The sequence below is a fragment of the Phyllostomus discolor genome, chromosome 14 (genome assembly GCF_004126475.2).
Source record: "Phyllostomus discolor isolate MPI-MPIP mPhyDis1 chromosome 14, mPhyDis1.pri.v3, whole genome shotgun sequence".
NCBI lineage: Eukaryota > Metazoa > Chordata > Mammalia > Chiroptera > Phyllostomidae > Phyllostomus > Phyllostomus discolor.
Window position 1 is genome coordinate 31,257,095 of NC_040916.2, and position 141,624 is coordinate 31,398,718.

At 52.5% G+C, this 141,624-nt stretch overlaps 3 protein-coding genes across 6 annotated transcripts in view; 2 read left to right on the top strand and 1 right to left on the bottom strand.

Annotated features, from left to right (window-relative positions):
- Positions 1-21,306: 21,306 nt before the first annotated feature.
- Positions 21,307-67,250, top strand: PALMD (palmdelphin). Its single transcript, XM_028502985.2, has 8 exons — positions 21,307-21,715; positions 42,162-42,242; positions 45,268-45,392; positions 60,284-60,398; positions 60,537-60,570; positions 60,693-60,806; positions 61,676-62,785; positions 66,854-67,250. Exons 1-8 carry the CDS (start codon positions 21,671-21,673, stop codon positions 66,895-66,897), a joined length of 1,668 nt encoding a protein of 555 aa, XP_028358786.1. The 5' UTR covers positions 21,307-21,670; the 3' UTR covers positions 66,898-67,250.
- A 4,347-nt stretch (positions 67,251-71,597) lies between these two features.
- FRRS1 (ferric chelate reductase 1) lies at positions 71,598-97,299 on the bottom strand. 2 transcript variants are annotated; one of them, XM_036015093.1, is made up of 16 exons: positions 97,120-97,299; positions 95,544-95,739; positions 94,520-94,656; positions 93,350-93,444; positions 92,224-92,371; positions 88,765-88,947; positions 84,318-84,416; positions 82,652-82,799; positions 79,294-79,407; positions 77,850-77,962; positions 76,798-76,884; positions 74,418-74,515; positions 73,878-73,936; positions 72,938-73,081; positions 71,890-71,951; positions 71,714-71,806 (listed from the first exon to the last, which is right to left on the bottom strand). In XM_036015093.1, the coding sequence occupies exons 2-16, from the start codon at positions 95,737-95,739 to the stop codon at positions 71,714-71,716; spliced, it is 1,776 nt and encodes a 591-aa protein (XP_035870986.1). In that variant the 5' UTR covers positions 97,120-97,299. The 2 variants fall into 2 exon arrangements, with proteins under 2 accessions (XP_028358992.1, XP_035870986.1); XM_028503191.2 differs by lacking the exon at positions 97,120-97,299 and having other exon boundaries at positions 71,598-71,806.
- Positions 97,300-119,760: 22,461 nt separating this feature from the next.
- Positions 119,761-141,624, top strand: part of AGL (amylo-alpha-1, 6-glucosidase, 4-alpha-glucanotransferase) — a 43,378-nt gene continuing 21,514 nt past the window's right edge. Inside the window, exons 1-16 of one of the 3 annotated variants that reach the window (XM_028502635.2) lie at positions 119,761-120,099; positions 120,668-120,817; positions 128,575-128,785; positions 129,314-129,480; positions 132,389-132,592; positions 133,745-133,926; positions 134,116-134,227; positions 134,549-134,675; positions 135,320-135,422; positions 135,515-135,612; positions 136,461-136,600; positions 137,841-138,028; positions 139,776-139,899; positions 140,492-140,655; positions 141,283-141,384; positions 141,502-141,624. The exon at positions 141,502-141,624 is cut by the window's right edge and continues 33 nt beyond it. In XM_028502635.2, coding sequence (XP_028358436.1) covers positions 120,736-120,817; positions 128,575-128,785; positions 129,314-129,480; positions 132,389-132,592; positions 133,745-133,926; positions 134,116-134,227; positions 134,549-134,675; positions 135,320-135,422; positions 135,515-135,612; positions 136,461-136,600; positions 137,841-138,028; positions 139,776-139,899; positions 140,492-140,655; positions 141,283-141,384; positions 141,502-141,624 — 2,127 coding nt within the window. In that variant the 5' untranslated portion in view covers positions 119,761-120,099; positions 120,668-120,735. Of the gene's footprint in view, positions 120,100-120,321; positions 120,582-120,667; positions 120,818-128,574; positions 128,786-129,313; positions 129,481-132,388; positions 132,593-133,744; positions 133,927-134,115; positions 134,228-134,548; positions 134,676-135,319; positions 135,423-135,514; positions 135,613-136,460; positions 136,601-137,840; positions 138,029-139,775; positions 139,900-140,491; positions 140,656-141,282; positions 141,385-141,501 lie in introns of those variants that run through there. The other 2 variants (XM_036015799.1, XM_036015798.1) reach the window with 2 other exon arrangements.

Consider the following 141,624-nt stretch of genomic DNA (forward strand, 5'->3'; position numbering starts at 1 on the left):
TGCTTAGAAGCCGGTCGTTCTAACAGAGAAGTTCACAACGAAGTCTGTGGATTCCGGGACGTTCTGCCGTCCCCAATAAAGGTACGGAAATGGCAGGAAAGTCTGACCGTGCTAACAAACAGTTGTTCATTTGGGAAAGACGCGATGAGCAAATATTCTGACTAATTCACAAGTGTCTGGGGCTCCCACGCTCCCTTTCACACACCTCCCCGTGCTGACGTCCAGAGCAGCCCTGTGACACAGCTCTCATCAACCCATTTCACGGATGAAGAGAGGGAGGCTCGAGCCGTCGTCGCCGAAGGTCCCGGCTGGAAAACATCAGAGCCGGGATCCCAGGTGGGTTTCGGGGTCAATGCACGGCTCTCCCCCTTTCGATCCATGGTGCCCGGAGGAGGCCGCACGAGGGAATGTGTCCCATGGTTCTACCCTCTCCGAGCGGAAAGCTCTGTTAGGAGAAAAGCTATGAATACGCAGCACAGGCGATTAGTGATACCAGCGCTTCATCCTCATGGAAACAAAGGAGCAGTGTCGGGAGCCAGGCAGCGGGGACGGAGGACAGATGTGTTTGTGCGGAAGAGCAGCTCCAGGAAAGGTGTGGGGGGGCACCAGTGGGGGGGACACGATTTGCACAGCGGGAGGGAGGCCTCGCTCCTCTCAGAGGCTGCAAGCTCCAGGCCAGGAAGCTCAGGCTGTTTCAGAAACAGAAATGAGGCTGCTTGGGTCCAACAGGACGCCCGGGCGGGGCCCCAGAAGAACAACTACAGGTGAGGTGCCCGGGGGGCCAGTGAGGGGAATTTGAGTGTGATACCTGGTCTACTGCTAAGGTGCCCCCCCTCCCCATACGGGCCAGGCCACGGTCATAGCCACATTGGCATGTCAGGCTTGCCTCTCACATACCTAGCCGTCGTCCCCAGAACACAGCCGCGGGCCAGGGCAGCTGGACCCGACCTCCCTCCTCTCACTCCGGGCATGAGCCCCGAACCCAGACCCCCCCCCCCAGCCCTCAGCCCACCCCTGCGCCAGTGCTCACAGGACCTCCCCCAGCGGGCTGTTCCGAAAATCGAGTGGGTAAAGAACTCCCCCGACCTGGCGCCTAGCAAGTGCTCACTATAAATTATTGTCACTGCTATTTGACATTCATGAATGCAAACCAAGGGTGGAAAACGTCTTAGCCATGGAGCCTCAGCATGTTATCATTTTCAGAACGACTTCTAAGCTCTTAGAAGCGAAACTTGGTCGCTGCCGCTCTCCGTAGCCAGCCGAGCCCTGCCGAGAGGCGAACGCTCGGGCGAGGTGGTGATTAAAAGTGAGAGCGGATGAGTCAGGCTTTCCAGTCCACACTAAGCCGTGCGCGTGTTATAAATAGGCCTTTAGCATGAAGCGAGCAAGTCAGGGCACGGCAAGTTTCGTGGAGGAGAAGAGACAGATAAATGGTTGTAAAAAAAACTCTGGTGCCCGAGAAGGAGGGTGCGTGTGGTTGCTGAAGGAGAAAGGACCATGGAAACGGCGGCTGTGCCTCCTGCGCTGACTTGGCCATAGAACTGCCTTCTCCCAACCCACCTCCCAAACATCACTCAGGCTCTGCACGCTCATGCACACCGATGACACTCCCAGAGTGTTGCCATGGGCCAGGTCCCCGGGACGCTGAGAGCCAGGAGAGGGCAGTCCCCCCCCCCACCAACCCCCGCAGGTCCACCAGCGCTGTGACACTTCACCGCCTGCTGGCAGTGGCACTCCCGGCCCACCCCAGCTGCTTCCTCCCTGCCCGGGGCCACAGCTCCCGCCTGCACCCTGTAGGGCCCATGGCCACCCCACCTGGACAAGGTGTGCGGATGGGGCAGCAAAGAGGCAGGGTGGGGCCCCGACGCTGGTGTTGGGGAGAATTGGCCGGGCACCGGAAGGCAAAGATGGAGTTACAGCCAGCCCTGCGGACGCGGACCTCACACCTAAGTCAGCTACGATGAGGTCCATGGACATCCTACTTGTTACTAGCTTTAGAGGACTGCTCATACAATCTTCGTGGGATTTGAATCTAATGTCCAGAAAAATCAACCGTATATAGAAATAACTACGAAGAAGGATCACTGAATGTATATTATTCTACATCATGTGTTCTCCGTTGATCATAGAGCGGGCACAGCTTTGCGTACGTAAATCCATCCCACGAGAAGGTCCCGACACAGAGCTCCTCTTAGCAGCTGCGTAACACCCCGAGGACCGGCCGCTCAGCCGTGCAGCTCACCAGCGCTCCGCCGGAGGACACTCAGGACGTTTCCAGAACTTTCCTAATGCACCAGCGTTGCAGTCTAACCCGCGTGTCTTGTCTTTGTGAGGGTGTGTGTCCGAGAGCATGTGGACTTACAAGTTCAAGTGCTGCCCGCCCTGGAAATGTCGATAGAAGATGCCAGGAGGCCCTTTAACAGAATGGTACCATTTAATTAAAAAGTTTAAAAAAGAAGGAAGGAGCTGGGTTAGGGTGAGTTTCCCCAAGGAATCCTGATGGGGGCGTGCACACACACACACTCACACACACACACACACACGCAGCACTGCCGTGCGGAGCTGCACACTCCGCCTTTGAAACCAGCTCTCTTTTTAGAAACTTTCCATCTCTTAGCACCAGCCGTGATCTCAGCAGGGCGCCTCCTGAGGCTTTACCGCGTGAAGGTGGGGAGGATTTTAGAGCCTTTCATCCCCTCCCCTTCCTCCTCCTTGGGAAATGCCAGACCCTTGGACAGCGATTCCTTAAGTGGGTGCCGCCAACGTCGCTTCTTTTCCGACCACCCTCAACTCCGCCCTTTACCCACCTGCAGAAAATGCAGGTGAACCAAAAGGTAGATTCCAGAATCTCCCCCGACCCTCAGAATGTGTTTTGCGTAACAAAAAGAGCAGCATTTAGTGTTGGGAAACCTTGATCTAAATCATTGCTTCCCTTTCCTTTAGAATTTATTTTCCTTCTTGGAGGTTCTTTAGCGACACGTCATGACTGTTTGCTTGATAATATCTCCCCGAGTTTCCATAATAAAGTCGCCTGGGTAACGAAGAAAGCAATATTGTCATCAGTTCTGACTGTGGGTGTCTGCCCGTCACGCAGAAACCGAGAGGAAAGCTCTGGAAACACCCCGAACCTCACGGAGTCTCCCCTGCAGGTCGCCGGCCTGTGTTCCCTGAGAGACCATGGCCCCACCTGTGTTCTGGGTGGCCGCGCCTGTCCCCCGCTCCGCCCGGCGGCCCCTCCGGGCTCACTGCGGATTCACGTGTCTGACATTTTCTGTGCTCCCACGTTCTGGCTGCGGCAGCCGACCAGCGGCCAAGCGGGGCTGGCGGGCAGGGCATGGAAGGCCCATGTTCCAGAAGGCGTTGGAAACGCCAGGGAAAGATCTGGGCGCTGGAAAGGAAATCCTGGGGGGCAGGTGGGGGTCAGCACCTGAGGAGCAGCTGGACACACTCTGGGTGTCATCACCATGGTGTGTCCTCCCAGCGACGGGGCAGGAATGGCGAGACTCCCTGGAACCACGGGGTCGGATCCGGGCAACATGAGCCCGGCTTGTCATCGGGGCAATGGCTGTGATCTCCTGCATTCCCCAGAGCGCTTCACGGTCCAGGGTCTCAGGGGGAGTTTGCCAACAGTTCGTCTCGGCAGGGGCGTGTGCAATGCGGGACGGACGGGAACATCCATTCACTTTTCTCGAACCCGCAGCACACTGTCTCGGAGAGCTCCCCGCGAGGACTGAGTCCATCAGACCGTGCGCAGCGGCACTGCCCTCCTTAACGAATGGCCCCGCCGAGGACTCCAGGCGGGGCTCCAGGGGGGCTCCAGGCGGAGCCCAGAGCGGGAAGCACGCGGCCGCACGCCGGATGCGGGAGCCCTCACCAAGGGGGGGGGCGGGGACGCCGGGTGGGGCACACGCTGGCCAGTGGTCCCAGCTGGGGACTTGAAACCCGAACACCCAGAAACTGGGCTGCAGTCAGACCCGTCCCCCAGGAAAGGGGCTGTAAGCAGAACACTATTTTAGGTCCGTATTATATTTCTGTGAATGCCACGGAGGAAGGGGGAGGGGGCGGGGAGCCCGGCAGAACAAGAAGGACACGCCCACAAGCAGCGTGAAGACCGCATCCTTGCTCTTAGGGAAGTTTATAATCAGCGGTTTTCGCTTCTGCCCAGAAAAGAGACAGAATCCCAAGATTTTAGAGCAGGAAGGGATCTGAGATAATTTCCTCATTTTACAAGAAAAAAAAAAACATGTTGGCAAGCCTCTCCCCCCAGCAGTCAGCCAGCTGCAGACAGGTTTCCACGGAAGGGGGAGACGCCGGGTGGGGCGAGGGCAGGGGGCCCTTCCTGGGGAGCACGGAGCTCCTGTCGTCCTGGACCCGGACACTGGAGGGGGAAATGGGGACGCTGGGGGGGCCCCGAGCAGGAGCCCAGGCCACTGCCTGTCCCAGAGAACACCAGGCTGAACTTGAACCTACCCTGAAGCCTGCAGACAAAAACAAAAACAAAAACAAAAAAAAAAAGGAGGATCCCGGGTCTAAAACAAATTCGAAAAGTATAATCTGATGCCAAACAAAATTGCCACGTGTCTTTCTGGGGAGCCTCAAAATGACTCCCATAAAGTGTGGCAGTTGGCTCTGGCTAGCGTAGTTCAGTGGATTGAGTACGGGCTGTGCACCAAAGCATCGCAGGTTCGATTCCCAGTCAGGGCACATGTATGGGTTGCAGGCCATGACCCCCAGCAACTGCACATTGATGTTTCTCTCTCTCTCTCTTTCTCCCTCCCTTCCCTCTCTAAAAATAAATTTTAAAAATCTTTTTAAAAATGTGGCAGTAAGCACAGCTTCTGCCGAACCTTTGCCCTGTGTTCTCTCACATTAACGTTAGATAAGACGTGAACAGAAAGGACGAAACCAACAGTTAGGGCCCCACGAGCCTTTCCACTTGAATCTAGAGCACTGAAATGCACCATTGAAAAGACGTGCTATTCGACGGTGACAGAACACCTCCTCCCGAGCTCTCTGGTGCGGCCACAGCCTCACATGCCTTCCAAAAATTCCCGTCACAGTTGCCTCCCTTGAAGTTCAAGGTCTGTGCTATTCTTAGCTCTCAGCGAGGGCTCCAGCAGTCGGAGAATTCCAGGGAGTCCTCAACGCCAAATTCCAGGACGCGAGGCCAATAACGCTGCTTCGAACGTCTCTTTTTAAAATAAATGCAGGATTTTAGGTTGTAGTTGTTGAAAGAATGCGGCTTTTAAATAGAATGTAGGCTAAAACAAAGATTTTTCTATAGCAAACCCTTAACATAACCATTTCAATGGAAGTTTATAATAAGGGTGGAAATGGGGGTGATAAATATAAATATATATACTTATATGTCTTTTTTAAACATGCATCAGATTGAATAGATGATTCCAGTAACAAATTTTCAAAAACCTTGATATTTCACATAGTAAAGCAGTTCAATCAATAAATGTAATAGGCACTACCGAATGCATCTTTCAATTTCAGATTAATGGATGGCTCAAATAGTTATTCAGCTCCCTCTCTGGGCCAGCACCAAGCGCTTGTGAACAAAACGGACAAAAACCCCAGACTTCACGGAGCTTACACCCTAGTTGGGGGGGAGACAGGGAACAAAAAGTAAGGAGCAGACATGAAAGAAATAGAGACCCCCATCGTGTGTTGGCAGGTGGGAAGCACCACGCAGAACCAGACCAGGGTGGGGACAAAGGGCAGGGAGGAGACACTGGACAGTTTTAAGCAGGGTACAGGCCTGAGTGTACCTGTTGGAGAAGAGGATGCTCGAGAAATCTTTCAGCAAGCGAAGGGGCTGGTCACGTGGGGAGCTAAGGGCCGGGACTTGGAGCAGAGGCCGGTGCCAGGCCCTGGGAGTGCGGCGGGGGATGGACGGGGGAGGGCACTGGCTCACCCATCAGGAAGGAGGCAGTCAGAGAAGGTGGGTGGGGTCGGTCTATGCAGGGTGTTGTGGCCATGGTTACCATTTCTGCTTCCACAGCAAGGGTTTCGAGCAGAGAGGCAGTGGGATCTGCCTTGGACTGCAGCACAGCCCACTCTTGCTGAAGCAAATGGTCAGGAGCAGAGAGGGGAGCAGGGAGACCGGCGAGGGGGTGGAGACGATAAACAGTGGGCGGGCAGGAGGGTGCTGAGAGCGGACAGGATGCCCACTGGTCAGACCACGTGCACCGGTTACAGGTCGGACAGGTGAGGTTTTCTGACTGCCTGGGTGTGGAGAGGGAGGGAGGGGGGGCGGGCACCTCTAGGAATTTCGCTCGGAGGAATGAAAAGAGCAGGTGGCCTTCGGCTCTGCGGGAGACAAATGGAGAGGGAGCGCTGGCAGGGGCGAAGGTCAGACGTCCCATTTGGGATCCGGTACATTTGAGCCGTGGATTAGCTCTTCTGGTGGGGGCCGCAAGAAGGCCTTAGAACCTGCAGAATTCTCCTTCGGGTGTGACGGAGGAGACCGGAGAAGGCATCTGGGGTCTCAGCAGAGACGTGAAAGAAACTAACCAGAAAGGGGGGGAGTCAATAAAAAAGGGACACAATTTCCAGGCAGCATCAAGGATGAAGCAAAAAGCCCGGGAGGCCCACTGGGGAAGTGGGTGGTCCTTCCTTCACAATGGGGCAAAGCCACACAAATTATCCAGGGAGCAAAGGCTCTTGTTTTTCTCCACTCCTGTTCTGACTCTCGCGGGAAGCCGTGCCGTAAACACAGAGACAGACATGGTGGCTCCGTCGGGGACAAACGCTGAAGCCACAGCGGAAAGGGGACTGAGAGTATATGCAAGTGCGTGGCCCTGCCGACTGCACGTGGAATGTCAGCTGGGTCAGGAGGGAAGGGGGGACGGCAAGCGGGTGACACACAGTGGGGAGGCGGGAGGGTCCGCGGGTTGGAGAGCAGGTGGGATTGAACCGTTGGCGACACGGTTCTGGAAGGAGTGATGGATCTCGGGTGGGGGGGGGATCACAGGGTGTTACCACGGTGACTGCACTCGGGATAGTAACTCTCTTCGTTCACCCCAGGGCAATGACTACAGAGAAGAACCCAAGAACCCAGGATGAAACCCAGAACTGTCCAGGGGACCGGCACCTTTTCGGAAGCAGCTGCTAAACTGCTCCTTTGGGAACTTTGCGGCCGTGGGGAAAACGGTGCTGGGCGGCCACCAAGGTGAGAAAAGAGCATTGGGAACACCTCTTCATCTCTCAAACAGTACTGTCCACACCTGCCCAACCAGGGCCAAGCTGAGTTCTCACATTCCTTTAAAACGCACTTAGTGACCGGTCATCCGCACCTCCGTATGAACTGGACCATTGGACTCTCCCAGTCCTCTCCTATCTCTGAACTTGAACTCGGATCTGTGCAGTGAGGGAGTGGACGCTCTGAGTAGGAGAATGAAGAGATGGAATAAGAAACTGAGTGATGTTCAAAAAAGCCGAAGCGCGGACACAGCCCAAATGTCCACCAGCTGACGACTAGGTAAACGAAATGCGGTCTCTCCATACCATGGAACATTATCAGGCAACGAAAATAGATGACGTAGCCCTGGCTGGCATAGCTCAGTGGATTGAGCACAGGCTGGGAACCAAAGTGTCCCAGGTTCGATTCCCAGTCAGGGCACATGCCTGGGTTGCAGGCCATAACCCCCAGCAACCGCACATTGATGTTTCTCTCTCTCTCTCTATCTCCCTCCCTTCCCTCTCTAAAAATAAATAAATAAAATCTTTAAAAAAAAATAGATGACGTTACAATATGTGCGGCAACGTGGCTGAACTTCGAAAACATGATGTCGGGTAAAAGGACTCGAAACCAAGGCCACATGTTATATGTATCCTGCCCTCTGCAAAGCCCAGAACTGGCAAATCCACGAGAACAGGAAGCGGACCCATGCTGGCCTGGGGCTGGGGCCGCAGGGGGTGGGAGTGAGGGCTAAGGGGGTGGGTTTCCTTCTGGAGTAAGAAAAGTGTTCCACAATGGAGGGTGACGAGAGATGCCCAGCTCTACAAAGACTAAAAAGTCACTGTAATGGGTGAATTGCGTGGTATGCAAATTGCATCTCAATAAAGCTGCTTTTAAAGACAGAGGCTTTGAGTGAGTCTGGGTGGGCTGTGGACACCGGACGGACCTGGACGGAACAGGGTGTCTGCCGAGGCCTGCAGCCCTCCCACAGCTGGGGGGTTACCAGAATGATGCCTCTTTCCACACCGCTCAATTCCCAAAAGACCGGGACAACTTCTGGGGTCAGCCATCAAAGAGACATACCTCCCAGGCCACCAATGTCACCGCAGGATTACACATATAGAATTACTAAAAGCAGAGTCACATTCCATTAGGGGGAGAAAAAAAAACCCTATCCTCTCTCAAATAACCACGCTCATAGCTCAAGCCTGGCTGTTGAAGTCCGAGGCTATTTTATGTGTAACAGTCTCCCCCATGACCTGGGGCAGTTTCCCCAGTTGCGAAATATTCGTTGTGACTCTTAAAAGGCAGCAAGCAAACTCACTTGCGCTCAACGTGGCCGCTTGGTAAATACTTCTGTGGCAGCGGCGAAAAGGTTTGGCACATTCGGAAAAAGCAAATAAAAACCAGCACAGTGGTATTGGGCAAATCTCATAGGCCCGGAAGTAGGGAAGGAGAACTTCAGTTCAGAAAGATCCCTGCGTTCTCGGCTTGGAACAATTCAAACACTATCTGTCTCCTGCGAGAGGCCTTCCTTGACGGCTCCTGTCCCTTAGCTGGCACCGCTGCCCGAGCCCACCCTCGCACCAGCACCAGCACCTCCGCTGAAAGCCCCGCTTTGTTCCTCTGCAGCCCTTACCACCACCGCCAGCTGGGCTCACGTGTTTGCTTTTCCTGTGTTTGGTTTTCACCACTGACATCTAAGGCCCGACGGAGCCGGCAGAGGGTTTGGCCGCTCAGAACCCCATCGCCAACTGTGGGTACGGAGGGGCCGGTGCGTGGTCCATATGCAACAAACACCGCCCGGACACAGAACCTCTCGGGGCACGACCACCGTTTCTTCACGGCGCACGGCGCAGAACAGGCACGGCATGGCGCGTGGGAACAGAGGTGCCGGTCTCCAGAAACTCTTGGTTATCACGGGATTCCCAGCGACACGTTGGAAACCAGGACTTTATCACTCAAGCGAGTCACCCTCTCCAACCAACCACACGGCACGCACGCCGTACCAGCCGTCGTGCCGGCAAACCGTTCAGTGTCGTTCCCATGGCGGGCCCACTGGTTCCAAGCTGGTGCCTTAGAGAAACGGGCCCTTCTTTTCTTGCAGGACTCGGCCTCTCGGCAAAGCGTGAATGCTGAAGTAAGCAAGCTCACCTTCCACTCGGACGTGGGGGGTGGTCTTGCCACGAAACAGACCGTGCAGACTGACCCATACACACTTGGGGGAGGGGGGCAGTAGATTACCTAGACTCATGTAGGTAGGTCGGTTCTACCTGAGAATGACAACTCTGTGGTTACAGGGAGGGAGGGAAGAGGGGGAGGGACAAGGTGGGCTTCCTTTAGGTAGTAGTGAGGGGGCCGGTGACATCCAAGAGCTGTGTGCACGCTCGGGTCTGAGAGGGCGGAAATGAGCGCGGCCAATGTGTGGGGTCAATGATGCACGCTGCGTGCGTGGGAGCGTCGGCGGCAGGCTCCAGACCTATTAGCGCTGCTCGGTTTGGCGGAAAGAACCGAGAGCTACCAACAGAGACTGGAGCGAGAGCTGCAATGATGTTGCTGTTCGCAACGAGGCTTCTCAACTCTTTTTTTTTAAGATTTTATTTATTTACTTTTTAGAGAGGGAAGGGAGGGAGAGAGATGAACATCAATGTGTGGTTGCTGGGGGTCATGGCCTGCAACCCAGGAATGTACCCTGACTGGGAATCGAACCTGCGACACTTTGGTTCACAGCCCATGCTCAATCCACTGAGCTACTCTGGATTCTCACCTCTTATTCCAATACTTTATCAAAGTGACTTTGGAAAATTCTTTTTTTCTGTCGTGTTGAATTGACGCTCTGACACTGGAATAGCCATTGTGCATCGAAAGACCTTTCTCCAGGGCCACCCCAGGCCTGGAGATCCAGGGACACCATCAAGGAGACGGCAGCCATTGCAGTTAGCTCTGACCCTTGAACCCCCAGGCCCAAGGGCCGTCCACTCCTCAGAGTCAAGTCCGTCCCCACTCCCGCTGATCCGAGGGGCCCCCGCCTATTCCTGCATTGGAATTCCTGGCTCTTCCTCTGGGGAGCTCAGCTGCAGCAGCTGCCGATTCAGGAGTCCCCTGCCCCCCCCCCCCCCCCCCCCCGCTGCGGGACTCCTCTCTTCTGGGCGCCTATTTCTGCTCACGGGGCTGGGTCCGAGCCTCCCCAGCCTCCAGAGTCTCTCACCAGGCCCGAGGGCAGGGCCTTCTGTTGGTGTGAACAGCTCTCACTCGGGATCTGAGGCCAGGCTTCTGCGGGTTGGAGCCAGAGGCTCGGGCCACGCACACCGGAGCACCCCTCCCCAATAATAGTTCATCGGTCTCCTAAGCTGAGCTGCGTGGCTTGTCAACAGTCTCCTGTATCCAGATGAGTTTCTTGCCTTCTCGAGGTGTTTCTAGCAGTCTCTGAGCCGCGGCTGTCTGCCCGCAGGCACACGCCCTGACCTCGCAGCATTCCCAAAGGTGCACAGAGCAGGATCCCTGCGCCCGCCCCCACCACCCTGCTCCTGTAAGGCGAAACCCGAATGTTGTGTGAACTCGGCACCTTTGGAACAAATGGATTGAGAAATTTAAAAGCTCAGCTTAGCAGCTAAAAGCTCTTCTTTGTTTATTCAGGAATCTTAGTCAAAGTAGAGAAATACCATATTGGAAAGATAGAAGGGAGGGAGGGAAGGAGAGAGGGAGGGGGGGAGGGAGGCAGGGGCTAAAGCCAGTGGCTGGGCTACAGCAAATACTGAAAAACAAACAAAAACTGACCGTGATTCAGCTAACATTTAGGACTTCTCTGTAGGAGTCGAATGTTTCTCCCAAGCGGAGGGGGCCAGCGGGCTGCCAGGTACTATCCATTCAATCGGCCAGAACGTTTTGCTCCGCAGCATAATGAAGCTTGCACACGGAGCGCCCTCCGCGTCGGTTCCCGAGGGGAGGGGGGGCCGCGCAGCTTTGCTTCGGTGGAATGCCAGGACGTCAGGGGAAAAAACGGTCATCGGTGAACACATGCACAGAACTGAATCATTACATTCTTACCAGTGGACAAGCCCTTCTTTATCTGGAGCCCTAGCTTAGGGAGTCGCTGCTTCTCCTCTTTGTCCACAACGTGGCGTTTGGGGGCCACCCCCGTATCTATCGGCCTGCAAGGCCCTCTCCATGTCACCCTCAGTGAGATGTGCACCCTGAGCATGGGCCTTTGCACGGGGTAGACGTGTGGGAAAGGGGAGAAGGGTCCCCACCGCACAGAGCCCCAGGCAGACTCTAAGTGCCTCCGCGGCTCTGCTGGCACTGAGCGGACCCCCTCTGCTCCTCCGGGAGCTACAACACCGAGGCCCCTCGGCCATTCTGAAACGCCTTCTCCTGCTTTCTTACGAGCGCACACACACACCTTTGGTAAATTCAAAGAAAGGAAAATGGATCCGCCCCACCCCCGAAAAGGATCTCTGAGTTTTATTCCATTCCCTGAGTCCTATCCCTTTCCCAAAGAAGCGAGTAAATAAAGGAGGGAATAAGAATATAGCCTGATAAAAATCTAATGTCAAGTGGGCTAACCTTGGTCAGTTAATCAAGCCCGGGGCAGGATTAGCCAGAGATGGGCATCTGGCCCGGCCTTCCTTTCCCAGCCCGATCACCATTGTTCCCCCGTTTGGGGGCGGCCTCCACGGGCCGGCTGCTATTGTGGGGCCCTGACGGCGTACGGTTTCACCTCCGAGAGCCCCAAGGTCCGTGAGCGGCAGAGTGCCGCAGACTGCTCCGTGGCATTTCCCTTGGGGAGAAACTTCCATTGAAATTGTTTTTTTTTATTTCCCTCCTGAACATTTTCAAGTTACAAGATTAAAACTGGATCTGTACAAAAGGAATAGTTCGTCATGGAGATTTGGGGAAAAAAAAAATGAGTGACGGACGACGGGCGTGGGTCTGAAGTGGCAGCTGTCTCCGTCTGTCCCCATGTGTCCTAGAATCCGGACCTTCCCCTCTCACGGGAAATGAGGGCTCTCATTAGCCTCCAGCGCGCGGGGAGCTCCCACAGGTCTGTTTGTGGCCACTGTGTTTCTTGGAACTTGCTGTTCCCTTAAATCCTCACCCCGCCCACGCCATTGCCTGGCTGCGGAATGCGACTCATTCGGTCTTTGCCCTGGGCACACGTTAAGCAATCCAACCCAACAGCGAGGATCTCACTGAAGAAGAGGAAGAGAGGCGAGAGGGGAGAAGGGAGAGGGAAGGAAAGGAGCGAATGATGAAATAACAAAGGTGTTTCATACTGTGCTAAAATAAAGCAAGACTTCCAAATAAAATGTTTGGGGTTTTTTTTTTGTCTTCTTTTCCACTTTTTTTTTTAGGTTCCTTTATAAAGCCCCCTGTGAGGCAAGTGGTCATCGCTGCCCTCGCTCACCCAGCAAACGTCTCCCCAAAGAGAGACCTGTTAAATATTTTAGGAGAAAACGTTCAGCGGGCATCCTCCAAAACACACACTTCCAGAAGTCTCCGGGCTAGAATTACAACGGCCTGAAATCCAACCTGTCAGGAAGCAGAGCTTCATGGCCTTCGCGCTTCTCGGAGGAACGGACTGAAGGGCAGACACGCTGACGGGTGGCCCGTTCCTGGCTGCGCCACATAAAGCCACGGAAAGGTGACTGGCTCGCACCCTTCGCTCGCAGGGCGATGGCTGGCCAGAAGCCAGGCTGCTTGATAAGCTGATGGTATAGTTCCATCGTGACGGGGGCGGACCAAGCCTCCCAAGGTCTCCATGGTCAGCCTCTTGGGAGGACTGCTGGACAGAGAACGTTCCCATTGAAGGAGATGGCTCTCTCGGTCCACGTCTGTCCGCCCATGCCTCAGTTTCCCCATGCTGGAAATGGACACGTGTGACAGCTTCTTGGTCCACAGAGAAGGACGAGACGCTGAACAAGTCAACTTCAGTGCTGGGTTACACATTCAGCAAATGTGGAAGTCCAATCCCTGGCTGGCATAGCTCAGTGGATTGAGCTCGGGCCTTGAACCAAAGTGTCGCAGGTTCAATTCCCAGTCAGGGTACATGCCTGGGTTGCAGGTCACAGCTCCTAGCAACTGCACATTGATGTTTCTCTCTCTCTCTCTCTTTCTCCCTCCCTCCCTCTCTAAAAATAAATAAATAAAACCTTAAAAAACAAACATGGAAGTCCTGAGAGAACCAGCAGTGTGCCTGCGAGGTTTCACAGCCTTTCTGAGAACTGGACTTCTATAATAAGATAGTCAATGGTAATACTAGGGGCCACGTGTTAAGGACCTATTACACTCCATGACCGCCTTTGCCTAAATAGTCACTTAACCTTGATCAACACACTTTGTGGCAACTGTTGTTACACTAAGTTTCTCTGAGCTACTAAGTGATTTTTCAAAGCTTATCCATCCACTACGTGGGAATGTTGGAATAGAAGCCCAGGTGTCTCTGAATCTATAACCACCTGTACTTATCAGCTTTGTAACAGTGGACAGTTAAGATTTCAATGGATGTGAATTGGATGTCAATTGGGTATTAACTGGTCATTCATAAATGTATATAGACAATTACATTTATAAAACATGTGTAGATATGTATGCATATGTGTCATGTCTGAATACCACACATCTTACACAGAACATGCTGGGGATTTATGCACCTGCACGTGGGCAATTTGGTGAGGGTATCGTCCCATCACCTGCTAAGCAATCTGTACCTGGGGAGATTGGCCAGTTTATCTACAATGATTTAGAACACCAGAAGCTATGACTGTACAATTTGTCTTTGCTTTCCTACCTCCCACCGTGATCCATCCTCCTGGTGAATGAACCCTAGTCGCCCAGATCAACAACACGCAGATGCCCAGCTCCGGGCAGCTGTCCCGTCTGCCAGGATGACTCAGGGGGACAGAGGCCCCCCCCACCCCGAGCCTGGCTTTGGTGACTTGGCAACTGTCACACAGTGTTTACTTGTCTCCTGTCCACTGACAACAGTTCATTGTCTTGCTCACCTCCGTCGTCAGCCCAGGGCACGTTGCTGGTGACACAGGAGATGTTTACACAACGTGTGACATAGGGACAGACGTAGGCACGTGAGTCGGACTGCCGTTCAGTGGTGACGCCCTTTCACAATTCAAGTCCAGTCCCCAAACTGTGTTCCTGCCGTGGCCAAACTGTTCCTGGAGCCTTTTCAGGGAATACAGGTCTTTGAGATCTAAACATCAGAAATAGGGATCCCCACGTTGAAATCCGGGCATCTGGGAGGACATGGAAGCACCCCTTCTTTACAGGGAGCACAGCTCCTCCGTGACCAGTGTCCACTTCCCCACTTGCACTGGCGCTCCCAGCCCTGATGGAAGGAAGGCCACGGCGTTTGCTAGGCCGATAGAAAGCGAGGCTCACACTGAAGCAAGAAGCCAAAGGGAATGCAAACACTTCAGCAACACAAAGGGGCCCGGTCAGCGTTGCTTCCTGCAGACCTAGGGCTAAAACTTCCAGCCCCTCAAACGTTAAGACTCGCAATCAGTTACTCTTTCAGCTAAAATCACTGACTTGGGGAGGAAAAGAAGAAATAATCTTTCAAACCACAAAGCAAAGCAAGCTCCACGTTTTCAAGTTCAAAAAGCAGCTGAGCACACGCAGAAGCGAGCGGCACAGCTCAAACGCCCAGCTTGCACGGGCGGCCACGGGCCGTGCGGACACCCTTCAAGAGACTTTCGAGTTCAGGCACACTCTTTGGCCCGAATCGTTTAAATATCCCTTTGAATCAGCTGGCTGAAAATGAAAGCGCCCGGGGAAGGCATCGCAGCGGAACAGTGTTTCTGGAAACACCCCGCACCGAACACAATGCAGGGAAGCGTCCTTCCACCGCGAACAAAGGAAAGGAAGTGAGTAAGGCGCCGGCCCTCGCCGTCGCTCTCAAAACATGTCCCTGTAACGTGCCACCTACACGGCGCTCTCGGGCCCCTCCGCAGCGCGCGCCGGGCTGGGGTACGAGCGCCACAGGGTTTACTCGTGTGAGTCACAAGTTGGGGAAGGAGAGTTCATTGTGCCGAGGCACCTGTTGTCCTTGATCTTGACGGAATGATAAATATAGCCTCTTACTTTCCCCTGGCTGACAGCCATGCTCACACTTTTTATAATGCTGGTTCTTTTCCCATCCATTTGTCCACGGAGGTGGAGGAAGTTCCAGTATAAGATCCCAAATATGGTCGACATTCATTTCTTGCTGTGTGCCCCTGAGAAGAGAGGTAAATTACAGAACACGTGCATTTTGTGGGGCGTGTTTGACTATGTATGTTTGGTTTGTTCGTAGATGATTTTTTTTTTATCTGTGGCTATTTCTATAGGCTGTTGGATAACGGAGGCCGTGTTCGGAAAACAGCTGTCCCCTTTATCTCTGAAAGGTCCTGCTGGTTTAACTAAATGCTCTTTTGCACTAAATGCAGCAGTTGGTGGAATTCTAAGAAACTCGGCCTGAAAACACTCTGTGGCGTTCAAAGGGAAGGCAGCATGACTAGCCACACGCATGCTTCTGGCTGCTGGAAGGATTCTTTCCCCCGGGCGTGGGGGTGGAGGCTAACGGTGTACCTCTGGGGTGCATCATTTACAGAAAAGTTACAGCCTCATCTTCAAACAAACTCCTAAGGGGAAATATGGCTACAGGCTCTGTCCCGTCCTTAAAAATCTGTGCCACAAATCGTCAAAACGATCAGATTTGTTTGCTGCACATAAGGCATTGTGCTAGGCATGTAACAATACATGTAGTTAAACCCCGTGCTACGGTGTCTCGTTCCAAGTAGGAAAAATAGAGGTCGGATGACACAGCAGACTGAGATGGAGGCTTAGGGACCCAAAAGTCCTATGTTTAAGTTCCGGCCGATCTCACAGCTTCCTGGGTATGAAGCTGCTTGATAAATTATTTAATCTTTTTGAGCGTTGATTTCCAGACCCATGAAGTAGGTCTACAAAGCACCTGATGCATACTGGCAGAGCCCACAGAAGGGGATCATGACCATCATTTGACACATATACTGAGTGCCCACTAGGTACCCACGCTGTCCCAAGCACTGAGAGTGTTCGCAAAACCTCCCGCTACATGGGCGCGCACTCCAGGGAAAGAAGGACAAAAAGGGGGAGCAAGAGAAGAAGAAGAGTCAGAAAGGGAGTTAGCACTCACATTTTTTTTAAACAGGGTCTGCTTCCAAAAAGACCCTAGGAAAGTCTTTTCACGTACACATCCTAGAACTATTCACTCCCTGCATTTGCTTTCCTTCTGTTGTTCTGCCACTGTTTTATTTGGCTTTTGTTTCTCTGTGGTTTTCAGTCCCAGATCTCTAATCTAAGCTTCTGTTTTGTACTTAATTTGGCGCGTATCACATTCTCATCCTTCTCTCTGTTAGAACTTCTGGCTCAATGTTTTTTTGGACTCCTCCCTTATCAATCATTCCCATTGCCATTTCCCTTGTGTTCTGAAATATTTATAATAGCACCTTCTGTACACCTCCAATCACTTGTTCTACTTCTTTGTTGACTCTGGACCTCAGGGTCCAGCCCTCGTAGAGGTTAGGAAGAGGCCTGGGGGCCTCTCCTTTCACAGAACGTTGCCAATTTTTTAGACTCTTTCCGAGGGCACTCCCATTCCGTGCTCCCTACCTTCCCACGAGACCACCCTGCCCCACCCTTCCTGTTCAGGAGGAGCCGACAGTTTCATGCTCCTGAACTATGAAATATGAACTATGAACTATGAATCTTTCATCTCCCACTGCCCTGGTCCGCTTCCCCGAACATCAAATTCTGTGTGTGGATGGAATCCTCCCTCAGTCTTTCTATGTAATGTCCCCTCCCTGCCCCAAGCCGGACACTCCCCTTTCTGGTCCTCTGACCCCATTTGCCCTGAAGAATGACTTTTCCGCTGTTCAAGTTCTGCCTTCTCGCCCTGGCCTCTCTGTCCTTCCGCTCACATTGCCCTTGCTGCCTGTGCCCCAGGTCACTGTGACTCACACGCCCCACTCCCCTGGTTCCAAACACAGCAGAAGTTAGCACTTTGTTTTATCAGCTCCCGTGACAGTCGGTTCACTGTTCTTGTGTCCCCTGATGGTTGCGAGCATGTGTCTCACCTCTGCAACCAGATAGCACGCGCATTCTAAGAAAAGGCGCCGTCTCAGAAGCTCAGACATCTCTCAACTCCTAATAGAAGCTCAGAGCATTGAGTGTAACCTTTAACTCTGGCCACGCTCACTTACATTGGCTGGAAAACAGCAACACATTTCATGAACTTGGTTTGACCAGATCCTTGAGAGTAGACAGAGCTCTGCCGCATACCTACTTCACTGAGTTTGCTCATGAGGATTTCATGGGCACCTGTTCACTTGATTAACCTGCTCCGTGGGTGACAACACTCTCCGTTTTGTCATCCTGCTTCCCACCGGAGAGGCAATAAATTTTACAGATCCCGATAAGACTTCTTTCCTCAACCCCAAACTCACACACCCAATCGTCCGCTCCACATCTCCAGGTGATAGCTGATTGGCTGGCCCGAAACTGAGTTCTGGGTATGGAACCTCACCCTCAAAAGGAAAAAAAAAACAAAACCTATTTCCCCTGTTTCCCTGTCACAATTGGGGGCAACTTCCCTTGGCTCGTCCAAGAGTCTCGGGGTTACCCTGAACCCTCTTTCTCTCAACCCCCACGTCCAATCTCAGGAAATCCTGTTGATTCTACTTTAACATGTATCCACGGTTCGACCGATCCCCACCGCCCTCCTTGTTTCCACCTTGGCTCACGCTGCCATTGTTTCTCACCTGGGTCACCGCGGCAGCATCCCAACCGGTCGCCCAGCCACCATCCTTGCAGAACACACCAGGTCACGTCACGCGTCCACTCAAAAGGACTTGAGGGCCTGCCACCTCCCACAGAGCGAAAGCCGAAGTCCTCCTGGTGGCCTCCAAGGCCCGCATGAACTGAGACCTGGTACCTTTCCAACCCCATCACCCGTTACCATTCCCTTCACTCCTCCCTGTCCTCGTCCCTAAAATGTGCCAGACAGAGTCCCCCTCTGGGCTTGTGCACAAGCTCTTCCCGGTGCGCTCGTGCGATGCTCACGGCCAGCTCCCGCCCCCTCGGGGCCTCGTTCCCCTGCTCCCTTCCCATGGAGGCTGCCCGATGGCCCAACTCTAGGTTGCACCTTGCCCCCATCTTTATTCCCCTCCCTCGCTCTATTTTCTTTCCTGAGCAGTCATCACTACGGCAGGCAGTCGTGAGGATGTGTCTCTCTGGCATCCAACCACCGGAGCGCAACTGGCCACCTGTCCCGGCTGTTGACTGAAATTCACCCCTGGACTTGTGGCAAGAGCCAGCCCTCCCCCCGGGTTTGCTCCCGCCCGACGGCCGGCACGCTAAGGCAGGCTCCTTCCTGGGAGACCCGGGCCCTGCTGGTGGCTGACTAGGACGCTAAGGCTCCCTAGAAGGCTGGCAGTCTTCCTCAGGCAGCGCTGCTGATGACGCTCTTCTCACCCAGCGGTGCCTCCCTGGTGCCTTCGCTCGGGTCAGGCCGGCACGAGGGTCCGATCGCTCTCCCACACTCCCCAGCTGCAGCCTTTCCTCCTGCTGCCCACTGTCTCTCATGGGGCCGTTCTGCTAATAAAACCCAACCCCGCTAACCCACCTGGGCACTTGTTTCTCAGAGGACTCAGACTATCACCATCCTCTCGCTTCCTGTATTTTGCTTGCTTGCGCTGTGCATCGTTCCTCATCTGCAAAAATAGAAGTTCCGGGGGGCAGCAATGTTATTTGTCCCTGAACCCCAACCACCTAGCGCGGTGCCTGACACATCACATGTGCCCATTAAATATATGCAGAACATGGCCCTGGCTGGCGTAGCTCAGTGGATTGAGTGCGCGCTGCTAACCAAAGTGTCGCAGGTTCGATTCCCAGTCAGGGGCACATGCCTAGGTTGCAGGCCACGGTCCCCAGCAACCGCATATTAATGTTTCTCTCTCTCTCTTTCTCCCTCCCTTCCCTCTCTGAAAATAAATAAATAAAATCTTTTTTAAAACACCAAATATATATACATATATATATATATGCAGAACACATGAATAACAAATGCCTTAACATAATAGCAATTATTAATAAATCAATAAATAAACACATGATGATGCCAATCAGTTGTCCCAGCCCCGCTCCCTCTGAAATTCCCTGATACTCTTCTGTGGTTTAATCCCCCCCTTCCCCACTAGAGAACCCTTGGGTTTCCCCAGAGCAGGAGCGAGATTGGAGAGGTACATTGTATTTAGGAAAGGGTCCAGACGAACGCCTGGATGAAGGCCCAACTGTTCTGGGCAGCGACTGTGTGATTCCGACGGAGCTATTTATCATTGCTGCTCTCCTGGCTCAGCTGCAGCCGGCATCGGCAGATAAACAAAATCAAAAAGTTTTGAGGGTTTGATTTATTTTAAGCTGAACTATCCATGCCGTGGTGATCACACTTGCGCCACACCAAACCGATCCTCCCATTCTCTGGGCCCCCTGACTTCTCCCGAGGGTGCTGGAGCCAACTGCTCTCAGGTGCGATATCAGACTTGAAACCGGTGGGTTCCCCCCAGGCGCTATGCTGGCGGACTCCGAATGGCAACATGCAGAAATCTTTTCTCACGGGAGCCATTGAGTGTATGTGTCCAGAGGAGACTCCCACAGGGCTCTGCCTGAGGGTTTGAAACCCGGCTATCAGTGCTCTGGGAACTACACGGAGGAGGCGGCCAGGGCCCGGGGGTGGGGGGGGTCCCCCGTCTCTCACAAACTCCATTGTAACCCTTCAGCCTGTTCTCCTTGCCCTGTTTCCTCCGGCCGGCCTGCGGAACGGCTATTGTAACATCAGACAGTCCCGTCCCAGCCCTGGCCTTGCTACTAATTGGTCTGTGAAATTACCTCTCTGAGCCTCAGTTTCCTCGTTTTCGAAGTAGGGCCCGTGGCATCGGTCTCCCAGCACCATGTACGACAGACGGGATGGGAAGCCTTCGCCTACACAGAGGGTCAGCAAACAGCAGCTGTCTGTGTTACTGGCGTCAGCAGTGCGAGGAAGTTAAACTGCGTGTCCAGCGGTCAGTTTGTCCCTTCAGCCCCTCCAGCTGACAGTTGGTACGAAGGCACCCAAGCACCTGACAACGAGGTGGATGGGGATGAGGATGCACTGCTTCCAAACGAATCAGAGACATGTAGGGAGGAGAAATCAGACAGAGTCCGTTGTAAAGCTTCCCGGCCTCTGCTTTGCTCTAAGAGTTTCGCTCGCCTTGACTTTTTTTTTTAAGATTTTATTCATTTTTAGAGAGAGGGGAAAGGAAGGAGAGAAACATCAACATGTAGTTGCCTCTCGCACGCCCCTAACCAGGGATGGGCGCAACCCAGGCACGTGCCCTGACCCGGAACTGATTAGGCGACCCTTTGGTTCGCAGGCCCACACTCAATCCACTGAGCCACACCAGCCAGGGCGACTTCTTTTTTCTCAAGGGCAGAGGAGTAGCCACAGTGTCAGGCTGCCTGAGCTACAGAATATCTCCACACAGGGTCAAAGGCTCACCCTTTCCCTCCAGTAACCTGTGAGGTCAAAATGGGCACCTGAAAGCCAAGTGTCATTTCTGAACACGGTCCAAGAAAGCACTGCATTCCACAGAGACCCAAGAACTCACCGAGGGTGGTTCTTGACGTTGGTGCCCCACGGGACACCACGGAGGGGGGGTGGGGCAAGACCCTGGCGGAGCCACCTTTGTGCCTTTGGACTCTCCAGGACTCAGATACCCAAGTCTGAGACAAGCTCCTGCAGCCGGAGGCTGGGGGGTGGGAGGGAGGCAGCTTGTGGGCACTGCCCACTGCGGTAAGTTCTAAGGAAACTCTGGGGTGTGCTACTATTAACGGCTGCCCATCAGAGGGAGGGGGACAAGCAAGGGCCTTGGCCGAGGCCCCGTGAGGCTGAGTCCCTGCAGAGCCTGGAGGAGGAGAGGCCAGTGAAGTGTGCGCGCACACACACACAGACCCCACGACTGGGGCTGCGGAAACCCCCGGCGCTGGGCTCCCTGGGCCCCCCCTCCCCACCCCGCCGCACCCCGCCCCGGAAAACAATGACCTGGGCAAGGAACAGTTAATGAGCAATGCGCTGCGCTCGCTGTGCACGTTACAACAAAGAGCTGGCGGCTCCCGGGGGAAAGGGCTGGTGCGCTGCCGTTCAAACTTGTCAGTCAGCTGGTGCCAGCAGCCCGGCGTGGCCGCCCCGCGCGCGCTCGGTGCCTGTGTCAGTCTGCCCGGCTCTGCGCATCTGCTCGCAGGCGCGGCGGCCCAGCCGGCGGCGGCGGCGGCGGCTCCTCTCGGCCGGCGGGGCTCCCCGAGCGCGCTGCTCCTGCCTCCGCGTCGCCCCCGCGCCTCTCCCCGCCGCGGCCCCTGATTTATGGTCGCTCGCTCGGGACTCCCCTCCCCGGCTGCCGGTCCCCGCCTGCCAGAATGGAAGAGGCCGATCTGCTCAAGGAGAGACTCCAGGCCATCACGGTAAGTGCGCGCACAGCTGGGACTCGCGGACTCGCTGCTGTCCCGCGGGCGGGCGGGCGGGCGGCCGCGCCGCCCCGAGGGTGGGCGCACGGGGCTGTCACCCCTCGCGGGGGCGTCCCTGCCGCTCCCCTCGCCCTGGCGACCCTCTCTCGCCACCCCCCCCGCCCCCCGGGCTCCCGAACTAGCTCCGAGTAAATGGTTTTGATTTCTGCACAAGCTGTTGCCTACGTTTTCAACAGCCCTCAGAAGCTTTTAAGGCAGTTTTGTTGACCTTCTGTGTACCTTAGAAACGCACTTTTTTTTTTAAATTTATGTTTCATAGACGTTAGCTCCAAAGACAGATCCCTGGTAACTTAGGAACTTTTTTAAGGTAATACACCCCAAAGTTAAAATCTTTTAAAGGGGGAGAGAAAAGAAAGGGGAAAAAAACAACTTGAAACTTTTTATTTGCAGTGCGGTGGTAGGTTCCAGAAAGCCTAACAAAATGAAAACGCATGTTGCGCCGCAGCTAGGCGTTAAAGGAGAGGAAAGCGAGCAACGGCACGTATCAGATGAGTTCTCGGGTGTCGTTTTCCAGCGGGCTCACCAGCTGAGTGAGACCCTGGCGGAGGCAGGCAGGGCATGCAGTGCGCTGGATTTGGAAAATATTTCACTTAATACCGGGAAGGAAAATAATGCATTTTTTATGTTTGTTCTGGGAAAGAGTCAAGGCAAGAAATGAATTACTTTCCTTAAATGACCCGGCTTTTTTCAACGTAATTTTATTAAATCCTCTGCCTGGCAGGCACCAGGAGGATCTGTGGCACAGTTGTGTACCGTGAGCTGCAACTTCTGAGGTCATTTTTTCAAGGGGAGAAACTTTGGAAGTCAACATCCCGATTTCTCAGCATTTTCTGTCCCTGACATTCGCTGCCAGAGAGCAAATGAGTACTTTTTTTTTTTTACAGCTGGTGCGAACTCAGAGTAGGTAGGGAGATAATATTTTTTTCTCTGCTCTTCAAACTCGCATGGTGTAGGTAATCGTGCTAATCCCAGTTCAGGGATTTTATTAAATGGATACAATGTCACGGTTGCGCCCAGAGAGGACTCAGGGAGTCGAGGTATTTTCTCAGCCAGTGGTAAGGGGCTGGGAGACCGTGACCCGCGCTCTTCCAGAAGGCAGTGCCTGGGAAGCGTCTGACTCCTCATTGGGACCATTTCCTTGCTCGGAGAACGTTGCCTTGGAGCGTGCCTTGGTCTGGTGTGTTCTGTCTGGTGGTTAAACTTGGCCGCGGGTTCAGCTGTCCTGCTCTGAGGCACAGGAACTGGGCCCCGCTCGGCTGGTTTTGGCCTTGGCCTTTAGCTTGACAGCTGCTGTGTAAAGGTTACTGTGTGAGGCCGTGTGAGTGGCGTGGGCACCGGTTCCGCCGCTTCTGGGCTTCTGTCTCCTAATTAACTAGTGGTGCGTCCTGTGAAACACACAAGCAGCTCCTTGTTCCCCGTTTTTTTTCTAAACTGAAGCCCCCCCCCCCCTGCACTTCCCAAAGCCCTCGCCCCCTCCAGCACACCGCGCAGGGATCTGAAGGCGGGACTCCCTGCCCGCGGGGCGGGGCGGGGCCGGGCGGGGCGTCGTCACCCAGCGTGGGGGATGCAGACGGAGCCAGAGCAAGACTCCTTGTGCCCTCCAAGCGGGCCAGGGACCTCCTCAGGCGTGCGCTTTCGGGGACGGTGTTTTAAAGTGCGACTTTGGGGGCTATTCCACTAGCTTCAGCCTCTCCCACGAGCAAGAATGAAGCAAATCCCCAAGGTGAGACCATACAGTAATTCTGTCTTGGAAGTCCTACGTTTGTCTAAAGGTCATAGGGAGAAAACTGGGAAAAGTGTACGGGACAGATTCCCACTGGCTTAGTCCAGTCACCGGGCTAAGTCCGGTCACATGGGTCCCCCACCTAGAGGACGACTGGAGCGGTGCCGTGTCCATGGGAACAACACATGCCCCCGCCTCCCTCCGGGCGCCCTGGGAATGCCGGCTCTGCGGCCCCACCCCCCCTCCACCCAGGAAGCGCCTCAGCTGTCCCCCCCGCCCCGGGACAGGCGTGCATGCGGTGTCCAGTCTGCAGGGGTCGTTTCACTCTTGGAAGGGCTTAAAACCTCCAGAATCTCTGACCCAGGGACGATCTCCTCGTTTTAACTCTTTTCCTCCCATTTCCCTACGTGACAACAATTTCCGTGTATCTCCTTCTAGAACAAAATCGTAAGATAATTGCTCGGTGTGTCGAAACCCAGCAACTCCCAGACGTCAGTCTGTTAGAAAGGGGGGGAAAAAAACTTTTGACATTCTAGCATCTATTTGATTTTTACATTAAAACGTATTCTTCCAATCCCTGGCTGTGAAACAAAATAATCTCCACCATTGAATTCATTCCACCTGGTCGGGGGAGTCTCCGAAAAGTCATTATTTCCACGGCAAGGGATTGGAAACACAAGTGTATGTGCCTGGAACTTGACAGGACCAGGGAGCTGTCTCCTTAAAAAAAAAAAAAAAAAAAGAGGATTAAACACAGTCAGTAGACGGACCGCGCCCCTTAGACTCCCGAACCAAACACCCAGTCACTGGGACGGCAAGTCCAACTGCAGACGAGTCCGGAGTCTTCCAAAGGGAGTGAGGGCGCAGCCGGGAGAGCGCTCGGGACCCGTCGCACGGAAGGAGGGGCTTCGGCGTGGGCGTGCGGACGCGGGTCCTCTTCTGCGCGCCCGCTCGCGCGTTCCTCCTCCACGGCCTCACCCGTGACCCGCGCTCTCCTCCCGAAGTCACGGTCGCAGGCTGTCTCGGCCTGAGAGTTCCGCTTCCAGCTACAACCGTCTCAAGCGGCTGAAGTTAGTGCTTCGGTGAGAAAGTCTCCTGAGGCTCCTTCCAAGTCAGCGCGTGGCTGAACAAGTAGCTGATTTTTATACGAAAGGAGGGCTCAGGCGGGACACTGGTGATTTGAAGCTGGCCTTCACGGCGCTGGAACCGGCGAGGCCGACGCCTGCGCACTCTCGCGAGGGGCGTGTCGAAGGGCTGGCTGAGCCGGCCGAGGGCTCCGTCTGCGGGCTCACCCGGGACCCCCCACCCCGAAGAACAGGGGAGAGGCCCAGGTGAATTCCCCTGAGACATAAAAGGAGCCGTAAGGATTGGTCACATCCCCAGCGCTCGGACACCCCCCTGCGCCGGAACACACACGCGGCCTTATCTCCATGCCTGCTGTGCCGCAGAGCACTGTCCTCAGTAACGTGGGAAAACTCGGCCCGGGAGCCCCTGGATCTCAAGCTGGCTCGCCTCCCAGAACTGGTACATTGTAGGGGCTGAGATCAGAAGAGTTCTGAGCCCTTGAATCAATCGTCAGAGAACAGACCAGCTGGGGAGGAAAGGGGTAAGAATGTAGCCGGCACTGTAATTCTCATGGAAGCTTACCTGTAACTGGGAGGGTGTGTGTTAGCAAGTCACTGTCTCGACCCTGTGTTCGATTCGTGAGTGCTGAGCGGCTGCTGTGTCCAAGCCTTACGCATTTAAACCAGAAGAATGGAATAAGGGGGGTCGTGGGTGCCGGGGTGGCTGGGAGGGGGTGTTATCTGCAGCAGCATGTCCGGGACTCACCCCGGGGAGAGGGTGACGTCGGAGCGTGGATGAGAAGGAGGACGGCCCGTCAGAACTCAGAGAGTCATGATTGTCACAGTGATCGCCAGAGCGAGCACCTGCCTAGCTAGGACCGCCGCCGCTGGAAAGCAGCCACAGAAAGTCCCGAGGCTGGAATTTGAGCCACGGAGCCAGATTTGCCAGCCAAAGCCGCACGTGACCCAGGGTAAGAAGGAGCTCACATTTCCCAGATCCACTCCCTACTTCTTTCCTCTCCCAGAGAATGAAGAATTTGTTCTAGACCGGTAAACCCGGGAGCTTAGGAGGCAGAAAGGTTTTACGCAGAACAGAAACCTCCCCGGTCCAAAGGCCGACGCTAAAACACTGACATCGACGCAGGCAGGTTCCAGGCGTTTCTGCAGCATGCGGCACCTCATCACTGGTCACTCAGCTGTCACCTCATTTCCGGTGTGTCCGTATCTGGGATCCTCTAGCAGGTCCTAAGACAGTGGATGACCTCAAAGCAGGACCTGCGACCCCACTCGTGGGGCCCAGGACACAGAAAACGTGGGGAGCCTTGTCAAGACGCACTCGGATTCTCTAGATGGGAGCAGCAGGGCTTTAAACTGAATGCCGGGCCCTTCTGAGCATGGAGCTGTAGAAGTCATCACAGGTCCCAGGGCCGGGCAGCTGGCCCTCCTTGCATTCCCCAGGCCGGCCACCTACGTCCTCCCCTATTCATTCTGCCTGTACAAGCGTGAGAGCAAAAACAGGAGCGAGCCCACCTGGCTCGTGTGCTAGGGTCATTGCATCGTTGAGTGCTACAAGGACTTCTTAAAGCAACAGCATCGTGCCCCTCGGGTCCAGCACACCTCGTGGTTAACACAGAGGTACGGGAGGGACTCCCAGTCCGCCACAAACACCTAGTGACGCTCACACACAGAGGGTACAAGGAGCTGGAGGAGTCTCCTGAGGAGACAAGTCCTGGGCCAGAGTATTTGAACAATGCAGCCTCCGCGCAGCTGTCCACAGCCCTGCCCTGGGGTGGCACGCTTCCTCCAGAGCAGGAAAGGTTCCTTCGAACCGGTGTGCCGCCACACCGTTGCCAAGTATAACAGCCCACCCACGACGCCGACCGTGTGAGGAGGCGGAAGAATGGTGATAGCTTTATTAAGGAAGCTGCTTTCGGAAAAGGGGCCAAGGTTTTTCCCGTGTGCTGCAGAATGGTACCGCTGCTCCCCGCAAAGCCCTGCACTGACGAGGGTCCCCGTGAACTCTGAACCCGACCGAGGGTTGGAGAAAGAGCCGTCTCTGTAGAAAACCTGGGTGGACACACGTCGGTCTGAGCGCCAGAGTCTAGCGAGCATCCGACCGCATGGGGCCTCATTCAGTACTCACACGCCCTTTCTCCAGCCTCAAAGGACATAGCCGGTCTTACAATAAACTAAGAATAGCTCATTTCTACTAAGAATAATTTAATGAAGTAAAATATTTAGCCCTTGCCGGTGTAGCTCAGTGGATTGAGCACAGGCCTACAAATCAAAGGGTCACCGGTTCGATTCCCAGTCAGGGCACAGGCCTGGGTTATGGGCCAGGTCACCAGTAGGGGGTGCATGAGAGGCAACCACACATTGATGTTTCCCTCTCTTTCTCCTTCCCTTCCCGCCTCTCTAAAAATAAATAAATAAGCTCTTTTAAAATTAGTTTAAAAATAAAATATTTAAATATTAATAAGAATGTTTTCACGTATCTAAGTGGCCAAGGGGTGGCCTCAGGAAGCTGTACCGCCCGCAGCTGCTCACCCAGCGCTGCGGGGAGGACACGTCCCTCGGTCATCGCAGGGGCGGCTGCGGGGGGGGGGGGGGGGGTCCCCGCTTACAGTCTGGATGCGAACCCCCAGCAACTGAGCGTGCTCTGTGGAGCCGCATAAGCTAGAACGGGGTCAGCCTCTGGCGCTCTGGATGCAAATCGGAACCGGGCCCCGGGCTGAGCACCAAGTTCCGCATGCGTGACCGTGTCCGCAAGTGACGTAAGGTGACGGGACACGTTCAAGATCAGTCTATTCAAAATCAGGGTGTGCTAACCAGCCTAGGCTATCAAGGACACCCCGTGAGCAAAAGAATCCCGAGATTAAAAATAATAAGGACAGCACCTATTCTTCCGTAGCATTTAGGCTTTTAAAAATAAAAACTTCCATGTCATCTCACTCAGCTACCCGGTCCTGTGGGTATTTCCCAAAGTAGATGCCAGCGTTCCCATTTTACAGGCGGAGAACCTAAGGCCAGGCAAAGGTGAGGACTTGAATCCGTTCTCCTGAACGTCAGACTCTCGGCCACCGCATCTCCATGAACTCTAACGAGCAGACTAACCACAGCCCTCGCCCCCACCCAGAGCTTGTCCTCAGACCTCCGGTGTCCACACCTATGGTCCTCAGACCTCCGGTGTCCACTCCTATGGATGGAGCCCAAAGTGGAGCACGGAGAAGAGCCTAAGAGATTCTGGGTCACTCAACCTAACCCAAACCAGTCCTCCCTGCTAGCAGCCTCCCCCCGCAACCCCCCATCGGCCGGGGGAAGCAGTGGGGAAGGAGAGAATGCGATTCCAATTTAGGGGCTTTCTTACTGCCTTAGCAGGTGGGGGCAGAATCAAAGCCCATCCCAGACCACCCCGTATCTCAGCCTTCCCTCCATCCCGCCTCTGTGACCCAGCCTCTCCCCTCCGGCCAGGGTTTCTGAGACAAAGAGCTAATGATCATCGGGCCTGCCAACAGATTCTTCCCCCCCACCCGCACCCCACTGAAGATGCAGCCGAGTTACCATCCCCCCTTGATTATTCAGCGTCTTGTTTTGTGTCTGTTGTTTATCCTTGCTTGGTTTGGTTTTGTCGCCACTCATTAGAACACACAAGAAATGACAGACAAAGGAATGAAAGAGTAGAGCACAAACTCTGCTTAGAGATCGGCTCAAATCTTTTGTAAGGCCGGGAAAGACTGAAATCACGGAATAAAATGAGGTGTAGAAAATGCATGCCTTTTTAGCTGACTCCGCCAGTGATAACCGCATTCAGCCGACCTGGCTAACGTAAGAAGGAGGGTATTCCAAAGCTACGTGCAGAAATAAGGGAGCAGGAGGAAGTCACACCCTGCTCACGAGAGGCTCACCCAGCTTCTCCTTCGCACATCCGGTGCCGGATGGGTCAGCACGCCCCCAAGCACCTGATCCCACTGAGAACACCTCTCCGGGTTGGGTTTGGACATCGTGTGCCAGAGCCCGGCTTCCTTTAACTGCCGCCCAATCGTCACGACTCAGTCACGGAAGCCACACGGCTGCATTTTCTGATTTTTATCGTTTCTCAGATCACAGGCTCATTCTAGACACTTGCCAAAATGTCAGTGTCGCTCTGAAAATTTGGTGCTGGGCATTGAACAAAGCACTGGGGCCAGTACAGAGCCCCTGGGACGGTAGCATCCGGGTCCGGGGAACTGCATTTCTACCAACACAGTGGGGAAGCACTGAGGTGTGGCAGGAAAAACCCCGCTGTTGGAGCTATAGACAATTCGGTTCAACACCAGTTCCAACACGGATCAACCGTGAGACTCAGGAAAGCTAATGCATTCTTCGGTGCCTCTAAAGATAAGAATTGACTGGAAAGTGTAGCGAACGAGCCAGATAGGCAATGTATGAAAAAAAATCAATACCTTCCTGAAAATCAATAATGAGTCATAAAATGTAATGTGAAACTACCCCACTCCTCATAGCTACAAAATAAAAAATGGGTAAAACCTAAAAGGAACCCAGCCCTACACATCAAATATGCAGGATTTATATAATGAAACTTAACTAAGCAATTCATGTGTGGAGGAGCACATTATTCCTTGAGTCAAAAGTTTGAATATTTAAAAAAACCATTATGTTTCCAAATTTATTTTAAGTCTAATGTGGTTCCAACCAAAATATGTAAGGAAGCTTTCTCATTCACTGCTGGTAGCTGCATGAAATTGCTAAAATAGGACAGTTTGGCAACTGGTATTTAAAAAAAAACCTCAAAAACTGGTTTATCCTTTGACCTGGAATTTCATTGGCAAGAAACTTACACTAAAGAAAACTGAGAGGCTCACAAAAATGGATTCCAAAGTGGAAGCAAACTCAATGTCTGGAAACAGGAACAAGCTGAATAAATGTGGTGCATATGTGTGTGTATGAAATAGTGGGCAGCCATTAAAAATAAGCTAGAAGACTAGCTAATGACAGGGTATGCATTATGTCCAGATATATTAAAAGAAATAGGTCAGACTACTGAACATGTAAAAAATGCCAATTTTATATGCACTGTAATATGTCACACAACTATAAGCCACATGCAGTATAACAGTATTGATCTCTGATTATCTCTGGGTGATGATAATGACTATTAGGAGTAACTTTTAAAGTTCCATCCAAGTATATGACTTTTTGTCTGTATGGTTGGTTGGTTTGTTGGTTTGTTGGGCAATGAGGAGGGATAAGAAACTGGTTGAGTTCTGAATTTAGTTTCTATTGAAATTCAACAGAATTATTCCAAAGTTCAAATAGAAAAATAAACCACTGCTACTAATTAAGACATTTTAGATAAGAATAATAAAGGACAACCCGCCCAGTAAAATGTTAATTTACCTCATTGGTGCATAATCTAACCTAGGTAGTATTGCTACCAAAATCAATAATTAAACTGTACAGATAACCTGGAACCAGACCATAATGTACACAAAAATTAGGAAATTTCAAAAGTTACTCAATGATAAAATTAGTAAATAAATGAAAAGTCAATCAATAGGAAAGAATTCTTCGGTCAAAGTTCAGATTAGTTAAAAATTTGAGAAAAAAAATTAAATCTGACCCTGAGCATTTACCATAAATCCAAGTAAATTCAGCTGCACTAAAGAGTCATTTTAATATTTAGAAAACTGGAAGAAAAATGGGTGAATAATTACTGTACTCAGATCATAAAAGCATTAAAAATGGTTTCCTCACTTACATAATGAGAGTGAACACGGCCCCTACCTCACAGGGACTTGGGGAAGGTTAAATAAGTGGACACACGTAGGTGCTCCCAGTCGTCCCTCACACACACACACACACTCACACACACAGAGTGTCAGCCGTGGCTACGACTCATAATCTCCATCTGCAGATCTTGAAAAATTAAGCAAAAGCAAGTCAGTTTAAAGTGCTTTGCTTTCAGCGCTGTCTCTTAGCCATTCCTTGTCTAACGACAACGCTGTTTAATAATTCACTCTACAACTTCGCCGGGGATTGTCCCATAAATTCTTTAAATATTCATAATGCGCCTTTTTTCTCCATCAGAGAACTGGCTGCTCTCGCTCTGCTGCCGCCTATGTGCCGCACCCGGGGTTCCGAGGCCGGCTGAGCCAACCGTATTCTTCTGCCGCGTCTGTCGACTGTCCGGGTCCCCCCCTGGCCTGAGTGGCTCTCTTTCAGGCTCTCTGTTTCCTCTCGGGCTTTGGGTTCCTTGTCGGCATGTTTGTCCTGCACTCTCCAGCATCACCATTATCCTCCTTAATCAAAAATAAGGAAGAGCCCTGGCTGGCGCAGCTCAGTGGATTGAGCTCGGGCTGCGAACCAAAGCATCGCAGGTTCAATTCCCAGTCAGGGCACATGCCTGGGCTGCAGGCCACGGCCCCCAGCAACCCCACATTGATGTTTCTCTCTCTCTCCCCCCCCTTACCTCTCTAAAAATAAATAAATAAAATCTTTAAAAATATATAAATAAATAAATAAAATCTTTAAAAAAAATAAGGAAGAAAGCCAGAGTACAATGATTCAAATTATCTGTTGTATTAACATTGCACTGTGCATCTCAGCACTGGTCTAATGAATGCCTTTATCTTTCTGTCCTCACCAAAACCTAATCCTACGTGTTTCAGGACACACACGTGGTGTTTGGACATCGCTGTCTGCCACACGCTTTGCATCTTCCCGGCTCCCCGGACGTCGGCCGTGTTTGCCTTGTTCCAAACAGGTGCCGCCAGCTCATCCGCATTCCTGGCGCGGTGAGCTCACTGCGGCCTCCGGCCTCCCAGCGATAGCGAGCTCTGTGGTTTGCTCTCGCTCACAGCTGTTCTCTCCCCTTGCTCTCTGGGCCTGTTGGTGACCGTGGGTCCCCGTTTCCGTTTGTAAATGGCCCGTGCTGCGTGATCCACACCTTCCCCCTTGAAATGCTCGCCCCTTTTCCAAGAAGTTCTCTTAAAGGCTTTTTTCAATCATTTTAAAAATCCACCTTCACCGGAACTTAGTAAACCTCCGGCGAGGCCCGGGACTCTCCCAGGAATACTGTACTGGTACGTCCCTAGCGTTCAAGGTTACCATTCTTTGCACAACAACAGGAAGCTGCATGGTGGGTGGTGTTTAAATTCGAACAAACATTGTCCAGTATGGTGCCTTTGAGACCTTGAACAATAAAAATGTCAGGAAGGCGTGTTGTAAAGTTAGAAGGTACCAGCTTCTCGCAGAATGAATCTGAAACCATCTGATTGACTTGGCCCAGTTCACCGAGTGCTGTTATAAATAATATCTTACTGACCCCCACACGAGCTTCCACGTGGGCTCCCTTGCCCCTGTGCCCTTAAATGTGGGTGCTTCATGAAGGATCTGGCTTTAACTCTCCTTGTCTTTCCCTAAAAATGTCCCCTGTCACGCTCTGACCGTCTCCTGCTGCGGCTAGCCCTTCCCAAACCCCCGTGTCTGATGCCCGTCCCTCCAGCACCCCAGCCTCCCACCACATCACCCCATTGCACATTCCCGAGACACCTCCAACTTGGTGGGACCCTGCCGGCCCCTCCCGAACTTCCTGTCCCCATCAGAGATTCCGCCCTCGGATGCCCACTGGACTGACTTCTTCCTCTCTTGAGTCCTTGCGTCATCAGCTGCAGGGCCTGCCAGTTTGCCTCCCCGGCGTCTCTCTCTGCCGTCCACGCCCTCTGCTGCCTCTGGTCTGCGCGACCCTGGGCTCCTGGGTGCCTGGGCGAGCTGCGGCCTAACTGGTTACCCCCCCTCGATGTCTACTACACAGTGAGGGACCCTAAACTCCTTAAAAGGCGGCCTTAACTCGATCTCACCTGTCCCTCTGAACCCTCCCCTCCCTCTCTGTGTTGGCGCATCAGGAAACGCTGACCCCCGGTCCTGTCACTCAGCTCGCTCTCTCGCAAGGGTCTGCCCGATCCTGTTGTTCTGATTTCACCTCCCGCAGCTCCCTGGGCGGCACCTTGGATGCCAACAGGCTTGCTGTTCCACATCGTGTCCCACTTTTCCGCTTCCAGGCCTTTGCTCACGTTGAGCCCGGGACTTGAACGCCCTTTTGTCCCCGTCCCCAGCTCTGCCGCGACCACCCAACACCCTGCCCTCAGGGGCTGCCCAAAGGCCCCCCAACCACAGCGGCTGGAAGCAACCCCTCGGCTCTCCCAGCGCCCTGCTTGTGCCTTTAGAACCGCAGTTGCCACTTGACTTCTTAGGGTGTCGCTACTTGCACAAATGATTTTCTTCCTTCGAGAGAATGTAAGCTCCTCTAGAAGCAGAAAGTGTCTGCTTCCAAGTCATCGGTAACGTTGCAGAACCCCTACATCACCCTGAACAAAGCGTCTGTATATAAGGACCTAAATCTTGGGTGAACTAACACTTAAACAACTCAGGATCGATCCTGCCTTCTCGACAGATTCGGGCATTTTATCATATTAGCTGCCTCGACATCGGTGACATCTCTGGGACGCTCACACTTCTAGGGACTGTGCTCACTCTAACTGAGTGTGTGACCGAGCTGATGTCGTTGGATCACTGACGGTCACGGCGACCTCATCATTGTAAACAAATTCATTTTCAGAATAAGTCAGAGGCGGCCCCTTCCAGAACGGGACCTGGACAGTGTCCACGGCTGACCTAGTCTGAGTGGACAGTGCACGGTCTGGGCAACCGTCCTCTGAACAGAAAGCCTCCGCAGGGGAGCACGTTGGGTGGAAACAGAAACAGAAGGTATTTAGAGGGTTCACGTCACTACACGTCTGACGTGCCAGGTCCCCACAGGGGGCCGAGAGATGCGCAGGCTCCTGGGGAACTTGAGGACGCCGGTGGCAGGTCCCACGTCCGTCTGTTTCCCGAGGGTCTGGGAGGGCGCCAGCTGGTGACGACGACCTTGGGCAGAGCGGCCGCGGAGCTAGACACACAGCTGCAGGGGGACCGACAGCGTGTCGCGCCGCCTTGCTGTTCGATCACGCCGACGTTCCCGTGGAGTTTGGTGGAGGGATACCTTGCTGTGGATGAAGATCTTACAAGGAAAAAGTGCTCCTTCCTTAAAGCCGAATCACGCCTGTGACCTCATAAAACCTCCTTCTTCACCACCTGGACGATCCCAGCGAGATGCCTCGTCGCCACAAAAGGACACTCACTGGTGTTCCTTAGCCACCCTGCCGTGAGCCTGGCGTGGCCCAGACACTGGAGGTGCCCTGCCCCCAGCCACAGTGTTCCTCGCCGTGTCTCGAACCCGAGATGAAGCCAGCCCCGGCAGGCTCTGGACTGGGCAGCAGGCGCTGCTGGGCCCAGCCATCACTGTCACACAGGCCAGCGTGTCCTTCTCTGGGGGGTGTCCGCCCATCCACGCCAGCGAGCAGGGGGCTGAAAAGTGCCCCCTGCTACCGGGAGGCCCCTCCTGCTGCCGGCTGCTGGGGTTGACCGGGGAGGTCGGGAGAAGCCAGACTCGCATCCCACCCCAGAAAATGGTGTCATGAACCAGCTAAGAGGGGAGAAGCCGCATTCACGTTGCCTGGGTTCAAGTCCTGGGTCTGCAGACACTCACCTCCTCCCAGGACCAGTGGACTCACAACTGACATACACAACAGCCGACTCCAGGAGCAACCTGAAGACGAGCGGAACAGAGGTCTTGTAACCGAGGATTTACAGAAGACACATCGAGACTGGCACAACGGCAGAGACGTGAAAAGGGCCGGCCCCGCTCCCACGGGCGGTGCGTGTCTGAGAGGGTCAGGAGGGATGTCTCAGCTGCAGGGGTTCCCCTGAGAAGTGTGGGGTCCAACCCCATGCTGGGATCCCCAGCCGAGAGCACCAGAACCAGGAAGGGGCACCCACATACCATCTGGCCATCCGTATGCCCTCTTTGGAGAGGCGCCTGCTCAGGCCCTTTGTCCATTTGTTAGTTGGATAGTTTGGGGTGTTTTGTGACGTTGACTTACACAAGCTCCTCATAAATTTTGGATACGAACCCCTTACCGGGTGCATCACTGGCTGTTACGTTCTCCTCATCGGTGGGCTGCCTTCCCATTGTGTTGATGGTTTCCCTGGCTGTGCCGAAACTTTCTAGTCTGACATAGTTCCACTTGTTTATTCTTTTCCTTCTGTTTCCCTTGCCCAAGTGATCTGTCAGAAAAAGATACTGCTATGAGACGTGCTCGAGATTTTACTGCCTATGTTTTCTTCCAGGATTTTTATAGTTTTGAGACTTACATTTAAGTCTTGTATCCGTTTGGAGTTTGTTCTTGTGTAGAAGGTGGTTTAGTTTCACTCCTTGGCACGTATCTGTGCAATCTGCCTAACGCCATTTACTGAAGAGTCTGTCTTCACCCCAGGGTATGTTTTTGCTTCCTTTGTCACATATTAGTTGACCGTAAAGGCATGGATTTATTTCTGGGCTCTCTGTTCTGCTCCATTGGTCTGCATGCCTATTCTATGCCAGTACCAGGCTGTGTTGATCACTTGACCTTGTAGTGTAGTCTGATATCACCAATTATCAGAGATGCAAATTAAAACTACAATGAAATATCACTTCACACCTATCAGAATGGCTGCCATCAATAATCCACAAACAACAAGCGCTGGCGAGGATGTGGAGAAAAGGGGACCCTCGTGCACTGTGGGTGGGAATGCAGACCGGGCAGCCGCTGTGGAAAGCAGTGTGGAGTTGCCTCAAAACGTGAAAAATGGAGCTGCCTTACAACCCAGAGATTCCACTGCTGGGATTACATCCGAAGGAACCCAAAACCCACTAATTCGAAAGAACATGAGCACCCCTACGTTCATTGCAGCATTATTGACAATCGCCAAGATTTGGAAGCAGCCCGAGTGCCCATCAGTAGATGAGTGGATAAAAAAGCTGTGGCACATTCACACAATGGAATATTACTTGGCCATAAAAAAGAAGGAAATCTTACCCTTTGTGATAGCATGGATGGACCTGGAGAATATCACGCTGCGTGAAATAAGCCAGTCAGAAAAAGACAAATGCCATACGGTTTTACTTATATGTGGGATCTAATGAACAAAACAAACAAACAAAATAGAAACACAGTCACAGATAGAAAAAACGGACAGTTCTCAGTGGGGAGCGGGGCTGTGGGACCAGATGAAAAAGGTGAAGAGAAAAAAAGACGTACACAGAGAGCAGTGTGGTGATGACCGGAGGGAAAGGGGGTGGGGAGGGAGCAGAGGGTGAGGGCGGGATTAAGGGTGAGGGAAGCAGACTTGATTGGGGTGAGGAACACACGATACAGATAGTGTATTATACGGTGGTGCACCTGGAACCTATGTGTAACAACAATCACTTACATGACAATAACAATGTCATCCCAATAAATTCAACTGTAATTCTAACTAATTTCATTTAATTGCCCATTTTGGGAAACCAAGCTTGACCGTTTCTGCCAGCAGGGGTCACTGTCCTTCACTGGTTCTCCACCAGTGTGATTTTTACACACTCACACACTCGCACACACACACACACCCTCCCCCCAACCCTCCACCCCCACCTCCGGGAATATTTGGCAATGACATTATTTCCACCACTGAGGTGCGGAAGAAATCCCATTACATGTACCTTTAGAGGAAGACTATGACAACCTCCGTGTGATAACGATGCCTATAATGATTATTTAAAATGAGTACAAACTTTTCAGTACACAAACTGGGCCAACAGGAGAAACACGCCTCCCTGGTAAGCGTGTTTCCGGGAGAAGGCGGAGCAGGGGGTGGGGGGGCGGCAGGCACACATCTGATGTCGCCGTGGTTCTGCACGTGGGTGCTGCCCCCTAAGGACGGGGGCCTCTGGGGGCGGTGGGAGGTGGCCTGGCCGAGCCTGTGACTCAGGCTGGGGAAGGGCAGGGCTCGCCGGGGCAAAAGAACTGCAGGTTCGAGTCTCAGGAGGTGGTGGCGCGGGGCCTTGACCAACAGGACCCAGGGGTGACCTTGGGCTCCCAGTTCTCTGGCTGAGGCTGAGGCTGGGAGGCCTGGGCTGGTGGGGGGGGGGGGGTGCTTGCATCAGGGTGGGCGGCAGAGAGCGTGGCAGCGGTGTCCTCCCCTGGACAACGCTGCCCCAGGGGCAGGGGCGCAGGCCTGGGCACCAGGGAGAAGGTCGCCCCTTTCTCCCTAAAGGCACCTGTGCTCTGGGCCCGCCCTCCGTCCGTACAGACCACGGCTGTACGTGGTCCCAAACCAGAGTGGTGCGCCAACGTCGTCTTTCCTTTCTCACATTGGCTGAGAGCCTCCGGCACGGCCTCCTTGGCTCGGGGGTCAGGGAGCTCGCGGGTGGGTGGACACGTTCGGAAGTGCCCTGTGTGCTCAGGAGAGGCAGTTTGGACGGTCACCGGGCTCCGGATGTGCCAGGGGCGGTGGACATTCCAAAGTCCCCACTTCATGATACCCTTCTGATAGCCCGGGAAATCCATCCCATGGGGGTCGGACTGGAGGTTAGGGGTCCCGGGGGTGCTGGCTGCGAAAGCACCTCCAAGCTCGGGCACCCCTCCCTCCAGACTCAGGCGCAGTACAGGCGGGCTGACGGTGGGCAGGGCTGAGTCCCGACACGGTGCTTGGGTGGGTGCAGGGGACTCGGCAGCGTTCCCTGCCCCGCAGGCAGAGGGCCGGCCTGGGCCGTGGAGCCCGAGCGCTGGGGCGGAGGGTACAGCGTGCCTGGGCTGTGCTTCGGGGCCTGCACAGATGTCTGCTCGGGTAGCTGCCCGTGGTCGCCGTGCGCCAGGGTTGGGGCGTCCAAGGGCGACTTGGTTCCCAGAAGTTTGAAGATCCATGGCGGGTTGAGCTAGGCTGATGGCTGGCATCGGAGCGCAAGGGCAGAGCGTGGGGTGCTGGCATGTGGGGACACTCTGTGCGCGGGACCCTGCACCAGCCAGGCCAGCGTGGCATTGGGCACACACGGGGGGGAACTCTCTGAGGCTGGGGAGCCCCGGCTTCCCACTGCGGGCCCCAGGCCCTTGGTTCTGGCATCAGGGCCCGAGGGGCCTGGACTCACATACTGGACATTTAAAGGGAGCAAATACAATCATTTCTACCAGGTTCCGAGAAGTAGAAAATGGACAGAATGGAACTTTCTTTCATTATAAATATGAACATAATACACTTGAATGCTCCTTTAAGGAAAAACAATGGATTTACGTCTACTAGTAGAGGGGATTCGTGTCTCATCCTTCTAGAACAGTCACTGGCGTCACTGTGTGCGATTCTGCTCTTAAGGAAGTGGTGACGGTCATTCAGGATTTCATGGTTAAGCACCGACAACGTGGATCTAACATGGACTCTCATGTAATGTCCAGCCTCCGTCCGCTCACGGAGACATCGTGTTCTCTCCCAACACTAGCGTCGTTCCCCCCCTTTCGTGTCCGCCGGTCGTGTTGGCGTGGAGTGGGGCACGGTTTCCACCGTAGTTGGCAACATGCAAGTTCAAAACCAAAGCATCCAAAGGCTCTAGAGACCTGACTCTGGCGCTTAGGTTTGGAGGTTGCTTCACGGTGGCGTGAATCCGTCTCTTCCCGGGGAAACCTCCCCCCAAGCTCACGCGGAGGCCGGCTGACCGGCGCCCGAGGGCTGGGGTGGGAGGTGGACGGAGAGTGAAAGCCTGCAGTCCGTCCAGCCCAAGGGTGGGCAGCAGGGTCCTTCCAGATCTGCGGGGGGCAGCTGAACGGTGAGGACCCTGCATGGGCCCGCAGGAGGGAAAGGCAGGAGGTGTCTGCGGTCAGGGACAGGCTCCCCGACTCGGGACGCGGGGCCACGGCCAGCTGGTGGGCACTGGGGCTCGAGATCCCTAACGCTCCCCTCACTGACGACTTACTTATTCTTTCTTTTTCTTTTCCTTTTTCCTTCCTTCCTTCCTTCCTTTTTTTCTTCGCTAATTCCTTAAAGAATGATCCCCAGGTAGTATATGACTTTGAAAACAGAAAAATCCCTCTGGTCTAATTTTCTCCGTAGACACGTTTCAGGGTAGAGTGACTTCGTAGACCTCCAGGGTATTTCTCAAGGTGGCAACAGCATCAGGCCGGATGGTCTAATGGCCCTGGGCATGGATTTCTTACAACGGACTTTACTCCGACGTCTGCAGACTCTCCCACATCCTGTCTGTGACAGCACCCAGCGGGTGTCACTCTGGGTTGAGGCCAACGCCCCTCTGACAAACCAGTCTTCTGCTGGTCAGCTGCAGGCCTGGGGGAGAGAACCACCCGTGTGCTTTTACTGGTGAATCAGCATGTTGGTTAGTTAAAACCCGTTTTCACAGCCATTGACGACGCCTGTTTCTTCATCTCAGGCAGCAAGATGTGATGGATGTCACTAGTTCGTGGGTATTAGAGATTGGCCTGTGTCGGTGGGGCTCCCCCAGACCGAGTCTGCAGTGGGCACGAAGAAGGACGAGATGGGTTTGATTGTCACCCCCTGGGGTACTGCTGGCACCCGGTCCGTAGCGGCCAGGGGTGCTGCTGCACGTCCTCCCCCAGGGCAGCCCCCACAACGGAACTACGGGTGTGTTGATTGGGACCACGTAAACCTCAGGAGAACAAGCGATTCATGGAGGACAACAAGGGGAGCTGACATCAAAGATGTCTTTATGACGTCATCCTAGTCAGGAACGTGGTATAAGTTGTATTAACTCAAGTTTGTTGTGTCCCTTGGGGATCTTCAACGGTTTTCTTGTTGATGTTTTATGTTAAGCTCACTCCGAGGTATTTTAGCTTTTTAGTTTCCACAATAAATGGGGCTCTTTCTTCCCTTTTATCTTCTAATTGTGATTTTTATATTCAGCTCTATAAATCAATATGGGACTCCACTAATTGTTTCTCTAATTTTCTTGCTCTTTTTGATCCAACTTTATTGGCTACTACTGGAATTTAATTCAGTTTAATATTTGAGATGCTAATAATAGTGGAGTTAGCAGACACCCTTTCCACACGAGGCATACTATTTACTGCTGAGCTGAGATTTATATACTTTATCAAGTTAGGGAATGCTCCTTTCATTTGCTTTATTAAAAATTTTTTCAACAAATGGTGAATTTTGGCCAATGTATATAAGTTTTCCCTTTAGCTTTGCCAAGGAGATGAAGTGTGTGCCTCGTAGCTGTATCTTCCTGATACTGAACCGCCCTTGCGATGCGGAACAAACCCTACCCTTGGACAAAGTGTCTATTCTTCTGTGTACTCTGGATTCTGTTCCTAATATTTTATGTAGCCTTCTTTTCTCCTAAATATTCTTGAGAGAGAATGGCCTGTTGTTTACTTCTTTTGGGGGGAGAGTCCCAGTTTTTGGTGGGTTTTGACTTCCTTATTATCTTGCCTTCAAAAAAAAGAATTTGGGAGCTTTTGTTCTTGGGGGGGAAATTAATCAATAAAAACCCAATATAAGCAAGTAAAATCAAGCATTATAGTTGACTGAGTTTATAAAAGAGGATTTCATGTGTTGGTGTAGTAGTCACCACTCAAACTTAGTTTCTGAAGGACAAACGAACACTAAGGCTAAACTCCTAACTTAGAGAACAATTTCTACATAGGCAAAAAAAATTTTTTTAAAATCCCGGTTCTGCCATCCATGCGTTGTGAGAGCTTGGGTTAGTTATTTCACTCCCTGAACTTGCTTTTCCTCTTCTGCAAAATACAAATGATCACAATGTCTCTTTGTAATTACAACTATTAACTGAAAGAGCACCTATAAAAACTCACTGATATGTGTGCCACGGTCCATTGAAAATAGTACTAATATTTGCTCAACAACAGCCTCTCGTTCGAGTGGAAAACTGATTCAGGGATTTTCAGAGTTCTTCTTCCTATGAGCAGATTTCGCCCAAGCAAAGGAACGGGCCCGTGCTTGCTGCCTAGCTCTTTTTTCCCCCAGAAGGGCGGCTTAGGGGATGTGAAGGAAGAACACTGTCGAGGTCCCATGTCCTTCTTCCACGCAGCGCCGGACTCGGATCCGGAGAGCATCGCCTTGTTTTCCTTCCACAAACGTACCTGCACCCGCTCATCAAAGAAGAGCTTTTATCTTCAAAGGAGTCGCATCAGGGGGCCGCGCGCCTGTGTCAACAAGGCTGCCAAAAATTTTTGGAACTCTTCCTTCCAAATTGCCCTCTGAGCCTGCTTTGGATGCTTTCAGATGTCTTCATTGGCAACACACTTCTATACTTTGGGAGTTCTTAATTTGGAAAGCAGATTGAAAAACAACTCTTATAAATAAGAGGGAGGATAATGTCCTTCCTGATTTTTTTTTTTTTTAAAAAGGAAGCAAGGGCCTTTTTGCGTAGCTTGTAAACTGTCTCAGATAATTCCAGGGAGGGAATCCCTAAAACATTTCAGACCACGGGAAGCATTATGAGAGTTAGCCTGTTGCTCTCGGTGTGATTAACAGGCCATGCGTTTAGTTAGTTACTAGCGTTAGACAAATTCTCCTAGAACACTGTGCATAAGCAGTGTCCTGGGAGCCTCCGCGTGTGTCAGCTCACTCAGTGCTGCTCTGTCACGAGGCAGACGGTGTCACTGCCCACACTTTGTAGACGAGGAGATTACGGCACAGGGAACTGAGGAGTTTCACCCAAGGACACAAAGCTGGTTAATGCTGAAGGCGGAAATTGAACCCAGGCTATTTAGCAGGCCTGCTATTTTTTTCTAGAAAGTACACCCCATGTGCATGAACAGCTGTGCTTTCTGGGTTTGGGGAGGTCATGCAATTTAAACCTTTTGAAGGATACTGTATGTCTCCATGATATGTTTTAACCGCAGGGAAAGGCCCTCCTAGTGTGGACAAGCATTACCCCACCCCCTCCTTCTCCACTGTCCCACCATGGGCTCCCCAAAGGGGAAGGAGAGCCCGTGTTCCCGCTCCCGGAGCCTGCCCTGATTTCCCGAGTGAACAGGCCCTCTGACCACACCTCGCGCTCAGGCCCGGGAGGAGTCTCCCCCTCACAAGGCCTCCCTCCTCACGCCTCGTTCGAGACTCCCTCCCCCAGTTCACTCTTCCCGCCGCACTGCTCTGTGGCTCTGTGGCTCCCTTCTTCTCCTTCCATGAATATCTATTTTCAACATTTTTTCAATGGCAGTTCACACTGAATACCGTTCTGCATTCGCTTCAGTCACACAGGACAGGGACAATCACACGCCTCCCAAAGTGGCCCCCTCCCGGCTGCCTCAGGCACCTGCTCATGGTGAGCCTGTCACCCCAAACCCATCAGCCAGGCTCCCCCCGCTGTGACCTGCGTCCCTGTGACTGCTCTCTAGCTACCGATCTCGACTCCGTAGCGCAATCTTGCTAGGCTAACGGGGGAGACAGAGAAGTGGAGGAAGAAAGGAAAGGCATTAAAGTCTTTTTAAGTTCTCTCTGAAAAAGCACAGCATCATTCTCCATCAGCGAAATGCTTTCAATGGCCCCCTCAGCTCTCCTTTGCTTTGAAATAGGAGTTTCCAAAGCAGCTCCACACCCATGCCAACAGCCTACCCCTGGCCAGCCTTCCGCTGATGACAGCAATGCCAAGGAAACATTTTTAAGCAAACTGGGGGAAAAAAATGATTATGCTGGAACTTTCTCATTTCAGGATAAAAGAAAAATACAGGAAGAAATCTCACAGAAGCGGCTGAAAATAGAGGAAGAAAAACTAAAGCACCAGCATTTGAAGGTAACTCATGTCTTTCATTTCACGCCAGTGATTTTGCGCTCCGATAATCTGACCGCACTCAGATTCCAACAGGACATTCAAACGTAGTCCTACTAACACCTCCATAGCCACAGGGGAGGCCGGCAGGCCAGGGATATTCGCACGGGACAGGAATACCTTCAGGCAAACGTGTAGAGAACTGAAAATATGGCATTGTAACTTGTTATCCTTCATTCTGATTTCCTCATTTTCTTGGATGAACTTGAGAATTCAGCCTTGACAGTTTGGCCCTGAACAGTCTTGCTTAACACACCAGGGGGTGGGTCCAGCTGGAAAGTCCCTTTTAAAATCAATGAAAGGCCATCCTTTCCCCAGGGGATGCAGGACAGGCGCTGTCTGGCCTGGCCCAGGGGGCTGGCCATTACAAGCTGGACACCGTGGATCCAGTGTTTGGGGATGTTGTTTCATTTTGTTTTGACAGACGTGAGATCATAACCAAAAATAAAGCTTCAATCTGAAATCAGGCTTCGCATCTCCCATGGGTGTGGTCATCTTGTAAGGAAACCACGTGGGGTTTCCTCGGTTTCTGACGTGGCTCAATACGGGCGCAACCACGTGACTCGCAGGCTCCGTGTGAACGGGCCACGGCAGGAGGCCGCTCATGTGCCAGGGCTGCCGCCCGCAGATGCCGCGAGCCCTCGGTGAGACCACGCCGGGCGCTCGCAGGGCCCACCACCTGGGGCGGAACTGGCTGAACCCAGGTCAGCCCCTCTGTCCGAGGGACCCCGGAGCCGCCTTGGAACAGAGCCCTGAGACCCCGGCGGGCCTGGGTGTTCGGGCTCTGTGTGTGCCTTTGCTCCGACACCAACTGGCGTGTCCAGCACCAGGTGCATCATTTCAAAGCACGGGGGGGCCCACTGTCTTCACGGTGTCCCACTGAGTGGACGCGAGTTGTAGACGTGGCCGAGAAATGCAGTGAGCGCTCCCGGGAAAATCAATGAAACACAAACAGATTTCACCAAGTTACTTCCGTGCAACTCAGCTGAGGTCAAAACTCCCATCCAGGTGGTGTGTAGGGCTGTAGCTCCCGCTGAGAGGCATCGCCTGCCCCCTTACCTCGCACTAGCTACCACCCTAGTCCGTCAGAAATAAAGTAAAGTCAAGGTAAATTCTTCAACTGCTGCCATACTAAGATTTCCTTGGCACCTCTGACCTCAGGAGGTAACGCCTGGCCTTTGGTAACACCACTCACTGAGTGACCAGGGCCCCGGGATAAAGACCCTCTGGCTGCAAAGCGGTGGTCCAGGTGCACCGGCCTGAACCCGGAAAGCCCGACGCCGACAGGCACCCTGGGACGCGGCTGCTCCTCCTTCGGGCTGTGTCCGCGCTGCGCCCCGGGCCTGCGTCGGACTCCAGGCCCCTCCCCGCCTCCACCAGAGCCGCCCGGCCATCCTCTGTCCTGCAGAGTATGATGTCACACATCATTTATTTCTAGTCTGAGTCATACTTTTAAATAATTTGAAAACCACTGCCTTAAAATAACCATCCTTTGGTGATTACCTAGCACAATCAACCTTCCTTGCTTTTTTTAAATTCAGAGACATTCATACGCCAGGAGTATCAATCCTAGCATCTTTTGAAAGGAAACAGAAAGTCCTCTCCCTTGATGCCCTTTATGGTGTAAGAGAAAGAAGTCCCAGAAAATAAAGAACAGTTTCCATTCCCCTCACCCTCCGTGGGTGATGACTGAGCAGAGGATTTACAACAGTGCGGTTGAGTAGCCGGGGCACTTTGCTTCCGGAACAACAGAGAAACGCACACCCTTTGAACAGAGTCTCCAACTGTTTGTGCCCGAGACACGCACAGGTGCTCACTAAGCACTGCCCCTGCCCCCACCCCCCACCCCCAAAACTCACAAGCCTCTCTCATTTGCTCTAAGTCTTATCAGGCTCAGGTCCAGGAATACGATTCTTTCCAGCAAATCCAAGGGGGTGTTCTTTCCATATGATGGAACATAAATCTTTTCTCTTGTGTTTAAGTTGACAAGAACTCAACTCACCAATATTTACAGATCAGTGAATTTTGTGCAGTTGTGTTATTGGGAGAAGTAGAGAGCTGGACTTAGGGGCCAAGAGCCAGGGAAGTTCGCAGAAGAAAGCAGGAGCACCCTGGCCGGGTGGCTCAGTTGGCTGGAGCAGCGTCCTGTGCACCAAAAGTCTGCAGGTTCGATTCCCAGTCAGGGGACATACCTGGGTTGCAGGTTCAATCCCCAGTTGGGGGCACATACAGGAGGCAACTGATTGCTGTTTCTCTCTCACATCGATTTCTCTCTCTCTCCCCCCTCCCCGCCTCCCTCTCTCCCCACAATCAGTAAAAACATATCCTTGGGTAAGGAATGAAAAGAGAAGAGGAAGGAAGCTGTGGTACTGAGTAGGCAAAACAATAAACGTTGACCGCACGGCCGGAGACTAACGTTGAATTAGTCTGAGACACAATAGCGATCTCTTGTTGTGCCCACCATTCCAAGTATCCCCTCAAAAGACTTTTCTGGGAGCGGCAGCTGTGCACTGTCACTGGGATGAATATCAGAATGGCTTCAGGGAGTTTCTACTTTAAGGTCACGAGACACACCCCATCGACCACACCAATAACCTAAAGCCCCAGTGAGAGAGTCCCTGCGTGACCCCGTGAACATGCAGTAAACACGCAGCGTGTACCGTGCGCACACAGCGCTGCATGACTCTGAGGGGAGCCCTCTCGGGGTGAGGCCCAGGCCGGGGGCAGGGTGCAGCAAGAGGGCCCAGGTCTGTGTAGAGAAGGAGGGACCTGAACTAGAACTTGAAGGAGAAATGGGATCTAGAGCCATTGACACTGGCTCATGAAGAGTCCAGAAGGGCACAAAGAAGGACAATGCCAGGCAAGGCATTCGGGCAAGGCAGGGGGAGAAAATCATTTCTCTTCGCCATGGCCACTGGGGTCCATGGCCTTGAAAGCCGCCAGAGATGCTGGACCTGTTGACCAACTCCCTTCTGTGTCCTGCCCGCAGAAAAAGGCCTTGCGGGAGGAATGGCTTCTGGACGGAGTCTGCAGCGGGAGGGAGCAGGAGGAGATGCGGAGGCAGAACCAGCAGGACCAGCACCAGATCCGGCTCCTGGAGCAGAGCATTCTCAGGTACGGCCTGGCCGCGGTGCGCCGCGACGACCTGGGTCTCAGTTTGTCCCTACGTTGCGTGTGCGGGAGCCGCTCTCGTTTCTAGGGACACAACCAGACCTCCCATTCGGATCTCTAATAAAAACTAGGGACGCACATCACAAGGACGCGACAGAGATTTTACTGTCAATGTCACCGACGTACAGCGACATGAGAGTAGTTTGAAAGTACATAGTAGTGACTTGGCCACGGCTCCATGGGCCTGTTTCCTTGACTACAGAACGGCAGCAGCCACACCCGACGTTCACTGTTGTTGACAAGACCGAAATCGTACATGTGGCGCTGGAAGCGCCTTCCTGGCCCACGACAGGTCAGCACGAAGCAGTGCTCCTCTGTCCCAACCCCCACTCTCCCCTTAGGACAGGTGACAGGTGACAGGTGTGTGCACACGGCACCTCTCCCAGGCCCAGTCACACCCGTGGCATTTGGAGAAGAAGACACGCAGGGAGGGCTACTTCGCTCGCCAAATTTTCTCTCGTCCACTCCCCCGACTGTTTGGTCCCGGGCAGCGACCTCGCTTCCCCACGTGCGTCCCTGCCCGTCGGACACCGTCGGTGCAGCGGCGGCAACTTCTGCTCTCACCGCCTTTTTAAACTGCCCGGGTTTCGGAGGAGGCGACGCACAGGAGCACAACGGGACACAGCTCGGCCATCAGACGGGGTTCTTGGTACTGTCACACGGCAGAGACCGCACGGGAGAGAGCGACAGGGAAGGTCAGAACCGTTCTCTAGCCTGCACGCGGAGGAGAGACGGGGCTTCTCCTGGTACAGTGACAACAGTTTAAAGCCTCCGCGTCTTTGAAACATGGGTCACTCTCCACACTGGGCCCCCTGCACGTGTGTGCTCTCTGGTGAGGGCAGCAGGAAACTCCTGGAGGGTCCGAGTCCCCGGTAGCTGCGCTGTGACCGCACTTTGTCCAGACTGGCCGCACAGCACACACAGACCCTGCGGGGCTAAAACCCACGACACGGCCAAGAGCTGCCTCTTTCCCAGCTGATACTCACTCCACGCACTTGTGCCTGTAACAGCTAAGGTCACTGGCCACTCCCTCTTACTCAGGTGCTTTGTGACTTCACCGTTCTTAAGAAGTTGGGTTTTGTCATCGCAATGTTTGTGTCTACAACCCTCTCAGCTGCCGGCTCAAACACAGGAAGTGTGTCTGCAGGGAAGATAACAAATATTTAAAAAACAAGTGCAGTAAGTCAACCGGACAATTTAGAAAACTTGCTTCTTCGTCAGACGACTCTCAGCAAGAGCTCCTCACCCAAGTCTGGCCCCGCCGGTGACGGCCTTGCTCGCGCCCGCCCGCAGCCGTACCTCCGGAGCCGTCCCCAGTTTCACCCCCGCGAACGCTCTGCCCCGCGCAGGTGCCTCCTCGCCCCGCTCGGCGCCCCTCCCGGGACTCTCCCGCAGACGGAACCCTCCCTCTGCCCCTGGCGGTGACTGTACTCAGACCCGTGGCCAAGCTCGAGCTGCATTCCGAGTGACCCCAGGGAAGGGGCGAGACCCCACGGCTGCTTTCAGACCTTGACAGAGTGCTGGGAGGAGCGTGGAAGCTTCTAGTAGTAATGACAGTGGCTTGTCTAGTTAGAGCTGCTATATGATGGAGGAAGAGGAGGAGAAAATGGGTTTTCTCCCCATAACACCCTCCAGGCACCTTTTCTATCTGCCGTCTCATTTAATCTCCCCAACCCTGGGAGGCGGGTGTCCTCACCTTTGCCTTTTGCAGAGAGATTAAAGCACTCGTCCATTAGGAAGTGGCAGGTCAGAGGAAAACCCCGGTGACCCCCTACGCCGCCCACGCCCCGACCGCGCACACAGCCCCGTGCCCTGGACAGGCACAGCCGTGGCTCCCGGGAAGTCCTTTCTCTGGGAGCTCCCCCCCATGCTCGGGACACTCCGTGCCCCTCTTTGCTGAATTACCGATGACATGCCTGTCCCTCGCCCAAGTCCCAGCACCTCACTCCGACTTTATTCCGGATGTCCAGGTGTCCTGAACTCATCACAGCCCCTTCTGAGCACCAGGAGAGGACGATCCCCAACGTAAAGCACAGGCACGCCCATGCGTCTTTCCAGATGGCCTCCCGCGGTGCACGGAGCCCTCACCCCCGGGTTGAGCCATTTCACACTCCCTAGAGAGACAGCATGCACATCTCCACCCCATAGACGAGGAGACGGGCTCAGAGAGGCCGAGGGAGGTCATTAAGGTCACAGAGCCAGTGAAGGGGAGCCTGGCCCCAAGCACGTCAGGTTCTGAGCCCTCCCGCTGCTCCGCCGAAAGGGAGCTGTAGGAGTGAACGCGCTGGGGACAGTAGGGCCCCTCGTGCCTCCTAGGAAACTGCTTCAAGGGACGGCCCTTACGAGATGCACTTGCAAACAGTGTGTAAAGGGTTTGCGTCCTTGAGCCCACAAAGGCATGCTTATCTCGCTAACCATGTGCAAGGGACAGCACGTTCCAGAGCAGCCAGCGAGGACAGCAAATATGTGTGCCTTGTCCCGGGGACGCGGGCTCCGTCTCCGCCCGGCATCACAGAAATCCCGTCGCCTGAGCAGCTTTACCCGGCGACCGAACCTTCTCGGATGTGTCTAAAGCTGCTCAGTAATCAGGCGCGCGTTTTTAAGTGCAGCCTTTCTCCGAAACAGCTGCCCGGGGTGCTGGGGAAGCTTCGGTTGCCGGATAAACACAGCACCAGGTTTCCGTGTGAGCTCCAAATGGCCCCGCCAGCCCCTCCCCTGAGCAGGGGAAGGATCCAGAACCCTCCGTGTCCTTTATCTATCACCTGACTTAGGTGCCCACCCCGGGGTGACATTTGCCCTGTGCCAGGCCTCTCAGCTGGAGGATAAGATGTTAATAGGAGCATCAAAATAGCAACGTGGCTGGTAACTCAGATTGTAGCTCTGCCAGACTTGACCCGGGAAGTTGCCCTTCCCTCGGCGTTCACGGTTTTGTGAGTTGGACTCGGAGTCCAGCCTCTGACCCTGGGAGCCCCGCTCCGCCCCCAGAAAGCGTAATCCCCGCCGCCACGTTCTTTCCTCCCCTCGGGCCTCGGCTTCCTTGTCGGCGACTGTGGGACAACGACGGCCACGTCACAGGCCTGCTGTGAGTGACACAGCCCCCAGCGGGCCTGACCCAGGGCAGGTGTCCAAAAAAACACGTTAGATGCCGTTCCCTCTTGGGCGTCAGAAAGACCGCCTGCAGCTCTGTGGACACTTGTCCATCTCGTGGCCAAGAGTTCTCCTTTCTCTAGGCCAGCACAGAAAGTCTCCTTCTTCGGTGAACGGAGATGGCCACCCAGCGAGAATTTGGAAAGAATGGGCAGGTGTTCTCGTGGCTTGGAGACGCACAGGCTAGTGACAGGAGTTCATCTTCACCACACACGCGCCGCAGGCCAGGCGCCAGGCGCCAGCTCCGTCTCCGTCAGGTCACGGAATGCTCACAACCGCCACGGGAGGCACGTAACATCTAAAGGTGAACACTGACATTTATAGAGGCCAGTTTGCCCCGAGTCACACAACTGAAGACATGAAGAGCCAGGATCTAAAATCCAATTAAAAGCCTTCATCACGACGACAAGCTGTGGCTCGGCTACCGCAGAAAACTTTTGCAGAAGCTGGATCCTGCCTGCACCCGCGACCCTCCTTTCCCAGCACGTGCGAGTTCCCGCCCGTGCTCCGATTTCCCTCTTGCACGCGTCACTTTGCACAGACACACTCACGCGGCACGCCGGCAGCTCCCCTGACTCACTCGCGACCTTTAGGTAGAGCCCGTCTGCTTGTTTATCCTCCCACCTTGTCTCCCGAAGGAGGCGGCATTTCTGAACATCGGTGGGTTTTTGTGCTTTGTGCCTCTGAGTCACGTGCTCAGCTTTGGAACGCTGTCAGGGGGTTGCCTGGCCCCCTGAATGAGACTTTGGGAGGACACGTTCCCCGGGGGAGGAGGACAGCTTCGCGTCAACACCGTTTCAGTTCGCCCCCTAAACGAGCCCTGCGCTCCGGTGACCCCGACCGCAGGCCCAGGCGCACGCTCAGCCCCGATCTCGGTCCAGACGCCCGCGTGCACAGATTGCCGTGTCCGGAGGAGCTGCGCCGCCCGCACCCGGGCCCCTTCCTCCTCCCCAGATGCCCCGCGGTCTCCAGACTGCCCCGCCCCCGCTCCTCTCCAGACCCCTGCTCCTTCCCCTGTGTCCAAAGACCAGTGGCTTCGGTGGAGCACGCACAGCGCCGGACGGAAGTGTCAGAAGCAGAAATGCAAACAGGCCCGTTTGCCGAGGAGGCCGATGCGGACGGAGCCACTGCGTTGTCTCCGAGAAGGGTTCTCCACTCAGGATGAAACGCTCTCCATAAGCGGCGTTAGCATATTCCAGAGCGCCCCTCCGACCCTCTGCCCTGGGTGGACGCACTTTCATTCCAGTCCAAACAGCAGCCGCCTTCCGCATACGGTGCTAGTGGGAAGGTGCCCCTGATGCACTGATTCCCACGCGGGTGTGCGTCACGAGAAGGAGCGGGGACAGGTGTGAGGGTGGCCCAGCCATCCCACCAACCTCAGGGCGGTTCCTCCACGAGCGGGGGAAGGGGGGAATGGGGACTCTGGAAAACACAGTCCACGCCACGGGCCACGGCACACACACAGCTGGTCTACTCAGCAGCCCCGGAGACGGTGGGCAGCTCCCAGTCCACGGAGGAGCCCAAAGCACCAAAAGGACTGGGTCGCTGGCTGTGGCTCATCGCCCTTCACATCACTCTTGCTCCTACTCTCGCTGATCCCCTGCCTGACACTCCCACCCCCTGTGCAGGACAGCTGTGCCTTAAAGAAACAGGTCCCCTCAGACAGACAGAGGCATGCTGCGTGGGAAACACCCATTCCCCTGTTTCCGCCTTCCTGCTGGCCTGCCAGCCGTGCCCAGCGTCACGCCGTAGGGACACACACAGGCTGCCGTCCTGGGACAGTAGGAAGGGGAAGCGAAAAGTGGGAAAACAGGCAAAAAGGGAGAAAAATAACTCCATTTGTTTCATCCTCTTAAAGTTGCTGTTGCCTAGAAACACTGAAGAAATTAATCCGAGGCAATTACGTGAGTCAAAATCATTCCAAGCGTGTTTTTCAGTCTCCATATTTAACTCCTTGGTGCACCGGCTTTGCGACATTTCATCTGTTATTGTTTTTAATTTCCCAGATATTCTGGCATTTTTTTAATGCAGGAGCTTTTTAAATTCAACAAAAGGAGCTAAGTAAACCAAATTTCCAGGAAAAAAAAGGGAAGAAATCTATCCACTACCACCCCGAAAATGCCTAATACAATGCCTAGCACATAGTAGGGATGCGACTACACAGCTTAATAAATGCATGAGTGAAAAAACCGATGATGAATGGACAGACGGATGGAAGCATGGGTGGACAGACTTGAAAACGGCACCGATTTAAGGGGACCGGATGAAGACTAGACGATGACTTGAATGTTAATGAACTACAAAGAAAAGTCCTGAAATTCTTTGTAAAATAAAAGAGAATAAACCCCCAAGCATCTTGAGTCAAGGGCAGGGTCACGAGGTGTAGTGGCGCCCTGGTCGAGAGGCAGTCATTGACGGCACGTCCCAGCGTCTCCCCACCACCCGCTCCCTCTCTCCCTCCCCCTTCCCCACCTCTCCTGTCACTGCCTTGCCCCTCCCTCCCAGCAGTCTCCCCCCCACCTGCCCATCTCATTTACATGTTGTTAGCCCAAACAGCTTTAAGTGGTGCCCAGAATCAGCACTCCCCTACTCAGTGATAGGCTGAAAGGTAGATAGGAATAACGTCTGAGAGTCCTCTTCCCACCCCACCTCAATTCAGTAATGACTACCCCTTACGGAGCTCCTGTTGCGTGCCAAGTGTTATTCGGAAAACAATAATCTTCCAAGGAAGTCTGACAGCCCCGTGTTACACCTGGAGACACGGAAGTCGAGCCGTCGAGCCACACCCGGACCGCCCTGGCTGCAGACGCCCCCCACCACCACGCCTCGCCGAGATTACTCCCGATCCGTCTCAGTGGCCGTCTGCTAGGGCCTGCCCCGTGTGAAGGTGTAGTCTTCCAGAGGAGACGTGAGCCTCGTAAGCTTCTCAGGACAAGTGTCGTTTGTTTCTACCTCTCTTTAGATCCTTCGGGTTTTCCAAGTGTTTTACAGTAATTATCTCGTTCCAAACCGTGGTAGCAACTTGACGCACAGTTGTCAGACCCCTGGCAGGGATGACGAGGACCTCTGGCGTCTCGACGTGAATGAGGAACGAAGGAGGTACTGAACGATGCGGGAGGTTGGGGGGTGGGGGTTGGTTCCAGTGGCCCGTCCTCCGGGTCCCATCACAGAAGGAGGAAGGCCAAGGGCAGAGACCCGTCGTCGGAGAGCAGGGTCCGCCACGCTGCTGCAGGACACAGGCCTCCTCACCCCCCAGGAGGGTTCACGGCTGACGTCACCAGCTCAGAGACGTCCCCCCGACCCTCGCAATGCCTCTGGTCTACCGTGAGGCAAAAGTCACTCAGTTCACCGAGACCACCCAAGGCTGACGGGTCCTTGTTGGCTCTACCCCTGTTCCTGGGTCCTCAAATAACAGAGGCCTGTTCCTGGCGTCAAATGCAAACAATTAACACCAGGAGCCAAGCCAAGATGAAGTGGCTAGAACGTGGAAAGCACAGTGGCCGCCCTGTGATCCTGTTCGAGAAGAATGGAAAGGGCCGAGAGGCACAAAGCCGGCAATTATGTCTAACAGGGAGGGTCGATGGCTGTATACATCATTGAATACAGTTTTCTGTTTTGTTATGTGATTACAAGTAGCCTATTCACTAAACATGGTTCCCCCCACAGCTTATTTTTTAAAAACAACAGAGCTTCCCAAAGGCAAGCATAAGAACATCTGTAGTTAGCTCGCCACGTCCCGGCCAGGACAGTGTTTGAAGGCCACGCGGGGAAACTCCAGCCACCCACAGAGAGGACAACCGGAACTGCTAGTACAATCCTTTAGCTCCCATTAAGTGTCGGGCACCCACTACCCGGCTCTCCACAGGCCGCAATGAAAAACCGCACACCCAGCCCCCGTCCCGCCGATGCACCCGGGGAGCCCGGCACGAACCAGCTCGCCCCGCCGGCCTCCGGGGTGCGCGTACCTGCGTTCATTTGAAAACCACCTTCGGGACTCGCACAGGCAAGTGCCCGGGGCCCTGGAAGCCAGTTTGCTTCCTCCGTATCCGTGGCCCATGGAACCCCTCACTGGCCAAATAGGATTCTGATTAAGGAGGTTTACTTTTCTCCTAAGTCACTCTCTCCCGACATCACGTGCCTACACGACAGTTCATCGTGACAGGGTCATCGCCCCCGAGGTAGTTATTAATGTTTTCCACGTGCAAGCCGGTGACGAGACTCACCCGTGCAAAAGCTCCGCCCACGTAGCCGTGAACTCCTCCACTTTCCTGAACATCCGCTCAGCTCGCGACGGTCAGGGCAGACCCACGCCCGTCTCCACGCTGGCCCCGGGTGAGCGCGCTGCTGCTCGCCGCCTGGAAGCCGCCGCGTTGTGTCGTGCGCGGTTCTGCGGGTACACGGCCAGGACGAGACGCGCTGCGTGTGGTGCGGGGTGCGCCCCCGTTCGCCGTGCGCCCAGGGCGCTTGGCCTCTCGCGCATGCTCACGGGGCAGGCGACCCTCCGCGCCGGTGGGCCCGCGCTTCCTCGTGGTTACGCGCATGCCCGGTGGCCTCGGCTGGTGGGGAGACAGTTCTCGTCCTTCCCGGGTGCAGGGAAGAAGCATCCTTCGTCCTTCCTGATACACTTTTATTTCAGTCGGTGAATCACATGTGCCTGACATGTAGCGAGTGCTTCCTAGCCATCTGTTAAATGTTTGGTGAAGTTTCGGGGGCCCCTGTTGAAAAATAAAAAGGCAAACCAAACAGCCTACATTCTACTGGGGGACATACTCTCGATTTTATTGAGAAAATATAGTGTGCCGTTACCTTCAGCCGAATTACCACTGAAGATAAAATACGTTTGCCTCAGGCTCATTCGTAATAACCTACCTGCCCGTGACACGGGACCAGCACGCTTCTGGCGGGACAACCCCAGTAAAGACCTCAGCTGCATGTGCGGAGTGGCGCCCTCGAGGACTCCGGAGCCACCGTTTACAGGGACAGCTCTGTGATCTCTGACCCTCAGCTTGCTCTCACTGCAGACTCGGGCCATTCCGTACTCACCAGCTAATGCCAACACCACCACACTGGATCTGACAGATCATTTAGAACCATGGAACTTCTTTAACCACCAGGAGCAAAGGCTGATTTATTGTTCTGTTTTTCCTGGCTAACTACTCAACGCACAAGAAACCAGGGAGTAATTAATTCTGCCAACCAGTGGGGGGGAAAAAGTGATGAGAAAGTTCATGAAGTCGGTCACACTCGGACTCGTCCCTGGAAGGCTGTGCGGTCATTAGCAAGCTGGCTTTGAGTCCAGGATCGCTGAGCTCTCCCTGAGGTGACGAGGGTTCACCTCTGTCGCACGCCTGACAGTGCTGGCAGGGGGTCATTCAAGGGCACACGCGTGGCAGCGGCACCTGAGGTGCTTGAGAGCCGTGGTTTTGCTGTCTGTTCTGCTGTTTTCGGCTCTGCTCTTCGCTTGCCCCGAAGGGATGCCCTTGGCGGTGGCTCCAGGCGGCTCCCCACCTCCACCTCCGCATTCCAGCGCAGGGAGGGGCGATAAGCGGAGGACAAACAGCTCCATTTTAGGGATATGACCTGAGAGTGGCGGAGGTCACTTCTGCTAATATCCCGTTGGCCGGGATTTAACGTGCGGCACCATTTAAATGCCGGGGGGAGGGGGGGGGGCCTAGGGGAGCTGGGAAATGTAGCCTGTGGGCCGCAGACACATAAAACCCAAGGAGTTCTCAGCTGAAAACGGCAGGAGGAATGGGGCGAGGGCGGGAGTATCAGTGGGCTGTCAAACCCTCGCATACTCCTTCATCTATTACATGGATAACGTTGACTACATAAACACCATCCCCATAAATGCCATAAAAATCCGGGTAAGGCTGGAGCACAGCTTTGGTTTTCCGTCTAGAACAGGGCTTTCCAGGACAGGCTGTCCCTGAGGCTCCGTGAGCAACCTGCTTGGTCGAACCTCACGGAGGAGCAGATCCCCAGCCGGCCCCGCCGGTTTCCTCTTCCTCCCCAGCAGGCAAGGATGGGCAGAGGCAGCCAGTCATCACTGAGGAGCGGTTCAGAGACATGACCTCATTTACGTCCTCAAGAAAATTAGTCCCCCGATGAGAAAACTAAAGTTTGGAGGGGTTCGATCACTAAGCCACGTGTGTCACCGTGCTTTTGGACCATAAGACACACCAGGTTTTAGAGGAGGAAAATAGGGGAAAAAATTTTGAAGCAAAAAATGTGGTAAAAATATCTAATAATATAAATAATATTTCACTAATGTGAATGTAAACAGAACTCAACAGCAGCATTAACAACCATTATTCCTCCCAAATTTTGGGGGGTGGGGGTGGGGGAGGTGTGTCTTACAGCCCGAAAAACATGGTACATGGATGTGGGCTTCCTCTCTGTCTCCGTGGGTAGAGCAGGAGGGGATGGGTGGACCTTCGCACACAAACCATCACGAAATAGAGGTGAACCCCCAGCCACTTCCGGGCCTCCCAAGACTCAGTGGGGGAGAAGGACAGGAACTCTGCAGCCCAGAGGAAGGGCCGAGGGTCACCACTGCCCACCGCTCCAGGCGGAATTCGGCCCCTGCTGGAGGCAAGCACCTTCTGAGGGCCCGTGCGTCCCAGAGACCCTGGGGGCCCGTTTGTCAAGCTCGGGGGTACGGGAGGGCTGGGGGTGTCCTCTCTGTGTCCCGACGGCTGGTCTCAGCACACACAGCCTGGGCCCCACCCCTGCTGACCCAAGCCGCCCCAGAGAAGCGCCACCGGGCCTCTTTGGGTGGAGCCCCCCCCGGGTGGTAATGAGAGCGTCGGGGCTCCCTCCTGAGCTGCAGCGACTCCCCAGTCCCTTCAAAGTGCGTCGTGAGGCCGGCCAGAACCGGCACGGCCGACACAGCGCCGGTAATCACACCCGAACTGCACTGTTACCAGCAGACTGCGTCGGCCAGCTTCCCACCTAACTCCTGCAGCTTCTTCCTCCGAACACCAGTCCCGCGTCCAAGCAAAGGAGGTCTCCCCATGAAGCGGCTCTCGCTCAGGAACCCACCTCCTCCCGCTCTTGGAAGGAGACTGCTCTGAAATGCTGATTGGAAACCAGACTCAAGCCACCAGAGAAGAAACGGGCAACGCGGGGACTTTGGTCCCGGTCACACTGAACGGTCCACCCAAGCAGGGACATCCCTTGTCCAACAAAACCCCCCAACGGAGGTCGGGGCAGAAACGCCCCTTCTGCACGTGCTGAGTCCGCACCTTTCCACGCGGGTGCGAGCACTTCCATCCTCACCTTCTTTATTTTCATAAAAAGCGAGACGCCCTTTTCTGCCGCTGAGCGGAAAGAACGCTGTGTCCGTGTGCGTCAGGGTCCATCTCCGGGGGTCTGGCTCCCACGGCGGCTCATTAGGAAGGAGCTAGGAGCTCCGGCTCCAAATGCAGAGACTTGGTTTCCGGCTCCTTCTGGCCGCAGGTGCGGGGCCACCAGGCCAGGGGCCTCTCCGTCCAGCCCGCTCGTCTGTCAATCAAAGCTGATGGCAGGACCCGCGGGGCGTGTGGCGAGGGCTCGTTAGGCCAGCGCCTGCCATGGTGTGAATGCTCCGTCCACGCTGCGTGTTGTTATAATTGCTCCAAGGGGTGCTGTGAAACAGGACACAAACTGTTGATTTTTTTCCTCCTGAGTTCCACTCTGTTTGGCCCGTAACGGCAAACTCCATCAGCGGTTTTCCTCTTCTGTTAACTCCACCAAAAACGGAGAGAGATACATGGACCCTTAGCAGCAAAAACATGGCCAGCGGAAATAACCCCCTCCTTGGTGCATCCAGCATGTACGTTCTGTGCTGTTTCTGAAGCAGAGAAATTGCGTGTCGGCATTGGGTAGGGGACATCATCTCGTGGTGACGAAGGGAGGTCATTACCAGACTGGTGCTCGAAATGAAAGCCACCTGCTTTCACCCGGGGAACTCTGGAAAATAACCCTCCATTTCCCCGGCAAATGGGCAAGGAGAAAGATTTCAATAATGGGGAGCATTACAAGCCCTTTTTCACATTCTCTGCTTGTCTAAATTGGCACCTGGCGCCTGCCACGCGTCTCTCAGACCGTGAGAGGAGGGACCCACGCATCCGTGGGGCCCCGCCGCATAGCCCAGAGGCCGAGGGGAAGATATTTCTCTTCGCCACCTGGTTCTTGACACACCGAGTCAGCATTTCCAGGAGCTCCGTGCCCACTCGGAAAGGTAACACCTTCTGAAGATGGGGCGGCAGCAACTGTGAAATCCTAACCCGTCGGCAGAGAGGTGCAAAGGTGAAGGTCAGAGAAGGATCCTCCCGCAACCTCCCCCAAAAGTTCCCGTGTACATAGATCTAAAACGAAATGTTCAAGTATACCCACATAAGTGAGTATGTACGTGAGCATACGTGTGACATTCCATCACGCATGGGCTTCTCTCCAGAGGGAGAGAACAGCAGACCCCAGTGCATACGCCGAGTCCCCCGAGAGGCGGCCACAGGCCAGGCCGACAGAGAGCCCCGCCCGTCCCAGGGCCCCAGGACCCGAAAGGGGCGGAGACAGGAGGACGCTGGTATCAGCCAACGGCCTGCTATTCTCTTCCGTATCCAACCCGGGGAGCAGTGAGCAATGCCCAGACTTCCCAATGTTTAGCTGGCCCAGGACTCAGTCCTGGGAGTCCCTGGCTTTCTAGGAAATCTTACCCACGTCTGTGGAGAAAAATCACAAGTCCCCAATTCATGTCTTCCAACCCAGACCTCCCTGAGCTCCGACTGCTAGACCCAGATCTCTTCCCCTTGTCACTGCCTGACTGATCCAAAGTTAAGGCACCCGCCTCCGACCTCCTCTCTTCTCTCCCAGACTTCTGTCCGGCCGACTGTGGTTGCAGTTGTCCAGTTATTCAGGTCACGGTCACTGGAATCACCTTTGACATCGCCTTGTCTCCCACCTCACGTGTAAAATGTACCAACAAACCCTGCCCACTCTTCCTCTGAAACATCTCTAGAACCCATCCCTTCCCTGCTCGCCCCGCTACTGGCAGCCGCCCAGGATCAAGCCACCTCCTCCTGCATGAGCATGGCCGACCCCCAGGCTCATCCACTTTCAGGGCAGCAGCCGACGTCTGTCACTGCTTACGCTGCAAGTCACGGCCAAGTCCCTCCTCTGCTCCCCGATGGCCTTACGGCGCCCAAGGCCCGAGACCCTGCGGCCACCGCCAGGCTCTGATGCCACTTCACCTCCCCAGTCTTCGTATTCACCTCCCCCGCCTCTGAAGCAACCCCCCCAAAACCCGCCGAGGCCCCCTCATTCCCTTCAGGCCTCTGCTGCAGGGACACTGTACCGGAGAGACGCTGGTGACCACACTGTGCAAGTCAGCGCCCCTCCCCAGCTGCTGTCTGTCTTCCCCCTCGGTCTTCTGTCGTGGCTCCTTCTACTTCCTTCATGGAAATGTGTTTCTTCGTAACCCAATGCATGTGTACGTGTAGACACTCATTTGTGTATTGAATGTATGTTTTTACAGACGTACACACACATTTGCAGGAGCTGGCAAACTCTAGCCCAGGGTCGAACCTCGCCCTGACCTCTTTTTGGACAGCCGTGAGCTAAAACTGGTGTTTATGTGAGGAAAGGGTTATAAAAGGAGAAATTAAAAAAGAAGAATATGCAACAGAAACCGAACACAGCCTGCAAAGCCAACGCACTCGCATCCGGCCCCTCCCAGGGAAGGCTGCCCCCCACCCCCGCTGGGAGGGAAATGCCCTGTGCTCTGCCACATCCCCCACACGTGGACAGCCCCCGGTGCAGGGGCGATGCCGAACATTCGTGAGTGAACGAACCAATGAGCAAATGAGGACAATGAGGCTCAGCAAGCTCTGGCGACCTGTCTGGGGTCTCCTAGGAAAGTGGCAGACGGACTGGGATTCAAACCTGGGTCCACCGGGTTCTACCGCTGGAGCCTGAAGTGCGGGAGCTGCTGGCAGCAACGACTTGACCTTCCTTGCGTTCCACCCAGGGGTTCTGCGGGACACGGTCTCCGGCACGCGTGGAGGGAGACACAGGGTGCTACAGAAAACCTTCAGCACTGGCCCCATGACGACACTCCATCCAACGTCAACCACACTCCGCGTGTGTTCACGCACATGGCGTCTCCTTGGCTTCACCGACTTTCTGAATGAAGAAAGGCAGGCCCTGTAGTCTCACTGCGCACCCTGCAAAACCGAGAGCCGGGAGGTTCCGGGCACCGGCTCTCCCGAAGAGCCAGTGGCAGAAACAGAATAATCCGGATTTATCACTTAGGCCATAGAACTTTCCACTCTACCAGCCAACACATGTTCCCACAGCTCTGTTGTTGATGCGTCACCATGGATACAAGGGATTTTAATAGACTGGCAGTCACACCTCGGCAGCTCCTCAGACGCCAGGGGTACTGCTTGTTATTTGCAGGAGGAAAACCTCCTCCCCTGGGCACGGGCACCTGCCAGGGACCAGCGGTGGCCGCAGTCGGAACTTGGAAACCGGAGCAACAGGTGGGAGCATCGTCGAGAGTGAGAATCCGGGGACGTGGGTGGTGTGACCACCACGCAGGGCCTCCGAGCTGTGCCAGGTCCATGACCGTCTCCAAGAAGGAAGCCAAGGAAACCAGCAAATGCCTTCGCTGACACTCATGAGCACAGCTGCCGTCTCCAGGCCCAGCTGCCGTCTCCAGGCCCAGCTGCCGCCTCTCATCTCCCAGGCAGCCGGCGGGAGAGCTTATGAGCGTTTGGCCGAGGAACGCCGAGGGCATCACAGCTGCCGGGGGCCGGCCTGGCTACGGGCACAGGTGCCGGCGTCTGTAGGCTTTTGCACGGGACGCCTGTGGCGATGCCGCCCCCGGCAGTGAGCTTGAATCTGACACTGGTGCAGCTGTGCACTGGTCAGGAGGCCCACTCGGGATGTTTGGGACGGTCCCATTTCAGACGTCTGTGTCCCTGTGTCCCAGTAGGTTCCCTTACCCTTTCCCGGGTCACGTGGGCCCATTTCCCCTGCCAGCATTTGTTATTCTTTTAGCAGCAGCAGCAGCTGAGGCCACCGTCCCAGAGTCTGTCCACTCACGGCTCGTCTCTTCGCCCCACTCGCTGTTACGTGGCACCACGCGTCGGAAGCTGTGCATTTAAAACCAAGTGTCCTTCTCGGTGTGAGGACATGCAGGGTCCTCAAGTGTTAAATAGCTACGACTGTTAAATCAAGTGTAATAACTAAGATGTTTGGCTAGAAAAAATTATCATGATTTTCCCGAATGATTTACGCGGAGACTTGGGCAGGGAGCATGGGTGAACTACAGATGCGCCATTCCTGTGGGTTCAACTTTAAACGTACGTCTCTCTATAAAAGAAATTTCTCTATTTCATTTGGAAGGAACAGGAGTCATCGCAATGAAGAAAATGGGGCAGGGGTCAAATACTTGTCCCAAGAATTCCTTTTGCCACCCCCAACACTTTTTTAACTTGAATATAAAATTGTTAGATCAAAGTCAGGCGCAGGTTACCTTCTGTGCACTCGGTGTGAGGTGCGGTGTGGTGCCGCAGCCCCAGAAGGCGCAGAAACACTCACAGGTGATATTCCAGGGGAAGTTCAGACAAAGGGAAGATGTATCTGAGAACTCTGCATGCGCATTGTCTTAAGCAACAAAAAGTGTCTCTTTCTGTTGTCAGACTTGAGGGGGAGATCCAAGATCTTGAAAAGGCCGAACTGCAAATCTCCACTAATGAAGAGGCAATTTTAAAGAAACTAAAATCGATTGAGAGGACAACAGAAGACATACTAAGGGTGAGCAGTGACCAATCTCAAAATCATGATTTCCCCTCGAAGTGAGTCCATGCCTAGTACCTAATTCTTCAAAGGAGAACCACATTTAGAATCTATTTTTTCAACTGTATTAACGTAAAGAATTCTTTTTTCTTGTAGTCTGTGAAGGTGGAAAAGGAAGAAACGACCAGAGGTATGTTTTTGAGCATTCTAGTCTCTGTCTAGTGACATAACATTTTTTGATAAGCCCACTGAGATTTTCCCACTGTTATAAATATATCCTAGATGTCTTCTGAATGAATGTTAATTTTACAGAGTCGATTGAAGACATCTATGCTAACATCCCCGACCTTCCGAAGTCCTACGTACCTTCCAGACTGAGGAAGGAAAGAAACGATGGAACAGAAGACGATGAACAAGATAGAAAAGGTACGTGGGTAATCCGTCTCCAAAGGCAGGTTCTCAAATTCAGACTCTACCACTGACCAACATCGGCAATTTGCTGTGACACCCTGAGCCTCCAGGGTAAGCGGTGGTCCGGTCTGCAAACTCCCCGGAGGTGTGTGAGCCAGGAGCAGAGGCAGGGACAGCCTCTGCGCGGTGAAAACTGGGAGGGACTCTCCTCTGCGGTTTCACCTGCGCAGCGAGGGGGCAACGTAATAAAACGTGTGCCCGGTGCTGGACCTTTACCGGCGGTGAGGCACACGCCACCCTAACCAAACAGGTCAGATTCCTCCCGCCGAGTCACGTAAAAGAGTGGAAATCTGTCTCCTTGGATTTATTCACGACAGAGAACATATCTTTGGGTCTGCAGTGAGACCATCCGCTTCTCTTCTCCAATCCTCCCCATGTCCCACTGATTTCAAACATCCTGACCTAAACACCCCCATCGCTGCAGTATTGCTCACTACGTCATTCACGAATAGAATCAGAAATTAAAAACAAGACATCTCCCATGAAAACCATCAAAGGGAACTTAATATATAAAAAAAAAAAAAAAAGAGCCCTGGATGGTATGGCTCAATGGATGAGCACCAGCCTGTGAACCAAAGGGTCGCGGGTTCAGTTCCCAGTCAGGGCACATGCCTGAGTTGCTGGCCAAGTCCCCAGTAGGGGGCGCTTGAGAGGAAACCACACATCAATGTTTCTCTCCCTCTTTCTCCCTCCCTTCCCCTCTCTCTAAAAATAAATAAATAACATCTTTAAAAAATATTTTAAAAAATAAACCCTATGAAAACAGGCTAGTTTACAAGAGTAAAAGTTAATTGAAATCAAAGATCGAATCTGTCTCCCCACAGCTTTGTACGCCATGGAGATCAAAGTCAAAAAGGACCTGAAGACCGGAGAAAGCACGGTCCTGTCCTCGATCCCCCTGCCGTCCAATGACTTCCAAGGCGCGGGAGTCAAGGTCTATGACGACGGGCGGAAGTCCGTGCACGCGGTGAGCGCCGGCCCCCAGGCCGCCGTCAACGGCACCGACGGGCTGGCGCCCCTGGAGGTGGAGGAGCTCTTGAGACAGGCCTCGGAGAGGAGCTCCCGATCCCCGACCGAGTACCACGAGCCCGTCTACGCCAACCCCTTCTGCAGGCCCACGACTCCGCAGCGGCAGCGAGAGCAGGCAGCCCCCGGACCAAACTTCCAGGACAGGGTCAAGACTAAAGTGAACGGACTGGGGAACGAGAGGGGCGCGCCCCTGCACCCCGTGGACAACGGCCTCGCCGAGGAGGACGGAGGCCACGGCTGGCACCACGCCGGCCCCGCGCGGCCAGTGCCTCACCCCCGGTCCACGTCTCAGCGCGGCCAGGAGACGCCCGGCCACACGCTCCAGAAGAGGCTGGCGACTCCCTGGGAAGAGTCGGACGGGATGCAGGACAGGGGCGCGCCCTCTCCGAAGGCGAGACTGAGTCCCAGAGAAGCGCCGGCTGGGGAGTGGGAGCGCCAGGGCCCCTCGCCAGCTTGCCAGGGGTACGAGGAAGACGTCAGATACAATATCGTCCATTCCCTGCCTCCGGACATGGATGGGGCGGAGCCCGTGACGATGATTTTCATGGGGTACCAGCAGGCAGAAGACGAGGAGGAAGAACAGAGGCTTCTGACGGGGTACGACGGGATCATCCACGCGGAGCTGGTTGTGATTGACGAGGAGGAGGAGGAGGGAGAGGGAGAGGAGGAGAAGCCACCCCCCCACCCCACCGCCCCCCACAGCCAGGGCGAGCAGCCCGCCAAACCGACGCCGCTTCCTAGAAAGAGAGCAGAAGTCAACCCCCGTGAGGACACGCACCACCCACCTCCGCACAAAAACTCCATCTCCCTGCAAGAGCAAGACGCAAGCTTGGGCAGCCCCGCGCACCGGTCTCCGCCGGCTGTCCAGGGTGCGGGGGACGGAACGGAGGACCCGTCCCTGACAGGTAATAGAAACGACAAGGCTTGCCGCTGCTGTCGAGTCATGTGACCGTCTTGCCTTTGGGGTGTCGGCCAGCCCGCCCGCTTTCAGCTTCTCTGACCGCCCTGTAGACTAACACACACTGAGACTTGTCCTTAACGCTGGTTCCGCTGTCACCGTGAGTGATCAGTCAATTCAAGCCATAAGGAAAAACTAGTTTTTTAACGGTTGCCTTATTTGGGTATTGCATTGACTGACATTAGCAGCATGGCATTCACCTTCTAACATACTGACGTGCTGTGTCGGAGAGTATGTGGGTCGCTAATAAGTTGGGTCATCAGTATCGTATCTTTTCCCTCCAGAACTGGATGCCGGCCTCTCTGTCACTTAAACTCCCTACACACGCTAACAAATGGCCTTACTTTTGCAAGAAAGAACACGACACAAACCTTATTTTCCGTGTAATATTTTATTACTTGGCTATATCTTGTTTTTCTCTACTTGCCTAGTTTTATTAATTTCCTTTACTTTTCTATATTTTAAAATAGAATGTCAATTTACCTATCAAACACTGTCTATAACATTTTATTTTGCATAGTCTTCCCAAACTCAGCAAATTTATATTTCCTGTATATTGGCATTTCTCATGCTCTATAAAGTTTTATAGCTATCTATCTTTCTTAGCATTGAGTGGAAAATAACACTTTTTTCTACAAAAGTGATCGTTCTTCCATGTTGGATTCCTTGTTAGCACCGGAATAGTGCATTCCACTCATCATTGATAAAGACTAAGTAAGACCCTGACCTATCAGCTGTAAAAGGTGTGCTTTTAAGACATAGTCAGGCTACCCAGACATCCAGGCAACGTGAAAGGGACGGTCATTTTAAACGTCTCCAACAGAGGAATTCTCACTGGAAAGCAATACCTTGCGCCCCAGCGAGGCGAGCAAGCAGAGCTCGACAATTCTGCAGACGTGTGCTGCCCCGGTACGGATCCGGAAGGTCCCTTCCTCTGCACCCAAGAAACCTGGTCTCTGTTTGCCGAAACTACAATCAAATGCATCCATTCCCATCTTTTACGGAGTTAAATGAGGCTTGCCGGTTGTGGACTTAGTTATCGGAAGAATTTCTAGCCTCGGGGTGAGCGGACACTTACATCACCTTCCAACACCGAGTTGAATGGTGTGTCCCCTCCAAGGAACCTGCTAAGACGAAACGTCCCCTTCTGCTTTGAGAATGAGCTCTGTTTGCTCAGCAAACGTCACGCCTTAAATTCAGAAGGCTCAGGGGAGCACACTGTGTGAGGTCGAGAGCGACGACAGCACCCCACCCCGAAACCTACCGATGGTGAACTTGGGCGGCAGCTCCTGCTGCACACCCTGGTCCCCTCGCCCCCGCCAGGTCAGCACGCTGACCTCATGGAAAAAGACAGGAAGTGAGTAACAGCGTTTCCAGAAAACACTAATTATGCCGCCGAATGGAAATAGTGAAAACAGGAAGACGCCTTCCAGACAAAGTAACAATGCAAGGCTCCGCGCTATCACACGGAGCATCTCATAAACAGAAAGCTCCAAATTCCTTCCCTGCCCTCGTGAGGCTGTTGTGCACCGCCGTTCTCCAGTTCCGTGCGTGGATCACAGAGCTGATCCGTGTGTGGCGGGTTGTTGAGTAAGTCCCTCCTATTGGCCCGTGCCCGCGGGGGGACACCCGTGGACAGGAACACACACCCACCCGTGCACCTCGATTTCACAAGCACCGAGCAGAGCCAGCTGCTCCCCTCCAGCCCCCCAAAATGCTATCGTCAGTACTTAAAAATCCACCACTTGAGTCAGTTCCTTTATTTATGGAATGGGTCCCCTGCTAAGTACAAATGCTTCTGGAAGGTGCGGTAGCTCAGAACTGGTTTTCTCCGAGTGTAAAGGCTGTTATGAAAGCTTTAGCTAGCGGCAGTTCTTACCTTGGCAAAGAGCGTGAAAGAGGAAGAAAGATGGGAAAGGTGGAGGCTGGAGAACCTACAGGTAATATCTTTCAGGCAAACCTTTGAATAGGGCTCCCCACGACAAGGACATTGAGGCAGGGCCGTGTCTACCTGCTGATGGAAACAGGAAGAGCTGTGATCCGGGGGACGGTTCAATGCCAGGCACTCCCCACCGCGAGCGCCCCCTGCAGGCTTTTCCTGGGACTTCTCATGGCCCGCCCTGCCCCCAACCAGACGGCCGGCCTCCTCCGCACCCTCGCCCACTTATCCTGGCGCTCCTTCAGCTCTGCTCCCCCTCTTCAAGGCACCGGTGGCATGTCAGGAGGGAGAGGCGGGGACCCTCAGCTCCAGGGGCTTCCCAGGCTGTCGGTGCCAATGTTGCCAACCTTGGCAGCCCTAGGAGATGCTGAGGGGGAGGGGCACGCTTTCCTCCCCCAAGTTCCAGCAGCCGGACCAGGAGTCTGCCTGCCGTGGGGAGAGCGGGTGGAGAGCAGAGAAGAGCAGGAAGGAGAAGTGAAACGGGGAGCCCACAGCCCAGGTTTGCAGGTGTGGTCCCTGGAGCCTTCCCATTGCTCTGGCCTCACGCCTGCACGTGACACACCACCGATTTCCGCAGGCACAGGGACAGGAAACGGCACGCTCTGAGGAGCTGGAGTTCACTGCCCCCTGAAGAAAGGGGACAGTGAGAGTGGGGACTGGGTTGCCCCACTCCCAAGAGCACACCTGCCAAGATGCCCTTGAAGAAGGTCATTGAATGTCGCGCTGTGTTTGCGATACTCATTTTTTGATACAGAAATAGGCTCCCTCTAGTGCTCCACCTGATTCGGCCCCTTGCTAAGCGTAGCTCATTATTTCTACCGTCTTTCTGTGCTGCTAAAGCAATGCTTGCACGCTGAGGTAGAACCCTTTGGGAAGGTCCTTTAAGATGAAACTCGCCCCGGCTCTCTTCTTTGCTATGGGCGGGATAGAGGTGCACCCAATCCGAGAGTCTGCCTCAGTTTCCCTCCCGTCGTGGAAGGACGGGGTTTGCACCTCCCAGCAACAGACAGCACGCTCCTGGCCTGACCCTAAACTCAACGGATGCCCTTGGCCCTGTCCACCGGAAGTGACCGTGCCCCTTCAAGTCCCAAGGGGAATGTGACTTTTTTTTCATCTGGATGAAAACATCGCATGTCAGTAGAGTGACAAGACAAATGATCGTCGTCCCCTTCCGGTGTTGGACCCCCGTTCCCTGTCCTGTTCCTGGACAAGACGTTCTGGGAGATATGGTCACGTCGTTCGTTAACAGACAATGGGTGGCACATGGCTGAGACACAAGAGAACATGCCTTCCCTCTTTTATTCTCATGAAACGAAGCCGTGCAGTCGGTTGAGCAGGAATGTAGCGATCGGTGCCTTGCAAGCCCCTCAGCTCCTGGGGCCGTGATGGAGGCGGCCGGACTCAGAAGCCCCGACTATCGATGCCGGAACATGAGGAGAGTGTTATGAATCCCAAACCGACATTTTTTCAAATCAGTTTCTACAACCAGTATATCCTTCATGGTAGACTATGCTCAAAAATATATATTTGCTATTTGAAAACACTTCCACTTTGACAAAGACATTTTATGAGTACTCCAACTTCAATTACTGGCTCCCATTGTTTCATTATATAAACTTCCGTTTCTGTCTTTCTCTGTCCAAGGATGGAGCCCCAGGTTGAGGAGTTAAAAGATAAGCTAACCGTGAACCCGGTCTGTGGCGGTGCCTGTTTGTAGTGGTGCATAGCTCAGAAATAGGCACCAGACAGAGTCGTGGGCCGGAACGGAATTTCCCTATGGCTCCGAGGGGAATTGTGCACTAACACTAAATTCACTCAATTTATGCCGTGTTCGCGCTACTAATTTTCCTAATCTTGATAGAAATAGGCTCCTTCTAGTTCTGAGCCTGCCTCTGCCCTAAGTTAATCACAGCTCATTATTTCTACTGTCTCTTTGTGCCACTAAAACGATGCTTGCATTGCTGGAGAAACTCATCCGAGGTATGTGCCGAACTTTCCTGCCTTCTATGAAATGGCCATTTTTAGAGTGAACATTAAGGCTTTTTTATAACTGTTTTTTTTTTCTTTCATTTGCAGCTTTAAGAATGAGAATGGCAAAGCTGGGGAAAAAAGTTATCTGAGAGGTGTACCATCTCCGTAAACATCCTCTGGAGAAGAAACTAAGAAATGTTTGCAGCTTTCTCTGCTGGATACTTTGTTTTCTTCCTTTTTCTTTCTTTCTTTCTTTCTTTCTTTCTTTCTTTCTTTCTTTCGGAGATCCAAAAAAATGATACCCGTATTAAGCCATGTGCATAAGCAGTAGTTCTTATTTGTGGAAAAAATTGCAAAAAAAAGGTGGGGAGCACAAACACTTAACTTTTCCAGTTACTTGACATGATTCAGTGGGGGGAAGCAGTGTATTTTTATTGTATTGATACCAAAGCATTTCTAATAAGAGCTTGTTAAATTTAAGAATAAAGTTATTTAAAATAGCCCGACTGTGGCGTATTCACTGACCCAAGTGAAAGGTCCCAGGAAGCCGCTGCCCCTCATCCCAGAAACACCCACCTTCAACACTGACACATAAGCACACCCCCCCAAAACCAATGAGGCTTCGAGACAGGCACATCCTCCCGCCAAGAGTCAACTCAATGGATCTGGGGGCGACTCCAATTCTGCATTCTCCAACACCCGAAAGCTGGGTGCAGCAATTAGCCTCCTATTTAGGGACTGGGTTTGGAGTATCCGGATAGTGTCCAGGACTTCACAGATGATAACTGGCCTGTTTATTCTTCTTGCAACATCACCCTTTCTTCCATTCAGTCCCACGTGACCCCTGGTTCCCTGACCGATGATGAGCTAAGGTGTTGGATAGAACACTTCCCGTCCAGGGGAAGCGTGGAGGGGGCTCCACAGGGTCCCTCCTGAGTATGGCCCACGCACCAGGGCCACCCCGCTGTGGTCACTCGCAGGGGGTGCTGGGCAGCTGCATTTGAAGTGGACATTAGTTTTCTGGAGGACAATCCACTGGACAAGATCTTAGCCATTATCAGATTCAGGAAATTTCTTATCTCGGGAGTTTGATGACCATATAGTTGTGTCTGGTGGGGAACCAAAAAATGTGTCTAGATCCTCACAGGAAACACAGAGTACAATACAATACAATTTCTTCTATGTGTGAACGAGATAGCACACGAAGAAGATACACTTCTGGAGACATGTTCTACAGGCTTGGAGAACTCTTTCTCCCCTAAACCGGAGGTACGGGACCAGGCAAAACACAATTAAACTGATGACAAGTTTAGGGCCAGCCAACACCGCGCCCCGCCCGTCCAGATCTTTCCACCCAAATGCATAATGCAAGCGCAGTCATGAGACCAGTATTTGTTCACTGAGGTGAATGCCACATAACAGAAAAATAACAATTTAAAGTGAGCGATTCGGTGGCATTTCTTACATTCACAATATGGAGCCACCGCCACCTCTGTCTCCAGAACGGTCTCATCACCCTGACCCACACGGCACCCCCATCGCGAGGGGGGTGCCTCCCCGCTCCCTCCTCCCCACACCCCGAGCCCGGCAGCCGGCGCCCTGCTGCCTCCGCGCATCCACACAGCAGCAGAACCCCATCTGTGCCCCTGCGTGTCTGACTTCGTTCACGTGGCATGGCGTGGCGAGGGTTCGCCCACAACACGGCCGCCCCGACGCTTCGCTCCTCGCTGTGGCCGAGGGACACGCCCCGGCACGCGTGCTCACCGCGGTCAGCTCATCCGTCAGTCTCCGGACGGGGGTCTGGTTCCGCCGTCCGGTTACCGTGCATAGCAACAGCGTTGCTGCGAACCCCGAGTTCGCCCTGCATTGTCCAGTGGTGGTAAAACAGACACAATGTAACATTCACCGTGTCAGCCGCTCTTCGTTCGGTGCACAGTTCGGAGCACGAAGCACACTCCCCAAGGTGTGAGTATCACCCCCTCCACCGTGGGTCCCCAGACCCAGCCCCCCTCCCCCTGCCCCTGGGAACCCCCATGCTCCTGGGAACCTCCATGCCCCCTCCCCCTGCCCCTGGGAACCCCCATGCTCCTTTCTGTCCCCGTGAGCTGGACGAGTCGGGGTGACCCCAATAAACAAAGCCATCCAACAGTTGCCCTTTCGCGTCTGGCTTTTTCACTTAACATCACATTTTCAAAGTGAACATCAAATCTTTTTATAAAGTAAAAAAAACGCACGTTCTACTTGTAAAATCTGCTGAAGTTTAGCGCTCTGATCCAACAGCGACATCGTGGACCCCGGCCGCACAGCGCCTGGCGCTGGCTCCCGGCCCCAAGACTGCACAGGTGAGTGGCTCACAGACCTGCGGGACGGTCAGCACCGGGAGGGGGCGTGTGGACCGGCTGGGAGCAGAGCTCAGAAGCAGCCTCTTCCAGTCCCGTCCACAGGGGGGCGCCTTACCCGAGGGCCTCTGTGCTTCCCTCTGCTCCACAAGGCGGGACAGATAACCAGACGCCCAGCCAAGCGCCACACCGCCCCCAGAGGTGCCTAGGGGGCATCGGCTGCGTCTGTCTTTTCCCACTGCGCCCTGGCCGGGGCGGAGTGTGCAGCGCAGGGTATCACCGAACACACGGCACAGCCAAAACCCTGACGACACCACGAGAGCGTGAGAGCGAACGGGTCACTCCTTCAGTGACTTACACTGCAAGCCACCTGTGCCCTCATGTGCGTGGTGCCACAGACCAGAAAAATGAAAACAAAAACACCTCCACTGTGAATGCCACCCCCCCCCCGCCACAATGTTCTAGAATTTGTCTTGTTGTTTTCCCAAAACACGTATTTTTATTTTATAGGGGAACCCATCTTTAAGACGCACACGATTTTAAATGCCTGAGATAAAGGCATTTAACTTAACAATCACTCCTATCAAAAGAAATTAGTTTTAAAAAAAACTACCCAGATTGTTGATTATAAAAACAGAAAGAAAAATTGGGATGCGTGGAAAATAGGCATTTTCAGTTTGGAGATATCAACCACCCACAAGCAGGAGAATCTTAATTTGGTATTATTGAAAAGGTTTGGTCCACTGAGATTAAATAACAAAGATTTCTTTGGACAACTCTCTATCAATTGATGATATATCAAAATGGTGCCAACAGATGAATCAGTGAGAAAGAAAAACACAGACTGAGGCTCGGCACTGGAAATCCAGCCAGATCACCCACTTAAAAACGGACAAACACAGGCCTGTCTTCTCCTCCAAAGAGTTCCTCCTTCTCACATGTAGAATATAATTTATTGAGAGAAATATATTAGCCATGGAGCAGCCCCTTGTCACTGAAAACTGGAGGAAAATATTTTAACATACATTTAGTTTTCTATACTAAGAGTTTTTTTTTTTACTATACATTCAGAAGTTTACACTGTGAGTAGCCTGGACTTAAATCAACAGACCGTGAACCCGGAAAATTCACATCTCAGCCCACAGCTGCCTGGGAAACACCAAGATAAGGAAGAAAAACAAACTTCTGTATCATTTCACCCAGCAAAAGATACGGCGTACACGGCTGAAGCTGCTCTTTATACCCAGCAGAAATGAGGGCCTTGGACTAACCAGAAACTGTAACATAATCAGAACACCCAAAGCAATAAAATTTAAAAAATAAAACAAAATAAAATAGTAGGACTCTCTACACTTTTTTTTTAAATTCTAAGAATGTCCACTTCTGCTTGTTTCCTTTGCCTAAGGCAGTTGTGTTCATCTGTCAGGAATGCAGAGGGGAGCTCCAAACTATTGTTACAAATAATCACCGTTAGAAAACAAATCAAGTGAGAAAATAACAGTGATCCTTAACGTCAGTGTCTAACCCGTAACCCCGACGCCCCCAGAAAAGGCTCGTTTGGTTTGTTTGTTTCAAATAAAGAATGAGTAGGTGTATTTTCGGGAACACACTATCCCCATGACGTCATCTGGGTACTGACAATGAACCTCAGGACAAGGAAGAGAACAAAGCAGAACTTTGGTGTTATGGCGCCACCCACTGGCTAGAAGCCCTTATAGCAGGTGTAAGACCCAGCCAAATAGATGGATTCTTGCAACAGCAAAGAATGAAACGCTGATTATTCTCATTCGTTAATGTACTGGGACCTTCCAGCAGAACAGAACCACCCATATCTCATTACCACAAAGAAATAGAGTGACTTAAATGTGTTCAAAAGGGTGAGCTTTATTAATTTCCAAACGCAAGTCTACAATCTCTGAAGGCATCGGACTCCAATCCTGCTGTCAAAACAAGGGACGTGTAAAAAGGCCACTTCAGCTCTGCAGCGGAAGACGCACACCTACACTTCATAACTAAGAAAGAAACGATAATATCCGCAAGGCATTTAAACGTTAACGAAACCTGCAGTGGGGTCAGCCCCATGTCCACCTTCCCCAGAAAGGAGGGAAAACAGAGCAAGGGAGGTGTCCCAAAAACTGGGCTGAGAAAACACAGTTTCTCAAGAAAGTCCTGAAAAGCAGGCCCTTGAGATAAACTGGTGAAAACACCTGTGTTTGAAGCGCCCCAGTACTCGCCTCGTCCGACCCAACACGTGTCCTCTCCCCTCCCCTCGCCGCGGGGCCCCCCCTGGTCTGCACACGGCTCCTGTTCCCTTCTGTAGACGCTCACACGCTCAACACCTTGTCACGGAAACACCTGAGGCTCACCTCTCCCGGACCTGCCTCCCCTTCAAGGCCCAGAACGGCACCTGAAGGCCGCACGGACCCCCCTCTGCAGTCCAGAGGGGCCTGCTGAGCACCGCCTGCTGAAAACCAGACGTTGGCACGTCTCAAGAGACACTCAAGGCTCCTCCACGTCACAGTCCGAGAGTCCACCCCCACAGCGGTCGGCACGGCCGGGGTCCCTGGGGCTCGATGTCGGTGACGACCCGGTCGGTGGCGGCAGCGGCAGCGAGGCCTCTGCCCGCTCACAGGCGGTAGATGGCGGCTAAGAAGATGAGGAGGAAGGTGAGGTTCCCGCAGGTGTACACCGCCAGCACCGCCTTCTTGAAAGCGTGGCCCTGAAAGAGAAGTGGACGTGCGTGACGGGAAGAAGCCGCCGTCCCCGGGGCTCGTGTCCATCAGCAAGATGACAAGGACTTACTTCTGCGTCCGCTATGGTGAACGGCTCGATGATCTGGATTCTGGTGTCGTCCAGTATTTCAACTGTCGAGGACAAGAGCACAAGTGTGTAAGGCCCATGGGCGCGCGGGCAAACGCACAGAAACAGCGGCCTGACCTGCAGTGTTCGCCGATCACATGCTCCCGGTCCAAGCTCCCAGACATTGCCAATTTCTGAATATTTCAGGTTCACCCGAACAGGGACAAGCACGTAAAACACACCCTCTCATCCTAGCCCAGGAGCACCCTGTCAAACTCCTAACAGCACGAGTTCTAAGCACAACTCAAGGACCCTCGAAAGCCCTTGCATTCCTGTCAGGAACCAAACCCAGCAGGACTAACCGGCTCCTAAATCCACAGCACAGACACTAGACAACGGAGAGGTTTGGTTCTTGGAAGGCCACCTTTACTTATACTTGGGGCGGGGGCGGAGGAGGCCAGGGCGGGGGCTGAAAAGGACACGTGGCCCAGGATGCAAGCAGGTTAAAAAGATCACGCATCCCCTGCACCTTCTCCACCCGCACGGCTCCAGGCACACTGCCCAGCCTGGGACTCGGGCCACCCAGACGGCCCCGGCAAAGCCAGGATATCCAGTCCGGCTCACTGATGAGCTAGCTGTACCCGATGTACCAAATACGAGGCAACGGAAGGGCCAGCCCACAGCACCTGCCCGCGGCTCTGCCCCGTGCCAACCCCCTCCACCTCAGGGTTCTCTCCCCCCCGCATTCAGGGTCCTCTGCACACGGCTCCAAGCCAGAGCGGCGCACATGGCAAAGCATTCACAGAGAAGCCCGCTCCCCCCCAAAGCCCAAAGTCTCTCCCTTACATTTCACTCATAATCTCTGATGTGAACAAATATAAAAAAGAAGAGCAGGAAACGCCCACGGTTTTGACCACTGACTGAGTAATCGCAACAGAAATGCTGAGCGAGCTACCGGGGAACAGTCGTGCGTCGGTACGGAGAAAGGAGTCACGTGGCACTGGTTTACGTGACAGCGCTTCCGCGTCACCTGCCCTTCCCAGCGGGTTACCTTTCCGAGAGAGTCGGTAGGCGTGTATCTCCAGGACGATCTCAGCCCCAACGTGCCAGGCCACGAACCCCAGCATCGTGTAGGTTTTCCAGGGGCCGGGGAGGCTCAGCCCTGGGAGGTCCATGCCCAGGAACATCGCTGCCACTGCGTGAACAGGAGGCCACACACACCGAAACGCCGTTGGCACCAGGAGAGGCGCCTGGGCGTCTACCTGTGCGCATTACGGCAAGTCGGACACAGTGGAAAGGGTTTACCAGGTGAATTAAGTGAATGTTGAAGACCAAATCTTTCATTTACTCTTTGTTTCCCAGTCTTACTGTCAGACTGGCGAGGGTCAGATGAGAAATGATGAGTACGCTGCACCAATTCTTCCAAATGCAGCAGCCGCACGTGGCAGGGAAGTCGGCCCGGAGGCAGGGAGACCAGCACGGCCCCCACCCCCACGGAGGGCGGTGCCCCCTGGCCATAAAGAGCCCCCGGGGATGGGTGTGTGGGGGCGGGTGCCAGCTCCGGCATGTGTTGCCTGAGGCATCAGACCGTGCTGGAACGTCACCCCTGACCCGTGCAGCCACCCTTCCCCGCAAGGCACTGTCCCACAGAGAGGCCCTGGGGACCGAGGGCCGGGACGCCCCCTCGGCTCCACTCACAAATGACCCGCAACTGGAGCTGCTTAAATATCTGGCTGCCAACATAGTGTATTCTGCTAAAAAAAAAAAAGTCTTCAAAGCAGAGTTTTAAAGTCAATTTGAAAATCTCACGCTTAAAACTGAAATGATGACTGAAACAGTTACCCCTAGAAAGAACGTTCTGGATTTCAATGTTTAAGGCTGGTTTCTCCTCGACAACCAACGACTCCCGTGGCTAAGGCATCCAAGCACCACGTACGCCGAAGGGCGACTGGCAGTCACACCCACAGACAGGCGGCGGCGCGGCTCCTTACCTGCTATGATTCGGGCAGCCGTTCCGATGCCCCAGTGAGTCCAGTTAAACAGGTGCCTTCTACCAAGACAAAGAAGCAGTCAGGGTCCTTGAAAGTGACGGAACCACAATTACTTCCCAAGAGAGTAGAAAACATCCTATTTCTCTTATTGCCCAGGAACTAGCTATCTGAAATGCATTTTAAAGCCTTGCAAGCTGCCCTGGCTGGTGTGGCTCAGTGGGTTGAGCACAGCCTGCAAACAGAAAGGTCACCTGTTCAGTTCCCAGTCAGGACACATGCCTGGTTTGCAGGCCAGGTCCCCAGTAGGGGGCGCACGAGAGGCAACCACACATTGATGTTTCTCTCCCTCTCTTTCTCCCTCCCTTCCCCTCTCTCTAAACATAAATAAATAAAATCTTTTAAAAATAATAATAAAGCCTTTCGAGTAGAGAGAACTTATCACTGAATTTCATAAAATGAGACATGCCTCCCCAGGAGAGGGAGGAGTCTGCCAACTCGTGACACCGAGGGAAGGGCAGGTCCACAGACAGGTGCGCCTACCTGGGGTCGTGCAGAGGGGGCCGGAAGCCTGCCAGCACGGGCTGCAGGACCGCCATGGTCATCACGGTGCAGCCCAGGTAGGGGTGACAACCTGCACGCTGCACGGGGGACATCGCGTCACGTGAATGAATGCTGTCAGGTTAAACCCCCAAGTTTAAAACAGTGTTCATGTGTGTGCAGTCTTAACGTGGTCTTAGACATTTGACAATGGTGACGACGATGATGACGACCATGACCACCCACACCGGTCACGGAGAGTCCGCGCCACACCAGGCACGCACACCGCGCACACGTCAGCACTCAGGCTCACTCGGACGCGTCCCCCTCGGTGATGGATGACCCGATGTTTTACCGACAGGGGAGCTGAGGCTCAGAGACACCAAGTGATGCCCCCAAGGTCACGCAGTGTGTACACTGTGGCGGAACCCATGCACAGAAGGCTGCCTGTCTCCCAGCGGGTGACAGATGACTGCCAACACCACTCAGGCCTACGCAGCCCACCTAGACTGGGGCGTGCCGAGAGCGACCACCAACATATTGTGATGATCTGCTTAGACCCCTGCGCACCTCCGAGCTCGAGGGCAAAAGCCGGAACTGAAATGTCGAATTTGGAGGGTACCAGGAGCACGGGCTCCGACTTGGGCACACGGCTCATTCTGGACAAGCCTCACCACATATTCAGTAAGTACGTTCTAAGCACCTGCTAAGCCCCAGGATCTGTCCCGGTGCTTAAGCCGCACAGTGGACAAGCACAGGACTTACACACTCGCGTGGGAGGCAGACAAAGGAAAACCCTAACAGACAAACCGTATGGAGTGACACACGGAAAAAACAGAGCAGGGCAGGGCGCTCTGGGAAGCCGTCTTGAGCAAAGACTCCAAGCAGCTGAGGGTGGAGGAGGGGTCACCGAGGCTCTGCACCTCTGCAAAGACCCCAGCAGAGGCCTGCCTGGCGGCCGGCCAGCACGGGAAAAAGGGATGATGAGTCCGGGCAGGGGGGTCGGGTTAAAAGTCACTGGGGGCCCAATCATGGAGGTTGTTGGACGGACTTGAGCTGGAACTTTGAATAAAACTGAGACATTAGAGAACCAGTCTGGGGCAGAGGCGTGTCAATACCTAATTTACGTTTTTTAAAAATCACGCTGCCGTCTTGACTGCGTGCACAAGGACTGGCTGGAGAAACCAGTGAAAGGTGCCCACTGCAAAACCCCGGGCAGCAGGGGGCGGTGCTGAGGCCCACAGAGCAGTGTCGGTGATGGGCAGCAGGGGGCGATGCTGAGGCCCACAGAGCAGTGTTGGTGATGGGCAGCAGGGGGCGGTGCTGAGGCCCACAGAGCAGTGTTGGTGATGGGCAGCAGGGGGCGATGCTGAGGCCCACAGAGCAGTGTCGGTGATGGGCAGCAGGGGGCGGTGCTGAGGCCCACAGAGCAGTGTCGGTGATGGGCAGCAGGGGGCGGTGCTGAGGCCCACAGAGCAGTGTCGGTGATGGGCAGCAGGGGGCGGTGCTGAGGCCCACAGAGCAGTGTCGGTGATGGGCAGTAGGGGGCGGTGCTGAGGCCCACAGAGCAGTGTCGGTGACGGGCAGACGCACAGGGCTGTAAACATAGGTCCAAAGGATCTCCGGGCGGCTCTGACACGGGGCGAGGGGCCGGAGTGCACAGAGAGCAGAGTGCAGGACGATTCCAAGGCTGCAGCCCAAGAAGGGAGCGCCCACAGCTAACGGGAGATGGAGGCGGGGGGCGGGGGGCAGGACGGGGAGGAAAGGTCAGGAGCCCCACCCTGGACACGCTGAGTCTGAGACGCCTTAGGCAGGTTCACGTCCCCAGGACGCGGCGGAACGTGTGAGTCTCCAGCCGGCCGTGCGGTCTAAACTGGAGACTCGGCCTCAGCTTCTTCATTTGTGACGTGGGATCACGGCCGCAGCCACCCCCTTCGAGGTTTTCAATGGAACAAGAACACTTGGCACAGCTGGTCCCTGATGGGGGTGCACCAAGGTCAGCTCGGTGGAAGTCACCGCGTTCGCTAGAGGAGACTGCCTGCGGCGTCCGTGCGCCCGAGACAGCGGCACAGGCACGCGGAACTCCCTCCGCTCCGCGGTCCGAAAACTCCCCACGGCCACCCAGGGCGGACGCAACATCTGATGCAGCCTCATTTAAACACATTTCGTCCCTAAGCAGTCTGCACTGACGCGCGCACTCCACCCCCACCCCTGACCCCCGACCCCCGACCCCAGCCGAGTGAGAGCGCCTGCGGACGATTCACAGAGGAGGAGGGGCGCTGCAGAAACGCCCTTCCGCCCATCCCCTGAGAGTAACACGGCCCTCCTTTGGCTCCTAGGTGGACTTAGGTGGAAAGCCTTCCGTGGTTTAAGCGGTGCTTACCCTGCTCCAGCCTCCCCGGTACACGAAGGGCAGGACGAAGGCGATGCCGGTGAGGACGCAGGTGGTGAGCATCAGCGCGCGGTGCACCTGCAAGGGGGGAGTGGCAGGGCGAGAGGACAGTTACCTGTGTCAGAGGGCGGAGCTGGCGTTGCCGTGGGGAGGAGATCATGGGAGAGACTCCCTGCAGGCACGCCTCTGATGGACCTCTGGCTGGTGTGGGGTCAGCTAAAAATCTGAGTACCCCACTGGACCTCAAAGACAGCCCTGAGCTCTGCCCTCCGTTTTCCCAAGCGTTTGCCAGGCTCCCCCCACCCCAGACGGCAGGGCGGGGCCTCTCCCACGTTGCGCACGCCCTTTCTTGCCTGCCAGCCCGGCGAACACTGTCTCAATAAGCAGCACTTTTTCTGCAGATGGACATGCATTCCAGCTCAGCACATCCTCACCGACCTCCCACTGTTCATCAAGTATCTATGCTCTGCCACCCGAGAAAGGTCAGGTTTGTTTTGCTCTGTCTTAAGGCTGCTGACTGGCCCTTGATCAGGTTACTACTGAGAGCTGGGCCCTCATCCCAAGCAAAGGGGCAACGTGAAAAGAAACGCATCTCGTTCCCAAGCCCACCCGCAGGCGGGACAGACGGCCTTGACTGGCGGGTCAGGGTGGTCAGAGGACACACCACTGCCAGGGGCTGGAGAGGGGACAGGGAGCACCCAGCATTTCTCCCGACTGCTCTCCCGCCTCCCTTCACCCTCTGTGCTCGGTGCCGCGGGACCCAGGAGTCAGGACCGCTCGGGTCCCGAAGTCCGTGTGACAAGGGACACACGGGCCCTGGCCCCTTCATAAAGCCGTGTCTGTTCTCATCTCTGTCAAGTGCCGTGTGTCCGTGCCCAATCGGTTAGGAAACCAAAGGGCAGAAGAGAAGAAACTGGGAGGACCCCAAAGCTACAACTGTACTGCAGGCAAAAAAGGGGGGAAGGAACCCACGGAACTCGTCTGTCTTCACGCTGGGACGCACAATAACACGGGAGCTGCATGAAGGCGCTTCCCCCGCCTACCTGAAACCAAGCTGCGTCGCCAAAGACGGGGTGTGACAACACAGGCTTGAAGAACCGGGCGACGATCACCCCGATGCTAACGGCAGCCACCCAGGCCACCAACATCAGGGCACCTGCAGGAGGGAAGAACACGGATGGCACCCGGAGCAACCGCGCCGCTCTGGACGACCAGGCCGGACGCGCAGGAAGGACGCACGACCCGCAAAGGACGTTCACTCAACACAAGCAGAACCTCGCACTCCCCGTACGGCACAGCGTCGCCATGCCCACGGGACGGCGAACCGCCCCCACGCCCGCGCTCCCACTGTGCGCGAGGCGCTGTCTCCAGGAGCTCTCCAGGCGGTCACCTCCTCCGCCCTGGCGACAGTCCTGTGAGGTGGACGCAGTGGTCCCTGCTCCGGGGCTGTGGGGGGGAAGCTAAGGCACAGGGGCTCTGGGGGCCGCCCAGGGTCACAGCCTGGGGACTCCACCCAGCCTGGCGGGGGCAGCGGGGCTCCTGACATCACGCTGATGCAGGCGCCTGGGACGCGTCCCACATTGCTCTCCAAAAAACAAACACTCACAAACAACCACAAAAAAAACAACACAAGTACCTTATTTCTGAATCCACTTACTTAGGACCAGGAGCAAATTAACAACACTAAAGTGTAAAGTTATTTCCAAGCTTAACTATGATAACATTCATTGAAACTACGAGAAGAGATGACACTGGAGATTATAAGTGAAATATACCAAATGAGGAGCGTTCCCCCCAAATACTAGTATTTTACAATCGTATAGTACACACTGCGTTATTCCCCTGCGTCTAAGCCCCATCTTTTCAGCAACAGGCGGGGCTACTTCTCAACTGGAGTCAGCGTCACCTGGAGCAGCAGACCCAGCAGGTCAGGGCCGTGTTCTCAGGCCGCCGCTCTCCCCCCCCATCTGGTCCCTGTGCCCAGGTGAGTGCCAGACACCGCAGCCCAGACCTAGCGTGTTGAGTGCCCTCAGGCGCTTGTACAGGGCTCACTCTTCAGTAACAAACCATGTCTTTGAAACCAAGCGACTGTTATCAAATCCAAATCACAAACAGCTCTCTTATTAGCATTTACTATAATAAGTGGAGGAATGAAGGTCTCGGAAAAGTTAAGTCCAGTAACCCACTGACATTCAGCTAGAAACAATCAGGACACTTCTCTGAAAGGGCAGGTGCCTTCAAGGCCCCACCGGTGATTGTGCTGTGCAGCCAGGGTTAAAACCACTGCATTAGCCCTGGTCTCCGCCTTTAACGAAAACGAGCAAACGTTCAGGGAAGCGCCGGCACCTGCAAGGGTCGGCGGCTGCACAGAGAAGACGCATGAACGTTTGCCGAATGACGCTCACCGCCCTTCCTGATCCCGCCGCGCTGACACGTCCCATAAACTTACCCACAGAATCGGACACGACCGTCCGGGGGCTTACTCACCGTGGGCCTTCAGAAGGAGCGGACAGTGGGACCCTCCCACGTCCTCCGGGTGGCCCGTCACATCGTACTTTTCGTACGTGATCAGGGGCTGCTGCGAATGCCTATAAATTTGACCTGAAATTATTTAAAAAAGGGGAAAAACGATGAGAACTACTTTGTCAGCAGAGGAAGAGTGGAGAGACGGCGCCACAGCATGGAAACAAAAGCGCTTACAATAATAAAAAAGAAATATCAACAGAGATGCTGTTCACGTACAAAAGCAACATAAATATAGATGTAAGGTCACGTGATCTCACTGAAAACAAAATTAAAGAAACACCAATAACTTAGCCGACCAAGACATGAATCAAAGTGAGGACGAGGAATGCAGAAATGATGGTGAAAGACCCACAGACGATGTTTAGTCAAAGTAATTACGGTTACTGTGATCACAAATCATTAAGAATATCAAGTATAATTCCGGAAAGAGAATACATTAAAAAAGTAATCTAGACTCCTAGAGGAAACTAACAGAAATTGGGCCCTGGAGAAAAACAAAAACATTTTGAGGCCAAGTTACTTGACATATGGTCAGTTTGGACTGGGTTTGATGAATAAGCCCAAATCCCAAAGGAACGTGATGTAAGCAATTTGAGAATAGATTATTATATTAGTATTTATTAGGTATACATTTAACTCCGTGAATGTGTAGAATTATTCCAGTTAGTTTGTATATGTGAGTGTGTATGTGTGTGAGTTCATTCATTCTGAGAATCTAACCCACCGAAATACTCACCTTTTACCCCAAGACACATGTACAAGAATGTTCACAGAAACTTTTTTATGCTAGCCCCGCACAATTGAAGCAAGCTAAATGGATATCACTAGCAGCATAAGTAAATAAATTATGGAACAAACATTATTTTTAGAATATAATGCAAGTGATGAAAACAATAAAAATAATTAAGAAATTTGATATAACACATATATATATATATATATGAGTGTTTGTCTCAAACATACATATTAGACCACAGATTACATGGTAATAATTTCCAAAAAGAAATATCTTTACAGAAAACAATTATATCATCTATCCAAAATGCAACAAAACTAAAAATTAACAACAAAAGGCTAGGAAAAATGGTCCACCTAGATATTGATAAAACTACTTTTCTAAAAAACTCTTGGGTTAAGAAGGAAATCAAAACTAAACCATGAGTCTTCTTAAAAATGAGTGACAACGAAGACACTTCATATCAAAACCCATGTGATGCAATCAGGGTCCTATTCACAAGCTTTATCATCCAAAAGCATTTCCTTAAAAAAAAAAAAAAAAGAAAAAAGGCTTAAAGCACTGACTGAAGTGGTCATTTAACTCAAGACACATTTAAACCAACAAAATGTAACCTAGGAAATCAAAAAGACTGATTAAAACTAAAGGTAGAAATTAACCAACTAATAAGTCTAAGTCTAAAAATCAGAAAAATCAAGTCTATACAAAGCCGATAAAATCAAGTGCGTTTTTGGCAGCTCTGGGCACACGATAAAAAGGAGTATCGCAAACAAGATTAGAAATGACATCACCACGGCCACCCCACATTTTCCTGGGAGCAGTGAACCACGCAGTGAAATGAGGAGGAACAAGAGAGCTGTTACCCTGGGATCCTCTGAACAAGACACGATGTCTACCAGGACAATCCAAGATAATCATCTAGAAAACTAGATGGCTACATTCAAGATACACGTTCAAAAATCTGTAACTCTCCTTTACGCCAACAAGTTTGGAAAACCTAAGCAAAATGCATTCACAATAGCTTTAGAAATCTATAAAATACCTAGGACCACAATATCAAAAAATGCATGAACCCTCCATGAAGACACAAGGAAAACCCGAGGATCTGAGTGCACGGAACACCCCAACGTGATTATTCCGGAACAGGGGGACCCACTGTTTACTGCAAAGCCCTTGATTATCCTCCGAGGTAATCTAAAACTTCATTGCAATTCCAGTCATACCCCCAGCAGGATTCTTAATGGAATTCGACAAATCGTTTCTGAAGTTCATCTCAAGAACAGTTACATAACAAAAGCAAGAATTCCTGAGTGAGAAGGCCGGGAGGCTATCAAAATCCCCAACCCATTATAAAGTGATGGTAATTCAACCAGTGCAGAAACGGAAAAATAGGCCAGTGAAAAGATAAGCCAGAAATAGTTGGGTTTACTGATAGGTTTTCAGCGTGAGACTGAAAGTTTTCGAAGCAGTGAGGACAGAAGTTAGGACACCTGACTGCTCGTTGGGCCAACGCTATCATCGTATCGTTATAAACTAACAGAGACAACTAGAGCTGAAGCAGAGAATGAGATGTTTCACATCGTCTGTGCCCAGAGAAGAGAGGAGAGGAGAGACGGCCAGGAGCTACAGAAGCGTCAAGAAAGACAAGGGAGACCACTGACAGTGACCAGAAAGCCACTGAAGAATCTCGTGGGAAGAAAGTGTATGCCACCCAGATTCACTCGCTGCGGAGCCGTGGACTGAGCACGAGCTGCCTCTTCACCGAGGCAGCACCCTGACCATGTCCGAGCTCCACTGGATGGCCCCGTGACAACGTGACCCTGCCGTCCACGGGAGGGGGGACGCGTGTTTGGTGCAAAGCTCTCCTGTAGGAGGTGACCCTCGGGACTCCTCAATGCCCGAAGCAGGGGCCACGTGATAACGGGGTCTCTACTCTGTCCGTTATTTAAACCGGGAGATTTCCCAGCTGTGAACCACTTCTTCACCCAAACAAGTCCTGTCTGCCCGTCGGCTCCGACACGCGGCCTGTCTCCGGGCTGCTTCCCACGCTGCGGGACGGTGAGGGCTGCCGTTAGTTAGAAAGGCCTTCTACGTGTCTCCATCTCCCTGGGGACAGCTCAGACCCGAGGAGAGGAAACCGACGTGGAACCAGTTACACCACAAGAGCCAACACCGCCTGCAAGGACCCCCAAGTCACGGCATCCAGCGCCCCTGCGGAGGATCCGCCTACACCCCTGCACCCGAGGCGGGCGGCCAGAGGTACACACGGCCCCTCGCTCCCTCGCAGCCCCAGCGCTGCTTGCTCAGCGCTGCTTGCCCGCCAGAAATCTCCCGTGTCGTACGTGTGTTGCCTTATCACACAGTTGACGCTACTTTCATCTCGGTTCTAAGGAAACAAAGCCTGGAGGTGGACCAAGGTCAAAATGGAAGGCAAAAATGGAAAAAGGTTCTGACAAATCTTGACCCACGAGTGTGCACATCTTAAAAACGAGCAATTACGGCAGTCTCTCCAAAGCCGGGGGTAAGGGGGTAGAAGAGGAAAACACCTTGAAAAGACGGTTTTTGCCAACAGACAGCACTCACCTTCCTCGGCGGCGCCAGAGGCCAGAAATATGTAGTAGCTGGCGTTCAGGTCAAATCTGTTCCCCACCCCGGGAAGGGTGACGTTCCGTCTGAACGAGCACTGCATGACGCCGTCCTCCAGCCTCCACGCCATGTCCTCCAGGGCGTCCTGCAAACACGCAGAGAGGGGGGGCCCTCAGCACTTCAGAGTCTGCTAAACACAAGACGCGATCGGCACCCCGCCCCGACCCATTCCCCTTCTCTCAGGTCCCGGGCGCGAGTTTCGTCCCCAGTGTCACTGTCCGCCCACTTCCTGCTGGAGGGGTGCGAGAAACACCGTCCCCTGGTGTCTTTGTCTTCACCCCGCTTGGCAAGAGTATGAGTTTTACTTTGTCGAAACCCCACAGTCCCCCTACCCAGGTGAGAAACGGAAAACTCCATCTGGCCGCTAACAATCCGGAACACTGCAGACACATTAGCAAACAGAACCCTAGTGGCCAAAACGCACCCTGTGGCCAGGGAGAGGTCCCGCCTGCCCGTGGGAGTCAACCCACAGGAGAGTGGCATGGGGAACGCGCCCTCTCATTAGGCAACGGCTACTGCTCACCCGGAGCTCGCTTGCTGGCCAACTGCCCTTGTGGAAAAGACACGTCCCGCCCTGGCTGGCATAGCTCAGTGGATTGAGCACGGGCTGCGAACCAAAGTGTCGCAGGTTCGATTCCCAGTCAGGGCACATGACTGGGTTGCAGGCCACGGCCCCCAGCAACCGCACATGGATGTTTCTCTCTCTCTCTATCTCTCTTTCTCCCTCCCTTCCCGCTCTAAAAATAAATAAATAAAATCTTTAAAAAATATATGGTTTATGAAAAAAAAAAAAGACATGTCTCTACCAGACAACGGCCGCCTGTGGCACAGACACTGGCGAGAGCCCCGTGAGACAACTGCCCAGGCCCTGGACCCGGCTCCACCGGACAGGCCCCACTTTGTCCCTGGCCAAGAAATTCTTGTGTCACTAACACCAACCTCTCCTTAAACATCTGCCTGCAAGCTGCCGGAAAGGGCGGACACTTTGAGTGTCTCAAAAAGCCCTGAATCACTTTCTGGACGATGCAATGAAAGAGAGTTAAGTGGCACCAGCAAGGAGTCACCTCTCCCTACAAGAGACACTTGTCCTGTGCTCCCTGAAGCACAGCAAAGGGGGCGAACTTGCAGCTACGAAGGACGAGTACGCCTAGCGATCTCAGGCACGGCGCGGCGACTGCGGCTGGGGAGGCTGCCCTGAGTACTGGGAATCTGGTCAGAGAGTAGGCCCCAGGTGCTCTCGCTACAAAAACACGGTGACCACAGGAGGAGATGGGGATGTTCATTCGCTTGAGTGCAGTAACTGTTTCGCTATGTATATGTATATTGAAACATCATGTTGCACACCTTAAATATAAATTTTGTATACAGGAATTATATATATATATTATATATGTATACACACATATATATGTATATAAAATAAAACAAAGTGCAGAGAAGTTTCTTCCCAGAGTACAAGGGAGGGCCCTGCAGCCGGGGGCTGCTCAGGCTCTGCCACTAACTTGGGTTCGAGGCCACCTGGCCCCACAGACACGTGCCACCGTTAGCCATGTGGCGAGCAGCGGGTGGGCCAGGCGGAGGCTCCTGGGAGCGGCACACCTACCCAGGACTCCAGCACGGGGTGGCTCCGCCCCTTCAGGCGGGAGGGCTGGACGCGCACGGTCTGCTCTTCCCGAACACACAGGTAAGCGTCGTCGTCCCCCTGGAAGACAGTTGCAGGTGGGAGAAGTTTACAGCAATTTCAACATTTTATTCTTTTGAAGGCCTTGATAAAGTCAAATTGTGTTTGGTATCTTTAAAACATCATTTACCCACAGTCTTCCATGATACTATCAATTCTAGAGAACTGGCTAATTTATGAATCAAAGTGATTTTGTTATCCTGGCTGGCATGGTTCAGTGGATCGAGCATGGGCCTGCGAACCAAAGGGTTGCCAGTTCAAACCCCAGTCAGGGCACATGCCTGAGCTGCTGGCCAGGTCCCCAGTAGGGGGTACGTGACAGGCAAACACATATTGATGTTTCCCTCTCTTTCTCCCCCCCTTCCCCTCTCTCTATAAATAAATAAATAAATAAATAAAATCTTAAAAAATTAAAAAATGATTTTGTTATATGAAAGCAATACAAATTCAGTATTAGTATCAGACTAAAATAGACATACAACACATTTATGCCCCCATAAACCTATCACCAATCGAACATGCTGTTAATGCTTTCATATACATTTGTCCAAATCTATTTATATTTATACCTATTTTTTCTCTCCAAATAAGAAAACACACAGTTTTGCTACCTTTTTCAATCTATCAGGAACATTGTTCTGGATATTTGTAAATAACTGCCTGTGCCTTACAAGTTTCATGAGTATAAGTGCATTGCATTATACTGGGTTTGGGGGGTAACCTTTAAGACGGAAGACAAACATTGCTTCGAAGGTGCGCAGTCCAGGGGTTCGGCACGACAGACCGAGGCCCAAAGGTCAGCGCTCAAGGGTAAGTTCTGTGCCAGGTCAGTTCCCATGCATCCTTCCATCCCGAATATTCCCTAGCTCCAAAAGCCGCATCTTCTTTAAACTGACTCCCCAAGGGTAGACCACATCTTCAAAAGGCATGGTATCCCTTTAAGGTGCAAAGGAATAACTTAAATTTTAAATTATTGTACATAGTTTGGGTTCTTTCTCCTATTCTAAATCATTCTCCATAAACTATCTAACAAGGCATTTTATGTGCTTTAGTCACTAAGCTCTTTAAACCAGATCCAAGAGCAGCCAGTTAAAATCAATGTCTCGATTCTAACGTGTTTTAATTGGATTTTTAAAAGTTCCACTTCGAGAACTCTCAAGTACATAACCTTAGCAAAGCAATTCTCCACTGTTGCGCATCTAATCTTCAGCTCAGAATCAGCGCAACTCAAGACAAGAAGTTTGGCGTCCTCGTGAATTACGCCAGGGTTTCAGAAACCAGGGCACGCAGACCAAATTCAACCCTGCGCCTGCTTTTGCACAAGCCACAGGCTGAGAACAGTGTTTACATTCCCCAATGCTTTTCTTTTCATTAAAGGAAGAATGATATCGTCTCGTGAAAGGTAAAACTAGATGAAATGCCAGTGTCCGAAAATAAAGTTTTATTGGAACACTACACGCCTATTAATTTACAGGCTGTCCGGCTGCTTCGGCACCACAACGGCAGAGTTGAGTCATGACAGCGGAGACCGTGTGGCTCGCAGACTTTATAATTAATCTCTGGACCGGTACAGAAAAAGCTTGCTGAGCTCCAGTTTAAACAAACAGTGTGTGTTTTCTAGGATGTCTATCATCAATGAACCATAAGAATTCTTTTATACATGCATCATAAATCAGTCTATACACACACAAAAAAAAGACACGGAGAAAGAGAGAGAATGAGAGAGAAGGAAGGATACAGTGGCAACTACAGATGAAGGGCTTGCTGGTGTTTGCTGCAGTATTCTCTCAACCTTCGTGCAATTTAAAACTCCTCAAAACAAAAAGTTGGGGTGGGTCAGAGGAAGAAGGACCTGAGAGGCGCATAGACAGGAGAAATCTAAGTCACCCGCCACCCAAACTTCCCTGGACGCCAGAGACGGTGCTGGCAGTGGCGAGTGACACAGTCTACAAGTTTCCCAGGACAGTGTCTGCACAGAAGCCATCGGTGAGAGCAGCTGTGTTTTTGTTATTGTCCGTCACCGAGAACTAGGGACGCAGAGGACATCGGAGAGGGCGAGAGTGTCCCACGTTCAGTGCGAGGGGAGGGGGTTTGGGGCGCCCAGGAACACACTCATCTAGACAGAGCAGCCGGACACCCCAGTCTGGAATGCAGAGAGGTCAGGCCTGGGAACATTGTAGAATCTGACTGTTGAGAAACTGTTCACAGAACGAGATGATACTGGGCATGGAAGGGAAGGGAACAGAAGATACAATAGTATGTTTACTTGATATTTTTTATTATTTTTTTAAAAAATATCTGAGATGACGAAGATGTATATTCTTTGAAAGTCAGTTAAAATTCAGATGTTAGCAAGTCATTACTAGCAAAACTATGAGAAATTATACTTGTCATCAATTTTAATGATGAGGTCTGCTATCAAAACAATTGCTGTTCGTTAATTTACAAGCCAATTTGAAAAAAAAGGTATAATTTAGGTTACTTAATCAATATTCATGACATATCTTCAGCATTTAAATTTACATCACATCCTGAGAAGACGCAGCAGGTCACAGACATATCCTAAAAATTTAAAAATAACCAAAAATAGAAATAACCACTGTAAAAATACTTCTGAGGACGATTTATTTAGGCTGACAGGTGTACAGATGATTGGAATCATTAAGTAGGACTGCTCTGGAAATCAACTGCACCTGTATAATTAAGTCTTCTTCCTAAATACTTCTGATGAGTACTATACCAGAAACATAAGTAAGATAAATACACCCTGAATTAGAGATAAACGCTTTTATGCCTACAACTTAGAACACAGCTAACTGGTCTACCCGTGGGCCCCTCATCACCACATAGGAAGCGACACCGGGTCTCGTCCCCCTGCTGGTAGACTGAACGCACTGCTGCAGCAAGCTGGGCGAGGAAGGGGCTGGAGGGTTTTTATCAGAGTGACTAGGGCACACACCTAGGTGAGGACAATGCCGCAGAAACGAACCCCGAGGGAACTGCACAGGTGTTCTCCAGGTACCACTGATAAACCTGTCAGACTCAACAGCACACCTTCCACACGGCCAGCTCCACCCCATGCACCGTCTCTCCTTGCGCTACAGCTCCCCCTCCCTCCCCCCATTTTATTTCGAACCCAGCCTCACCGCCCACCTGGTGCACCACACGTGGCCTTTTTTCCAGGCCACAGTTCTGCTGGCAGGTGCCACCGGGGAGTGTGGGACATATTTGAACAACGGCATCGTCACCTGAGCAAGTGCGATATTTCCCACAGAAGCGACTTTGAAAGGGAAAGAGTCACAGTTTCTCACGTGTTTTTAAAAAGCATGTGACGTGTGTCTGGTGGGTTTAAGTACATCGTTTGTTTCACGGAGGACGCTGAGTGCCTCCTGGAACTACGTCATGAAGCACAGAGGCCCGGTGCAGAGACGGCACTGTGCCCCCCGGCAGAAGTCACACCTGGCTCCCTGGAATACTCGCCGGCAGTGTGCAAAGAGCAGAGCGATCGGCAGGCACTTTGAGGGAGCACGTTAGTTCTCCGACCCCAGCATCGGAGAGCCCTGTTTTCTCTCCTGAAATGCGGTGGTGAGTGTAAAACCCCACGGGACGAAACCCCTCCAGAACGGACCCCGAGAGTCCCCTGACACGCAGGCCAGGGGCTTTCTCCACCTGAGTGCATCCCCCTCCCCCAGTGCCAGCTCTGAACAGGTCCTGGCCCCCTTGCTCTTGGTGGCTGTCCCACGGAAATCAGGATGCTGCAGCACCCACAGCACAAGGCTGCCACCGGCAGAAAACCGTGGGAGCCTGCAGCAGGGAGAGGGGCATCAGCCGCACACAGTGCCGCCTCCTGCGCTCAGACAAAGGTGCCGACCAGGACGGGTGCACGTGGTTCTGCCTGACACCCGGGCCAAAGTCCCTGCTTGGGAAACGCACCCGTGACCACCGGGATGAAGACCAGAGCTCAGCCCGTGGCTGCGGGGCGCCACGTGAGAAAACCACGAGGGGCTGGAAAGCATCACAGACGACTGGGGACTCCATGCAGAAAACTTTGTTTGTAACTAACTGCCTGCTTCAGTACAGAGACACAGACAGACAGAGACGGACAGAAGGACAAAGTGGCAAGCCCACTGGAAATAAAATGACCAGCTTTCCTGGGGACGGCCTGCTCTCTGACGCAGGCAATGGGCTGGCTATCGCAGGCACCGAACGCCCGAAGCTGCTGTGCTCAGCCTCTGTCCTCGGTGACTCTGCCCCGCCCTTCCCGTTCCCCCGGAGGTGCAGCCGTCTGACGCTGGAACAAACAGCTGACCCGCCACCGGCTGCAGCGACTCCAAGTTTAGCCCCGCGTGTGTAGGGGAGAGGTACGAACCATCCATCTGTCGTGAGAAAGCGCAAAGGACAGATAGCCTCTGCTGGGACCGCTCAGTTCCACGGCCACGGACTGGCCGTCTCGGGCGAAGGACAGGAAGATGCAGTCGCTCTCCTTCTCCGGGTCACAGGCCGCTGGGCTCCGGACACAGAACTTCTTGTTCCCACAGTCGGAGGCACTGAACTGGAAAGACGACAAGGGGGGAGTCTTCATTAACGAACAAGCAGTTCCCTTCTAACGACAGGTTTGATGGGACCCCTTCTCATAACGGGATTCCAGAGCGGGACCAGAAGACACAGGCCGGATTAGAACTGACCGGGGCAGCAGCGAGGTCGTGAACTTCCAAACTCAATTAATTTTAATTAAAATCTGGAAGGCCCAGTAGTTGGACTATAATTATGCACAAGTATTAAGGTGCCTTTAATGCACAAAATATTTCCCTTTAATTATGTTCCCAAGCAAAGCTTCTGGTAAATTCTGAGACACTTGTTCTTAGGGAATATTAAAGTCCACATTGGCACTCTTGCCGAGAGGGCACCCTCTAGTTTTCAGAGGCGGAATTTTAAAAAGCAACCAAGCAAAACCTTTGCAAGATTTTATATTTAGATCTTGGACCCTGCTTCTAGAATTCAACTTGAATTTGATATTAAAATAATGTGAGAGAAAAGGGACCAACCGACCTCTGTAACTCCTATATTGGTCCCCACTCCAAACAGGAATAGCAACTTAGTGGGAAGAAACAAGAACCATCTACAGAGGCTTGGTTTAGGGCCTCTCGGTCCGGCAGGGAAGAGGAGAACAAAAACGCTGGTTCTGCAATCTGACAGAGCGAACGCACAGGCGTCTTGCTGCAATGCACCGTGAAACAGCACATGTCGGTAGACAGCCAAACATTCCTTCATGCAACCAGAGTTTACAGGAACCATATAGAACACACTCATTTCTTCTTCTATTCCACCTGTACCTCTGGCCACCAAACATCGGGGGTGGGGGGGCTTTCCCCACAGTAAGCGCCTCTGCAGGTCTCTGTGGGTGTCCTGCAGTTCAGTTCCATTTGGACAGTATCAGCCTGAAGTTAGCGTCAGACCCGCAGGTGACGGGCTGGTCCCACACAAGTCTGCCCCACTCCAGGGGCCGGTCCCAAGTCCCGAGCTGCCCCCTGTGCTTCGGACCGGTCAGCCACAAATCGGAGGTTCCTGCGACCCCCCTCCCTGGTGTGACAATGTACTAAGATGGCTCACAGACGTCAGGCAAAAGGGCTGACTCACTAGACCACAGTTTGCTGTGAAAGCACACAACTCCGGGACCAGTTGGGTGGAAGCAGTTCAGAGGGCAAAGCGTGTGGGAGGGGCACCGAACGCCAGGCCTGCTCAGGCCCCGCCCTGCCCTCACCTCCTGGGGTTAGTTCAGTGGCCCAGGAGGGTCGCTCTGAAACCCGTACCGTCTGGATTTTTACGGAGGTTTTATCCCGTGGGCATGACGGATTGTAACTCAACATTCAGCCCCTCTCACCTGTCCGGGGAGCAGTGGTTGGGACTGAGAGTCCCAAGCTTCTATTTCTCGCTTGGTCTTTCTGGTGACCAGCCCCGCTCAGGCACCACCTGGAGTCCCCTCGTTAGAACAAAGCACGTTCCCATCACCCGGAAATCCCAGGGGACACAGGCGCTCCGAGTCCCACACTCCGGTCACTCCGCGATGCAAGGGGCTAGGAGCTCTGTGCGGGAGCTAGGGCCACAGGTGAGCAGGACCGAGGGCAGAGGCCAATACCTGTGCACACTTCCTGTTATCTCCCAGAAGCCCACTGAGACCCCGGAACAGGGCAGAGAATGAGCCGCTAGCAACCAGGGAGCTGGGACCGGAGCCCCAGCTCCATCCATCACACCTGCACCTTTAGCCCTGCAGCAGGGGCTGGACTGGACAGGACAGACCTGTGGGCTCCTCCTGCCCCACAGGCGCCCTCACCTCATCCTGTGGCTCCGAGTGACACCCCCCCCCACACTGAGAGACAGGACACTCGGCACAGAGATACAACAGAAGCTCCCAGAGCGGACGGCTTGTATGTGAGCACGTGGGAAAATCACAGTCTGGTCCGCAGACTCCCGCGAGGGCGCTCGGGCCCAGGCTGACCGCTCCTTCCCCTAACGCAGCTCTTAGACAACTCAACATGAAGACTAAACAAACGAAGAAGTCGTGCGAAGGACAGATCGAAGTGCGTGGTCAAACAAAAGTACGACGTTCATGATAACACAATCGCATCTAACTCTCGTCTGCTGTAAAGTGCGGAAGAAGAGGAAAACAGAAAGGCGTGACAGAGAAGTGCGAGTGTTTCACTTGGCCTTCCCAAAGGGACAGGGACTTAGGACAAGATAAGGGAAAGAGAAGGAAAAAGGAGCCAATGTTTATTGAATACCCACTTAGTGCAGAGAGGTTAGAAACCTTCTATTCCACTGCATTGTTCAGTTCTCACGGTGATGCTAGCTAAGTTAGGTGTCATTCTCGTTTCACAGGCGAAGAAGCTGAGACTTGGAGAATTAGTCATTTGCCCTGAGCCACACACAGAGCAGACGGGTCAGGGCTCAGGCCCACGTTCGTGCTCTTGGCCGTGAAAACCTCCCTGGAGGCAGCAAGCCCAGTGTATCAGGACTGCCTTCGATAAAACCTTTCTTTTTTTATTTCTTTTTTTAAATATTAAAGATTTTATTTATTTATTTTTAGAGAGGGAAGGGAGGGAGAAAGAGAGAGAGAGAGAGAAACATCAATGTGCAGTTGCTGGGGGCCGTGGCCTGCAACCCAGGCATGTGCCCTGACTGGGAATCGAACCTGCGACACTTTGGTTTGCAGCCCGCACTCAATCCACTGAGCTACGCCAGCCAGGGCTTAAACCCTTTTGTTTCTAATGTTCATCCCCCTTTGCAGGATCTGCTTCCTGGACCCTGACTCCTCTGACCCAGGGGCCCACCACGTGCAGTGCCCGCTGACCAGCCAGCAGGGGTCCCCGCGCTCCAGCCCGGAGAGTTCCTCGGGACTCACGGGCCTTCCTGAACCAAGACCGTGCTCCAAATCTTGCCTGAGAGTAGCTTAAGCTTCAAGCTCCCTCTCCATGTTTGATATTCAGTGGGAGAGAGAGAGAGAGGGAGCAGGAGGGAGGGAATTCTGGCTGCACTTCACCAGATTCATTTTCACAGGAAAACACGCCCACCACTGGGAGAGACAGGGCGTCAATGCCACAACCATGGCGTGCACGTGCAGGGTCCTGCACCCCCTCTACCCTGACCTGCAAGTCCCCAGGTGGCAGTGACGGCTCCTTCAGAGTTCCCACGGAGAACCCGAAAGGCCGCCGCCCCGCCCCGCACAGGTGGGCCCGCTACGGCTGGCACGCACTTCGCCGAGCCTAGAACACGATTTCCGGGGAGGCGCCTACCCCAGGCTGCACCCAGAGAAACCGTCAAGGCTACTTACTCGTTTGGTTAAGTGGGAGACGGGAGGAAAGGTGGACAAAGGTGCTGCCGTAGGTTCAGGTGTTGAGAAGGGAGGTGCGTTTGGCTGGGAAATCACAGGACTGGGAATCTTCACCCAGTAGGTTTTGTACTTCTGCACAACCGTGGCTCTGAAATGCAGTACCAGGGAGGTCAGACGGAGCCCCGGTCGGGGCCCGCCACAGTGGAAGCGAAACTTCGAAGGGGAAAAAAGGAATGAAATAGGGACACACGACCTAGGAGTGTAGCTTAACAAACCCCTGGTGACTCCCTCCCCTCCCCCCTCTCCCTCCCCCCTCTCCCTCCCCCCTCCTCTCTCCTCCTCTTTTCTCCGTCTAGTTTCGAGGGCATGCTCCCGACACCAGACCCAAAGACTGAACCTCACGGATTCCCCCCTACGTGTGAAGCCTACGGCTCACGCTTCTCGCCATGCTCTGTTCAGAGGGCAGGGGTGGCAGGCCACCAGAGCAAGAAGCTACACAGAGGCTGCAGAAGCCACCGTCAGCTGTGACTGGGTGACACCCCTTCTCCGCAGGTCACACGACCCACAGGGGCACAGCCGAGTTACCAAGTGCTGGGACCTCGTACACAAAGCGGAGCAGGAAATGGAACTGTGTTGAGAGGGCAACGGCACGGCAGCGCTCGGGAGCCATTCATCCTGGGACAGGACTGCGTTCCGTTAGGGTTAAGGGACAAGTGCCTCACAATCTAATCTGCAATGTATGACGCTGCACAAAAGTCACCCGGGTTTCAGGACCGTTTTCCTTTTCTTCATATTCTCATACCAAGGCGGGAGCAAATCAATACAAGTTGTAGCCCAGCTCCCTACAGACTCAAGGATTATCACGGTGGCTCCTATGTGACAGCAAGACGGTGCTTCCTTTGCCCAATTGAAGGGCCCCCTAGGAGGGGCCTGTGCCAGGTGCTGGGGGCGCACGGGTGGAAACACAGAACGAGCAGGACCCCTGCTCACACCTCGGAGGGGCCGCTGGAGCCACACCGACCCTCTCCCACCCAGGAGAGTGTCCAGCAGGTACGAAAACACAACTCAGCCCCTTATCGCGTCAGCCATCCCAGCTCCAAAGCTTCTGACTCCGCCTCCCACTCACAGAAACTGGATGTGGTTCGGGGCGCCCTGGGGAGCATTCCACCGGACTTTAATCTCTGTCTTCTTGTGTGCATTTGTGTGGCTCACTGCCGACCCCTGAAACGGGATGGAAAAGGACCACCAGTCAGTCACGTGATAGCTCAGCAGGGCTGGAACCACCACCGTCTGGTGCAGGATTTACTTCTGCACGACCTTGACCTGCTGGCAAAGGCCGTTCTGTTTAGAAGGGGGACTCACCTACTCCTGCCGACCGGTTACGACCAGCTTAGCAGCGGGCCCTGGCACTAGATCCGAGTCAGCAGAAATTCAAGAGCTGGAGAGAGTTATGAGTGCTGGGCGCGTTCATGCTCTGTAGACCTCCCTGCTGTTTCGTTTATGCTACAAAGTTATGTTCCTTCCATCGATACACACAAATAGTGCACAGGAGAGCCGTCAGGAGAAAAAGTCCTTGCCTCCAAAGACGCAGTAATTCTATTTCCATAATCGCTTCCTCTTGAGCAACCTCATCTCCCGCGTTCATCCCCCTGGCCGCTTCCTACTCCTTCTGTGTGGCCCAGCTTTGGGGTCCCCTCCTCCAGGAAGCTCGCCTTCCATCCCCTCGGGTGCGTGTGAGGCACCCCAGCCCGCTTCCCGTCCTGCGGGTGCTTCTAATGAAGGCACCGCACTGCTCTCTCAGGTGTCGCCCCCTGTCCGTGCCCCACCTGTGTGCCACAGGTCACACGCCCACCTGCCTCACTTACGTGAAAGGCTAGGAGCTCTTCACGACACACGAGAAAGTCTGGTGCATCACCCCATCCCTTGCAGCCAGGACCGTTTCTGGCATAATAAATGTTTAGGACACGAATGAAGGACAAAAACGATAGATTTCTGTCCCTCTGTAGAACTCGGCCACCAACACTGAAACACCCTTCAAAAATCAGTTTCCGAAGGGTCAGCGTTATATAAAATACGGAGAGCTACACACTCGATATTTCGAGCTAGAGCCCTGCCTTTCTCAGGCGCCGGGGTGCGCAAACGCGTTGCCCGCAGTGGCAGGCGAGGCTGGCCCGCTGCAAACCCGCTTAGGCGTCCGCAGCGCGTGGGCGGGGTCGCCGTCTACCGGGCAAACGCCACCCCGTCGCCTAGAGACCCGTGGACACCGACAGAGGTCAGTCTCACGCCGAGCACCCACCTCTCTGTCTTCACAGGTCAGGAGCTGGGACGCGTCGCTGTCAATCAAAGTGAAGGAGCCAATCGGAGAGCCGCTCAAATGCTCGGCGTCCCGCGCCTCCAGGAGAAAGCCTTTGAACTCCGGCCCGGACAGCGTCACTGAGGCACGGACGACAGGGCGGGGTGAGCGGTCAGGGGGTGTTCCCGAAGCGGAGGCGCGCGCGAGTCAGAACCGGGAGTTCCAGCCCAGAGCTGCCCCGGACAGAACGCAGCAGAAAGCGTGCTCTACGCAGTGGTCTGAGCCAGGTTCCACCCGGGACTCGGCTCCGGGGGACGTCACAGCCGGTCCGCTGGGGACCCGAGGCGGCAGGCGGCCGTCAGGGGCTGGCCCCTGAGGCCAGAGCAGCTTGGAAAGGGCTGGGTGAAAGTATCTGTTTCTTTGCTGCCGATCCTCAGGCCTTTACCAGCCGGACCCGGCAGGGCGAACCTCTAAGGGGCATCGTGTATGTACCACAAAGTGCACCCTGCGTGTGCTCCTTGGGTCAGACGGTACCTACGAAGCCTGCAGCTCTGGGACTGCAGGAAATGGAGTTTTCAAAACACTATTTTACAGACACACCGTTCACCGCCAGCCTGCATTCTGCCGAAAGAATGGGGATGACAGAGGAGATTACACCAGGGGAAGAAAGATAAGAGTCCCACAAAAAGGGAGGAAAACAGGAAGATAAGGGCTTGTTATAGCTCACACCACGTAAAGGAAACTTTACTTTCTTTCCTATTGAGTCGAAAGTATTGTTAATAAACACATTTTAACACCTGTCCCGGATCGGGAGTGGGTGAACTTCTGACGGAATACGGTGAGTCGTCGGCGGTGACTCCACGCAAAAACGGTGGGTGCGAGGCTGACACCGGGCATCTGATGGAACAGGGGACTGGGGGGGGGGGGGGGGGGGCTGGGGGGCACCATGCAATGCCAGCAGCAGTGAAAATTCAACTCCCGGGGAAAGACTGAAATGGAAAACAGCAGCTGGGAGCCCAGCCGGTACCTTTGAGGTGGTCCCCCGGCGAGAACGTGGCCTGGCTCACGGCCACGCTGTGCACAGGATCGGGGTGCGGGGTGTGGTCGTGCCGAGGAACCATGTTGTGGCAGGACTCGGTGACTTTTCCATTGGGGTAAGGAGCCACAACGGCGACGAGCAGCAGGAGGGCGGCGGTGCCAACCGCGAGTCCCGGCACGGCCATCTCCGGGAGGAGAGGGAGAGCGTGTGAGGGTCAGGTGGCACTGAAACAGGACAGGTAGCCACCTTCGTGCCACCGGGCAGCAGCTCTGGAGAGCCACCACCGGCTTCCAGCAGCCGGCGAACCAGGTGCTCCCACAGGTGTCACGAAAGGCACACGCCGGGTGAAGTCTGGCCCGGGTTCGGGGCTCTGCTCTCTCCCCGCAGCCCGCTGTGGGCCTTCACGCACGTCTGCTGAAAGCCTCCACCTCCTCTACAGGGACCATCTTTTTCATGTTACTTGTGTAATCCTCACTTGAGGATTTTTTCTATTATTATCACTCACTTCGGAGAGAGAGAGGAAGCAGTTGCGAGAACGAGAGAAGAACAGCCACGTGAGAGAGAAGCACCCATCAGCTGCCTCCGAGACGTGCCCCCAACCTGGACCGCACCGGAGACCCCTTGCCGCGTGGGGGCGACGCTGCAACCCATTGAGCCGCCCGGCCAGGGCGTGTCCCGGTTTTGTTGCACAACCCGTGACCTGCCTTTTGGCAGATCCCTGGAGGCGGCGAATGCACCCCACTTGGATGCCGTTTCGCAACAGCGGGCAGACCACACTGGGAACAGCGCCGGTGGGGCTTGTCCGGGCTCATCCCTTGAAGCAACACCACCCCCGAAACGTCTGGCTCAGGGTCGTGGGCAAACCACGGGCCGATTTCAGTCTCCGGTCCCCGCACCGTCTGAGTGCAGGTCGCCACCTCCTCTCCCCCCCCTTTTTTTTTAATTCAGAGGAAAAAGAAAATGTCTGAACAGAATCCTGTAGCTTCGCAGGGAAATGCTCCTGATAAACTCATTTACAAACTGAAAAATCCCTGTTGCCCCCAGGGCAGCACGCTAAAAAACGAAGGGCGGGGGCTCTGGGGAAATCTAAAGGCACACCAGGGGCGGGGGTGGGTGGAAGCTAAAAGTTCTACCTTGAAAGACACTTTGAAAACCAAGTAAGCCTCCAAGTAACCTTCCTACAAGTAATTATGTCGTTCTGTGTAAATATAAAGGAGGGTTCCTATAGTTTGAATTAAAAAAAAAAAAAAACAACCACAGCCATGCCTCCATAAAGTCACTGCTCCTCGAGATCCCCAGGCGGCTCTCCTGGGGATCGCCCTCTCGCTGGGGCTACAGCTCCTCAGCCAAAGTCACAGGGACGAGTTCTGGCCGCACTCCCTACAGAGCGTGGGTGAGCGCCCTACAGGCTGCGAAGCGCGGTCTGCTAATCCGGCCAGCGAGGCCCGTGTCGCCGACGGCCCTCCCCCCGCCGTCAGCCCCCTGCTGTCACTGAGCTAGATCCAATTTTTAAACGCTTTGCTTTGCAAACAGCTCTGACAAGAGAACTGAAAGAAACGCTTACCTTGAGAAGCAAGACAGCCGGCTAGCTTCCGGTTCTGTGACAACGTGTATCACATTTCAGCAGCTGGGGTGGAGCCCGCTTATCCCGCCACCGCCAGAGGGAACTTCTCCCACACCGAGAAGCAGCCGGACTCGATTTGCAAGGCCAGGACTGGGTGCTGTTTTAAAGCTCCAGTTCTGAGAACTGAGTGTTCTGTTTTACGCAAGTGAGCGATTTTTGGCAACTGGTAGTTTGTTTTTTTTCTGAGAAAATGGTGTTTTTGCCTTTCACTACGAAAGCATTTGAAAATATGCTCTAGAATGCTAAGACACACAAAAGAACCTACTTGCCACTAGGTAGGGTGGCCCGACTTAGCAAATTCAAGTCCAAGGTACCTGATGAAACTTGAATTGGTGCAGACTTATCCTAAAAACCGACTTCAATGTACCCTGGGCGTCCTGGGTACATTTTATCTGGCAACTCCCTGTAGGAAGTCAGACTAAATACAATAGCAAACCATTTTAATGAACTACAGAAGACCTAAGGGGATCGGACTGCATAGAACTGAAACTTTTGAAAGCATGAATATTGGCGCAGAGCTCAAGAATTCTTTTATTTTGGAAACTTTATGCTGAAATAGAGGCATTTCATTTCTTTTTAAGCCTTTAATCTTGATTTTCCACAAGATTCTTTTGTAAAAATAAAATAAAATGAAAGGGCAGTGTACCTGCAGATACTGAACTCGGCCTCAGACGGTGACTACCGCGGTCAGCCTGCGGAGTGGGCCCCCGGCCCACAACCTGCAGTAGCCAATTCTCTCAACCACTCTTCTCTCTCTCTCTCTCTTTTTTTTAGTGTATTTTATTGAGGAGATAAGGGAGGTGGAAAACGCCGTCATGTTCATCTTTCTCCTTAAGAACGAGTCCCAGGAACAAAAGCCCCTCTACAGGAGTTTTGAGAGACTTCCAAGAACAGCGAGGCACCGACAGACAGACAGAAGGAACTCAGCTGGCCCTCAGGCCCCAAGGAGCCTTGCAGAGCCTCCGGTGGTGACAGAGCTTCTGCAGCTATAATTAGACCCTTTCCAGGAAGAGTCCCCAAGGAGGGGACACCGTGAGCCAAAAGCACAATAAAAAAAAGTCCATAACAAATAACTATCAGAGAAGGTGATCATAACCTTTCATCCTAAAGGGCCCTCAGCATGCAGCAGGGCCTGCAGAGGGACTGAACTGTGGCTGTTTGCAAGCCCCCTCGATGCCCCCCTCCGCCCCAACCCCAAGCCAGGCTCCGCCTTTCCCTGAAGGTCCCCTCCCCCTCCCTCCCAAAGCTCACCTCTGCGGGCTCCGGCCTCCTGGGCTACCGTGTATCAGCTGTCAGAAAAGAAACCAAGCTCATTAGCACGGTCAACACAGCGTGGACTCTGAGAAGCTGACCCTCCCGGACCATGGGAACTCAGTCTTATATTTACACAGACTGACATAATTGCCTGTATGAAGGTTACCTGGAGCCTTACCTGGTTTTCAAAGTGTCTTTCAAGGTAGAAATTTTAGCTTCCACCCACCCCCACCCCTGGTGTGCCTTTAGATTTTCCCAGAGCCTCCGCCCTTCATTGTTTGCATCTTGTCATCTGTTCTAGGGGCAACCGGGGTTTTTCAGTTCGGAAATAAGTTTATCGGGAGCATTTCCTTGCAAAGCAAAATGTTTCCCTTCAGAAATTTTCTTTTTCCTCTGAATTAAAAAAAGGAGTGCGGGGGATTGCGAGCCCTGCACTGGGACAGTGCGGAGATGGCTCTCCCCGGCCTCTGAACCGGCTGTCCGCAGACGTGTGGGTCTCAGGACCACGTTACAACTCTCACACACACTGTGGCAGACCCCCAGAGACTTTTGTTTACGTGGGTAATACATGGCCATAGCTATCGTATTAAAAATCAAAACAGAAATATTTAAATTCTCATTCACGAATTCATTCTTTAAGTGAAAAACAAACTCATTGCATGCTAACGTAATATCTTTCACTCTGGCTGTCGTGATTGCTGTAGACAATAAGAAGTTAGTGAGAAGAGTAACGCTCTGTTTACGTTTTTGTGCAGCTCTTCACTGCCTGGCTTCCTGCAGGGCAGCTGAATTCCCATGCCGGCCTCCTTACTCGATGTGCCCTTACGTCCCAAACCCAGGTGCTCGCTGGAAAAACTCCCCCGCGCACTCGCGAGAGACCGAAGGTGAATACGGCGAATCAAGTGTAGCAAGAGCAATAATTCCCGTCTGCTAAGCACCTTGACCTAGACACATGTGTTACACTGAGTCGCACAGAGAGTCCAAGCGAAAGGCGTCACTGGGGACGTCCTATGGGTGAGGACGCCGAGGGGGCGCGTGGCCCAGGGCGCTGCCCGGAGGCAGGCAGAGCAGAGGGGCAGACAGGGTTCTAAGCCCGCTCTACCAGCCCCCCCCCCCCCCACTGAACCTCACTGCCAAGTCCGAATGAGGTCTAGTGGGCCAGCCTACAGACGTCCCTTGCCCACCACACTCAGCACTTCACAACAGACTACATTCAAGGAGAAGAGCATCCCCAACGGAGAAGGCCCTGCTCAGGAAGTCCAAACCCAACACCCGCAGTGGTCTCGTCCTCCCTGGGCCTGTAACTGCGTCCCTGTCACCTGAACAGCCAAATGCACCCCCCACCCACCCACCCAGCTCCTCTGCCGTCCTCCGGCTCATGTCCCCACCACGTCTCCCCTGGGCCATAGTCCCCACCTACTCAGGGCCTCCAGCTGCCCATCGACCTAACTCGCTCTCCTGTTAATAATCTTCCTACAGGACAAGTCACCACACGCAATTCTCCTGCCCAGAGAATCTTTACTCACTGCCTGTCACTGAATGAATGAATGTCCAGATTCCAGAGGGTCAAGTGAAAAAACAGCTATAAAACACGATACGTAGCACAAAGGTAAGTATTTAATAAGTAGTAGTTAAAAGAAAAAAAAAAGTTGTAAGGGTCGCTTTGTCCGTTAAAGGCCACCACAGCTCCCCAGGGCTATAAATAACCCATCGTTCCGAAGTCACCCACAGACTTCTCACCAAACTCTGTGCACGAAGTCCGCACCCCACACCGAGGCCTCTGACAGCACCGTCCCCAGCTTCAGGTCAGTGGCGACGGGCGACGTGCTCCACGTTTCTCTCCCCCGCCAGCTCAAGGGCGCTGGAAGGAACGAAGCCTGTTCCTTAAATTACTCAGCGCAGTGTGACTTCCCCGTGATGCCGGGTCCTGGGGGCGTTCGCACGCACGTCACCCACACCCCCGGCGACAGCTGCCCACGTCTTCAAAACGGCAAAGGGCACCGTTCCTGAGACCCAGTTTCGACTCACCGAGACACAGTCAGTCTCTCCAGGAGTATTTCGAGGTTCCCCATCGTTGCTGCGAGCTGTAGAAGCCGGCCGAGCAGCTTCAAAGTCCTTCGCTCCCGTGCAAATGCACGGCGGGCGGCTCTGCATTTGTGGGAACAGGACGCCGCCCGCGGTTAACCCCCACATGCGCCGTGGCTCTGCTGGGACGCGCCACCCCGCTCACTGCAGAGTGCGTGCCCGCTCCCGGCCGCAGCGGCACACACCAGGGCCCCTCCCCGCCCGACCTGAGGGTCCGACATCGCCACCACCCGTTCCCAGACTCTCGGCGGGAAGCAGAAACGATGCCTCCACCATCCGCTGTGTATGGCTGTGATTAGAGAAACGATCCTGGGTTCCCACAACAGGAAGTGCTTTGCTTTCTAGAAAATTCCAGGAGGGCGAAGAGCGGATGCGCTGCCCCTTGCTGGTGGAGACCGGCTCTGAGCCTTCGAGCTGACAGAGGGACGTGGCCTGCAGACGCGCACAGCCCTCCTGGCTCTCCAGACGCCGGGCCGAGCTTGCCCTCACCCCCACCGGGGGACACAGACAGTGTCCACCCCGCCGTGCCCCGGAGCTGAAGGCAGGAGCATGGGCCGGCAGGTGCAGGAAGCCTGAAGGCAAACCCCAAAGGCGAGACCCCACCGAGGCCGAGACAGGAAAGCCCAAAGTGGGTCTTCCCGAAAAGAGCAGGGAAACGCGAGCTGCGCCCTGAGCCGCGGAGTGAGAGCGACAGCGAGGACCAGAGGCACCGGAACCTCTCCGGGCAGGGCCTGGCTGGCCAGGCCGGTCAGGGCTCCCAGTGCCTAAAACGCAGCCAGCCCGTCCACTCCCTAGGGCTCCCCAGGGTCCCCAGAAGACGCCCGTCCCATCCCGTCACTTCTGCCGCCTTCCACTGGTCACGAGCTAGTCACAGGTCCCCCCACACTCCAAGTGCAGGGGTCACACGGGCGTGACTCCTAGGATCACCGGGGACTGTGTTTGGGCCTCTCTGACTCACCGTGACGTGTCAAGCACTCCGCCCTGCTTCAACACAGAGCAACACCACGGAGAAAAGCAGTTCCCGGTGGAACCTCACCGTGAGCCTGAAGGCACGGGGCACCGCGGGGGACTCAGGAGAGGACCAGGGGCTGAAGAGTTAGTTCTTTGCCTGTTGGCTGAGAACCAGCCCGAACGGCGCTCATGTTTGCACGCAGTAATTGCTGACGTCCACAGGGTGGCAGCAGCTGCCAGGCCAGGACACGAAGTGTGACACACTCAGGCTCCAGAAGAGCTCATTCAAGTTCCTGCATTGCAACCCGCTGTGTTTCCCTCCCAAAACTCCTAAGACGGGAGGAAGGGCTTCGGGGGGGGGGGGGGGGGGGAGGCCTCCAGAAACACTTGGGGAGATGTCTCCTGCCAAGCGCCAGCAGCCGAATGTTCCGGAGCTCCGTGACAGTCAAACAGTGCCGTACTTGGTCTGGTGGGAAGCCAGCCTGGTTCAGAGTTGACACGCCTGGGGGAGTCCCAGAGGGTGGCGGGAGAGGGGGCAGGACGTGTCAGATACAAGGGGGAATATTGTCTCTACAGACAGGAGATGTGAAGGAGAAAGGCTTAGCGTCCCATGCGCGGTCCACACACACACACACACACACACACACACACACCCCTGCTGTACAGAGACTCACAGCTGGCGGCACCCAGTCCGAGGGGGTAGATCCGACACCATCGAAACAGCAGAAAGCTCTGCAGACTGGGAAGCTCCAGGGAACGTGTCATCATCCGAGAAGCTTTATTATCTGCGTTTAGGAGTCAACTCAGACACGGTCCTAAGGCCCCTCCGATTACACTGTCTGAATAACCGCACTCAGGGAGGGGGTGCCTGGCAGTCACGGGCTGTCCCACGAGGGCACTTTGGTTTGTCCAAGTGAAAAGGCCTCACGGTGTCACGTTCTCCCTCTGGGTCACAGAACGTTCTCCTCTGCTAACAAGCGTGAGACGCGCCTGAGCAACCCTGAACGGCCAGGTTCGGTTGTACCGGAGCGATAAGGGTCATAGCCAGGGAGTCCTTCTCTCCTTTCAGGAAGTGGCCACACTGTCCTGTCCTCCGGGCCATGCAGCTAGAACACCAACTACTTTGACATCACTGCCGGCCCGGCATGCACAGAGTGGCCACAGGCTCTGAGAGGGGCTCTCACCCAGTTCTGGGGGGTTTCACACCACGTACAATATCAGGGTCCGGGCCTCCGCACTGCACCCAGATTCCTACATCCACCTGCACCACGGCATCCGCACGTCGATTTCCAGCGTGTATTTCACGTCTAACGCATCCGAAAACCAACGTCAGAGCAGCCCATCTCTGATTTTCCTGACCTCATTCAATGGCGACTCCACACCTCCCATGCTCGGTCTAAATACCTGAAGTCCAGCTGCTCCCGCTCTCTCTCATCCGACCCCGTAGGGAGCCTCATGGACTCTGCCTTTGCACTCTAACCCGAGCTGGACCCTGCTGACCGCCGGTGCTGTTGCCATCTCCAACAGACGCATCACCACCTGCCCTGGAGAGGCCCCCAGCGAGGTCCCTCCACGTACACCTTTGCCCTCCTCCAGGCGGCTGCTGCCCCAGCAGCCACAGTGACGTAGGTTTAAGCAAATCAGACCAGGTGACTTTCTGTGTCCAGAAGCCCCAGGTGGCGCCTGCTGCACTCAGAGGAAGGCCACGCCCTTGTAACCGTCTGCACAGCAACCTGCTCTCGCTGCCTCTCTGAACTCCTCCCCGGCTCCAGCCACACAGGCCACTCACACACAGCTGGCGTGCCCCTGCCTGAGGACTTTGTCCCCACCAGGGGACACGTGACAGGAGGCTCAGGGGAAGCGGGCAAGGACGGCTGCCACCAGAGGCCTGTCCCTGTCTGTCCCACGGCGCTCGGGCCACGACGTCCTCCCCAAGTCCAAGCGCTGGCCTCTGTTGTGTCTTTCAAACGCTGGGGTTTGACTAGAAGCGCCCACGTGTGTGTGAGCAAGTGGGCCGACACGGGCTCCTCCACACCCTCGGGCGCCCCCACCACCGGACCCGGCCGTCTGCTGGGACCCACCGACAGGATGACAGGACAGCAGCCATCGTCGGGGATGCCCCTGAAGGTGTCCCCCAGGCGTTTACCCAGCCCTCCACGCGTCTTTGTGCAGGGCGCTCGTCTCCACAGGCTCCCTCCCGGGAGCCCTGGAAAGGAATCTAAAAACTACGTGACCTTCACGAGTTTTCTAAGTTGGCAACCTAACATCTTTAAATATGTTTAAAAGTGTATGTCCGTGGGTTAATACTCCTTTAGTGCTAGAATGGGTCCGGATTGGCTATTCCTGTTTCTCGTTTACATGTATAGCTCTAAACTACTTTGTTCTTGCCCATAAGTAATGACAATGAAAGTTTTGTTAGCAAAACTTAAATATATTAAGTACATATTGTGCATCTGATCATTAAAATAAACTTACATCTTAGGGGGGGTTAATCTTAATAAAGCTGGCGTTCTGAAATTTAGAGCACCCTAACCCTAACCCTAGCCCCGCCCCGCCCCCGCCCGCTGGAGCCGTGGTGAGGACTGGGGACTGCGCCTGCCGGGCTGGCTGCCTCGCCCAGGGCTGCCAAGAGGGATGAGGATGCAGGCGAGGCTGGGGAGAACGGGGCAGCGAAAGGTGGATCGTTGGGGCCCTTGCAGGCCAACAACATAAGGAACACCCTCTTCATCTTCCTCCGCGCGGCCCTGATTAAAAACGGGTTTCCCCTCCAGAAGGCAGAGCCGGAAGCAGGCTGCCCCCGTCAACGGGAAGGCCCTCCGCAGAGACAGGCACTCACCAGCTGCGGGCCACGTGGGGGCGCTGTACCCAGCGTCTCGGCCCATGACACGCGGGTCGGCCTGTGCAGCAGACCGGAGCGGCCCCTGGCCTGGCCTGGCTGCGGGAAGCGGAAGCAGAAAGATGGAAACGACACCCCTGGATGTGGGCGAGCTTCCCCAGGAAGAGAGCCGAGCAAGACGGGAATACCAGCCCTTCACTGTCCACCGGGCCTGCGAAGGGGATCTTAGGAAGGGAGGGGAGGGAAGGAGGGAGTTAGGGGACGATCTGAGGGAGAGAAAGAAATCATGGGAAGGCTAAGTCATTGGAAGCCAAAGGAAAACGTTTCAAGAAGGGGGAGGCGGGCAGTGTCCGATGCCACGGAGCGATCTAGCGAGATAAGTGGGGTTCGGCGTCCCCAAAGTCGCTGGTAACCTTAACGGGAGCCGCGGGGACAGAGCCGTGATTCCCGACTGGAGTCAGCGTCTCCACGGAGCAGCCGTTTGGCAACGCCTGCAGACATGTCTGGTTGCCACAGGGAGCTGTAGACGCCACGGACAAGACCGGGGGGGGGGGGGGGGGGGGGGCGGTGAAAGCCACTACAACACACCGGGGAGTCTCAGCTGGGCAAGGGGGGACGTGAATAAGGGAGACAGACGCGTGGGAAGAAAAGGCGCGAGTTAACAAACGTATATAGCAAATAAACCTTATCCAGAGCAAAACGTGAGTATGGCCAGTGACTCCAGTCTGCAGACTAAGGTAGGAACGCCACAAAGCAGGGTACGCAGAACAAAGCTTTGTCATCAGTGAATGCGTGGTGTAGCACGGGTCCCTTGGCGGTGGCCATCTGGGGCTCACCAGCGCTCAGGGTGAATCTGACAACATCATACTGTAAGGGTTTAAAAACAAAGGCTTTGCCCTGACTGGCGTAGCTCAGTGGATTGAGCACGGGCTGCGAACCAAAGTGTTGCAGGTTCGATTCCCAGTCAGGGCACATGCCTGGGTTGCAGGCCATGACCCCCAGCAACCTCACATTGATGTTTCTCTCTCTCTCTCTCTTTCTCCCTCCCCTCCCTCTCTAAAACTAAATAAATAAAATCTTTTTTTAAAAAAAGGCTTTATGGAGGAAACTCAGGGGGTGAGCAGCCAGGACAATCAGAATCCTTTGGCTCGCCCTTTTCCCGTGGAGAAGCACACAGGAGCCTGGGCCGGCCCGCGGCGGCTGCACGTTCGTGCAGGGCGAGCCTGGGAGCAGCCCGGTTAGACAAGGCAAGCAGACGACCTGAGTGTTAGGCAGCCTGGTTGCGAGCCCCTGCTTTAGGGGAAGCGCCTGTGAAAGCCGGCGGACCAGCACCCGCGGACAGCAGAGACCACGGGGAGTCTCAGCTCCTGCAAGAGGGTGAAACGATGCTGTCTGTCTCAGGAAGCTGAGTTCAGGTGTGGCTTCTCCCGTGACAGAAGGGGAACCCCCGGCTCCCCGTGCACAGCCCACCGGCTCAGGTAACCAGGAATGAGCTCTTGGGGTCACGGTCAGACGACCTTGCTTCTCGTGTCATGAAAGTCTGTGTATTGTCCAATGAACAAGATGCAGAATAGCTTGTTGTAAGTGTATCTCAACGGCCTTCCCTCGCTTGGTTTCTTCATTATCCTGTGTGGTTGTAAGAGAAAGGGAAGAATGAGAGGATGTGGTTTCAAAGTGAAGAGGGGTCTTATGAAACGGGCCGTAACGGTGCTGGCACTGAGCAGCTATCAGCTACAGAGCTTTCAGCGCAACTTACGGAGACCGTTTCCACACGTGACTTCGGACCCACAGGGGAAAGTGGCATCTGCGTGGATGCCTGAACTTCCAAGTGGCAACATGTTCCATGAGGGTCTTTCCTTTTATAGCAAAGATGGGAAAAGAGCAAAGAGAACGGAGAGGAGCAAACGTCCAACACAGACTTCCCCGTCACCGGTCTCGAGTTCTAGAGTGAGATGGCGGATGACCTATGGCCGAGACGCAGAAAAGGCTGCTGCAGCTGGGAGAGGGGCCCAGGTTCCCGGGACGTTGGGAAAAGCCGGACAAAACAAGACATTGAACGTGGCAGAGAAAGCTACCAAGTAGTCCTTTCGGTGGTTTTATTTTTGAGTGTGCTCCAAAGCTACCTGAAACACGCAACGCTGAAATCAATGGCAACTTGCCTTTCTGACAGACTTCAACAATAGATGCTGTCTGGGTACCCACTCCCTGCGGTCCAGCTCCCACCCCAGGAGTCAGGATGCTGAGATGCTGTCAGGGTACCTGCTCCCTGCGGTCCAGCTCCGACCCTGGGGATCAGGATGCTGAGATGCTGTCTGGGTACCTGTTCCCTGCAGCCCAGCTCTGACCCCAGGAGTCAGGATGCTGACGTTTGACCAAAAGTATTGTAGTGTAGGCTCCTGTTGCCATCTTTCACCCAATCAGATCAAATCCTTATCTATTTATGCTGACTGAATGGTATCCCATGCCATCTCTGAAACTGTGCTGTTCTGGTCTACAAAAAATTAGCTGCATGGCCTAACCTGTTCCCTTCGTCTCTGTGTAACCCATAATGCCTGCCAGCCACACCTAAAGATGGAATAAACCTAACCATGTCAACTGGCTAGTCGGACCCTGTTAACCGCACCAGGTGACATTTCAGGACCTCACTCTTCTTGTCTATAACTTGGAGTCAGTAGCCACCTCGTCTTCACAAAATTATGGTGGTTAAATGGAATCACGAATATTGCAATACTTTGAATATCTGTAAAGTACTATGTAAGTATCAAATATTACCACTGATACTGCAAGTTTAATTTAGCAGATGAATAAACCACTTGTATAAGCGACTTCTCTAAGCCTGGGGTAATGATGGATGTGACAGCTGGCAAATCGCTTGGCCTCTGGAACACCAAGGACCAGGGGACGACTGGGCCCCCGCCTGGGCCACTGAGTAAAACTCGGCCACCTGCACAGGTGTGGGCACTCCTCTGGGGACCAGCTGAGTAAACACACCTGCTGAGCTCATGGGTGTCGCCACATCCCGTGGTTTGCTTATGCTTTGCAGGAAAATCAGTCCTGCACGTCCAGAATTTTGATTACTTTTATTTTTTATATAATTTGCCAATGAGATGATTACAAAACATTGTCGAGACAATTAGGTTGCCTTGCACTGCGTAGGTTTCCAACAAGTACAGGGTGAGGCGAACGTAGGGTTACAGCTGTGAGTACGTGAAACCCAGTTTACTCTCGTGTTGTTAATTATTGTTTTACTTTTCACATGAACAACGGGAGCCCTGCATTTGCCCCGCCCTGTATTACACTAAGTGATTTAAGTGTCGAAGAACGTTGTCAGTTCACACCGAGCTGATGCGGCCTGGGGCGTATCTGACTGTATGAATTATTCGTGTAGCCTACATTCATTTCCCAGTGAGCAAATCGGGGGAATACCTATAAAAAGGATAACTTGGTTCCGTGATATTCATGTACAAACACATCCCATTATTCACTAAATATTTCTTAGTGTGGCCGACCGATTCGGTTCCCATCAAACTCAGAGCGTGTTGTCCCCGTTTAGAACAACACGGGGCACAGGACACCTGGGAGCCGAGGCGCTAAGCGGCCCAGCTTGGGGAGGTTGGGGGGCGCCAGGGCTGCGCCTCCAGGCAGGGGGGAGCGCCTCCCGAGGCTCACCGGGAGCACTGCCCACCGGCCCCTAACGGGGGCGCCACGTGGCAGACAGTGCGGTGAGCAGCCCTGCGGATCAGCGCTTGCTCCGGTGTTTCTGGGCCCGCCCGCACCGGTCTCCGGGGATCCCTGTAAGTTCTGCAGGGGGAGGGGCGCACCGGGAGCCCCAGCATCCCGAGTCTCTCCTCCCTACACTGTCCCTGCCTCCTTCCCCCTCGGGTGAGGTCATGTCAGGGCCGCCACGTCGGGGCTTCCTCTGCTCACCCCCCAGAAGGCAGCTGTCTCGTGGGTTCCGTCGCTCAGGAGCCCCCCACCGCCGCCCCCGCCCCCGCCCCAGTCGTCCTGGAATGCAGCCTCAGCGCGTGTGTTCAGCACGGACCCCTCTGGTCTCCGCACCGTGGACAGCTCCTCACTGTGGACTCTATTCCTCACGCGGGTTCGCCCTCAGCAAGCATGCCAAGCGAACATCACCTTTTAAAATGTATTTTAAAATAGCAAAGAAACAATAAGCCTCGGGAAGGAGGGAGAAGTCAAGATAGGCCCCCGGGGATACATGAAAGGAATCCAGCATTATTTCAGAAACTAGTTCAACAGCTGGATATTAAATCTGCTCCGAATTTAGCATGCATTTTCATGTATTTCACTTGAAAGGTGTCATGATTATCAACTTTAAGCCACGCGTGTTTTTAGCGGGATGCCTCGTGAGTTTGCGTGTCATCCTTGCACTGCGGCCCCGCCGATCCATCTTCTCCGTGTCGGTCCATTTTAGTGTTTGTGCCGTCACAGCGAGCACGGGCCTCGTGCACGTTTAAAATGTAACTTCAGTGTTCGAGCCTCTGCATAAATTCTTTCCGGTAAAAGTTTTTGTTGTTTTTTATTTTAGTGAAAGCTCCTCGGTGTTTTTCTGTGTGACCAGAGCAGCAGCCGCTGTTTGCCTGGACAGGACGTGCGTGGAACCTGGGTGCACGGAACAAACTTTCCGACGTGCCGATCAGTTTAGTTTCACCCTCGGGTGTTGCACACCATCCACTGCGCTGCGCCCCTAACACACACCCCCCAGGCCGCCGTGTAAGCAGGAACACGACTCCCACAGCCACTGCAAACTGAGAGCAGGGCTTTTTTTAAACCGCAGGCAGTGAAAATAGATTGGCCTTTGTAGTTAGACACTTGACCTTTCCCCGGCGTTTACTCGATCGGCTGTGAAATACGTCAGGCAGGTGTTCCGGTAAATTGGGTCGAGTTGGTGGTGACGCTGGGAACTGAACCAGCGGGTCTCACCCCCAGATGCTGGGCCACCCAGTTTTATCTTGGCCGTGCACTGCGTGACGCTCTGTAAAACCGAGACCTGCTCGGAGGGATCAGTCCAGGTTTCTGCGTTTTCGATTCCGGCTCCGTGTTACTGCTGGGCCCTCTGCCCGCAGACGGGCTACCGACTTAACAACGTTTGAGAACTGAACAATGCACGAGTCCACGCGGCTCTGCAACGAGAGCGCGGCCGCAGGCACGGAGAGTAGGAGCGCGGCCCTCTCCAAACACCAGCTCTTCAGTCAACAAACCGAGTGGCACGGCCGCTCGCGTTTGCACTACTTTCAGAATCCTCCCGCGGTTATGCGTCCCAGCAGGTGAAGTGCACGAACGTCACCGAGTTCAGTGTGATCTCTCTGGGGGAAGGGAGGCGGGGGAGGGGCGAGGGGGACGCCTCCGCTGTCCTCGGATCACCTCCCCGGACGGTTTGTGAAGCGGTTGCTGCACAGCAGGCGGGGGTCTCCAGTTCCAGGGACTGCGGGGTGAGGGGAGAAGACGCGTGCCCCCCCCCCCCCATGGAGCTCGCGGTCTGGTAGGAGAGGCAGACCTTGACCGTTACTGTCCGCACACGGTACACGCTCTTCTGCTTTGAGAGATTCACTTGTTTTCCACCACTCTGAGCTGGGGAACACGCCCACAGAATCAGCGGTCAAATCCACTCCTAGTCATCACTGAGAAAATTGAAACCCTGACCATAATTAATAACAAGAAGAGCTCTACCTTTGAAAAGACACTAACTGCAGCATGGTTAGCACCATGCTGAGCCTTGCCTGTGAAACTTCCAAGGGGACAAAGAAATGCACATTCTCCAAGAGAAGTAAAGGATCGTTTCAACTGGTGCAGGAAAAAAGGATTTGACAAAATTCAACACTCATGAAAAAAAAATCCCTCAGCAAACTTGTAATAGAAAGAAACTACTTCAACCAGTAAAAGTCATATGTAAAAAAAACCCACAGCAAGCCCTGGCTGGCGTAGCTCAGTGGATTGAGCGCCGGCTGGGAACCAACGTGTCCCAGGTTCGGATTCCCAGCCAGGGTACATTCCTGGGTTGCAGGCCATAACCCCCAGCAACCGCACATGGATGTTTCTCCCTCTCTCTCTCTCCCTCTCTCTCTCTCTCTCTCTCTCTCTCTCTCTTTCTCTCTCTCTCTCCCTTCCTTCCCTCTCTAAAAATAAATAAATAAAATATTAAAAAAAAAAACCCCACAGCAAACATCCTACTAAAAACTGGCGAAAGGCTGGAAGCTTTTCCTCTAAATTCAAGAACAAGGCCACTTCCGCTGCTTTTATTCAACTCCACACTAGACCCTAGTGAGACGAGAGAGAGAGAGAGAGAGGGAGAGAGAGGGAGAGAGAGGGAGAGAGAGAGGGAGAGAGAGAGAGAGAGAGAGAGAGAGAGAGAGAGGGAGAGAGAGAGGGGGAGAGAGAGAGAGAGAGAGAGAGAGGGGGAGAGAGAGAGGGAGAGAGAGGGGGGGGGGATCCAAACTGAGAAGGGCAAAGTACGCCATCCCCGTTCACACAGGATATGATCATAGAGTAGAAAACCCCAGAGATTCTCACACACACACAAACTGTTAAAACTAATAAATTCAACAGGGTACAAAGTCAACACACAAAAATAAGTTGCATTTCTATACATGAACAATAAACAATCTTAAAAGGAAATTATTAAAAAAAATTCCCTTTACAATACCACCACAAAGAATAAATACTTAGGAATTAACTAAAAAGATGAAAGACTTGTACAATAAAAACTATAAAACATTGCTAAAAGAAACTAAAGAAGACATAAATAAAGGGAAAGACATTCCATATTCATGGATTGGAAGGCGTAGGCTGGTTAAATGCCCATACTACCCAAAGTGACCTACAGATTTAATGCGATCCCTACCTAAATCCCAATGACTATTTTTACAAAAATAGAAAAATCCATCCTAAAATCTGTATGGAATATCAAGGGGCCCCAAATAGCTGAAATAATCTTGAAAAAGGAGAACAAAATTAGAGAACTCAAGATTCCTGACTTCAAAACTCACTACAATGTTCACGATATTGAATTGTGTGGCAATGATTTCTTGGATATGATACAAAAGGCACAGAAAATAAGAGAAAAAATAGACAAGCTGGACTTCCTGGCTATTTAAAGCTCCCGTGCATCAAAGGGCACAATTACCAGAGTGAAAAGGCCACCTACAGAATGGAAGAAAACCTTTGCATATTCATATAGCTAATAGGGGATTGATAGCCAGCATATACATACAACTGAATAACAAAAAACCAAACCACTTGATTCAAAAATTGGAACAGGACTTGAATAAACAATCCTCCAAAGAAAACACATGTATGGTCAACAAGCACATAAAAAGACATCCCAAATCACTAACTATGGGGGAAATGCAGCTCAAAACCACAACAAGGTATGACCTCGCATGCATTAGGATGGGTAATTTTTGAAAAGGAAAAAACCCCAGAACACCAGTGCTGGCAAGGACACGGGGAAATCCGAACCCTGCGCACTGCTGACGGGACTGAAAACTGGCACAGCTGGCAGGGAGAACAGCGTGGTGGTCCTCCCAGAGTTAAACATAGGATGGCCACACGGCCCGGCAAGCCTGCTCCTTGCATGTACCTGCAGGAACTGAAAGCAGGGCCTGGGAGGGACGTTTGCACGCCCTCAGTCACAGCGACGTTATTCACAGTCGCTGAAACGCAGAAGCAACCCAGGTGTCCTCTGATTAACGGACGGGCAGAACGCACACACAGTGCAGCACCAGTCAGCCACGAGACAGGAGGGGATCCCGCCATTCGCCACGATGCGGATGGACCTTCAGGGCACTGTGCTCAGTGACACAAGTCAGACAGAGAAAGTCAAATACTGTATGACAGCGTTCATATGTAGAATCTTAAAAAGCCGAACTTATATGGACAGAGAGAGGAAGGGGGTTATTGGGGAGTTTGGGGAGGGGGATTGGGGAGCTGCTGCCTCAGGGTACAGACTTCCACCTGCTGGACAGGTGGGTCCTGGACGGCCGCTGCCCAGCACGGTGCTCACAGTCCCCAGGCCTGCATCGCACACCCCCGCGGCGCCGGGAGACTGAATCCCAACTGTGTCCACCGCGAAAAAGGAGTGGCGATTGTGTGACGTGACGGAGGGGTAGCCAGCTCTGCAATGTTAGGCAGTCGTTCTGCAACACATACATGTGCCACGCCAACATGCACACACCTGAAACTTAGCAACACTATATGTCGATTCTAGCTCCTTAAAGATAAATTTTAGAAAAAAATGAGGAAAGTCTGAGAAGCTGCCACAGCCCCGTAGAGACTCAGGAGACGTGACAACTAAGTATGCTGGGGTAGCCCCCCGGGGTCCTGGAACAGGGGACGGACATCCGGTAAAGTCTGAGGGTGTCTGAGCGGACCACGGGCCGTGGTCAGTAACTCCCCACAACAACGCCTCCCACTGCGGTCACATTCGCAGCCGGGGGGGATGGGTGCGAGGGCAGGGGACTCTGTTCTCCCTCTCCGGCAGCTTTCTTAACTCCAATGCCGCTGTAAGAGTGAAGGCTACTTAAATTTTTAAAAAGGAATACAGCAGCTTGCTTGCTTTCTTAGTCTGTCTAAAAGGAGTGTGATTTTACAGCTCTGCCCTCCAGAGACAGACAACACGGCCCCTGCCTTAAGGGCCCAAGTGGGAAAAGGAGGAAAGCAAACAGTAGTTATCACACCACGTGGTGCCACGTAACAGACATGGTGCCATGCATCATGCATGACAGCACACATTAGGCATGATGCCACACACCGTGCATTGTGCCACATGCCATACATGGTACCATACCACGCATAGCAGCACATATTATACATGGTACCATGTGTCATGGATGATAGCACACATTAGGCATGGTGCCGCCCATCATGCATGATGCCACACACCGTGCATTGTACCACATATCACACATGGTACCATGGATCATGCATGATAGCACACATCAGATACACCACACTTCATGCATGGTACCACACACCATGCATCACACCAAACATCATGCACGGTACCACACATCACACACAGCACCACACATCATACATGGTATTCTGCATCACACATGGCAGCACACATCGGACCACAAAGGAGCGTGAAGGAGGAGCCCCCGGCCCAGACCCGTGGGAGGAGGGCCGGGCAGGGACAGAGCTCCTAAACGAGGAGCCGTCCGGAGGCGAGTGCACCTAGGACACCCGCAGAAATGACGACGCCAAGTCTCCGCCGGCACGGCCACGTGCAGAGTGAGCAGCATCGAGCATCCATGCACAGAACCTTTCCTGATCGCCAGGCCGTGGGGTAACACCCGTGCCCCGGACTCAGAGCTGACTGAGCAAGGTCACCGAGAACGGACGTGGGCCCACATTCCCGCGTGTGGTTGCTGCGTGACCTTCAACAGGCTCCTTGCCCCCGAGGACTCGGTTTCCTCACCCTGTCATTGGGCGTGACAACAGTGTGGTTTGGGGGCGTGGGTTCGTACGTGTAATGGGCTTTGAACAGCGCCTGGCGCCTGCCAGATGTTCACTGAATACTGTCATTAACTATTTAAGGGCAGACGAATTTTCAAGGCATTCACAGACTTCAGTCTTGTGTACCCTTAGAAGATAAATTCCACGCAGTTTAGGAGTTAGGGCACAAAAGGTGTTCGATGACTTGCACGACACCCAGAGAAGATCACATTCCCCAGTTCCGTTCCGTTTTCTTAAGAGAGCCTCCCTGAACAGACCGGCTGCTCTGCCCTGCCCCTCGCTCCATTCCTGGGGAGGCGGAGCGGCTCACCCGATGGCTAAATGTGGGCAGAATAACCGCAGGGGCTGGGCTCACCCCCTCTTTCTTCCTTGTGGGAGCGCACATGGGGCAAACACGATTCCCGGCCCTTCTGTGACTGCCGGGTCGGCCGGCTCATCCTGGGGTCCAGTTTTAGCAAGCTCCTCTGGCTAGCATGTCTAAGGCCGCCATCTCCAGCTGGACTTTTTTAGGGGGCGGGGAGTTTGTTTGCTTCGTTTTCTGTGTGCCACTCATTGATTCACCGCCCCGAGTTCCGACAGAACGCTGGGAGGTGTTGGGGAGATGTCTCTCAGCGTGGTGGAGTGCGCTCAGTAAGCAGATCCATTTTCCCTGCACACACGCTTCCTGGAGCCTTCTGCCTCCTGCTCCAAGATGCTCTGCTTTGAGAACAATTACAATAAAAACTAAAGTACCGTGCAAACGGTGGCAAAGACTGCTAGTTGTCTGCTAAACATCTATTCTCTCTTCCCTAGATAACAAAGCCTGAGTTAGTGTTGGTTTCATCGCTGCCTAGATACAGGTAATCTGTGCGTGCCCCGTGACTCAGTTCTGGCTCATGTCCTTACAAGCGGAAGCGTTGGGTGGTATTTCCAGAAATTCTGAAAGGGAGGAGGTTCGCCCTTCTTTTCTTCTTCCTCCATCCGATTGCCCAAACTTGGACACGGCAGCGGGAGCTCTGGCAGGCCCTCACACTGGGGGAGGTCCAGACGAGGAGAGGGGGAGAGCTGGGAGCTGGGGAGAGCCCGGAGCTAGGGAGAGCCGCCTTCCTGATGAGCTCACCGAGCTGCCAGGCCGGCCTGGGAGTGCTGGCCGGTAGGCTTACAGGGGAGAGAGAGACGAGCGTCCCTCCGGACTGAGCCTCTGTTGTTGTGGTGTCCTCTGCCAGAGGGGCTGTGATGACCCTCGACAAATACAGCGAGTCAGCTCCAAGCCCCGCTGCCTGGCCCTTTCTGCCCAACCAGACTGCCAGCCCTAAACCCTTCCGCATGAAACGCTGGAGCTGAGATTTTAACAGGATTTTAACAGGAAGTGGAATTTATTTACGAGGGTAAATGGTTTAGCTTTAAATGGGGGGGCCAAAGAATTTTTGAAGATCTATCCTAAGAATGAAGAAAAGATTGTCACTAGAAAGACCTCTCGGGTCTCCCTGTCACAGTGCCCAAGCATTCCACCCAGTTTTCTTTTTTGCTAAATTGTTACATCGGTGCTTAGGAATTTTTTTATAAAGGTTTTATTTATTTTATTTGTTTATTTTTAGAGAGAGGGGGAGGCAAGCAGAAAGAGAGGTAGAGAAATATCACTGTGTGGTTGCCTCTCACGTGCCCCCAACTGGGGACCAGGCCTGCAACCCAAGCATATGCCCTGACTGGGAATCGAACCAGTGACCCTTTGGTTTGCAGGCCTGCACTCAATCCACTGAGCTACACCAGCCAGGGCCAGTGCTTAGGAACTTTTAAGCTACTTTGCCTATGCAAGCTCTAAGAGCCCAAGATTTGGTTTCTGCTTTTCGTTTGAGTAGAACCACAGCTAAATTTGCCTCTATATGTATATATCTCGATAAACTCAGTAACAAATATTTATTGCACACCAGCTAACTCTTACTCTGTTCTTGGGTTCTGCCATTCCTCTCTTTTCTGTAATTTAAGCTGACATCCTGGGCTCGGACTTTGTCTCTGGATCCATCTTTCTGCTCTCCCCTCCCAGAGTAAGAGACCTTTGGATTCTGTCTTTGTGTCCGCCATGCCCTGGTCCGCCCGACCGCCATGCCTGACGCAGCCAAGACGACTGGCTTGCACCTCTTCCCTTTCTACGCTGTCATTTGTTAAAAGCCACATATAGGCTCAGTGCTGTAACAGACACCTTCATTGCTTTCTCCATCTTCTCTAACTTCACATGGACCTCTGGAGAGAGGTGTTCTCCACATTGTACGGGTGAATCGATTGTGATCCAGAGAGATTAAAACTAACCTGAGGTTGGTTTGTCCCCAAGTCCGCTTTCTTTATGTTGTACTATCTCCCTTTCGAAAAACCTCTCTCTGGTTTTCCATCCTCTGCATGCTCATACACAAGTCCTTCTGCTTCTCCGACTTTCGCTCTTTTCCCTTCCCACTTCCCTCGTTCTCTTCACTGGGTCTCTCTCTGGATATGTCAAAACATGGAGAATACGTCGCTCAGCTTACAAGGGATTTTGGAAATGCAACTCCAAAAATTTTGCAGAAGAAAATTATTAATAATATCGGTACGTAGGCACCACAGAATAAAAGACACAGACGATGCTGAAGCTTATACAAGCTACATAGGGCAGCCCCAGCCACTTCAGACGCAGCGGATCACAGGGCTGGGGCCTCACTGTAAATGATACCTCAACCCCCTCCTTTCAGAAAACACCCCCCAACACACGGAACCTGGAGACAGGCCCTGCGGACCACGGCCCTCCCCCCACTGGTAACGTCAGTGTTTTAGAAAACACAGCAGTCGCCGCCGAGCAGCTGAGATGACCCTTGGACGTTGCTCAAGGAACTCTTCCTCCTGGAGACACCAGTGTGGAGACTGCTGTGTGTATAGAGATCGCTGTCATGGGCAAGACAGGCATGGACAGATGTCCCTCTGCCCCCGCCCCCTCCCCAACAAATGCAGGCTGCTCACGGCACCCCTGGGGCCCAGGACCGCAAAGTCACGGGCATCCCAAGAACTTCATAACAGCACACAAGTGCGACTTCCTTAAATAAAAAATATATGCTCTTGTAAAATTAATCCAAGAGGCACAGCCCATTAAATCATAATGTTTCTGTTCCTTAACATTCTTCACTCTCTTTCACAATATGGAATCTGCAAGATTGAGTTCATTTAAATCAACAAATCTTTCCAAAGGCAAGCATTTATGTAAGACTCATTACGACTAAAGTAGTTTGTTTCATCGGTCTGGTTTACCGCGCATTTCCAGCCGACATACGGGGCACTACAGAGAGAGTTTTGCTGCAGAACTGCCTCATTTTGGGGGCTCTGAGAACAGCAATGGGGAGGCGGGCAGCCAGACTGGGAGTGGAAGGCGGTATGGGAAGGCGAGCCCGCGGACACACGGACATGTCAACCGTGCTCCGCAACGTGGTCAGGGGCCCACTCTGCTCCAGTGTTGGCACTTACTTTACGGTTGGAAAAACCAAAGCACAAAGAGGCAGAGTATCTTCCAAAGCTTCACCGCTAGTTAGTGGCAGAGCTAGGATTCAAACCCAGGCACCGTTTCCGAGTCAAGAATCGTGACTTTGAATCGTACACAGAACATACCCCAGAGCAGGGCTCTCAAACTTGCTTTTAACCGCGACCCCCAGCAGGAATACATGACCCATCAAAATGTAAGTCATGGAAACAGCAGCGTTGTGAAATACTACTTTTACCAGGCGCCATGCCTTCAGATCTTTCCTATTTTATTTTGAAAACAGTTGGTTGCAACGAAGAAGGTGATTTCTTTTCAGCCTTCGGTGGGTTGTAACTCACAATTTGAAAAGCACTATTTCAGAGAAGAGGGCTACAAATGATATCGTGCGATATCTCCACATGGGTGTTGGACAGTCTACAGCCAAACTCCTGAGTTTCACCCTCCAAACCCGCCCCCTTCCATTTTCTTCCTCTCTCATTCGACAGCAGCTTCATCCTACACCATCCACCTTGTAGCCTTGTAGCCACAAGCCCCCCCCCCCAAATGCAGCTATTGGAAGGGAGACCATTGGAAGTGTCAAATACACATCAATTTCAAAGACTTAGTGTGAAAAAAGAATCTAAAGTATCTTATTAATAACTTTTTATATTGCTTGCATATTGGAATATTTTAGATATACCAAGGAAAATACATTCTTAAAATGAACATCCCCTGTTTCTTTTTACCTTTTTGATATGGCAACTTGAACATTTTAAACTCCCTATGTGGCACATTCTCTTTCTGTAGGACAGTCAGTAATGTTCTGACTGCTCCGGCTGAAGACACTGGCATCATCCTTGATTTCTTTCTCTCCATCAGCAGCAAATTGTGTAGGCTCTGCTTTCCAAAGAGTCCCACGATTCAACAACTCCTTGCAACCTCCACAGCAAGGTCTGCTTTTCTCACGTGCATGCACACACACGGCATACACACACACACCCTTCTTGCAAGCGTATTTGAAATAGCTTCCCAATTGGTCTTGCTTCCTCCCACTCCACACCCCACAGTTTATTTAGCTATTCCCCACAAAGTTGCAGAGATCCTTCTGAAAGGACAATCCAGTTATGCCACGCCCCTGTTCAAAACCCTCCAATGGCTCTTTTTCCCGGAGTCAAAGGACAGGTCCTCAGAAGGGCGTACAAAGCCCTGCAAGGTCTGGCCACCCACCCCATCTCTCTCTCCTGGTTTCCTACCACTCTCGCCATCCCTCAGCTACAGCTGAATCTGCCATCAACTCACCACGCATGTTCCTACCTCCCAGCCTTCACACTTTCAGTACCTGTGCTTATAACGCTCCACCCAGGATCTCCTCTTTCCCTGTTTGGGATAAAACGTCAGCTCACCAGCAAGTCCTTTCCTGACTGTTGTATTTGTGTTTGGAGTGCAAACCCTCCTCTTCCACACTTCCCTCCTCTGCTTTCTCACAACCCCTTATTATCCCATGCAATTTATTTATCAATTTATCTGCCTTCCACCAATAAAATGTAGGAGATCCACGAGGGCCGAGACTTAGTTTCCCTGCTGTGTCCCCAGCACCCATGCGTCTGGCAAAGCCTAGATTCTCAGTATTAGCTAGATGAGTGAATGAGCTGCGTTCCCAAACTCGGTTCTGGGCCACTGGCAACGGGTCATTCTCAGAAACCTACCGAAACAGACAATTCGGGGCCTTTAGTTTTTAGCCTATAGTAGTTTCACAATGAGCAAAGCGGGATTCTGCTCCATACTCCAAACCTTTGGCCAATTCTCTCATGAGCCTAGGGTGCCTTCGGCCTCTGGAACATGGGTTTCTTTTTCCCTTTGGATTCCTCAAAATTTCCCCTGGCATCTGGACCACATCCTGAGCTTCTGGCCTAATATACGTGCAGCTACAGGCGGCAGAGATCCTTGACCTCACAGGATCTTCGACCTTCGGGTCACACACTGAGATCCCAGGTGGTGTGCACGCTGGTGGGTTGTTACCTGGCCGCCCCCCACCTACCCACTCCTTCCACGGCTACATCAGGGAGATGGCCCTGTGTTAGGACCAGAGGTAGTGGACATGTGATTGAGGATGGCCGGAGCCAGGCCCCTCATTTGCGGCACGGAGAAATCAAGGCTCAGACAACTTAGGCCAAGCACACTTTGGCCATGCAAAAAACCTAAAACTAAAAGAAGACACAAAACCCGTGGCAGAAGCGGCCCTGGAAGCTAGGTCGTTTGCCACCACCGTGCCGCCAGGCCACAAAACCACCGTACAGTGCAGCTCAGGCCAGCTCGCGGCCTTCTACCGCAGCATTTAGGGTTCAAGAGCGCCCTGGCTGTGAAAAGAGGGGGACAGGGCAGCCGTCACACCTGCCCCGCGGCCACAGAACAGCGAGCGGCCAGCTGCCTGGACAGCAGCCGCCGGCGCGCACCGCCCCGCTGCGCCCACGCTCTCGCGAGAGTAGCGGGCGCGGTGCCTCCGGAAGTGGGCGAGAAAAGCCGTCCGCCGCCACCCGGGGAACGAGCGCTAGAGGCCCGGGGACGCGAGGGTCTCGGCAGGGACCGGAACGAGGCGGACTCCCGGACGACCTCCCGGCCACGCCCACCGCGCTGGGCCACGCCCACAGCGCCTTGGCCACGCCCACCGCGGTCTGGGCCCGGGCCTGCCGCAGCCGCCCCTCCCTTTGCCCTTCACGGCGCCCGGCCCTCCCGGAGAGCTGGGCTCTTCGCTGCGCCCGGACAGCCTGCTTTTCATTTCGCCTTCCTTGCTGTCCCCTCCCCGACACCCACACCGGGGCGGCGGGTCCCGCAGTGTCCCGGGAGCCGCACGTATAACTTGCTCGGTGTAAGTGCGAGGAATGCCGCCGGCCTCCGGGAGACGTGCCTTCCTTCTATCTATAGCTCGGTCTGCGCAGCCTATATCCACCGCAGCCATTCCAGGGACAGCAACTGCTGCCCTCGGTCCCATCTCCCCATTGGTGGCTCCCGACCCGAATTCGGGAACCGGGCGATCTCCCACCTGTTCTCTTGGAACGGGCCAGCCTCCCGAAGCAGAGGTGCTATTTGGAGCTGGCCGAGCCGGTTGGCCGGGGGCTGGGACTCTCACCCCCCACCCACCCGCCTGCTATTCAAGACGCACTGCTTTTCTCGGAACTTACTCTAGCACTTGGGGTTTTATTTTTAATTGTAACAATCTATAGGACAGTATTTGTGCTTCGGTCAGAGTGTGTTTCAAGTGTGGAAACGATCCATTTGCCCTCGCTGGTCTTCTTTATGAGGCTCATCCTTTCTCTTTGCTCTGCCAGGGTTAAAACACATTGAGAACATGTAAGTGTGGCTGTCAAGCCTTGAGAATGAAGATAATGTTTATTTCCTTCATCTTGATTTTTTTTTTTGTCGTGTGTTTGTTTCAGGGGTCACTCGTCCCATTGTGGAATTCTTTTGATTCTGCTGAAAGAGTTCAAATCCTCTACCAGCCAAAATGGGACACAGTAAACAGGTTAGAATTTTACTTCTGAACGAAATGGAAAAGCTGGAAAGGACCCTCTTCAGACTTGAACAAGGTCAGTAGTAAGTTGTCTGATTGGTTCTGTGCCTTTAAAATTGTTACTTCATTGTTGTATTACATTTTCTAAAACTTTAAGGTGGGTGTAATTTCCAAGGACCTTTTGAAACTTCATATGTGCAAGGACTGTGCTGTGTTCTAAAAATACCAGTAGTGGAAGTTGATTTTAGTTGAAAATGTTTTGTATCAGTCATGTTGGAACCGGGGTAAAATAGTCCATTGTTCTTTGCAGGCTAACTCCCACTTAAGACAGAAGTTGGTAAATTAATTCATATGTAATTTTACGTTAGCGATAGCTGTTGTTTTGCTTATTTATAGCTTCTACTCTTTTCCTTTACTGAAATTTTGAATTAGTAAAGTAGATCACAGCAAAAAGTAAACTGTTATTTAGTTTATCAAAAGCCTCTCAAATGTGGAGGAGGTAAAAGCTGAAAATATTTTTTTTGCCAAATAAAACGTGAAATAACTGATCAGATTATGTTGACATACCTTTGAGCTGTGATTTAAAAGATCAAATTATACTTCTATAAGGCTAATTCAGTAGATGCTTTACATTCTTACACTTTTTAGTTTTCCGGCATCAAAAAGCATTTCACACTTGTTTCTGTTAATTTGTGAAGTAAGAGTTTCATGTATGGAAAATAAAATGTGACTCCTTTTTGTTCATGCACCAAATGGATGTTGTTGCTGGTAAATGTTTTGAAGGAATCCCCGCCCCCCAATATCTCAAGTTGAATTTTGGAAAAAATTTCAACCATCAAATTGCCACTTCCATTCCAAACCCTCACCTTCCCACTTGGGCAGTGAAGATCATGGAGCACTCACTCCATCTTCGGCCTGCCTGACTCGGCACTTTTCCGGCTCTGGTTTGCCCTCTGGAGTGCTCCTGTCGGTCTGGGGGTGTCTCTCGCTGTGCTTTCTCCCACGTTTCTGTTAATCGTAGGTATCTGCAAGGAACCCCCTTTTATTTTTCTGTCCTCCTGCCCGCAAAGACATGCGTGTTCTCACGGCTTCAGCGGCAGCCCCGGTGCTGGGGGTCCCTGTGGAAGAAGGGCTTTGAGCTCTCCTCGCCTCTTGGAAGGAGAAGGGAACTAGACTTCTCCTGGTTCTTCTGCTCACAGATTGTTTGCTTTGGGGCACGTCACATGAATTCTAAACATTGATTTCTTTATTTGTGAAACGAAGGTATAGATTTCTGTTCTTCTACCAGATTGGGTTTTGAGGCTCAAAATTAATAATATATGACTTTCAATTCCTAAGTAGATCTAAGGAGTTGATAGATCACGATATCTATCCGTTCTTGCCCTAGATTCTTGGCTTTGTGCCATTATTATGCTGTAGAACAGCCTAAGGATAGCTCTGCCTGGATCTGCTTAAATCACCTGTCCACAACCATCCCTCGCCGTTCTCAAACCTTCTTTATGTTCCAGGTTCCCTGCTGATTTTAGTGATGTCTCCGTTTTCATAGTTTCTGAAGCTAGAAACTTTGTACTCTTCTTTGACGGTTTTTTCTCTTTAACTGCAGTTTCTCTTTAGGCCCCATAATTTCTTTCCAAATATCCCTGCCTGTCTGCTGTGTCTCTTCCATATGCCTGAATGTGCATGCTAGAATAATCTTCTCTGGCCATCCCTTCCCTTCTTATTGACTGATGTCTATAAAGTCAAGTTTAAACACCTCTGCCTGGCCTCCAAGACACTCTGTAACGGAATCCACCACCCCTAGCCAAGATTGTGTCTCGTCCCCCATGATGAGTGGCCCACATCGTCACACTCCTCTTGTTAATTCCCTCCCCGGGGGCGTTTCTCAGGCCTGTCCTCAGCTTCCACCCCTTCCGACCCCGACATCTCATTCCTCCCTCTCATTCCGTGTGGCGCCTGCCTCTCAGCTTCAGCTAGAATTCCGCCTCCTCCATGGAGTCTTTTTTTTTTTTTTTTCCAATCCTCACCTGAGGATATGCGTATTGATTTTAGAGAGGAAGGGGGTGTTGAGTGGGGAGAGAGAGAGAAAGAGACATTAATGTAAGAGAGAAACATCGATTGGTTGCCTCCCATCGGCGCCCGACCAGGGATAGAACCCGCAACCTGGGTCTGTGCTCTGAGCAGGGATCAAACACGCAGCCTTCTGGTGTGTGGGACGACGCCCCAACCAACTGAGCCACCTGGCCACGGCCACAGCCTCCACAGTCTTAATTTGTTCCTGCTTTCTTTGATTTCTGGAGACACAATGGGCACAGAACAGTTAAGTGCTGAACAAAGTAACAGTGTCTAAACGCTGGTTGGCCTTCGAGTGTCCAACCAGAGTTTATGGTCTCGGGATGGGGACAGTATTAGAAACCCAGCACACTGCTCGTTAAAACCACCATGAGATACCACTTCACACCGGTGAGAATGGCCGTCGTAGAAACCCAAACCCAGCACAATGGATAAGCCCCTACTGGCTGATTAATAAGTCCCTGCTGATCGATGGCCAACCCACCGGTTCAGGCCAGCGCACATGGTGCATCTAGCCAAGCGACCTGGAGAGGGGACTGTGGAGGGCTTGTGAGTGAGGACAATGTGGTTGACTCTAACCATAGTCCAGATCAGTAAACTCACCCAGACGGCGTCCGCGAGAACAGCCAGCGTTCTGTGCAGCAGCGATGTGCTCGTGTTATTTCAGGAGGTCATCGCAGTGCAGAAAAGAAAGAGAAGGGGCGCTGGACGCGAGAAACCATGGCGAAGGCCGCTGTAAACACGTGCCCGCTGAAAGAGAAGGGTTTAACTCCATCGGTGCTGAAAGGAGGGGGACAGAGGGTGAGACATTTTTAAATTTCTAGGACTTGGCAACCAATCAGATATGGGAAAAAATGGCAGTTTTTGGTTCTTTCATATGTTACTGGTCCCCAAGCTTTTTTTTCATTTCTCTTTCCTTGTCACTTTTTCCTAAACACGGATTCCTCTTCATTTTGAAAGCTAGTATCCCTGTAGATTTCTCAAGTTCAACAAGTGCAAGGCCAACTAAGTATCTTTTCTAGGCCAGGGGCAGCCTTTCCCTGGACTTCCTATCTCGTGTAGTGGCAGAATAATGAGCAAAATCAGAATTCTTCCATCCTTTATGTGGGCTCGTCAAATTTCAGGTTTCACTTTTTGTAAAGAAAATATGGATGGAGGTTCCTTGACGTGGAGCGTGAGGCTGTACAGACGGACGGGAGGAACAGAACACTGAGCTGCCAGCAACAGTTCACTCGGTGTCACGCTGTCGCTGCAGGAGCGACGTCCACATGAGGAACGAGACAGCCGCACCACGTGCTGCTCTGCCCTCGGCTAATTTTAGCGGGCTGTGCAGTTAATTATGGACGCTGACACACTCCGTGGATTCCAGTGCTCCGTTTCCAGTTTTGGGAACTGGGACTGGAGTCCGCACGGTGGCCGTGTGCCCCTGGGAGTGAGCGCCGATCTGTCTGTTGGGACACAGAAGGAAACTATGGGATTCATCTTTTCTTCTGTTGCTTTTCTCCCTTCCTTCCTCTCTCTCCCTCCCTCCCTATCTGTATGCGTTTTTAAAAAGTAACTCAGTGTTGCTGCTACTCGGATGCACATAGATGGTTGCAGGTGGCGTGCCAGGTGAGTTGTACACAAAACGCCCCATTCGGAGGAAGCTGGGGAGGCTGCAGGTGTAGGAGGAGTTCACAGTCACGCCGTCACTGCGGTGCTTGCAGTATGCTGCCATCAGTTAACTATGCTTTATCCAGACCAGGTTGAGTAGAGACACAAGTTATGGTACCTGGTAGAGTCTTTGTGTGAAGACACAAAACCACCTACTGTGAAGGCCGTGTGTTGTACGGTTTACGGCAGAGGAGCCGTGGATGCCGGTTAACCCCGGGGGGCTGCCCACCGCACAGAGCGGCGAGCAAGCGTTTGACACCCGCCGTCTGGGGTTCGTGCTTTTCAGGACCGACACGTAGCTCCCAATAGGATGGTCCTTAGGAAACAGTTTTAGTGAAAGTGAGCGCAATTTCACTGCGAGGTAAACATGAGAGACTTAACTGCTTTTTTGATGGAAATTGATGCTCTAGAGAAACATTCAGCACATTTTTTTTTCCTGTGGAGGGTCACAGAGCAAATATGTCCAGCTTTGCAGGCCGTATACTTTCTGTCGCAGCTCCTCAGCTTTGCCATGGTACCCTGAGGTGCCACCGACGTGTCGTGAGTGAGTGGGTGTGCGCTCAACGTGTCATGAGTGAGTGTGCTCTTGGCGTGTCATTTGTGAGTGGGTATGCACTCGATGTGTCATGAGTGAGCGGGTGTGCTCTGCTCCGATCAGACTAGAGAAGCAGGTGGGAGGTTGGACATAGTTTGCCGACCCTTGCTGTATGGAGCATTTCGAATACTATTTTAGTAATACTTCAGTCATAAGAGTTTACTGATACAGATGGTTATCTTCCCACTTTAAAAAGGTAACGAACAAGATTTTCTAATCTGTTCGAAATCTTCCAAATAAAGCGTTTCCATTGCCTTTTAAATCATCTGTTTCATGAATAAATATGGAGCATCTTCTGACTAGTAAGCATCGCCACCAGCGACTTCTTCAGTGTGGACTTGGGTGTCTTCGAGTGGCGGTTTTTCAGATCTGAGGCCATTCAGCCCAGTATCAAAATGAGCAGAACTGGGAGTCTTTAAATGACTTTGTCACAAGATGTTTAAAATGAATGAGATTTGTTTAGTCACATTCCTCTCATAGACAATATTATCAACATTAATTTTTAGTGAGAGCTGAAAGATGTTTCCATCCATTAATAAATAAAATCAGTTATTTAAAATATTGTATATTGTATTTACATCTCACCCTTACTTTTGTGTTTTTATCATTTACATAGTTTATTAAATCACCGTACATGTATATTACATTAAAAATGGATATTCATATTTGGAGAATACTTGTCATTTCTTTTCTGAGGCTGGACCCCTGACCCAAATGCTGTTGCAGAGGAGTCAGATGTTTTAACCTTTGCACCCTGAGTCCTTGCGTAATTAGAAAAACAATATTTGCATAAGCTGAGCAGGGACAGGCTGTGTACATGTGCTCGGACAGCTACTCTCCGATAGTTGTGTTTGTTCAAAGTGACACCATCGCTGCTGCAATGAACTCAGATCAGTCTTGCCAAGATCTAGATGTGTGTGAGTGTCACGGTCACTAAGGATTAAAACTTTAGCATTTAATTCTTCGGTTATCTCTCAAACTATGTCTTCATAACTGTAGTTCTCATTTTGAAATGATGTCTCCCCTAAGTAGAAAACTGTAGAAATGCAGAGAAGGTCACTTTTTCTATGCTTTTTGTTTCAAAACAAAATTGGGTTTATGCTATCTAAACAATTTTGAAACATTCTTATAGAATTATAGTGTGTGAATCCCACCTCCCAGCTGACAGTCACATGTCAGCCATGCTTGTTTCCAGAAGGGTTTTAGAAGAAATATATAGATGCATAAAATGTAGCAAAATAGAATATAACAGTGGCTGTGTTATTAAATATCTTTGATAATATGATTCATAATGGCTTGATAATATTCCAGCTGCAAGCTACCATAATTTACACCTTAATTTATTGACTCATTCCCAATCATTAGATATTTAGCTTGTTGTCAGCTTATTTAACTCTAATAAATGAGGCTGTGATGAGCATCCTTATATATAATGTACATTTGCATGCTGGGCGGGGCAAAGGTCAGTTTACAGTGGTCAGTACCTAAACCACAGTTTACTCTTGTATGATTATTTATTCATTATTGGGCCATTTCCCATACAAATGACTGTAAACCTACCTTTGCCATGCCCTGTAGGTGTATATGTAAAATTATTGGGTTGAAATACAAACTTCATTGACATTCCTAGTATACATGCCAAATTGCTTTATAGGAAAATTGCATCACTGCTTAGAAAAGAAACTGCCAGCTTCACTGAACAGTCTGACAAGTGAAAGTGAGTCCCTGGATTTTTGCAAAGTCACTTAATAACTCTATTTGGGTTATTTGTTTCTTCCTTGCTGAAGTCATTTACTGTGAATAAATTCATAGCCATATTTTAATCCAGTCTAGAAATATGATTCCCAGAGCTCATAACTAGATTGTAATTTTTCCCAAGAAGACCTAGAACCTCCCGCGCCCCCCCCCCCCCACCATCCATACTGCAGTACGCAGAACAGAGCACCGCATCTCTCTAAGCAGCCGTGGAACCGTGCACTTGGAGTAAACTGGACGAGAGCAACATTCCCTTAACTCCCTTTGCTCCGATGTACACACCGTGTCTTCCTCTCCCTCCACCTACTCGTCAGATGGTCTCTGTCGCTGGTTTTGAGCCATCCGGTTTAGATGTCCCTTGGGGTAGTTTTCTTCATGTTTCTTGTTTGCGGGGGTTGTCGAAGTTCTTGGATCTGTAAGTTTATTGTTTTCATCAAATACGGGACATTTTAACTCATTGTTTCTGCAGGTAACCTACGGCCCCGCCTCCGTCCTCTCCCCTGAGGACTCCAGTTGCCTGCACATCAGGCCACGTGAGCCGTCCCGTGGGTCGCTCGTGCTCTTTCAGTGGTTTTAGACTCTTTTTTTCCCTTTGTTTCATTTTGCATAGTTACTAGTCTTGCGTCTTAAAATCACTCATCTTTTTTGGTGACATGTCTCTCCCTCTATCAATTTCCCCTTCTGTATTTTTCATCTCAGACTTGTAGTTTTCATCTCTAGAGATCGGGGATCTTTTTTGGTTTTGTTTCTTATATTCCTCGCGTCTTAACATTTTGAACGTGTGGGTTACAGTTATGGTACTAGGTAGCCTTCCTTAGCTGCTGGTCCCCACATCTGTGTCACGGATGGGTCAGTTTTCACTGATGGATTTTTCTCCTTTTGTGGGTTGTGCCTTCCTGCTTCTCTCTATGTCTCGAGATCTTTGTTTGGGTGCCAGGAGTTGTGAACTTTACCTGGCTGGGTGCTGGGTAATTTGGGATTCTAATCCATGTTCTTGGTCTTTGTTCTGGAATGAAGTTCCGTTAATTGGAACTATTTTAATTCTTTTGAATTCTACTTTTATAACTTGTTAAGCCAGAGTAGAACTGTGCCCTGTCTGGGGCTATTTCCCACTACAAAGCACGATCCTTTTGATCCTTTCTACCGAGTGCCTCGTGAATTATGAGTTTTTTCAGTCTACAGGTGAAAACTAATGCTATTTCTCACTGTCTTCCTCGTGGACATGAGCCGGTCAGTGTCCACTGAACACTCCAGGGAGACCTTCTCTCAGACCTGTGGACCTCTCTCTCTGGGCAGCGTCCTCCCCCTCACTCAGTGCTCGCAACTGCAACCTCTGGCGTCCTTGGTCTCCACAGACCCTTGGTTCCTCCCCTCCGCCCCAGAAGGGGACTGACCTGTGCCTGGATGTCCCTCCTTGGGGCTCACCTTGGAAGCTCTCTCAAGCTCGCGCAGGCAGGGGAGTCACAGAACTGACCTTGTTTGTTCTCCGCCTCTCGAGAATCACTCTCTTTGTCCCTTGATGTCCTGGATCATGTCACGTATTCTGTCCATTCTGACGTGTGCTCTATGTTAAATATAAAATTCAGCCGAATTGGGAGATGGAGTAGTTCCAAAACCAGCAGTATGTGTTTGGAGTTACTTTAAATGTGGTTGAGAAATCATAGGTTTTGTAACAGAGTTTTTGTAACTAAAACATCTTTATTTTCCTGTGATAATTTAAGTCCTACAATAAGTTTATCAAAATGTGCTTTTTTGTTTAGGGTTTGAACTGCAGTTCCGATTAGGCCCAACTTTACAGGGAAAAGCAGTTACTGTGCATACTAATTACCCGTTTCCTGGAGAGACATTTAATCGAGAAAAATTCCGTTCGCTGGAATGGGAGAATCCACTAGAAAGAGAAGATGATTCTGATAAATACTGTAAACTTAACCTTCAACAAGCTGGATCATTTCAGTATTACTTCCTCCAAGGGTAAGTGAGGTGTTCTGAATAAGAACAAAGAACTTCATTCTATAATTTAAGTTTATCCAACTTGTAAAAAGTGACCATATTAACGATGACTTTGCAGCTTTTACAGGAATTTCTTGAGATGCAAACAGAATATGGTCTTATAGGAAGTGATTGGAAGGCTCATTGCAGATCCAAAGTATTATTTTTTTTTAAATTACACCTTAAATACTAGTTTTTTTTCGCACAACCTAATTAGAGGATGGTATTCACTTGAGTGCTCTTGTTATTGCTGACAGATCTTAGTACTCTTATTTTTCCTTAAAGCAACATTATTGGACATTATGTATATTGTACTGTTGTTATATAAAGATTGGAAAAGGATAAAACTTAGCTTTTTGTTGAGTTCTATTACAACTTTTTAAATGATTTTACATGCTTATAAATATACTTTTAAACAGAACAGAGCACTTCCAGCTAGAGAGTCAGACTGCTACATGAGGGTTTCCCTACCACTCCTTGCGAAGCTTGTACTTTGTTCTCTCTCCCTAGGACTGAGAAGAGTGGGGGGGGTTACATAGTCGTGGACCCTATCCTACGCGTCGGTGCCGATAACCAGGTGTTGCCCTTGGACTGCGTGACCCTCCAGACCTTTCTAGCCAAGTGTCTGGGGCCCTTTGATGAGTGGGAGAGCCGCCTGAGGGTTGCGAAGGAGTCGGGTAATGTCGGCGCTCTCTCTTTCCTCCTTGAAAAAAATCCGTGTAATGATTGCCAGGGGAGCAGATTTTAAAGGCTTTGAGTCTCCTTTTCATTGTGTTTCTGAGTGTATTTGGTAACATAAATAGATGCGATGATATGAAATTGTTGATTCTTGACCATTTTTAACTATATTATACAGCTCAACTTAAATTAAGGAACCCTGTGATGAAATAAGGTCATTATTGTTTCTAAGACTGGACTGTACTTTGACATATAAAAATTAGCAGTACACTATTAAAATGCGTTGGAAAAGGTATTATCATTATATCTCACTAAGTCAACAAATACTGATTAGCTAGTCTCCCGTGTGGAAGGGGTTCTGGAAGGGAGCCAGACACAGCAAGGGAAACAGGAAGCCGGTTGTATTTTCCTCTTCGATCAAGGGTCCTGTTAGTTTCCCACTTTCACGCTGAGTTCAGTGTGAAGGAAGAAGTGGGAAGTTCCCTGTCACCACTGAAACAGAACCCCAGTGCAGTGGGACAGTAAGGGTAGGAGGAAGAGAGGACTTCCGGTCAAGATGGAGGCATAGGTAGGCGTGCTTCGCCTCCTCGCACAAGCATGGAAAGAACTACAGCCAGATCTCGAAACTAGTAACACCCAGAACTATCAAGAAAATCAAGCTGTATGGAAGTCCGACAACCACAGATTTAAAGAAGGTACATTCATCCAGACGGGCAGGAGGGGCGCGGTCACAGAGCTGGGCGGGGAGGGGTGTGACTCGCAGAGGCAGCTGCAGCGGTGGCAGGGAACAGGCGGAGGGATGCCTTGGAAGCCACTGATCCCAGCCCCAGGCCAGACCGCACAGCCCAGGGTTCCAGCACGGGGAAGATAGATCTCCGGTTCCCTGTGGCTGTAAAAACAAGCAGGGGTTGGGCCAGCATTAAAAATGGCTGGATTTTTACCACTTTAAAGGCCAGCATGGTCTTAGAACGTACGCAAACCCACCCACTCCAGGATTCACCCCCGGGGCAGCGGCTGAAAGGGGCGCCAGTCACACGCGAGAAGTGGGTGAAGTAGCTAGAAACGGAATGAGCACCCGGCGAACCTCCAGAACCCAGGTGGTGGAACTGTCCCCTCTCACGCATTTCCCACACAGCCACGAAGGGGTGAAGTGGGTGGCCCCACCCGGCAATTACCTAAGGCTCTGCCCCCGCAATTTACAGGTGCCTTTTCTACAGAGGCCATGCTACCAAGACTGAGTGAAAGCAGCTCCCTGAATAGACGGAAACAAACACAGGGAGGCTGCCAAATGGAGGAGACAAAGTCTAATGGCCCAAATGAAAGAACAGAACAAACCCACAGAAAGAGAAGTAGGTGAAATGGAAATCGCCAACCTATCAGGTGCAGAGTTCAAAATACTGGTTGTCAGGATGCTCAGAGAACTCCTTGAGTACGGCAACAACATAAAGGAAGAAATGAAGGTTACACTAAGTGAAATAAAGAATAATCCACAGGGAACTAACAGAGAAGGGAAGGAAGCTGAGACTGAAACCAAGGATTTGGAACATAAAGAAGAGATAAACAATCAACCGGAACAAAAAGAAGAAATAGGAATTAAAAAACAATGAGGATAGGCCGAGGAAACTCTGGGATATCTCCAAGGGTGCCAACATCTGAATCGTAGGGGTGCCAGAAGGAGAAGAGGAAGAGCATGAAATTGAAAACTTACTTGAAAAAAAAATAATGAAAGAAAACTTCCCTAATCTGGTGAAGGAACTAGACATACTAGACATGTCTAGGACACAGAGAGAACCAAACAAGTTGGACCCACAGAGACCCACGCCAGACACATCATAATTGAAATGCCAGAGGTTAAAGATAAAGAATCTTAAAAGCAGCAAGAGAAAAGCAGAGAGTTACCTACAAAGGAGTTCCCATAAAACTATTAGTGGATTTCTTAAAAAAACATTTGCAGGCTAGAAGGGGACTGGCAAGAAGTATTCAAAGTGATGAAAAGTAAGTACCTACACCTTAGATTGCTCTATCCAGCAAAGCAATCATTTAGAACAGAAGGGGAGATAAAGTGCTTCCCAGAGAAGTATAACCAAAGGAGTTCACCATCACCAAACCATTATTACAGGTAATGTTACAGGGTCTTATTTAAGAAAAAGAAGAAGATCAAAATGATGAACGTTAAAATGGCAACAAATTCACAACTATCAACAACTGAATCTTAAAAAAACAACAACTAAGAAACAACTAGAACAGGAAGAGAATCATAGATATGGAGATCATTTGCAGGATTACCAGTGGGGAGGGGGAGGGGGAGAATGGGGAAATGGTGCAGAGATTAAGAAGCGAAACTGATGGGAACAAAATTAACAGGGGGGAGGTTTAGAATGGCACAAGAGATGGAGACGCCAAAGAGCTGATGCACATGACCCATGGACATGAACGGGGGCGGAGGATTGCTAGAGGAAAGGGAGGCAGAGCGGGTCAAAGGGAGAAAAAGGGACAATTGTAATAGTGCAATCAAGGAAATATACTTAAAAAATAAAATAAAAGTAGGAGAAAGACATGCTGACATACTTGCATGGAGTGTATTTTCTGCATGTAAATATGTTCAGTCAACACATGTGCATGGAGCCCCTGATAGTAACAGGCACTGTGTGTGATTTCTTGCAAATGCTTCATCTCATGATCTCTGTCTTTGTGGGGCCACCCCCACATCCAGAGAGACCGCAGTGGACTTGCTGGCAGTCAGTCGTGGTGCAGCCCAGATTTGAACCCAAGTCTTTGAGTCTTTTTCTCGTACCATGGTTGCCATTCCATTTAGAATTACTTAAGGGAGTTGTATTGGGCTTGGTTTTAGGTGGTTGTTGCTGCGGTTGTTTTACAGTGCCCTCCGTGTGTTTGCTTGCACTGCAGGTTACAACATGATTCACTTCACCCCGCTGCAGGCCTTGGGGGAGTCCAGGTCCTGCTACTCCCTTGCGGATCAGCTGGAATTAAATCCCGACTTTTCACGACCCAATAAAAAGTGTACCTGGCATGACGTTGGGCAGCTAGTGGAGAAACTGAAAAAGGAGTGGAACATCCTTTGTATTACCGACGTGGTCTACAATCACACCGGTATGAGCTTTATTAACCACTATATTAGTTTTGATGAAAATACCATATTCTAATTATTTCATTCCTTGCGGTTTTATATAACATTGAAAACACAAATGACGCTTAGATGTCCTTCAATTGAAAGACCACTTTATATAATAGCACATTTTTTTCTTTCAAAGAACTCTAAAGGATTCATTCAATAAATAATCAGTATGTAAGGATTTGCATGCACACGAAGGAAGGACTAAGCAGGAACGGCAAAGGTTGCAGGGGCTGAACTGGATAAAGAGGAGAACGTGGCACGGGGTTTCTGGTTGGGAGGCTGGGTGTCACCTCAGCCACGTGCCAGATGCGGCAGTTTGCAGAGAATTCGGGAGAAAGTGGAAGCAGGTGCAGGCTGGATTTTCCAGACATTCGTGTTAGATATTAAGAGACTGCATGGAAGTTAGAGAAATAACTTTTTAGACAGGATGTGTGTGTGTATTCTTAGCTTTGGAGAGATACGGTATATCTCCACCCCCTTCTCCAAAAAAAAAATACACAGAAAGAAATGAGTAAGCAGGAGAAAAAGGTGTGCGTGACCTTGGAGTGCTAACGTCAGGGTGAGAGGTGGCACGGAAGAAGGGTCCCCTGGCTCGGGAGACGGAAGGCAGGAGAGAGTAAACGGAGAAGGAGACCGTCTCCAGCCCCGGAGCCTGACGGCCAGCCCTGGGCCGCCTCTGCCGGAGCCGAAGACGCAGGTGGCTTTCTGCTGTGACAGAGGGCCAGAGAATTGAGGTTGGGACAGGGAGAGATGTCCCTCAGGCTTCGAAGGAGCATCCAGAAACGTCACTGACTCAAGGACCAGCAGCACAGGCTGGGGACACAGCCCTTGTCAACCCCCGCTGCAACAGGAAACGCGTTACAGCAACAGCGTTGGGAAATGCGCCTTGTGTCCTATCTCCTATCAGTAAAAAATTCCCACGACAGAAGACGAAAGCGGGCGGTGAAGTGGACGGTGGGGTCCCCACAACCGAAACCTCTTTCATGCTGCAGCATCATCATAAAATACTGATGTTTAATGTATAAGAAAGTGACGGGTCGATGGCGACACTCTCCTTTACCTTTAAACTTAGCATACTGACCTCAGTTTGTTACAGGATCCTCCCCTGTGTTTCCTTCTTCTCCAAGCTGCTAACAGTAAGTGGATCCAGGAGCATCCCGAGAGCGCGTACAACCTCGTGAACTCCCCGCACCTGAAACCCGCCTGGGTCTTGGACAGAGCGCTGTGGCACCTGTCCTGCGACGTGGCGGGAGGCAGATACCGAGAAAAGGGCGTGCCCGCTTTGATCGAGAACGACCACCAGATGAACGTGAGTGCGTGCGGAGGCGTGCGCGTGCGTGCGGAGGCGTGCGCGCGCGCGCGACAACACCCTCATCCCCAGGCTCCTGCTCCGCGTGGGGGCGAGCATTCTGTGGAGTCTGCCTGCGGGTGTGCTAAATAACGTCTCGGAGGGAGATGTTAAATACGTACCTGTTTTTTAATCATGGACATTTTTCAGTGCATTCGAAAAATAATTTGGGAAGAGGTTTTCCCCAAGATCCAGCTCTGGGAGTTTTTCCAAGTGGACGTGGACAAAGCGGTGGAGCAATTCCGACAGCTCCTCACACAAGGTAACTCGGGACACACGCTGCAGTGCACCCAGCGGTTTTAAGAGATTTAATATTCCAGCGTGGGCTGTGAACCAAAGCGTCGCAGGTTCGATTCCCAGTCAGGGCACATGCCTGGGTTGCAGGCCATGGCCCCCAGCAACCGCACATTGATGTTTCTCTCTCTCTTTCTCTCTTCCTTCCCTCTCTAAAAAAAATAAATAAATAAAATCTTAAAAAAAAAACCTTAAGAAACTACTTAAAACTACTCATTGGAATCGGTAATGGTGGTAATTTCCTTGTAGATACTTGCATCCTCCATGATGTCATCTTTTTTCCCCCCAGGAAGCAGGAAGACACCAACCAAGCCCGACCCCCAGCAGCACCTGAAGATCCTTCAGGACCCTGAGTACAGGCGGCACGGCTGCACTGTGGACATGAACATAGCACTGGCCACGTTCATCCCCCAAGAGTACGTGCTGCAGGCTGGGGAGTAATGTTGCTTCTAAAGCATTAGGGCTAGTATTCTTTCCATGACAACACTATTATGAACTATTTATTCAAAGTTTGACTAGGGAATGAAATGAACTTGCCATAATTCTACTACTGCGAGTACACGATGTTCCCTCCTTTCTCCCCACACTGGTCCACGTTCCTGTGGGCTTGTGTGAAAATGTTTACAATCAGAAAACTTCTTCCATGATCATTGAAATCCTGATGAATATACCTAAAGACTCTGTGGCCCTTGTTAGAATATCTTTTCATTTCGTTTAAAAATTTTTCTACTTTAAGTAAATTTTTATTTTTCTGTGACTCTGGGCATGCAATGTTACGTTAGCTCCAGGTGCACAGCCCTGTGATCAGACATTCCCATGACTTACGTATGATGTGACCGGCCCAGTGAACCCGGCCCCGGCCCGGCACCACACACAAGCCTTCGCAGTCTCGTTGACTAGGTGCCCTGCGCTGTGCTTCATTCACATCCTGCGACTGTTCCGTGACCCCCGACTTGTACCTCCCAACCCCGTCCCCTCCTCCCCAGCCCCTGGCAAGGGCTGAATGTAGAACTGGCCGAAGCCGTGTGTTAACGGGCTCGTGTTGCTCTGTCCGCTCCAGCAACGGGCCGGCCGCCATTGACGAGTGCTGTGGCTGGTTCCGGGGGAGAGTCGAGGACTTAAACTCAGAGAAACGCCAGCTCGTGAACTACCACCAGGAGCAGGTCTCGCCTACGTTTCAACTGCCCGTTTTTGTCTCTGAGTCTTAATGCTGCGTCTTGTTGTTATCGATGTGACATCCTTTAATGTTTTCCAGGCAGTCAACTGCGTTTTGGGAAACGTGTTTTATGAGCGACTGGCTGGCCATGGTCCCAAACTAGGACCTGTCACTAGAAAACACCCTTTAGTTACCAGGTACTTCACGTTTGTTTTCTTCTCGTTAAAGGTTAAAAACTGTGTTTCGCTTCTCAGACCAGCCTCAACATTTCCTTCAATGTGCGACTTCCAGTACACTCCTTAACTGAGAAGTTCTGACTTGGTTACTAGGCTTACTGTTACCGAATTTTTCGGACTCTAAGATGCACTGGACCATAAGATGCATCTAGGTTTTACAGGAGGAAAATAGGGAAAAAAATTTGAAGCAAAAAAATGTGGTAAAATATTTAATAACATAAATAACATAGGCCGCCACCCCGGTGAGCCAGGTAAGCTACATTCGGACTATAAGACACACCCCCATTTTCCTCCCAAATTTGGGGGGGGGGAGTGTGTCTTATAGTCCAAAAAATACGGTAATTAATTTTGTTAGGCAAATCTTTGTGAACCGATTTATAATTACTTACATTAACATTCCCGGAGGACTGTGTCCTCACTGATAATTTCAGTGATGGTCAAACTGAGCAAACGTTTAGCTCCTGTCAAGCAGCCTGCAGCACAGACCCGGCAAGTCAAGTGCAGCAAAAGTAGCCTTAGTGCCTCAGTGATTTCATTTGCAAACTCTGAGATGTCGCAAATTATTATTTAAAATGTTGACCAGATACATTACAATGCGACCTCTTCGTTCCTCGAATTCTACTAGATTTACTCCAAAGGTCGACTGCAGATTCCTGACCTGTAATGAGGTTCATTTCCCCTGAGTGGCATCGAACGCATCTTACCTATCCTGCTCATCAGGGAGAAATGGAGTTTGAGCGGCGCTGACTCAGGCTCTCCCCGAGTCCCTCTGGGCGGGCTCGACACTCAGGGAGGCTCTGTCCCCGCAGATACTTCACCTTCCCGTTCGAAGACGCAACCCTCGCTGAGGAAGAGCCCCTGCTCCACCTGCCGCACAGAGCCTGCTTCCTGATGGCGCACAACGGGTGGGTGATGGGAGACGACCCGCTCCGCAACTTCGCCGAGCCAGGTCCGTGCCCGTCCGCGCCCCCTCTCTCTGGCTGGGAAAGGGAGTCCCCGCAGGCGCAACATGTGAAGTCTTCCCCCTCCCCCGCGAGGCTGGGGGGTTCCACACGGTTGCATTACCGAGGTAGCAGGGGTGGATACAGCTTCAGAGAGAGAAGGCTTGGCAGAAAGGATCAGGTTCATCCCCCCCCCCTCCCCCATCTCCTCAAACAGAGTGGCTTTTGTAGATCTGTTTTTCTTCTGCGAAAGTTCATTCTACTGCGTGTTTAAAGGCAGTCGGAACCACTGGTATTGCAATTATGTTTCCGCAAGAGAGGTTTTCACTCACTAGCCAGAGGAGCATCAGACTATTTGAATAGCAGTTACTGGTAACTAATTGTTTCTAGGGTCCTTCTCACTTAGTGCTCACTCTTATTTTTCTACAGCTATTCTGTTGCAAAGGAGAATTTACAGGAAACCCATCGATGTATTTATTTTAACATTTCAGAATAGAAGTCTGTTTTAATGGCAGTCATTTTAATTTTTTTTTAAGATTTTATTTATATATTTTTAGAGAGGGGAAGGGAGGGAGAAGGAGAGGGAGAGAAACATCAATATGTGGTTGCCTCTCATATGGCCCCCACTGGGGATGTGGCCTGCAACCCAGGCATGTGCCCTGACTGGGAATCGAACCTGCGATGCTTTGGTTCGCAGCCCAAGCTCAATCCACTGAGCTACGCCAGCCAGGGCTTAATTTTTAAATCTCATTAAAATCAAACCAGTGTAACGTGGGGCTTCAGTGTCTCTGCCCTCTGCTCTGTGGCCATTCTAAATGAGGAAAGCCCTCTGCTCTGTGTCACGGATCAATGTCACCCGTTGCCAGAAATGGGTGGCAAGGTGGGGACGGAGCTTTCAGTGTTTTTGCCGGACCTGTGGCTTCAAAGGACCGATGAGACTGCTATTGCTGTTTTCCTGTAAGAAGCGACTTGAAGCTTTGCCACTAAGCACACCTTTTTAGAAGAGACTACAAGCTAGAGTTTTTGCAAAATAGATGGGCTATAGATTAACATTCAGTTTTAAAAGCTTTATCCCAAACCATTTGAGATATAATTTTAACCTATATATATATGTATATATATTGTTTGTGGTGGAAATAGTGCACGCAATTTAAAAACAACAGTGTTTCTTTCCTTGAAGCTGTTTATTTTATTTTTTTTTTTCGTTTTGTTTCCTAAACTGGTGAACACGAGCCCCTTTCCTCACAGGCTCGGACGTGTACCTCCGGAGAGAGCTGATCTGCTGGGGGGACAGCGTGAAGCTGCGCTACGGGAACGGGCCGGAGGACTGCCCCTACCTGTGGGCCCACATGAAGAAATACACGGAGATCACCGCCACCTATTTCCAGGGCGTCCGGCTGGATAACTGCCACTCCACGCCCCTGCACGTCGCCGAGGTACGGAAAGCAAGCCGGCCGCGTGGGGGGGAGAAGCTCAGGGCTCCTCCCCAGCTTTCCTCCCCTAGAGGGTGCAGCACATTCCCCACCGCTGCCTGGGCCCCAGCGCGGGCTTGCTGGGGGCCTTCCAACTGCTGCGTGGTTTGCATCATTCTCGCAGGTTCTGCTGATGTGGTTGTTGTGGGATACTGGGCTAGACAGAGGTTTGAGCTAAAAGTTTTTATTTGAATTTAGGGAAGTAGATCAAATCGTCCCTTTTAATAGACATACAACCATATTGCCATATATTGTTAAAATACGGTTAATATTTAATACTAATAATTTAAAAGGATTCGTGTTATTAATTGGAACCTTAATAAAAGTTAATATTCACATAGCATTAAAATATGTGATCATCATAATTCAATCATGTTTTAATATATTTAATATTATATTATCTTATATTGATTTTAATATAATGTTAAGTATATTAATCAAAGTTATATTAATGTAATTCTAATATATAATATATAGCATTTATAAATATTAATAGTCTTGTTACTTTTAGGTTGCCGTCAATATATTGGTAGCCGCTGTGAGGTTGAATAGCGTATGAATTTACAGGGATTTTTTAAACACTAACACTATAGCATACTGACGTTTTAGCGTCCGTGACTCAGTTTCTTAGTAGTTATCTATAAAGACGTAAGTGTGAGCGTGAAGCCTGTCTGCCCCTCTTCGGGCTTCTCCCCGCGACGTAGCGAGGCCCACGTTCACGGCCGCCTCTTCCCCCGGACAGACGGACGGACAGATGCGGCTTTGTGAGAACACGGACGCCCCTCCTCCCATCCCTCCCCTGTCTGCAGGTCTCCGCCCCTTCCCAGGGACAGCCTAGTGTCCTTCGGGAGTGCACGCTTATCTGGAAACGCCTATTTCTATCATTCTAAAACAGTGATAATGTATGGGTTCCCAGCCCTGTGATGAAAGTTGATTTGGTTTGGAGGTGCTGAGTGACCATTGAGGTGGTGGAATGTTGTTTAGCTCCAAAAAAAAGCAGTTTCACTTTTTCTTGTACCTTCAGCAACAGCAAAAAAAAAAAAAAATACGTACTTATAAGATGGTCCTAACGTTATGGCCAAATAGAATATTAAAACTTCATTTGCTTCATTTTAAATTACAAAACTCTCTAGGACCCTACTTGTTAGCTGATAGAATTTCAACAATTCCATTCAAACATTTTGGAACCAATCCGACTTCTGATGACGAGCTCATCATCGCCCGTAGGAGCAGCTGTCCCTGCTTGGGTCAGTCTGGCCCGTGCGACATCCACACGGCTCGCCGGCAGGGACGTTCTCAGCAGCAGTGTGCTGTTCCTGCCTGCTGGAAGTCGGAGATGTGATGACGAACACGTGGGAAACAGGGGCGCCTGGCAGAGCTGTGGCCCACGCCTCTGACACGGCACTAACTCTGTTCCTTTTCTCTTTTCCCCCTTGTGTCCTCCTTGTCTGTGCAAAATCCCATCTCCCTGTTAACGCTCTCATTCTCTCTGTAAATTCTCTCGCTTCTCATGTATATTGGTCTGTGTGTGTGTGCACGTGTGTCTGTTTTACTGATGCTCAATTAAACTCATTTGGAAATTCTCCTTGGATTTCCGCCTGCCTCGCTACGCGGTGTCTTCCTGTCGAACCCTTGCCCAGTCTCGCCTCCTCTGCTTCCCCCCCACCATCCTTCCCTCTTCCTGCCACGTGGCCGACCGTGGTTTCCACAGTACATGTTGGACGCCGCGCGGAAGCTGCAACCCAACCTCTACGTGGTGGCCGAGCTGTTCACGGGGAGCGAAGACCTGGACAACGTCTTTGTGACTCGGCTGGGCATCAGCTCCTTGATCAGAGGTGGGTGCGTGGACACATCTCTCCCAGCTCAGACTCTAGAGTTCGTTTGCATGGACGGGAAGGCAGCGCATGGCTCTGTGTATAGCGTTTAGTAATTTTCAACGCAGTTCGAGTTCTGTCAAGTATTCCACACAAAATTTCCTAATATAACTCAGCCTGTTTTTCACTAGCAGAAATGTCCACTGTGGGGTAAAATATCTCATGTTAAATGGGAAGACCAGTGGGATGAGTTGATGACTCACGAACAAAACCATTTGTTTGTTGTTGTTGTTAAAAACATATGAATCTATTTTTATCTCAACTACCTGGGTATACGATTTAATCTCTAGACTATTTTCCCATAGATCTTTGTCTAGCCATGTCCTAATAAACAACGCAAGTTTCCGTTTACCTCCGTGAGCCATTTCCCCAGTTAAATTGTAGAGTGGACTACGTTGTCACGTAAGCTCACAGACATCTGTTTGGATGTCTAAAGCAGCGTCACTTTTGATGGTCGTGATGTGGTCTTCTTTTGAAAGTCGGTCACGTAGGAAATCCGACCTCTTCCTGGGCATTAACGATGAGGATTCCATTGTCCCATCATGCTTTGCAGAGGCAATGAGCGCGTACAACAGCCACGAGGAGGGCAGACTGGTGTACCGGTACGGAGGCGAGCCCGTGGGGTCCTTCGTGCAGCCCTGCCTGCGGCCCCTGGTGCCGGCCATCGCCCACGCCCTGTTCATGGACATCACCCACGACAACGAGTGTCCCATTGTGGTGAGCGGCCGGTCTGTTCTCCTTATTTCCTTGTTTTGCTGAACATCTCTGATGTTTCATGGCAACAGTATCCACAGACTCCAGAGTCGTGTGCCAGATTGACAAGTGACTGTGGTGCGTGGTGTTTGGGAGGCTTCGTTACTGGGTTTTTTCACTGAATGTGTTGGGACGACGCTGGTTGGCGGGATCACAGGTTTCACGCGCACAGCGCTGTGGTACAGGATGTGTGCCCACCGCCCAAGGTCGACGCGTCTGCCGTCCCCCCTGTATGTGGCCCCCTTTGCCCTTCACTCACCCCCACCCCCTGCCCCCTGGCACCCCCCACGCTGCTGTCTGTGTCTGCCGGTTCCAGTTTGAAGCCCACTGCGAGGGGTGGCTCTCAGCCGCGGCTGGCTGACTGCTTCTGCTCAGCGTAACGTTCTCGGGGTCCATCCGTGCTGTCGCAAGTGGCGGAGCCTCATCTTTCCTGCTGGCCGAGTGGGGTTCCGTTGTGTGTGTGTGAAGCAGAGTCGTGCGTCCTGTGCGATGTGTTTCCGTAATTACCCCGTCGCCTCACGACGCTCTGGGACGGCACTGTGCGCCGGGAGGGAAGTTAACTTGGGGCTCGCTCACTCGTTTGCTCCCCAGCACCGATCGGCCTACGACGCCCTCCCGAGCTCCACCATCGTCTCCATGGCGTGCTGCGCCAGCGGGAGCACCAGAGGCTATGACGAGCTCGTGCCCCACCAGGTGCGTCCCCCTGCTGGGCCTGGGGGTCCGCGCGCAGCCCCCCAGCTTGGAGCACCTTGACCGAGAGTTCCTGCTGCAGCGAAAGCATGTGCATTTCCCAAGTTCCCCTCTGCTCAGATTTCAGTGGTGTCCGAAGAGCGGCTCTACACCAAGTGGAACCCTGGGGCCTCCCCGTCGGACACCGGGGACGTGGGTCTCCAGAGCGGAATCATCGCGGCCAGGTGCGCCGTCAACAGGCTC

Coding starts and splice junctions, on each gene's coding strand:
- FRRS1 (XM_028503191.2), bottom strand. CDS start 95,739: ATGGCCGTGCCGGGACTCGCGGTTGGCACCGCCGCCCTCCTGCTGCTC. Junction 92,372..93,349: donor CCGAACCACATCCAGTTTCT/GTGAGTGGGAGG, acceptor ACTGCATTTCAG/AGCCACGGTTGTGCAGAAGT. Junction 73,937..74,417: donor CCCCCTCTGCACGACCCCAG/GTAGGCGCACCT, acceptor TTGTCTTGGTAG/AAGGCACCTGTTTAACTGGA.
- PALMD (XM_028502985.2), top strand. CDS start 21,671: ATGGAAGAGGCCGATCTGCTCAAGGAGAGACTCCAGGCCATCACG. Junction 21,716..42,161: donor AGAGACTCCAGGCCATCACG/GTAAGTGCGCGC, acceptor TTCTCATTTCAG/GATAAAAGAAAAATACAGGA. Junction 60,399..60,536: donor CAACAGAAGACATACTAAGG/GTGAGCAGTGAC, acceptor TTTTTCTTGTAG/TCTGTGAAGGTGGAAAAGGA.